This window comes from Pleurodeles waltl, chromosome 5 (assembly GCF_031143425.1).
Source record: "Pleurodeles waltl isolate 20211129_DDA chromosome 5, aPleWal1.hap1.20221129, whole genome shotgun sequence".
Lineage (NCBI taxonomy): Eukaryota > Metazoa > Chordata > Amphibia > Caudata > Salamandridae > Pleurodeles > Pleurodeles waltl.
Genome location: NC_090444.1, coordinates 1,634,182,708 through 1,634,326,886, shown reverse-complemented (window position 1 = coordinate 1,634,326,886; position 144,179 = coordinate 1,634,182,708).

The following is a 144,179-nucleotide window of genomic DNA, read 5'->3' as shown; positions in this document are numbered from 1 at the left end:
TGCCATCTTTATGTATAAGACAGATTGTGGATTCTTGAAATGAATCCACAATCCAACAGTGGTATAAAATTGGAATAGTTTTACTACGTGAGGTAGAAGAATGTTTGAGAAGCAAAGAAAAAACTCCAATGCCTCCCAGACCAGGCATCTGAGCATAAACACTTGTGGGATTTCTAACTGTTTTATCTGTTTCTAAAGAAATAAGAACAAGATGTGTAGGAATGGATTTAGGAGTATTGTGGAAATATGAATCAAAATAGGCAGATCGCACTTGCGATTCAAGAGTATATAAAGTTTTAAAGAATGGAGTAAATTCCTCCAATATATCTTCATCTTTAAACAGAGTAGTTCCCTGCAAATTAGTCAAGGAATCTATTTTCAATCATTGCTGACCTCAAGGTAATTAGGTAATAATTGACCAGCTTTATTTTGGCCACTGTAGAAACAGGCACTACTTTTCAGCAATATTGAGGAAGTCTCCGTTGTTGAAATTTCACTAACATGTAGGTTTGCTTTAAGGAGGTTTTGAAGATCATTATTTGCTTTGGAGGAATAGTATTTTGATACATATTCAATAATAAAAAGCATGAGCAGCAGCTTTAAAAGTATCTCATAAAAGCTGAGGTGAAGTATAAGAAGAGTCATTGAAGGAAAGTAATTCAGAGGAAAAAGACATGAAAGATAAGGAAAACTGAGTGACTTTTTATAAAGGGTTTTTGAACTATCATTGAGGTATGTAATGTTAAGGAGGAAGCACATCAAAATCTGTGATTACCATAGCATGATCTGAAAGGAGGATAGGGCTAATGGTAGACTGGAAAATATTTTGGGCTAAAGTTTGGGTAATAAAAATGTGATCTAATCTAGTAAGGGACCTATGTGTGTTAGAATTAAAAGTATAGTCCCATGAAGTGGGATTACAAAGTCACCATTAATTAATTAAAGCACTTTGTGAAACAGTGGAGAGATCGAACTGAAGAGTGTCTATTCAGACTGTGCTCAAGGCTGTGAAACAGACGAGATGTGTTGGATGCAGTCAGTAACACTTATAAAAGAAATTACTAGTTACTAGAGATTTCACTCGTAGTTTGTTATGCATGACACCAACACTTCCCTGAAAGTTCGGTGAGGAGTTGTGGTTTTATATATATATATATATATACATACACACTTTTTATACTTTTGTAACTGTAAGTAATATATACATTTATTGCAGGCCTATAGAGCATGTATATAGTTTAAGAAAATAAAACATAGTTAATATACATATTTGTACAAAGAAGTACGCATATGCATGTACATATAATCAATTATACATTTTTACATACACTAGGATGTGCAGTACATTGCTGTTTGCATTGTGGGAAGGTGATGTACTATTCTAACTCTAGTCTAACAAGCATTGTGAAAACAGCATATATTTGGGGGCGGGGCAGGTTCACTACACCTCAATAATACATTCCTATTAAAATTATTTAAGAAATTCAATTTAAAAAGGTAAAAAAGATACAACATAAACAATGTGCCTTGAAAGTGGAAAACAATCTAAAACAATTTTCAACAATGTAACATTTGTTAAAAAAAGAAAGCTATTAAAACATTTGGTAATAAAAAGGATTCCTTAAACTCACACATAAACCAAACAAACCAAGAAAATGAACAGTTTTAAATTTAAAATATTTAGGCGGTCATTCTGACCGCGGCGGTCGGCGGTCACCGCCCGCCAAGCGGTTCCCGCCGAAAGACCGCTCAGCGGTCAAAAGACCGCAGCGGCCATTCTGGCTTTCCCGCTGGGCCGGCGGGCGACCGCCAGAAGACCGCCGGCCGGCCCAGCGGGAAAGCCCCTTCAACAATGAAGCCGGCTCGGAATGGATCCGGCGGAGTTGCAGGGGTGCTACGGGTGCAGTGGCACCCGTCGCGATTTTCACTGTCTGCAAAGCAGACAGTGAAAATCTTTGTGGGTCCCTGTTAGGGGGCCCCACGACACCCGTTCCCGCCATCCTGGTTCTGGCGGTGGACACCGCCAGAAACAGGCTGGCGGGAAGGCGGTCGGAATCCCCATGGCGGTGCTGCAAGCAGCGCCGCCATGGCGGATACCCTGGGCCAGCGGGAAACCGGCGGGAAACCGCCGGCTCCCCTTTTCTGACCGCGGCTTTACCGACGCGGTCAGAATCGCCCAGGAAGCACCGCCAGCCTGTTGGCAGTGCTTCCGCCGCCCTCCGCCATGGCGGTCATGGACCGCCAGGGTCAGAATGACCCCCTTAATGTACTAATAAATTGTTCATTAAAAAAATACCCACCCATTCCTCAATATACCACACAACATAGTTTTAAAAATATCTGAATAATATATTTCCAATTAAACATGCATAATAACATATAAATACATTTAAAAAAAACCCTAAACACCAAAGGTTAGAGTGACATTATAGTTAGGTGATACATGCCATTTTAAACTAACAAAACCAGTGAAATTCATAAATTATAGTTATCTCAAGTAACTTGTGCTGTAAAACAACTAAAACTTATGCCCCCACCTTGCCTCAATGATGTAATTTCAGATGTTTCAGTGATGTTATCACTGATGCCGTAGAACATGTCATAGATAGCAGTGCATGGCAACGGTGTGAGCTATAGTTACTTTAGAGAACAAGTTAAAGTTATTTGATATTACTATGACTGGTGAATTTCAGGGGGGCTGTACATTTAAAAATGTATGTTTGAACTGAAATTTTCACCTTACTATAACATCCCTTTGACTTTTTTTTCAGTGAATTTCTAAGGTTTTTAAAAAAATGTAAAGTGATAGTACTGCAATTCCGAACTATAACATCACTTCAACCTGTTTTTTCTAATGTAAACTAACATTTGCAGCGTTGGAATGGGTGCATGGCCTTTGGCCATGTACAGTGTGGGAGGCCAGGCCCAGGGAACCAACTTCCCAGGAAGCACTCACAAATGTCCTGGGGGCATACCAACAATCCCAGGACAGGATGGGTTAGGTGATCAACATCATGCAGGAGAACCAGTGGCTGAAGGGGAACACCACCAGGAGGTCATGCAACAATTGCAGGCCTTGAATACCACCATGGCCTCCATTGCAGGGGTGCTGAGTGAAATGGCGAACATTATGCATGAGTACACAACACACCAGTGGGCCCCTTCCACTAGCCAGTGTACTGACCAGCCCTTCACATCTGCTGCAGCTAGTGGAAGAGAGGTCCTGCCACCGGACTCACAAGCCGCAAGCTCCCCTCCACCTGCAGAAGGTGAACCACCACTTAAACGTTCCCTGCGACCCAGAGACAGTTGCCAAGACCAAGTCCACTGTCAGGAAATTAGTCCCTTGAGAATGTCTCCCTTGTGTTCCACTGATTCATTGTTCACTTTGGACTGCCATTGCTCCTCTTCCTATGGCCCCGTGGACACTGGACCTGTGCTACAAACAGACTGGGCTACTACACTGACTTTTCCCAAGCATCACCCCACTCCATTGCACTTTCCATTGTTTTTTTTGTTATTCAAACAAACACCCTTGAACACAACTTGAGTAATATTGCTTTATCAGAAAGAAATGTGCAATGTATTGAACTGTATTGAACTGCCTTATCCCGGAGACATATATAGATTAACAGTCTTGCCTGAGTGTCATTGGAAGTATTGCTGAATGATATGTGTCCTGTTGTCCACATCCTTCTCCTCTTCCTCCTCCTCACTGTCCTCAGTGTCCACAGCTACCACGGGTGCATTGTCACCCCCCTCTTCCTGCAGATAGGGCACATGGCGTCTGAGGGCCAAATTGTGCAACATGCAGCACAACACCCCAATCTGGCAGACCTTCTCAGGGTTGTAGCATAGGGATCCATCTGTTAAATGGAGGCACCCGAACCTGGCTTTCAGGGGACCGAAAGTGCTTTCCAAAATCCTCCTGGTACGCCCATGTACATCATTGTACCGATTTTTAGCCCCTGTTCTTGGATTCCTAACAGGGGTCAACAGCCAGGACAGGTTTGGGTAGCCGGAGTCACCTGGAAGAAGTGAGGGACACACATAAGCCATGCACAATGGCATGGGGTATGACTCCAGTAGGCATACACTGACTTACATTGGGTAGGGACTCAAGCTCACCTATAAGCCACACTCTGTGCCTCTGTAGTCATGCCATCACAGGTGTGACAACAGGACCTATGGACATACAACATCACAGTATACAGAGCATGTATGTCTTGAGGACACTAGAAATGTGTACAGTCGACACCAATGAGGCATATATAAATTCAAAACATGAGTACTAGAAGTAGGAAATGGCAACCCCCTGTCCTTAATACAGGGACAGTTAGAAGTTACCTCACTCCACCAGCGTTAGGCATCATGGCAGAAGGCAGTCTGCACTGCCATGCTATTCCTCATTGGCTAACATGGGGCTCTATGGAGTACAGGAACCAATGATGATCAACTCCGGTGGTGACGGTGTTCACCGCCGCAGATGTGATCGACATTTTCTTTCTACTCCTTCACTTGATTCCTGACGTTTCAGCCCCAGCCTTCATGTCAAAGGAGTTGGAGAAGCTTGTGGATGGGGTCCTACCCCTGTATGTGCAGTTGTTTGAGCCTTCAGACCAACAGGTGAGTACATCATGGGTACGTTGCATGTGACATGGCTGCATGTAGATGTATGTGTGTGCCAGCAGAGTGTCGTTTTGGGTGGTATGGCTGCAGGCAATGTGAATGCAGAGGTACGAGTCATGTGTGTGCTTGATGAGGGACAAATGCACTGTGTAAGCCATTTGTGTGACAGGCTGGATTGTTATGGTTCATGGTGTCCTTCTGTCTGTGTTTCCTCTGCAGGTCAGTGCTCATCAGAAGAAGGGGTTGTGGCACGCCATCGCCAAGGACGTGCGGACCTTGGGGGTCCATAGTCGGCGGAGCACCTAGTGTAGGAAACTGTGGTAAGACCTGGGATGCTGGGCCCGGAAGACCACAGTGGCCCAGCTTGGGACGGCCTCCCAACGTTGGAGCCTGACCTTCCTAATGGCCTGCATACTGGCGGTGGCTAATCCTGAGTCTGATGGGCACTTGATGGCAGCACAGCAGCCACAAGGGGGTGAGTACAGAGTGTGTGGTATTTTGTATATCTTTCCTGCCATGGGGCTTGGGTGCAAGGTTCAAGTCAGTGGATGCCCAATGTGCTGGTTTAGCTATTCCTGCGTGGTCCTGCTTAGCTATGTAGGGTGGTATGCATTTTTGGTATTGCTAGGTAGCTAGCATACCATGGCAGACAGGGCTTAGTTGGTCCCAGTAGGTGTGCAGATGGTAGTGTTTGGGTTCCTTCCTGCTGTAGTACCTAGGCAATGGTTTGTCACTGTGGTCCATACTGCCCAATGTAAGTCCCAGGGAGTGATTGTGATGTGTATGCGATCTGTGCTGTTGGTGCTGTGATTGACCCTGTGCTCCCTTTCTTTTTCCTCCACCCTCTTTCCTTTTGTCATCCTGTCCATGTGTGCATTAGCATCATCTGACGAAGGAGCAGGGGCACCAGTGAGTGAGGGAGCTGCAGCCCAAGGGACCCAGGAGGCAGAGTCCACTGAAGCCGAGGGGACAAGTGGGTTGAAGGGTGAGTGGAGCACCAAGGGGGAGACTGGAGCAATGACTACAGACTCTAGTTCCTCCTCCAATGGAAGCTCCCTGGTCATGGCAGACCCCTCTGGGACCCCCCAGCTACAAGATCTTCTGCCACCCCCGTACCAGCACCACCCTCCTAGTAGCTACCCCACCCAGTTGCCAGTGCCCACTCACCCAGGAGGGTTGGCGTCTACTTCACCCCGGCACTTCAGTCCCTGCCCCAGTCACCCCCTGCTGCCCTCAATGAGGAGGCTATTGACCTCTTGTGATCCATCTCTGTAAGGCAGTCAACCATAGTGAATGCCATCCAGGGGCTGGCATCCCAGATGCAGCAATGCAATGCCTTCCTGGAGGGCATTTACAATGGCTTGGCGGCCCTACAGAGATCGTTTCAGGCTTTGGCCTCTTATCTGATGGCAGCCAGTGCCCCTATTTCTTCCGCCCTCTCCAAATACCTGTTCCCAGTCCCATAGCCCTCTCCCCCAACCCATCCAAAGCACACAATCTGACAAGCACGCACACAGAACAACAGACAGGACTCGCACAGACAAACACAGGCACCACACTTGACTCCACAAGCACACACACAGCCAACACCCAGATGCACATACTACAACAGCCACTGCCTCCACTGTCTCCCCTCCTCCTCCTCCTCCTTCTCCCTCACAGTCACATCAGCATTCACACCTGCATGCACTGCATCATCAGTCCCAGATCCTGCCACCTGTACAGCCTTCCCCACATTCACCACAACAGTAGAAACGCACACATGCACCCTGTTAGACTTTTCATCCTTGGCGTGGTTTCTCCTAACATTTTGCCTGTGTTTCCCAAGTTGTTGATGTGTGCTGGACTCTGTTTTTGCTGTTTTTGTTACTCTGGGCACTTTACCACTGCTATCCAGTGTTAAAATGCAAGTTCTCCTGTACAAAATGTGGTTGTAATTGGCTTTCCATGATTGGCACATTTGGTTTAATAGTAAGTCCCTAGTACATTGCACTAGAGGTGCCCAGGGCCTGTGAATCAAATTATACTAGTGGGCCTACAGCACTGGTTGTACCACCCGCATTAGTAGCTCTGTTAACATGGCTCAGCCCTGCCACTGCACTGTCTGTTTGTGCAGTTTTTAACTGCCAATTCAACTTGGCAAGTGTACCTACTTGCCAGGCCTAAACCTTCCCTTTTCTTACATGTAAGACACCCCTAAGGTAAGCCCTAGGTAGCCCAATGGGCAGGGTGCAGTGTATGTTTAAGGTAGGACATATACTAATGTGTTTTATATGTCCTGGCAGCGATATACTGCCAAATTCGGTTTTTACTGTTGCAAGGCCTGTCCCTCTCATAGGTTAACATGGGGGATACCTTTAAATATGATTAAAGTGTAGATTCCCTTTTGTGGAGTTTGGAGTCTCTGAGCTCATAATTTAAAAATACATATTTGAGTAAAGTTGGTTTTAAGATTGTGTGTTTGAAAATGCCACTTTTAGAAAGTGGACATTTTCTTGCTTAAACCATTTCTGTGACTCTGCCTGTTTGTGAATTCCCTGTCTGGGTCAGTTTGACAGTTGGGCTGTTTACACCTCTCTATAGACACTGACACAAAGGGAGCTGGGGTGTAGTCTGCATTTCCTGATCAGTCATCTGTGCTAGGAGGGATGGGAGGAGTGATCACTTACACCTGAAAGGGCTGTGCCTGCCCTCACACAATGCAGTCTCCAACCCACCAGTGTATGTCTGGGGCCTGGCCTGGTCAAGGCAGGATTTCACAAACAAGAAAGACTTTCCTCAGAAACAACGCACGGTCTCGCTCGTGAGTGATATCGGTGCATCGCAAGCAACTTTTGATGCACACTCGCCTGTGCGGGATTATTTTTGATGCACCCAGGTACATTTCCACGCTAACAGCATTAGCATTGTGTTTAAAATCACATGAAGACATATAATGGTATTCCATGTCTGTGATGAGACATCTGTCTCTCCAATTAATCAGTTTCTGATGTATGCAGTTGTTGACCTCCCTAAGAGGATTGTGTGATCTATATTGGCAGCACCATTAGATCATTCAAAGAAAGAATCCAGGAACATATTGGAGCAATTCGTACCAACAATAGCAATTATCCTTTTGCTGTGCACTACAACACTAACCATGGCCAACGAGAAATCCTGGGAATCACTGTACATGGGATGTAGCTACCTCCCCACCCCGAGGTGGCAACAGAACCCTAGCTCTCATACGTCAGGAGAGCTCTTGGATTATCAAACTCAGGGTGGTTGAGGAGGGGCTCAATGTGGAAAAGGACCTACATGTGTTCTTGTAATCATAAGATTTATTATTGATTTTGAGTTTGGGCACATGCTGTCCATGATAGCCAAACCCCATGGTGCGCAATGTAGCTTGGTCTCCAGACGCGTAGGGCGTTTTTCACATGTTAGTGTGTCTACAAAAATAGTTACAATCCATACATTTTAAGCATACTTTTTAATGTTTACAAATCCACATTTATATTGGTGCAAATTTTTTACAATTTGTTACCATTATTTCATTGTTATTGCTGTTGTTTAAGGCCCCTGAATGGAGTTTCCTATATAGCCTCATCTGTTAAACATGTTGTATAGCCTGTACCAACTGTATTAATATAGGTCACAGTAATGAATGGGTACACCAAAAAACTTGTGCCCTCACTGTTTAAATTGTGTTTGACCTATCAATGTATATGCATGTATTTTTTACACTTGAACAACTTGCCTTACTGCCAATTACTTTGAGTCCATTACAAAATGGCGCTCGCCTTCTTCTATTACCTGTTCATGCTCCTCACTCAGTCCCTTCTCTGTTTCTCTTACTACTGCAAGCTTTAAATTGCCTCGCTTCACATCGTGTTTAGTTACGATGTGAAGTTGTGAACCCGACGCCTCCGAGCACGGGCAACAAAATAATAATGTGAGCACGTTTCATTTAAAAAATGTTTACATAAATTCACTGGCTCCTTGCCTCAACCGTTCCAGGATATTCCCAGCAACTTAGCCAATGCCTTCAAATCGCTCCCCTTTTTTACCATACATTTGTTCGTTTAATAGGCACGCTGTGGACGTACAGGACAGTTTCATTTTTTTGTTTGTCAGTAATCTAAGACACCGCGTTAACCGCATAGTTCTGCTTTGCTCGTTTTACAGGCTCACCAAAACATCGTTTAATTATAACAATTGATTTCTTTTACATTACAGTTTTCTCTATACAGAACAACAGATGTTCCTTATGTTTCTTCGTTTTCACCTCATGCCGCGTTCTAATACTTATGGCATTTTTTGTTAATATTCTCTCACACTGCTGTGTTATCATTGTTTTTGCCCAGATGTGGGCAGCACACAGCATTACTTTTAATAAACTAAATAATTTTTTTCAAAATAGTAGTTTTTCTCATACATGGAACTATGGACTCCTGACTTGTGATGTTTGTACCATACTCTATTATATACCTTCTCCAACCTTACCAATGCTGTATATTGGGACTACAACATTGTATGAACCTAGACATACTATATGATAGACTTACTCTGTCAGCATTTCTTGTCTTTTTTATTCTAAACAAAAATTTTATTCAAAATTTTCTACATTTTAGGCTTACCATGGTCATTCTCCGAGTCGCATACCTTGCGATTCTGACCCTAGCAATTTCCACAAGAGGATTCTATCTGCCCCTGATGGCCTGAATACTGATCCGTACACCAACTGCGATAATGCTTTTTTTCCTCACTACTGGACAGTTTTTATATGATCACATATCCACATTAGGTATGTTTTTCTTGTTATCTCTGGCTTATCTCACTTTAGGATCACTTTCTCACCTTCAAAAGGATAGTTGGTCACTTAAGAGTTTTTTCTTAAGTACTCACAACACGGATATCCTATCACATATAACTTTGCTTGTACTCTTTTCTTTTTTCTGTTTCTCTTAAAGGGTGTACATTTTTTCACAGACTCTTTTTGTCATGGCTCATCTCTCAAGACACTATCAATCCTCCCTTCCAGGTGGTTTGATCACTCACAGTTGTTTGTTCATACTCTTAACGTTATCATCTATTTAATGATCCCTGATTATCATCAGAATAGTTTTTTCTTATCATTGCTTCTCTTTGCCCATCTAATCTATAGCCTTGAGAAAGTCAATGTGACGAAATACGTGTCGACTGTAAGCTGTTTATTGGATCTAATATATCTGGATAAGAATAAAACTTTATCATCACCAACTACGTGGGTTTGAACATTCAGTGATTTTCCACTTGGACGAACTATGCCTAACTACTTATGGTGTGCCCTGGTCTATATTGACATTCATTATTGCCGACTCTCTTAGTCAGCATCTTCAACACCCTTGGTGGTTGGGTGTTACACCAGGTTGGCACCCGATAATACAGGATTTTGTTTCCAGTACATTGTCTACACACTTGATTGGATGTGCAAGCTTATGGCACTTTCCACCTGTTGTTTTATGTAACACCATATTTATACTTTGACGCTAGACCCATCTAATGTCAAAATATCTTAGTGTTTGTCATTTTCTGGATGCGTGAAACCGCCTTGTGATAATGAGATGCAAGGTAGGCGTTCCCATCCAAAAAATGACTTAAACACCTGTGCGCCATATTTATCCATCCGCACCAAAATGCCACGTGGCTGGGAGGCGGGGTCGGAAAATGGCAGACATCCCGATTTGCGCCAAAAATGTACGCCTGGGTCATGGCAGGCATTAAAATGGGGCAAACACACTAGTACTTAAGGAAAACCCACAGAAGCAACATAAGAGCTCCAAAAGGAAGACATGGAGGTGCTATTCATCCAGCATGCACAAAGACGCAGAGCACAGGAGCAACAGCAGCAGCTTCTACCACACCAGCAAGGACCCCAAAGGCAACGCCGAAGGCAGGAGAGGATATTCCAGACCAGGATAACCCTTCAGGGCCTCAGGGAACATGACATCATCCAGAGGTACAGACTAAACTGGCAAGCCATACAGCAGCTGCTGCGCCACACTGAGCCACAGTTGGCACCCAGCTTGCAGACACCTCACATCATTCCACCAGAGACCAAGCTGCTAGCTGTCCTGCACATGTTGGCAAGTGGCTCTTTTCAAACCACTGGTGCCCTGGTTGCCGGGATCTCACAGCCCTCATTCTCTGCCTTCTTTCCCAAGGTACTGGATGCCATCATCCGCCTCACACCCCGCCACATCAGCTTCCCCAACAAACAGCAGAAGCAGCAGGAGACCAAACAGGGCTTCTATCAAATCAATGGCTTCCCACATGTGCTTGATGCCATTGACTACACGCATGTACGGATTTTGCCACCTGCTGCAACGGAGCATTTATACCGCAACAGGAAGCACACACACTCCATCATGTGCAGGCAATTGTGGATCACCGGGGATTGATCACCAACATCGTGGCAAAGTATCCTGGAAGTGTACATGATTCATTCATCTTTCACCACAGTACCATCAATCAACACTTCCAGGATGGATGATATGGAAATGGCCTACTTGTTGGTAAGTACAGAAACCTAGTTATATACACACTACACAGTAACCCTGTAGGACACACAACACATACACCACTACATTGACACGTGGCCAGGAAGACACTGAGGTTGTGACACTGCTAGTCATGTTTGATATCCTGACCCAATGGAATACACACCTATGGACAAATGACAGATGCAAATAACAACAGATGCCACTCCAGAGCCACAAGGGACCAATTTAAAACCACACAGTGACAATGACGTGGCCTTAACTGACAGTACAACTTGGAAGATGAATCTTCCAATATCACATCAATAACACTCAATCACACACCCTTCCAAGTGAATACGTACTGTGTAAGTGGTGTGTAATGTTTTTTTAGCTGCAGTTCAAACACCATGACACACATAGCATGAGGATTCTGACTCTAATGAAGGTGACATGGAATCATTGAGGCAGTACCAACATCTCACATCACTCCTGGGGTGACATTGCCCGCTAGCAATAAGGAAGTGGACTGTGCTATGAACACATATTGATGTGACAATAATGCAAAGTGCACATTGCTACACATACGGATTGAGACAATTACAGATTGTACAGCCACATGGACCTTCTGACACTTAAACCTTCACCTCCACAACTAAGTGAGCCAGCTTACCTGGAGAAGGTTCAGTAGTGTAGGTACACGTTTGCACATGAGCCAACTCGGTGAGGGCACAAAAATAGGTTTGCCTACAACTTGTCACACATGGGATATTTGTGCATTGTCAATTGTGAACAATTCAGTGCTGCCAAATTATGGAGATTTGTTGTACATTGTCACCTAGCCAAATCAAAGGGCCTCACTGTTGTTTTTCACATGCTATTACATATGTTGAATTGGATGGGATGTTCAGGCCATAAAGTGCAACCATGTTACCAACACAGTGGAATCAATTTTGTGTGTGGAAGTATCATGTCACCTCCAGTGAAGGCCCATGGCCACTTCTTACACATGACATAATGCATGGGAGATACACAATGAACTGCAAGTTTACAAATATACCACTGATATCAGGTCAATCAGCCAAACACCAGTTTTGATAATTAAATAACCCAATGCAGAAAGAACATCCTAGAAGCCTAGGATCCCACACAATAACACAAACACAGATGAGTCACAGATGACACAAGATAACAACTACCATGCAAAGTGATAATCAAGGTGCAAGCAACATCCAAATATTTACACTCATTTTCTCTTTCAGCTGATCAGGGTTACGGGATCCAGCCATGGATCATGACCCCATTTGCCAACCCAAGCACAGCATCAGAGCGTGCCTATAATGAGGCACATCGGAGGACACGCACCATAGTGGAGAGGACTTATGGCATCCTGAAGTCTAGATTCCAGTGCCTCAACATCACCGGAGGCAGCCTCCTATATTTACCTGAAATGGTCTGCCAGATCATTTTGACCTGTGCCATCCTGCACAACATTTGTGTAAGGAGGAACATTCCCCTCTATGAACCACACCCACAAATGCCTGAAGAGGAGGAAGAGGAGGATGCTGTTCGTGAAAATGAGGGGGACCATCCAAACACTGCAGCAGGATTGCGTCGGAGACAACACATTGTACAAAACTTCTTTTAACTATAGTCACCATCACCACTTTGTTATCATATGTCATTAAACACCTACCTTCATCGCTCAATCATGCTCTGGGTAATTTATATGCATCACATGATCCCTAGGAATCCTAATCAGCGTTTAGCCTTATGGAGCATTGCAGAAATACAGATTAGGATACTGAAAAACCCACATCACATTTGATGGGTATGAATGTACACCCAACATCACACACAGTGTAAATTACATATATCCTGTCTATTTCACACGTGAAGGGCAATATCAGAGGACCACAGCTTTGACACACATCCATGTTGCCAACATGGTCCATTGCAGCACATGACACACAACTACGACGCCATCAATCATAAGGACAAAAAGTGTCTCATACATGAGGCAGTGGATGCGCTATTGCATTGGTAACAGGAATGTATGACCAGACCCTCAACAGCAGTAAGTGTGGCATCAGCTATCTTTGCAAGGAGCATGTGTGACAAGGAGTCCATCTAAGCAGAAAATGGATAGCACGAGTGCCCCAGGTATGACAAGCATTGCTCACAAGACATGCCCTGCGCAGTCCATCCCAGGTAATAAGTCCTGCCACTGCCATGTTTTCAGTCTCTGCCCACCCTTCTCTAGGGGGCCCTGTAAATGGACTATCTGTACCCTGAGAATCTACATCTACACACACCCAGACTCCCATTCTGACTCCTGTGTGCTTCAGTATGGCATGCTATAGTCATAGTTCATCAGTCTACATGGACTCAGGTCCGATAATGCACTTCCTGGTAGTCGGTAGGATCTGTAATCAGCTGTCCAATGCTTCCCATGTGAAAGGTCCAGTTGGCCCTTTGAACTTGATTCTCAACTCCAGGACTTGTGAGAGACTGAAGCTGCACACACCTGAGAGCACTTCCATGCAGACCAGCCATTTGAACCTGCCCTGCCATTGCTGCTGCCTGGAACTGCTTAGAAGCTGCCATTTTCTGAATCTCCTTGTTGTGCATAGGTGTACAAATCACTTGTGTAACAGAGCCCTTGGGGGATTGTGTAACGTTGCAGACCACAGCACAAAAACAGTTTTTAGTTCCCACAGTGTTGTTCCAGCTATTCCCAGACAGAGTTTGCTCACTGTGTATTTGCCATGTTCATGCTAGTTCCTGACAGAGCCTGCATCCTGTTAGCCTGACAGGTTCCTGTCTTTGCATTAACCATAGAGGTTCCCTGTGGCTACATTTGTCTCATAGTTGCTTTCCATGCCCTCTCTTTCCTTCTGGGGTATTGTGTCGGGTAGGGCCACGATGAATCCTCAAATATATAGTATAGTTTAATGAGTTTCCATATCGTATTCTGTTCTGGGACATGTATTCAAATTGCCTAATCCAGCCCCCATCCCTTGTCTGGTTTTGCATGTATTCATTAGTGCCAAACAGTGACAGTGTGCTATAGTTGTATGCATGGATTCGGTACGGTGCCTCCAGCACAACAAACAAGGGTTGCCAATGTGTATGTGAGGACAAAACATGTTTGCGCCCTTACAGTCCACACACAGATTCACTTCTGCCACCACCTTTTGATGGTGCTTGCGTGGTGACTAGCTGTGAGATTAATCAGCACCGAGGCACTGATGTTCCCTGTTGCAGTGGCAATTTTAGAGGCCGCCCTGTGTACAAATGTTGTGATGAAAGCTGCCTGTCTCCTATTACTGATCCATAAAGTTTTTAAGCACACCAAGGTTGCCCTTATTAAAGTTCTGCAGTGCCATAGCTGGACTATCCCCATGTGTGTCGTTAGTTGTTCTTTGGCTTTAGTTCAAATCTGCTTTGAAGGATACTCTGTTAATTCAGGGAATGGCTCCACAGACTCATGACTAGATCTACACGTAACTGTGACCACATGGAGGCCAATACTGACACAGGGTACACATGGCCCCACACTTGAACTGGACACCTTTGTGCACTGAACCACTGGAAATATGTGAACACATGCACCGTGGTCTGCTGGGCCTCCACAGCCACAGGAGAAACATAGGTCATTTACATGACTCAAACTGTGGTGTACCATAACTTTTTTGGATCGGATTTGGGACTCTGGGGGTTATTCTAACTTTGGAGGAGGTGTTAATCCGTCCCAAAAGTGACGGAAAAGTGACGGATTTACCACCAGCCGTATTACGAGTCCATTATATCCTATGGAACTCGTAATACGGCTGGTGGTATATCCGTCACTTTACCGTCACTTTTGGGACGGATTAACACTCCTCCAAAGTTAGAATAACCCCCTCTGTGTCACAAACATTGTATCTACCTATCATGTTCAAATGCCTGACTCATGGGTAGTATACACACAAGTGACCATGAAGTGGTATCCACCATTCCATTACATGTGATGGCTTACATTTGTAACATTGCCATTATCAACCGTCCTCTATCTATCCTGTGTATAGTTTGTCATGGGAGATGTTTTGTCCCCAAAGTCAGGGAAGTTCACACAGCATAAGACACAACAGATATGACAAACACATATCATGACTGATGTACCGCAATGAATGGCATCTGATGGTTATCCACAATTACAACACATGCATACAAGCACATTATGCAAAACACGTCTTGTGACGTTCACTCAGAGGCCCAACAACATTTGAAATAGCCAATTCACAGACATAAGCACACAGGCCATAAGTGATTTTTTAAAGTTGCGTAGCCTGGCTATCCTCTATTGATGCACCACCTGCTCAAACTAGGGAATACCAATTTTAATTCTAAATGTTTGGGTGGCTGTTGCATCAGTGAAGAGTGCTAATCTGGCACAACAACATGAGTATTATGGTCTGCAGTAGTGTAGTCTGTCACATGTGCCCAAACACTAGAACACAGCAGGCCCTAACAGCCTATCTTTGTATAGTTATAGCCTTCATGTATGTTAAAAATGAGAAAAATGACACAAGCACAGTTAAAGACAGATTTTTTTACACAAAAGCGTAAAAAAAGATGCATATGCTTCAAAATATGCCGCATATGCGTTAAAAACTGATGCTCACAGCCATTATACATCGATTGGTCCCTAGCGTTAATTCCAACACTGCACCCCATGAAATTGGTTATCCATGAAAAATATATTGATCCTTGAATGTGGGGGAATTTTTATGCATATGCTTCAAACAATATTAAAGCAAAGCCCGTAAGCGTCATAAAATTACACACATCATAATAAAAACACACCGCATTTGAGATAGGAAGTGATGTAATAGGATATCCTGTTTACAGAAATGGTACAGTGAGTGTACTTTCACTTTCACTTTGCAGTCTGTGATTCTTCTAGACTGTGTGGCTGTGTAGAGAGTTGTGTCATTTCAATTGTCATCTGTTGTTTTTGTAATTGTATCTGTAAATCAGTGTAAGTGTGTTTTTGTCATTTTTTGTGTCTAATTTTGTCTTTGTACTGTTGGGAGTGTGTAGTGGGTATTGTTAGATGGGGTATTGTTCGGCTGTTTCTGGGTTCTTTAAGTTTCATTTTCAGACCTCCTTTCCCTGTATTTTCCTGTTTTCCCTTTCCTATCCCTATTATTTTTGTGATGTTGGGAAGGCCACGTCTGAGGAGAATGGGTGAGGAGGAGCTGGGGGCTTTCATTTGGCTGGTGTGCCACTTCTTCCCCCTGACGTTAGAGGCTGGTGGCAGGGTGATACAGGACTATCACACCAAGGCGAGGAGGCTCAGGTGGTCCAAGGTGCTGTTCCAACTAAAGAGAGTGTTCAACAGCCAGCGCAATGACCACCAACTTAAACATCGCTGAGGTGACCTTGTGGCCACAGAGCAAGACCTGCTGGACCACCAGGGTGTGGTGATTGGTGGCCCTGTTGGTGAGTACAAATCAGACTAACGTGTACAGTAAAATGCTCTGTAGTGACAGTAGCAGATTTTGTGACATGCTGCATTAAATGTTTGTGGACATGTGGAATGCAAGTTGAGCGTACAGTGGCCCTGATTTATACAATATTTGCTACGCATTACCGTCATTTGTTGATGCAAAAGCTGCACAAACTTACAAAAAACAACTTGATCTTATAAATTAGTGCTGCTTTGACGTCAATAGATGATGGTAATGCGGCACAAACAAAAGTATTATTCATGGCCTGTGAGTGTACCAGGAATGAGATGTATTTCCAACGCTAATGCAAGAAACAAATGTATTCCCCAATTATTTTGAATACATGTCTGAACTGTATTCATGGCCATACGTACAAAGATCTTCCTAACCTCTGGTAATATCTTAGGCTGATATTTTGACTTGGTTTGTGCAGCATTTAAATTAATTATGGATGCCAAAGTAATGCACACCTGATAATATCTAAGGGCCTGATTACAACTTTGGAGGAGGTGTTAATCCGTCCCAAAAGTGATGGTAAAGTGACGGATATACCACTAGCCGTATTACGAATCCATTATATCCTATGGAACTCGTAATACGGCTGGGGGTATATCCGTCACATTTGGGACGGATTAACACCTCCTCCAAAGTTGTAATCAGGCCCTAAATGTTTTGTGCTACTTTCCATAGGTGTAGCGTAAAAAAATGAAGCAAATGCTACACATTAAAAAAAAGATCTGGCCCTAAGTTCATTGTTCCTGTGTGTTTTATTTTGCCTTGGGCACAATTTCTGGTACAGAAATGATGCATTTGCCATCTGTGTCACTTTATAGCCAAGCAATTTTCTAAAGTTAATGGGCCATCATGGGATCCCTGAACTTTGTGAATGCATGGTCACAAATTATTTACTTGCATGATGTTGTGCAAGGGACCCCTGACTGCTTCCATCATACATTTAAAGTGACAAAATAGTTTGCTAGTTTACATTTGGTACACCCCTGCTGATCTAGTGCAGCATATGTACAATTGTTAAGTTCTCAGTATGAAGGCTATCACAGACATGGGTGTGTGCTAAGATCAGAAGGCCAGCATTCGTGTGAGTGCTGCCATTCCCAAGATGCATACAAATAGAGACCTACCTTATCAAGATTGCCAAAGTAGGACATTTGCTAAACCACGTTTCAATTAGGGAACAGTGTCAGTTCGTTGTATAACCACTGATCATCCAACTTGGCAAATGTAAGATAATTAATGTGCTTAACTGTGATCTACAATACCTGATATAGGTACACAGGGCCCTGAGTAACACATTTCAGGTGCGATGACTACACCTTTGCCCATGCATTCTGTCACGGATGACCAAATTAGACACTGTCAGCATATATTTCTTTGTTGTTTTGAATTAGATAAATGGCCAATCCATGTTTATCGTAACACTGTCATCAAGTAACACACAGGATCCTTGCCATCATGGTGTCAAAGGGGGCCTATACGGCCTGTACGGCTCTGGGTACACTGCCAATGAGGCATATGTAACCTACATACAATACAGGCACACATATAATGGACCATAGAAAGCACAATAATTCCTGAACTAAACTCAACCCACATGAGCATCACACAGTAACTCATTGTCCCTTGATGCACAAGCCACAATACCTGAGTGACTGGTATTGCAGTGCACCAGGAATGTGGCTTTCATGTCTCTCATTACAACAAATTAAGAAATGGAGTAACCTCTAGAAATATTTCTGCACAAAATTGAGTAATCATGTTTGGCACCACATGATTGTTGGGCCAGTGCATGTGTGCATATGTTTGTCTATCACTCACTGGAGTGACAGGTCCAATACATGTTTGCAGTAGTACATCTGTTGGGGTGTGTACATGTCTGAGGTGCTGCTCTATCATATAAAATGTCACACACAGTGATTTGTTGTTCCAAGTTTTGTACAGTGAGCAGACATTGAGCACATTTCACCCTTCCATGTTTTACAGGTGGACCAGCCCCCCTACACAATTGGAGAAGTGGCTCGATTTGCGGACCCAGACATAGCCAGTAAGTGCTGATATGTTAGTTCTGTGTTTTGTTTGCAGCTGTTGTGTGATTGACTTCTGTGTGTTGGACACATTGCAAGGTATGATGTGCTGGCACATGATCTGATATGTGACTTGCCTGGAGTTTGACATTTTGTTCCATGTTTGAGTTGGGCAATCGGTGGCGGAGAGTCACATTTTGGGATTCTAATACTGCGCTATAGGCATGGGCAGGTGAACAGGGTGATATTTGTTGCTACATTTATGCCAATGATAAATTTGGAGGTGGACATTTTCATGATTTAGTCAGAAAGTCAAACCCTGATTTACACAGACCAGTGATGCCGAAGTATTACCCACAGACTTGAGCCTCCCTGTTAACTAATGAACATGTAGAAATGTATGTTTGACTTCCTAGCAGCATCTAGCTCCACATGTTGTGCTACGTTAATGTGGCACTTGAGTAGAATGTCATAGGTGTGCATGAAGCTCAAGCCCAGATGGGTGCTTGCATCTATAGGCTTGTTTTTGGAAAGGTATTAGTGAGATCAAATGATGTTGACAATTGTCCGCAATTAGGAACATAAATGTGGATGCGATTGTCCAATGTTTGAGTCAATCCTAGTTGGTAGCCCTCCTTACCTGTGGTGGACAGACTAAACCCATGGACAGCTGTCCAAAGCTTCCTGGCTGTCCTTGGTGTTTGAAAGTATGTGTTGCATGTCCATCACCCCCTGAGGCACAGGGGTAGGGTTATGAAATATGTGTACCTAGCTATGAGGATCCCAGTGTAGAAGACAGACATGTAATTCCAACATTCATTTGTTCCAACCTAGGATACCCCCTCATGATTAGCAACTGCATACCGTCCAGGAAATCCCATTTACAAATCACAGATCTTGTGGGCCTTGATTGTCATCCAGAAGAAAATCATAGTTGGCCTGTCACATGTGGAGTACTTGCAGCATTTGTTATGTGACAAATGGCAGTACAATGATGCACAGATCATTTAAGTAGGTACACACCTTTTTGAGCATTGCTGTGCTGTTAGATAGTAGTTGTGTAGGCTGCATTGGCCTGTCATTCCTCAGGGACATTCTATGATCTGTACTGTGATTTGGACTGTTTCAGCTATTTTTGAGGAAGTGTTACAATATCATCTGTAGATGTATCACACAATGATGTCACTTATGTTTGGCTTTCTCTATTTTTACAGCTGCCAACATGAATGCCCATGAGATCAAGGAATTCCAGAGGCTTGCAATGCGTTACCGCCACATACTAGATGTGGAGTCTGGGTTCCCCAATATGGCACGGCGATATCGCCATGAGAGAGCCACAGGAGTCTGGAAGGCATTTGCAACAGCTACAACCACCACCAGCACAACCGCTCAGACCACAGTCGCCCAAAGGATGACAGCCACTGTTGCAGGTCCGTCAACCTCATCAGCTCCAGGCCCACAGGCAGCAGCTCCTGCACCTCCCCCTCCAAGCACGGCACCGGCACCAGTAGTGCCATCCACTAGTGGCACACGGACAATCCCAGCTGCAGTGATAGACAATGCCAAATATTTGTCTATGAGACGTGACATGCAACAGATGTTGCGCAGGATGGACAGTCTGCTGCAGGAGGTGTCCCGCAATAGCAAGAGACTGCCGGGTATAAAGAAAATCCTGCTTAGGGCAAATTTGTGACTTTTGGACCCTCAGCCATCATTCCCTCCTCTCCCTCCTCTTTCCTGGTTCTTATCTTTAGCGCGTTTAGGGGGCTTAGTGTTAGGTTAGAGTAGGCTGTTAGTTTAGTTAGTATAAGTGGGTTCGGGGTAGTTAGGGCCAGTTGTGGGTAATGTGTAGTTAAGATAGGTTAGGTTAGTTAAGGTGCTTCCCCTAGTTTTATTATCCTTTTTTACTGTTAAATAAATATTTAGGTACTCCTTTAAAGTATGTGTCATATGCTTGGGGATCAGGGCCTTGGCATGGGTGAACAGTGTCAATTTAGTATTTGTATTTGTGTTCCATCCTGCATCCGAATCCCATTATTGTCATGGTTATTCACAATTCCTAATGTGCAGTCACATTGGCAGCTACACCAAACCTACTTCTCAATGCATCTGCCATCCATTGCACCCACCACTCAGGGTTACTATGGTTCCCAATGTGTTGTGAAGTTTGGATGTGTTTTTAGATCTGTTATTGTTTGAGACCTGATTTGGAATCTTGGGCATTGTGATACGTCTGCCTGCAGCCTGATGTTCATGTGAACCCTGATAAACTGAATGATGTTATAATCTTATGTAGTATTGTATACATAACTCACACCTATCATTTCTTACATTGTACTCCCAGGTTACATAATTGTCCATAAATTCGTACACATCCATTCCTGTTGTATGGTGTGGGTGTGTGATGAAAGTATATAGTCAGATGTCACAAACATAAAGATTGTCTTGAAGGGAATGTTGGACACATTGATTTTCAGCTTATACATACCTTGAAGTGGACCTTTTCAGTCCAACACAGCATTATACTGTTAGTTTTCAATTTACTTCAGAAATAAGCCTCAGTAAATGCAGATGATGATACTATCCAGACCCCAGTGCATAGCTATCAGCCCACAATCTTTCAACACAGTTGTATTGGCATTCTATGGCCATTGACATGTGACATACATCACTAATCTCCTACACAGTTGATGTGTCACATTACACAGAGACAAAGTGGTTGTGTAAGTGCTATTTATTTGAGTGCTGTAGTGCAATAATTACATAGTCCAGGATTGTGAGTCCATTAGTGTGACGCCTTCTATTGTGATGTTACACAAGTGCAATAGGACATGTCATTGGACATACTGGGGTGAAGTGTCATACAGTGCAGAGGAACATGAGGTCCTTGCCAATGAGGTAGTGAGAGACAATCAAAGAGCATAGTGTCAAGGTAAACAGTGTGCTGGAAAACAGTGCATGTGACCAACTGTTGCAAGACTGGCATGTTAACAAGCACAGGACCTAGGATATCAGTTCCCATGTGGCATGGACTTGTGCTACCGGGTAGTCCTACGGGTGAAGGTGATCTGTTCCACGTCTTCCTCTTCTGATGTGTGTGTCGTCTTCTCTGCCCTTGTTGGTGGTGGGTTTGAAGGGGCATCACACACTTCAGTGTTTGAAAACGTGGCGTCAAAACTCCCGGTAGCTGCCAACTGTGGGGCTATTAAGGTCATTACTGCAGCAAGGAGGACCTGCTGGTTCTTGAGTATAGCAGCTACATCACTGTGTTAGGCAGCCAGGTTGGCCCTGAGGAGGTCATGATTGCATTCGTGCATGCAGTGAAAGGTTTGGGGTGCCAGGTGTAGTGGCAACTCCCTTACTGCAGTGGTGAATTCCCTTACACTTTGTTGTAGTCTTTGCAGGAAGGATGTGAGCACTTGCATGGCTGCTGCCTGTTCTGTAGATAACATCATGCACGAACGCATCCCCTCAAGGCTGGCTGCCATATTTTGCATCCCCACCTCCTTGGCCAGCTCCCGCTGTACTCCAACTACAGTCCTCTCAAAGATAGGACCAGTGTCCTCAGAGTCCTCAGCTGGGTTGGAGCTGGCAGGTCGTACTATTGGGGTGGTGGGTGGGTCCTCTGTGATGGCTGCTACTTCGGTGCTCCTCCTTGCGACTGAAGGTGGGGTCTGGAGGGTTCCAAGGACATCTTGGAGGGTCTGCTGGCTAATGTTTGTCAGCTTGTCATCCATGTCATCAGAGGAGTCCAGGGCAGGCATATCCTCAGGAGAGCGTTCATCCTCTGCAATGAGATATTGTACAATTAGTGTGTCTGTGTTGTAGCATTTGTAATGTGACATTCCTGACTTCCTGTTAGTTGAACATTGTGATCTTGGTTCCTGTTCATTGTTCCTGTCATTAAGATTAGCAGTCTCCCAGGCCTATGCCCCACCTGCATGTCACATGTAGTGTGGGCAAGTTTGGAGAATTGTCTGCATCACATCCTCTAGGTGTAGGTTCTGTCCAAATTGTATGTTGACACCTTCTTGTACTACTCAACCCTCCGTCTACTTCCATTATCATGGTGTGGCCTTGCATTGGCTGTGGGTGTTCTGATGGCACTTGCACCACAATTAACAATCTGGAACTGACCCAGTCTCTGATATTTCAAATCCACCTATATGTTGCTGAGACCTAGCATATGATATGTATAGCATTGGCATAGCACGGTACAGGTGTCTGCATTGGTAGTGTGTACTGCTGATGTCGGGAAATGTGTGCTACATTGTATTGCACTGATGGTCCTAGCAGTGTTCCATTACCTCTGATGACTGTGCGGGTGTGTTTCACTAGCTAGACACATATGTCCTTCCCCTCAATGCTGTTGTCTTAGCACTATGACATTTGAGATGTTGCATGGTGGCATTGCAGCTATTGTAACACAGGCAGGGTAGACCCTGAAATATGCAGCATGGGTATGACATTACTGCTGGGTACCTCATAATGTTACTAACAATACCTGATATTTATAGCTCCTATAGACATGAGCATTTGACAAGATTTGCACATTGTTAGTAATTACAGGAGATTGATAACGTCGTCATCCTGAACCCTCTATTTTGGATGTGTTTGATTCATGGGCACAGAACTGCCATTGGCTACTTGACCTGCACACACAGCACAGGTGTAGTGGCAACGGTTGTCAATGGAAAATACCACTTGCGGATATGCCCTGAGACTGGAAATTGAGCCCTAGTTCATGTAGCGACAATACCAGCTGTTGTGTGACAGCAGGCCAGTTTTACGTTGTACCCTACCCTCCTGGACTGCCTTTGCCTTTCCAACAGCCTTGGCATGGCAGAGTACCCCCAGGCAAAGGTTGTTGGTGTAGTGTTGTGCTGTGCCCCAAGTTTCCCCTGCACAGCCCATGCACCCATGCCGTGACCCTTTGCCCTTTCAACTACCTGATTATCATGGCTGACATACATTGTGTAGTAGGTATGTCCCCCCCTGCTTGCAGATAACAATTAGGCATTTTTGTACCCCATGCCACTTACCCTGCATCTGTGTTGTATCCTGGTAGTCTGCGCTTTCCTGTCCTCGAATCCCTGTGACAATCTCCTCAGGGATGACAGCTGCCACCATCTCCTCCATGTGGTCCAGTGCCTCCTGCCGTGCTGGACTCCCAACTCCAGTCTGCAGTGCTGCTTTCCTGTTCCTTTCCATCTTTTCCTTGGCCCTGCACTTGCAGTCATGCCAGCATTTCTTGCACTCAGTGACTGTTCTCCGTACTTCTGCCACACTGTTGATCTTATCGACAATTTTTTGCCAAATTGCCTCTCTCCTCCCAATTGGCAATTTTGAGATGACAAAAAGTTGATGCTGGTGTTCCGTCACCTCTTTCACCAGTATTTCCTGCTCCTCTGCACTGAACCGGCACTTCCTTTTCTTCTTCTCCCTGTCCTGGGTCTTCTCTGGGTCCTCCTGGCTGGTTCCTGGTCAGTTGTAGTCTTCCTGGGATCTATCATGGCTTCTGGGATCCATTTTGGGGCTCCTTTGCACATTTTGCTGTGTTTGCTCCGTTTTTTTATGCTATTGCAGCAAAAAAAGGCATGTTTCCGGTTTGCGACGTCGTAAACCGGATAAAAGTCATTTTTGCCGCGTTAATATCATTTTTCTTTACGACGTGGCGCAATGGTTTGAGTAAAAAAAAAAAATGACTCTAACTCGTGGTTTCCGCCACGGAGCGTCAAAGTATAAATTTGATGCCCGAGTGGCGCTAAGAAATGGCGTTAGCTAGCGTTAAACTTTTTGACGCAAAACTGCATCTGCGCAGTTTTGTTTCAAAAAGTAGAAATATGGCCCTTAGTCCTAAAATGGCTGCTGCCACATCTTTGTTGTTATGGTGGCAGTGAATCCGATTTAAACACATGAACAACAATTAAAATGTTTAAAATAATGAACAAAATAACATTAACATTAATTATTATAGAGCTAAACATACTTCCAATTCAATACCCTTAAGTCCAATATTCCCAAAAACCTACATGGAGTATTGTAGAGTGGAATGGCGAAGAGTGGAGTATAGTGTTGTAGAGTGGAGTGGCAGAGACTGTTGTGTATTGGAGTGGCATAGTGCGGAGTTGCAAAGCGTGGCATACGCTGGAGTGGCCTAGTTTGGAGTGCAATGGCATAGAGTGTTGCAGAGTATAGTGGCGTACAGTGCAGTGGCATTGATTGCAATTGCATAGAATTCAGCAACATTCAATGCAGCATCGTAGAATGCAGTGGAATAGATTAGAGTGGTGCATAGTAGAATGCTGGGGTGCAGAGTGGAGTGGTGAAGAATTCAGTGAATCAGAGGGCAGTGGCACAGAATAGAGTCGACAGACTTAGAGTGCAGTGGTGTAGAGTGGTGCACAGTAGAGTATCCTAGAGTGGTGCACAGTAGAGTAAAGTGCCCTAGAGTGCAGTAGCATTGAGTGGAGTAGCATAGAGTGGAGTAGTTCAGATTAGACTTCTGTAGTGTTCATTGGCGGAGACTGCAGTGTTGTAGAGTAGAGTGTCAGAGTGCAGTAGTGTGGAGTGGAATAGAGTGGGGTGAGAGCAGTGGCGTAGATACAGTGATGCAGAGTAAAATGCAGTGGCAAAGACTGCAGTGACATGGGGCACAGTTGTGTAGAGTGCATTGAAGTAGAGTGCAGTGGCATTGAGTATATTGTTTCAGAGTAGTGTGAAGTGGTGTAGAGTGGAGTAGTGTAGGGTAGGGTGCAGTTGCATAGAGTGGCATAGAGTGTAATGGAGTAGAGTTTAGTGGCATAGAGTGCAGTGGTGCAGAGTAGATTAGAGTGGCATATACTGGATTGGCATAAAGTGGAGGGGCATAGAGCTGAGTGTTACAGAGTAAAGTGTGTTGGCATAAAGTGCAGTGGCATACAGTGCAGTGCTGCAGAGTGGTGTAGAGTACAGTGACAGAGTAGATTTGTGCAGAGTAGATTAGTGTGGCCTAGACTGGAGTGGTGTAGAGTGCAGTAGCCAAGAGTGCAGTGGTGTAAAGTGGTGAAGAATGCATTGGCACAGAGGAGAGTGGTACAGGGTAGAGGAGAGAGGTGTACCATGACGTAGCATACAGTGCAGTGGTGTAGAGTGGAGTGCTCCGGAGTGTTGTGGCATGGAGTGGTGTATAGTGGAGTGGTGCAGAGTGAGTGCAGTGGTGTGGAGTGGAGCAGAGTAGAGTGGAGTGGTGTGGTGTACAGGAGAGTATGCATGGTATGGTAGCACATTGCCATATCAGGTAACACATTTTCTATTGAAATAACCATTACATTGGCACAGATATACAGCTTTACTAATATAACTATACAGTGAATAAACAAAAATGTGTGGAAATTGCTTCACCTAGTGTAATGATTTGTTTTGATCATATTAAAGTATTTGTTTCCAACCCACTTCAGAAATAGCAAATTCTGACTTATTCTGAAATACTTACACAGTCCATTTAAATGTTGTCAGGTGCTAGAAAAAGCCTATTTCCTAACCAATGTATCCAGCAAGATTGTCACATAAATCCTCTCAGAAAAAGAAAGGTAAATAAGCGCCCTCAGGAGACAGTGCCTGGCATTTGACATCAGTCTTTGAATGCACAGCAAATGTGACAAGATAAGAACAAGATTTAAAGGCCTATTTACAGAAAGACGAGTTTGTGGAAGAAAACAGTAAACATGGTTTAGGCAATGGGAGGGACAAACTAAAGCAAATAAAGCCAGCAAGAAGAATACCAGAAAATGTGAATTATGAACCACAAAGCCAATGGTATTCAGCAGACAGAATGTATTCCTAGGTCAAGTTTCTGAAAGTCTTCAAGATGTCTTAAACTGCAGTCTAAAAAGGACTTAAAAGGCAAGAGATAAGCTAAGGATCATTGAAGTATGTAAAAACATATCTTTAATAAAATAAACCGAGGAACAAATGAAATACCTCAATTGAATACCTCATTTTAACTTCTTGTCTTGTCTATACTCAATGAGAGAGTGGCATCAGAAAATTGTTGTCAGAATGTTCTCTGACATATGTATTGTGTCCTATGTATTATCTACAAAATACCACCTCACTGGTGTTAATATTAGAACTTCTACAACTAATGGACCAATATTTTGTACAAAATACTTAGGACACAATATTTATGGCGTCATACACCCTAGATAATGGCAAACAGATTCACCAAGAAAGTTGTAAATATCTGGAAGCCTTTCATATCCCTTTGCATTGCACAGACTGTGACTACTTTTGTAAATTTCAAAAGATCAAAAGATCGAGGGCAAACTGAAAGTTACTAAATGAGTTATGTAACTTATGTCTGCAAATCTGTGCATACATTTCTGATATGTGCATGTGTCATCCATCCTTAAGATTACAAAGTCTATACAATCACAGGTTTAGGAAAACCGAGGTATCCTAACAGCAACTTTCAATTCCTTCTTTCCTTTTCACAGAAAATTATTATCCATTAAATATCTCTTCTTCCTTTTAACATGCTCTAACAGTGGAGTGTAGTCAGCGGCGTACACAGGCCCCTGCAGGCCCTGCAGCGCAAGGGAGCCCCAACCCTTCAAGAAGGTCACATTCAGCCCAATGTAAATAGATATCTGTGAGATATGCAGGACTTCGGGTGCCCACATCACATTCTGCAGAGGGGCCCCATCATTTTGCATCATGCCACTGAACACAGTAATGCACTTTCACATTTTTGATGCACAACCTGTGCAGCATAAGTCATAAGAAAGTGTATTCATTTATTTACCTGATTCACCGCACAAGGAGACAGTGTTGTATTTACGGCCAGAGCTGCCAACTTTGAAACTGGGGATCTAGGTTTAACTGCTGGAGTTGACCCAACATTCTGGGATTTTGAGTTTAGCACTCCGTGCCTTAAAAAAAAAGCATTGGCATAGCCAATAGGTTTAGCCTTTTGGTCCTTATAATTGTGTAGCCATGCAGCACATTATCCTGGGTTCTATGCTGCCAGGGATTGAAAAGATATAGGCTTACTATACCCTGATCTTTTACAGTGTGTGTGTGTTAGGGTGCGCTATTCCAGCATGTGTGGCCAATGCCTCACCGCACTAAGAGTGCCCAATGAATATTGCATTGTTCACAATCTGCGTCTAGCTGCACTGAGCTCACAATACACTATTTACAGAGTGTGTTTGTGTATGCAATGAACATATGATACAAGTTGTGCAGGATTAGGCCAATAAGCTTTCCACAGTCTTACAGTCTGCTAACTCTGATGGCAGCAGCAATATAATGTATCATCTAAGATACCAACAATCCTCCTGGAAATACAAGTCACATAGACCACAACATGTAAATGACAAAACTGAAGAGTCTGTTGCGCTAAGTCACATTATGCCCATCCCCCAAACATAAGGTGCTTACAGCATCTCCCACTGGGGAAACCTTTACCTAGGTAAACACAGAAACACAATAAGGCCCTCATCACGACCCTGGCGGTCGGTGATAAAGTGGCAGTAATACCGCCAACAGGCCGGTGGTAATTACCGCCAAATTATGACCATAGCGGTCATATCTCCGAAAGACAGCCAATGTACCACACCGACCACCAGGGGGGACACAACAGCCACATCACGGTGGTAGCCACCTACAGCCAGGCGGAAGTCAAAGTTCTGTCCACCATATTAAGACCAGACAATCCTCCACCTTTTCCGGGCAGTACCAATGACATCAAAAGCCTGGTGGAAACAGAGTTGAGAAGTTAAAGGACTCACCATTGGAGACACAGGGAAGAACCACGCCACCATAGAACCCGAACTGCATGTATTTCCGATGATATTTTATGTTCTTTTCCACCACAAACACCAATGCCGGCGAAGACGACGACGCTGAGTGCAGCTGCCTAGCACCCAAGGGAGGGGGGGAGGAAAAAGAGAGTGACACACCCATTCACCACACACACCCCATACACACACCCCGTACACACAACCAGATGACAAGAAAACAAGTTAATCCCCTTAAGTCGGCTGCATAATGCAAGGACAAAATGAATTTACCAAAGTGAGTGTGATAATATCAACACAGTATAAATAATAACTTAGCCAATGTTACAGATATCTACAAATGTACAGGAAAAGGGACACTGCCCAGTCCTCAGTTTGCGTGGGCCACCTGACCACAGGCCAAAGTCCAAGGCCCCACTTGTCACCTGCATCAACACAGAGAGAACACTGCAGGGGCATCAGTTGGCAAATAGGCAGGCACCTCAGTGGAAGGGGGGCACCTCAGTCAGGAGCGGAAACAAGACCACTGTTTCTGGAGGGGGCAATATGCCCATTGCTCTTTGTCCTGGGGAGTGATAGGCCACAGTCCCTCAGGTTGGTGACTTGCCCACTGGTTCTGGAGTGGGCAACATGCCCTGGGCTTGGTCCTGGGGAGTGGTAGGCCACAGGATCTCAAGTGGGTGTCTTCCCCACTGGTTTTGGAGGGGTCAACATGCCCTGTGCTTGGTCCTGGGGAGTGATAGGCCACAGTCTCTCGAGTGGGTGTGTTCCTTACTGGTTCTAAAGTGGACGGGCCGCACAGCAGCTTCTGGAGGCAGGATTACATTGCATCCGCCGACGGTGATGGCTGTACTGTGGTGGTGCTGGTGAGAGGCTCCTGCAAATCCCCTGAACTCTCGGATGGATGAAGTGTGGTGGTGCTGGTGGTGGTGAGAGGTTCCTGAACATCCCCTGCACACTCGGATGGATGCACTGTGGTGGTGCTGGTGGTGGTGAGAGGTTCCTGCACATCCCCTGCACCCTTGGATGGATGCACTGTGGTAGGGCCGGTGGTGGTGGTGATAGCATCCTCCTGCGCCTCATCCCTGGTGTCTAGTGGGCTCTAGCAAGCTCCACTTGACCCGTGTGCCGCTTTCTGCGTCCTGTAAGTGTTTTTCTATATTTTCAGCGCCTTGCCTCCTTGCGCTTCTGCCCCCGTCGTGCCCCTTCTGATTGTGCCACTTTTCGCCGTCCTGTAAGTGTTTTCTATTGTTTTTCAAGCGCCTTGCCTCCTGCGCGTCTGCCCCCGTTGTGCCCCTCTGATTGCTGTGCCCCGATTGTATTTTGTGCCATTAGTGTATTTTTGTGACTGTTTTCAAATTGTGCCTGACTTTTCTGTGCCTTGTTTTTCTTGTTTTCGCCCCTTGGGCGCTCCCCCTTGCAGTTCTCTCCCTGCCGCTGCCTCCCTGCGGCCCCGCCCCCCTCGCGCCCCCATTCGCCGCTCCCTCCCGCCTCCCGCCTCCCAGCTGCTCCTCCCTCCCCCCTCCCTTCTTAATGGCGCGCCGCTGGCGCGCCTGAGGCGCACCAGAGGCAAGCCCGTCTGCACCCGTCCGCGCCTGGACCGCGCTCAGCGCCACCCCCCCTGGTCCTCGCGCCCCCGGGCCCCATGCCTTCGTTACTCGGCCAGCGAACTCTTCGCCTTCAACCCTGGCCCATCCACAGAGTGCTTCCAGGCCAGCCCGAAGCACACCAAAGGACCTTTTTCCTGCCGCACCTGCAACTTCACCTGCAACAGAACAACGAAGCCAACAACAACCAACACAAACCACCTGCATGGCATCCTCCTCAACACACGCTCCGCACGAAAGCACGCCATCGAACTCTGGGACCTGCTCGACAGCACCGCCCCAGACGTAGCCTTCCTGACCGAAACCTGGTGGAACGACTCCTCGGCCCCTGACATCGCCATCGCCATCCCTGGCGGCTACAAGATCACCAGAAGAGATCGCACCAACGGAATCGGCGGAGGAATAGCCATCGCCCACAAAGCTACCCTCAAGATCCATACCCACATGGACGACACGCTCAAAACAGCCGAACACCTCCACTTTCAGATTCACACGAACCCCAACACTACCCTCAGAGGAATCCTCATATACCGTCCTCCAGGACCAAGAGCCCTCTTCAGCGACACCGTCTCCGACCTCGCAAGCACCCACGCCCTCGCCTCTTCAGACTACATCCTCCTGGGAGACCTAAACTTCCACCTGGAGAACAACAATGACGTCAACACCGCATCACTGACCACCAACCTCTCCAACCTCGGACTCCGTCAACTGGTCAACACTCCCACCCACATCGCCGGCCACACCCTTGACCCACTCTTCACTTCAAGCAACCACATCTCTTTCAGCCACACCTCCGAACTCCACTGGACCGACCATCACTGCGTCCATTTCTCCTTCAAGAAAAACACCGAACACCACTGCACCCCTCTTCCGCCTCACCGCCGCTGGGGAAAAGTCACCGAAGACCAACTCACCAACACCCTCGCCAAAAACCCACCACCCGACCCCACCGACCAAGACTTCGCTGCCATCAACCTCCAACAATGGATCCTCAACTGCGCCAACTTCCTAGCCCCACTAAAGAGACCCACCGCCAACGAAGAAAAGAAAAAACCAGCCTGGTTCACAGACGAACTAACCACCTCCAAACGCACCTGCCAGAAACTCAAGAAAAAATGGATCCTCGAGCGCACACCCGAGAACCTTGCTACCCTCAAGGAAACCAACCGTAAACACCACCAACTGATCCAACTCGCCAAGCGCTCCCACTTCACAGAACGCCTTAACAACAACGCTCACGACTGCAAGGAACTCTTCAGCATCGTGAAGGAACTCTCCAACCCCAACGCCAACGTCAACGACATCCCTCCATCCCAGAAACTCTGCGACGATCTCTCCACCTTCTTCTACCAGAAAATCGCAGCCATCCACGACAGCTTCAACACCTCACCTCCGCCAGACCCCACCCCCAACAACTCCTCCCACGCCGACCACATCACCACCTGGACCCAAGTAGACGACGCCAAAACCCTAAAAACCATGAACTCCATCCACTCAGGATCTCCCTCTGACCCCTGCCCACATCACGTTTTCAACAAAGCCGACGTCGCCATCGCCCCCATACTCCGCAAGATCATCAACCTTTCCTTCAACACCGCTACCTTCCCGGACAGCTGGAAGCACGCAGAAATCCAACCTCTCCTCAAGAAACCTAAGGCTGACCTCAACGATCTCAAAAACTTCCGACCAATCTCCCTCCTCCCTTTTCCAGCGAAAGTCATCGAGAAGATCGTCAACACACAGCTCGCCCACTTCCTAGAAGACAACTCCATCCTAGACCCCTCCCAATCCGGGTTCAGACGAAACCACAGCACAGAGACTGCACTCCTCGCCGCCACAGATGACATCAGACTACAAATGGACAACGGCGAAACCTCAGCCCTGATCCTCTTAGACCTATCAGCCGCCTTCGATACAGTCTGCCACCGCACCCTACTAACCTGTCTACACGAAGCCGGCATCCAAGACAAAGCCCTCAACTGGATCTCCTCCTTTCTCTCCGGCAGAACCCAGAGGGTCCGACTCTCATCTTTCCACTCCAAAGCCACCAACCTCATCTGCGGCGTCCCCCAAGGCTCCTCACTAAGCCCAACGCTATTCAACGTCTACATGGCCCCCCTCGCACAACTGGCCCGCCAGCACAACCTCAGCATCATCTCCTACGCCGACGACACCCAGCTTGTCCTCTCCCTGACCAAAGATCCTCTCACCGCCAAAGCCAACCTTCACGAGGGACTGAAATCCATCGCCGAATGGATGAGCAACAGCCGCCTAAAACTTAACTCCGACAAGACGGAAGTCCTCATCCTCGGGCGCACCCCATCGGCCTGGAACGACTCGTGGTGGCCCACCGCCCTAGGCGTTCGACCCACCCCAGCCCACCATGCACGAAATCTCGGCTTCATCCTCGACTCCGCCCTCACCATGTCCAAACAGGTCAACGCAATCTCATCCTCCTGTTTTAACACCCTCCGTATGCTCCGCAGGATCTTCAAGTGGATTCCAACAGGAACCAGAAAGCCCTCGTCAGTAGCAGACTCGACTACGGCAACGCACTCTACACAGGCATCCCAACAAAAGACATCAAACGACTCCAACGCATCCAGAACGCATCCGCCCGCCTGATCCTCGACATACCCCGCCGATGTCACATCTCCCCTCACCTGAGGGACCTCCACTGGCTCCCCGTGGACAAGAGGATCACCTTTAAACTCCTCACCCACGCACACAAGGCTCTACACGACACCGGACCCACCTACCTGAACACAAGACTCAACTTCTACGTTCCCTCACGTCAACTACGCTCTGCCAACCTTGCCCTCACCATCGTCCCCCGAATCCAGCGCAAGACCTCTGGCGGCAGATCCTTCTCCTACCTCACCGCCAAGACCTGGAACGCACTCCCGACCTCACTACGCCAGACCCAGGACCTCCTCACCTTCAGGAGACTCCTCAAGACATGGCTCTTCGAACGATAGCAGCACCACCGTCCTCCCCCCCCTAGCGCCTCGAAACCCTAACGGGTACATAGCGTGCTTTATAAATTATTGATTGATTGATTGATAGGAGGCTCCTGCACATCCCCTGCACCCTCAGATGGATGTGCAACCATGGTTGGTGGTGGGGGCTCAGTGACAGCTGCTGGTGCAGGCTCTTGGCCCTTCTTGCCTGCTTCTGCAGGCTCCTTGCCCTTTTGGGTGGCAGGTGCAAACTCCTTGTCCTTCTTGGCTGCTGGTGCAGGCTCCTTGCCCTTCTTGCCTGCTAGTGCAGGCTCCGTCCCCTTTCGGGTGGCAGGTGCTGGCTCCTTGCCCTTTGGGGAGGCATGTGCAGGCTGCTTGCCCTTCTTGCCGGCTGGTGCAGGCTCCTTCCCCTTTCAGCTGGCTGGTGCAGGCTCCTTCCCCTTCAGTATATGTGGCCTGGATTTCTTTCCACCACAAGTAGGTGCGGAAGGAACTGGGCCCGTGGACTGTGTGGCTGAGGTGCTTGGCTGGGTTTGTGATACCCTGGCCATACATTCAGGATCGGGGGAGGGGTAGGGAAGAGGTCAAGCGTGGATAGGAAACGTTTCTTAGGGACATTGGGGTGGGAAGAGGGAGGAGGAATGGGAGTGGAGGATGAGGGAGTGGTTGCTGGAGGTGTCTGTCTGCTGGATTTCGGTGCAGGTGCATGGGCTGTATGCTTTTGTGAGGTGGGTGGTTATTGGGTGTCTGAGTGCCTGCGTTTGTGTACTTTGGTGAGGGGGGACAGACACAGTGGAAGAGGACACAGGGGACGTGTGCATGGATGTTCTGCCTGTGAGGTGTGTGTTCTGCTTGGTGTTGTGATAATGCAGGTAGTGGATGATGATGTCGTGCATGCAGGTGTGAATGTGGAAGTAACTGGGTGGAAGGAGGAGGAGGGGAGACAGTGGAGACAGTGGATGTTGATGTGTCTGCAACTGGATGGTGTTTGTGTGAGTGCCTGTGGGATGAAGTGTGGTGCTTGTGTTTGCCTGTGACACTCTTGGGTGTTGTTTTGTGTGCATGCTCGTCTGTATGTGTGCTTGGGATGGGTTGGGATTGAGGAGAATGGGACTGGGAAGTGGAAGTTGGATGGAGGACAGTAGAAACAGGGACAATAGCTGCCATTAGAGAGGAGGCCAGAGCCTGGATCGATCTCTGTTGGGCCGCCAATCCAGTGTGAATGCCTTCCAGGAATGAATTAGATTGTTGCATCTGGGCTGCCAGCCCCTGGATGGCATTCACAATGGTTGACTGCCCTACAGAGATGGATCTCAGGAGGTCAATAACCTCCTCACTCAGGGCAGCAGGGCTAACTGGGGCAGGGCCTGAGGTGCCTGGGGCGAAAGAGATGCCCTCTCTCCTGGGTGAACGTGCTCGGGCAACTCTATGAGGGGATGCTGGGAGGGCGGGTACAGGGGGGTGGCGGCTGTAGCTGTAGCTGGGGTGGTCACAGAAGTGAGCTTCCATCAGAGGAGGTATCTGTGTCTGAAGTGTCCCATCCAGCTCCGTCGTTGTGCTCCCCTCGTCCTCCGTCCCACTGGTGCCCTCAGCGTTGGTGGACTCTGCCTCCTGGTTCCTGTGGTATGCAGCTCTCTCCGTCGCCTGTGCCTCTGCTCCTCCGCCAAATGATGCTAATGCACATAAGAACAGGATACAAAACAAGAAAGTGGGGAGAGACAAAGGATACACTGGGTCAATGGCTGCACCAACACCACCGTTGGCGTACACAGCACCCTCACACACAGGGAACAGGCCTACACAAAATGCATTGCACCACCACTGATGTCGCTACCCACCAAGGCATGAGGAGGGGCACACACCGCCAACTGCAGCACACTTGGGACCCACGCAGCCCTGACCAGTAGTTTATCCCTTCAGAACCCTAGCCACCAGAGGACATACGCTGCTATGTCAGGCCTGGCCTAGGGGCACCCACTAACACACATCCACCTCCCAGATGCCACCCCACCAGCCGTAAGTTGTAATGATAGCCACTGTACTCACCCCAATGTGGCTGCTGTGATGCCCTCAAGCGCCAATCTAGCTCTGGCTAGGCCACCGCCAATATGCGGGCCATCAGGAGGGTTAGGGTTCGACAGGCACCCCTTCCTCGTTGGGAGGCCATCCTCAGCTGGGCCTGCGCCGTCTTCCGTGCCCAGCGTCTCAGGTCCTCCCACAGTTTCCGACAGTGGTCTGCACCTCCTTGGCGATGGCACGCCAAATACCCTTCATTTGATGAGCGCTGACCTGCACAAGCAATACACACAGGAACACACCATTAGACAAATAGTCCAGCCAGTTACAGAAATGGCCTACCATACCCGTTTCCATCACCACTGCCACACACATAGCCCATCACACAAGCTGTACACCGCAGAGAGGACATCCACCCACCCCCCCTTACACAAGGCCTTCCCACACACAACTCCGTGCATTCATACCACATGCATCGTGCCCACAGTGTACTCACCTGTTGGTCTGGAGGCCCATACAGCAGTCCGTACTGGGGTAGGACCCCATCCACCGGTCTCTCCAACTCCTCTGAAGTGAAGGCTGGGGCCCTTTACCCGGTCACACAGGCCATGGTAGGTTCCAAACACAGGACACAGCAGCACATGCAGTGTAGGTCCTCTCCTATTGAAGGTCAGGTAGCAAGTGAGGAAAATGATAGAAAATGGCAGTCACGTCTGCGGCGGTGCATACCGTCACCGCCGGCGTAGATCATTAGCCACTGTAACCTATAGGGCCCAATATTAACCAATGAGGAGTTGCACGGTGGTTCCCGACTGCCTCCCGCCACGGCGCACAAAAGTCAGCAGAATTACCTCACTTCCACCTGTCCCTCCACACAGGAGAGGCGGACGCCATTTCAGGGGAGGGGCAGCCCTATGGAATCATGCTGTGCCACAGGAGAAATATGCACATCCTGGTCAAATCACACCGACCCATTACAAGTTTACAGATTGCTAACTCCTGTTGTGGCTCCAATATAAAGTGTGTGACAGCCTCCTCACTCTTGTGTCCCTTAGATACCTACCGCTGCGGATGAATAGGAGCTGGAGACATACCCCTGTGTAAAAGACCCCTGGTGGACTTGGCTACACTCGAGAACAGGTACATTATCTCACCTATAGACTTGACAAGGCCACGATCACAGAGCTGTGTGCCCAATTAGAGCCTGACCTGATATCTGCTATCCGTCACCCCACTGGGATCCCCCCTCTTGTGCAAGTGCTATCTGTACTCCAATTCCTGGCAACTGGTTCTTTCCAAGTGACAGGTGGCTTGTCAGCAGGAATGTCACAGCCAATGTTCTCAATAGTGCTGACAAGAGTGTTGTCTGCGTTGATAAAACACATGTGCAGCTACATTGTTTTCCCCCAGGTTGAGGATTTGGCCACTGTGAAGGCCGAGTATTATGCTATGGGACATATCCCCAACATAATTGGGGCGATTGATGGTACACGTATTGCATTTGTCCCCCCAGCAGAATAAACAGGTGTTCAGGAATCGTAGGAGTTTCCACTCCATGAATGTGCAAATGGTGTGCTTGGCGGACCGGTACATCTCCTATGTCAATGCTAAGTATCCTGGGTCATTGCATGATGCCATTGTCTTGAGGAATAGCAGCATCCCAAATGTGATTGTCCAACTACAGAGGGACAGCGTGTGGCTAATAGGTGAGCCCTGATTCCCACCCAGTATATGTTGGTGTATGGTATGGTGTGGCTAATATGGGATAGTGTGTGGCTAAATGTTGTCCCTCAATATTTGCAGGTGACTCAGGTTACCCAAACCTATCATGGCTGCTGACCCGTGTGAGGAATGTCAGGACAAGGGCAGAAGAACTTTATAATGAGGCACATGGGCAAACCAGAAGGATAATTGAAAGGACCTTTGGCCTCCTGAAGGCCAGGTTCCAGTGTCTCCATTTAACAGGTGCTACTCATCTGCCAGATAGTAGTGGCATGTTGCATATTGCACAACCTGGCCCTCAGACGCCATGTCCCTTTTCTGCAGGAGGAGGAGACTGGAGATGCCCGTGTGCCAGCAGTAGACCCTGTGGACAGTAAGGATGAGGAGGCAGAGGATGAGAATGAGGACAACAGAACATCTGTTATACAACAATACTTCCAATGACAGACAGGTGGGATAGTGTAACTTTACATTTCAATGACATTTGTTTTAATCTGTGTGGCAATGGCATGCTGATATTCCCCACTTCTATGCCCACTTACTGTTCCCTCTGGCAATTCATTTTGCAGATGTTGGTGAGATGACAAATACTTCTGGTGTGATCACTACAGCCAGCTACGGGTCATTAATCTATGCTCATTCTATGTAAGTTAATTAGCAATGTTTGTACCTGTTCCAAAGAATACATATTGGATATACATGACATATTCCAAATTGATATTTTTCAAAGGGGGTTTATTGAAGTGCTAACATATAGGGGGTAAGTGTAATGGGATGGGGTGATGATGGAGGAAAGTCCAGGGTATTGTTCCAGTCTGTTTGTAGCACAGGTGCATTGTCCAAGGGGACATAGGAAGGGGAGCAATGGCAGTTCAAGGTGGACAGGGTGACTGAGTGGGACACAAGGGTGACAATCAGGAGAGTCTCATTTCCTGACGGGGTCTTGGCAAGTGTCTCTGGCTTCTGTCTGGATCGCAGGGAATGTTTGCGGGGTGGCTCACCTTCTACAGGGGGACGGGTGCTGGTGGCCTGTGAGTCCTATGGCGGGGCCTCCTGGCCACTAGCGGCAGCAGAAGTGTAAGACTGTTCAGAAGTCTGGCAAGTGACAGGGGCCCGCTGGTGTGATACTGCCTCCCTCATAATGTTGGCCATGTCTGCCAGCACACCTGCTATGGAGACCAGGGTGGTGTTGATGGCCTGCAAGTCCTCCCTGATCCCCTGGTATTGTCCCTCCTGCAGCCGCCTGTTCTCCTGCACGTTGTCCAGGATCTGGCCCATCGTGTCCTGGGAATGTTGATAGGCTCCCAGGATCTCGGTGAGTGCCTCCTGGAGAGTCGGTTCCCTGGGCCTGTCCTCCCCCTGGCGCACAGCAGTCCTCCCAGTTTCCCTGTTGCCCTGTGCCTCTGTCCCCTGAACTGTGTGCCCACTGCCACTCACCCCAGGTCCCTGATTGTCTTAGGTATGAGGTGTGGCCTGAGGTCCCTGTAGAGGTGGACACACTGCTGATTGACATGTCCTGGGGACAGAGGTGTGGGGACGCTGGGTGGGTGCTGTGTTTTTGTTTCCAGATGGGGGAGGCTCTGTGGTGGTGAGTGACTGTGCTTGGGTAACTCGCTATCCAGTGGTCCCTGATGGGCCAGGTAGGTCATCCAGATCCTGAAAACTAGAGTTACTGTCATCACTGTGGGTCTCTTCTGTTGGGGGACTGGATAGTGCTGGCACCTCCTCTCCGCTGACATTGCCGGGGGTACCTGTGGGGAGGTAAATGATGTGTTATGGTTTATGTGTCTGACATACTGTACATCCGTGGCTTCCCCTCTATGGTTGGATTTGCCCTGCCAGCTTTCACTTGTGTATGTTAGTGTATGGTGGGATTGTTAGTTCTCTATGGTGTGCATGCTTTAGTGATGAGTGTCCATGCAAGACTGTGAGGGGTGTCCATGCACTGGTACAACATGGAGGGCTTGGCATTGGGATGAGTGAGATGTGATGGTGGGGTGTGGGGGATGTAGTGGAGTGATGAGAGTGAGGGTGAGGGTGAGGGTGAGGGTATGTGATGGCATGGAGGTAGGGGGTGATAATAGTAGATAGTTGACTTGCCAGAGTCCAGTACTCCTCTGACTCCGGCCAGGCCCTCAGGATGCAGTATTCCCAAGACTTGCTCCTCCCATGCTGTGAGTTGTGGGGGTCCACCGCCAGCCCTCTGGATAGCGAGCTGCTGTCTTGCTGCTATAGGACGTACCTTCCCCCGTAGGTCGTTTCATCTCTTCCTAATGCCACCCCTTGTTCTGGGGTGCTATCCCACGGAATTGACTCTGTCCACCATTCTCCGTTGTAGCTCCATCTTCCTGGCTATTGATATCTGCTGCTCCTGTGCTCCAAATAGCTGTGGCTCTACCATGACAATTTCCTACACTATGACCCTTAGCTCCTCCTCTGTGAAACAGGGGTGTCTTTGTGGTGCCATGGGTGTTATGTGATGTGTGTTGGTGAGGGTGTGTTGGGTAATGTGTTGGGGTGTGTGATGTAGAGTGCATGAGTGGTGTATAGGTGTGAGTAGTGTGTGGCTCTAGTTGTGTCAGTGGTCTTGGTGTCTGTCTGGTGGCAATGCTTTGTAGTCGTAAAGGGTTGTGGGTAATGTGGGTGTGTGTTTTATAGTGGTGTGGGTGTGGTTTGTGCATGGGTGTCAGGTGTGTGTTGTTTGAATTGCCGTTGTGAGTGTGGTGGTATGTACCACCAATGGTTTACCGCTGGTGAATGTCCGCTGTGGTGATTCGTGGGTCATAATGTGGTGGGCGTTTTTCTGTTGGTGTAACGGTGTGGGTTTTGGGACCTCCATTTTATCACTGACCTATGGGCTGGCAGATTTGTGTGTGTGGCTGAATTGTGTAGGATTAGTGTGTGTGTGTCATATTATGGTGAACGCATATCCACTGCCCTGGTGGGAAATTGGCGGCTGTCAGTGTGACAGGAAGTGGGATTTACTGCCAATGTCATAATGAGGGCCTCAATCTTAGAAAAAAAGCAGTCTATGGTTACATCTGCACAAACTAATTTCCAACAAAAAAAAAAAAAATTCTAAATTACTGATTGGCAATTATAATTCATTAGGTCAATCCCTGAAAACAAGTACAGGTATGCATAGGCTTGCCTACAGATGTGACTGATGTGAAGCTGTAATAAAAGAGCAACAAAGGCTTTTGAAAGATGCATCCCATGCATAACCCATGAGGCTGTAAATTAAAATGAATGCCCTAGGCCTAGGGCACAAGCAGAAAGGGGGGCTTTGTATTTCATGGCTACCATACAAAACAGCAGTGAAAGATTTCCCTGTAACCTTCCTAACCAAACATAATGTAGAAATCTTCATGACACACAGTGGCATTGCAACACAGAAACGCAGACCACCAGGACAGCAAAAGGAAGGGTTTGTGGTGGTACTAAACACATTTAAACACCAGACCGCATCCATCAATAAAAAAAAAGAATAAGTAAAATAAATCAAACCACAGGTTAGCAATCATAATAGAGACTAACTTGTCTACAGATTCTAGCTCATTCGGAAAAGGTATGGTGCTTCCGTGCCAAAAGATTACAAACAACATTAGTGCAAATGAGTTTGTACTAAACATTTTGAAATATAGCAGAGGTCTTCTCTTTCAAACACATGGAAGTGACAAAAACACAACCTAAAGATGGTAGTAAGGATGTGCAGCAAGACTTTGAACTTCCTAGTGTGTCAAGCAAACACAAGTAAAACAATTGTGAAAGAAGAGAATGGTCTGATTTTGGAAGGACGTTGGTATGTATGAATGTTATAATTTTTCTGATTCACTACATTCCAAATGCACAGAGTTTGCTGCATAACGTGGCCCGCCTCTAGCTGGTTAATTTAGAAGAAATGCTCTCTTGCCATGTCAGATTGCAGTAAACAGCATTTAAAAACATAATGGATACTTGAAAACAGAGAGAATAACAAACCGAAAAATATATTACATCAAACCACACTTTAAGAGCCCATGTGTTCGCCTTGTTAAATGCTGTTTCTTTAAAAAAAGTGGAACTTTGGAACCTGTATCTTAGCTAGTGGCGACTGTGAAATGCCATTGCACCCCAGAAGCAAGCGTTTTGAGAATGTAAATGAGTTGAGTGCTGTTTTCCAGCCATCAAAGTGGATATCGGGCAGTCACACTGGACACTGAGGTGATCATTCTGAACATGGCAGGAAACACCGCTCCGCCGGCGGTGGCGGTAACTACCGCCAACAGGCTGGCGATCTGGACCACCAAATAATGAAGCACATGAGAAACAAGTAGCGGACTAGCCACACACCGCCAGCATTGGAGTGGCGACAAGGACGGAGGAGGCCACCCACAGGCAGGTGGAAAGGGCCCACCTGCCCACCAAATAATGAAGCACAAGACCGGCGTCAGTTCCGGGGCGGGATCCACGTGGCGGAAACAAACTAAATAAAAAGAAACACTCAACGGAGGTACACACAACACGCCGAAGCAAACATGTAGAGGGAGTTGCAAATAATGCCAGTGCCGCTCCTGGCCATATACCTTCATGACCGCCGACGAAGACGACGACGGTAAGTACCGCAACCTTGTACACATGGGAAGAAAGGGCACAGTTACACACCCACCCCACTCACCCTGCAATGCATACGCAACCCCTCACACCATCCCACACCACACACTCGAGAACAAGATGTACTTACCCGACACAAGGCAACAAAGACCGGCACCAAAGTACTGACATGTGCACATCACACCCCCACAATGAAACGATGAACAACGTCATCATATTGTGCCAACAGCACCACTGGGCACCCAAACTTTAATATAAGTTGAATAATGTAATGTCTGAATAAGGCCATTGGCCAGTACACACCGAATACCCTGTAGGGCTCAAATAGGCCCGACTTGACTCCCACATGTGCACAGGGTACTCTACTGTAAAGGGACATCAAGGGGGCAGCCAGGCACCTCAGGGAACAGGGGCAAGGAGTGGCAGGGGTGGGGACTTGTGTCTGTAAGGGGGTGGGTTGGGCTTATGTTTGGGAGGTGAAGGGGGTTTGGGCTTGCCCTTGGAAGGTGGGGCAGTGGGCTTGGACTGGGGGTGGCAGAGGAACCTGGGGCTTCGTCCTCCCTGGGGAAGGGGCACAGGAATGGGAAGGGCAGACTGGGGTGGACTTGGACGAGGAAGGAGTGGACTGGGCAAGGAGATAGGCACGTGTAGGGACGAGACAGGGTGGGCCAGTGGGTTCAAACAGGTCAACACAGGAGAGAAAAGGTTTCTTAGGAGCAGTTGGGGTAAATGTTGAGAATGTTGTGGGAGTGAAGATAGAGGGAGTGCTTGTACCAGGTGTAGGTGTGCTGGATGTGGATGCAGGTGCCTGTACAGTATGCTGATGTGTGGTGGATGTGTGTTGTGTGGGTGTCTGTGAACGTTTGAGTGTTTTGGGAGGAGGGAGGTGGACACAATGGGACAAGACAAGCTGCCAGTGTAAATGGATGTTGTCTGGGTGTCTGCAGGTCTGGTGAGTGTGCTGCATGTGTCAGTCAATGAAGTTGTGGTGTGGGCAGGTGTGGTGTCTGGGGTGGATGACTGGATGTCAGATGTTGTGGTGACTGCAAGTATGGGGACAGCAGCAGTGACTGAGGGTGCAGTGCTTGTGGGTGTGCATGTTGAGGTGACAGACAGGGAGGCAGGAGAGGTGGACACACTGGGGGAAGTGGCTGTTGTTGTGTGTGACTTTGTATGTTGGTTGTGTGTATGCCTGTGGTGGGAAGTGTGGTGCTTGTGTTTGTCTGTGTGCTTCTTGTGTGTTGATGTGTGTGCATGGCTGTCTGGATGTGTGCTTGGGATGGGTGAAGGGAGTGGGGTGCTGGAAGGGGTAGAGGTGGTTAGAGGGGGGGGCGAAAGATTAGGGACACTGGCTGCCATCAAAGGGAGGCAAGAGGCTGAAAACATCTCTGTAGGCCAGACATGGTACTGTGAATGCCTTCCAGGTATGCATTGCATTGCTGCATCTCGGATACTAGCCCCTGGATGGCATTCACGATGGTTGTCTGCCCTACAGAGATGGTCCTCAGGAGGTCAATAGCCTCCTCCATGAGGGCAGCAGGGTTGACTGGGGCAGGGGATAAGGTGCCTGGGGTGAAGGAGATGCAGGCAACTGGGTCGGAAGATGACAAAGAGTGGGTGGGGCCACTAGGGTCTGCCACCTCCAGGGAGCTGCCATAGGAAGAGGTATCAGAGTCACTACTGCCAGTGATAGTTGCCTCCCCCGTGGTACTCCCCTCGCCCTCCAACCCACTGGTCCCCTTGGCCTCTGCCAACTCTTCCTCCTTGGAATCTTGGGCAACTGCATCCCCACTTGCTGGTGCCACTGCTCCCTCGCCAGATGATGCTTGTGTACAAAAAGGACACAAGAGTATAGGGGTGGGGAGACAAAACATGAGAGGAATCTGTAAATACCAAAATGAATGTACATTCATGGGTCACACACACTCCCATCCAGGTCACACACCTACACGCAGCACCTACAACAATAGTCATGACTGTGCCCCTGACTAGTGGCCATTACCCCAGAAAACACCCCATTACCCACATGAAAACACGGACCTGAGAAACTGTGTGGACTACACAAATTGGGGACCATGCACAGCCAATACACCCACTAGTCCATGGGCCCACAAAGCATCCAAGAGTACAGTACGGTGAACCCCCACAGGCCTATTTGGACCCTCTACACCTGCCCCACACCATTTCCGTGTCTATGGGGGGGCAGGACTGCAGGAACACACCTGTCAGAGTGCCTGCCACTAGACAGCATACATACCACAGCACCTAAACACATCCATCAAAGTAGTATTAAACAGTGTTGGTACTCACCCCCTTGTGGCTGCTGTGCTGCCTTCAAGCGCCCATCCTAATCCGGATAGGCAACCGCCAGAATGTGGGCCATTGGGGGGTTAGGGTCCGATGGGCACCCCTTCCTCATTGGGAGGACTTCCCTAGCTGGGCCTCGCAGGTCTTCCTGGCCCAGCGCCTCAGGTCCTCCCACCGCTTCCTGCAGTGGGTGCTCTGCCGGTTGCAGACCCCCAGGGTCTGCACCTCCTTGGCGATGGCTTGCCACAGTCCTCTCTTCTTCAGAAAAACAGATGTCAGGATGGGGGCATCTGATACAGATCACATGTCGTTCCCTATGGAACCGACATTTCAAAATGTCATGTTACCAACTCACAAACTGTACATGCCACACAATCTACAGCTGTGCAGTTACAAATCGAACACACATGCATACAGGCATCCGCCCAATCACACACATCCAAGCAAGACATCCGCCAACTCACCTGCTCCTCTGGTCACCCATATAACTTGGCATACAGGGGTAGGACCTCATCCACCAGCTTCTCGAGCTCCTCCGTGCTGAAGGCCGGGGCCTGTTCCCCTGTGACTCGCGCCATTTCAGGAGTCAAGTGTCATGGGTGTGGCGGCATGGCGTACGTTTCGCGGCGGTGTGTACCATCACAGCCGGCGGCGATCATGATAGGCCCAGGTTCCCCATTGAAAACCATGAAATCCAGTGATTGGGTGCACGGTGGTGAACACCGCCTTCCGCCATGACGACTATCGCCAGCGGAATGATGTCACTTCCACTCCCTCAGACATGGATGGCAGGAGGCTGCCATCTTGCTAGCACCAGGTACATATATCCTGGCCAGTGGCCCCATTCAGGGCCTCCAAATGTCAGTCCTTAGTTGCTTGCTCACATGAGTGACTGATCCTCACATGCACCATTACAACAGAGTTGACTCTGCACACACGTGCCTAACGTTGTACATAATACATAGCATCTGTGTTTGTAACCTACATATTACACATCCATTAATACATTTACAACCTGTTTTGCATGTTTATGTGTGCCCCTCATATGTGTTCTTTCATCCCCTATATGTACAGACCCCTGTGGCAATGGAGGGCCCCATCTGTGTACAGACCTTTTGTTGATTTAGAAACCATGGATGAACGTCACATCATTGTCACCTACAGACTCAATCGTGCAACAATCCATGACCTATGTGCCTTACTGGATCCTGTACTTAGACCGGCTAATCGGAAACAGCATGCCATCCCTACTGAAGTGCAAGTGCTATCTGTACTCCATTTTTTGGCTACAGGCTCATTTCAGGTGACAGTAGTTCAGGGTTCTCACAGCCAATGGTTAGCCTAATCCTCTCAAACTTTCTGGATGCATTTGTCCAACACCTGCAGACATATGTCCAGTTTCCCCAAAGGGCTTAACTACCTGCCATCAAGTCTGGATTTTATGTCTTTGATAACATCCCCCATGTTATAGGTGCCATTGATGGAACCCACATAGCTCTTATACCCCCAAGAGAGAATGAACAGGTGTACAGGAATCGAAAGAACTTCCACTCCATGAACATACAATTGGTGTGTACTGCTGACCAGTACATATCACATGTAAATGCCAGGATTCCAGGATCAGTCCATTATTCCTTTTTCCTGAGGAACAGCAGTGTCCCACACTTGATGGAACAAAGACAAGGGGACAGGGGATGGCTCATAGGTGAGTGTGTATATGACACTGGATCAGTACACAGCTGACAACCAGGCTGTATGCAAGTAACAACAGTTTGTTAAAGTCCTCTTTTGCCCATTTTTGCAGGTGATTCTGGGTACCCCAACATGCAATGGCTCCTGACACCTGTGAGGAATCCCAGGACAGATGCAGAGAGGAATTATAATGAGGCCCATGGACGTACTAGGAGGGTGATTGAGTGCACTATAGGCCTCCATCTCTCTGGGGGATCCCTGTGCTATGGCCCTGAGAAGGTGTGTAGAATAGTGGTGGCCTGCTGCATGCTGCACAACTTGGCTGTGAGGAAAGCTATCCCCCTTCTATAGGAGCAGGGTGCTGTCCAACCAGACCTGCAACCTCTGAGAGGGGATGAGAGTAATGGTGAGGATGAAGAGGGGGAAGATGTCAACTCCAGGACCCAGCTGATCTGCCTATACTTCCAGTGACTACGAGGTAATGTTCACTGATGCTTTTGTCTTCATTGCATAGTGTAAGTCTGACTCATGTGATTGGTGATGTGGTGTCTCTAGTTATTGACACTGTTAACTGAAGACTGAAGTGGCATGTGCCAGGGAAACAGAAATGGTGTACATTGTGACTTACTTCAGAAACTACAGTACGTGGGATTCCCTTCCTGCAATAAAGATATGGATATGAAATTGACTGGCTAATGCATACACACTCACAATTGTATACTCATAATGACAGAGGACATACAATTTGGTGTAGATGTGTTTTATTAAGTGTCACAAATTTGTTAGTTCGCTGTACAGTGATATGGAGTGGGCTCATGTTGCATATCCATACTCCGGTGCATGGGCTCAGCTGTTGGTGGCAGTGGGTATTGGTTCATTTGTCCCTTGGTAGATGGTGTGTTGGTATTAGCGGGTCAACATGGTAGCACAGTGGTACACTCGGGAGACAGTTCAGAGCAGAGTCACTTATTAGCGGGGGCCTTGGTCTTGGCAGGTGTTCCAGTGCCATATCTGGGTCTGAGGGCACGTTTGAGTGACTGGTGCTGGGCTGCAGGGCTAGGGGTGCTGGTTTCCTGTGTGTCCTCTGGCAGTGCCACCAGTCCATTATCTGCTGCAGATGTAGATGGCAGGGCAGTGCCCTGGCTAGTGGTAGGGGCTTACAGGTGTGTGGGGATCTCAGGCTGGCTAGGGCAGTGGTGCTGCATTACACCTGCAATGGTGGCCATGGTGGCATTGAGTTGTTTCTATTGCTCCAGGGCCTCTTGGTGTTGTGCTATCTGTAGCCTTTGATTCTGCTCCAGGGTGGCCAGGATCTGGCCCAACCTGTCCTGGGTATGGTGGTATGCTCCCAGGACCTCAGAGATCACCTCCTGGGCTGCAGCATCCATCCTTTGGCCTCCCCTCTAGGCCACTGATGCCCTCCCACTGGCCCTTGCCCCCTGTGCCTGTGTCCCCTGCACAGGTCGGGCAGTCCTACTTGCCCTGGGGCCATCATCGTCCTTCCTGTTGGTGGGTGGAGACTCTGGCTTCTGTACATGTGGTCCGCCAGTCTGTGGTCTGGAGACACTGGTGTGGGGTTGTTTGGCCAGAGCTGATGGTGGTGGCTGGGTGGTAGGGCTGTCAGTGGTATCCTGGGTGGGGCTGCTGGAGGGAGACAGTGAAGGACTGTGTGGTGGGCCAAGGTATTTCTCACTGTCCATACATCCCTCTCCAGTCTCCTGAGGGAGGCCTCTGTCTCCATGTGGGGCGCTGGCACTCCTTGGCCTTTCCGTCTGGGTGGCATGGTTGGTGGTGAGTGTGGGGGGAATGGTCATGTATGTTACATGTACTAATTCGGAAATGGATGCACAGTTCTGCCCTATTTTGTGCTTTTATTCCCCTGTTGGGCCATGTAGGGTCCTTTTGTGGAATTATGCTTTCATTTTGTGTGGGGTGTGGAGGTGCATTGTGGGTGCAGTAGTGCCATTGTGAATCCTTGCAGGGGTAGGTGACTGTGCATAGGGGGAGGGATGTGGGCCTGTTAGTGGGTTTGTGGGCATGCAGGGTGACTGGATGTGGATGTTGTAGCCTGGGTGCAGATGTGGTCCTGGTGGTAGTGGGAGTGGTGGGGTGGTACATGCATGTTGTTGGTAATACGCCAACATCGTACGCAAGTACGACATCATCATCACCTCCTACGCCGACGACACCCAACTTATACTCTCCCTCACCAAGGACCCCGCCAGCGCCAAGACCAACCTACAAGAGGGTATGAAGGACGTCGCAGATTGGATGAGGCTCAGCCGCCTAAAGCTGAACTCTGAAAAAACGGAAGTCCTCATCCACGGCAACACCCCGTCCGCCTGGGACGACTCCTGGTGGCCCACGGCCCTCGGCACCGCACCGACGCCCACAGACCATGCCCGCAACCTCGGCTTCATCTTGGACCCTCTTCTCACCATGACCAAGCAAGTCAACGCTGTGTCCTCCGCCTGCTTCCTCACCCTCCGCATGCTCCGCAAGATCTTCCGCTGGATCCCCGCCGACACCAGAAAAACCGTGACCCACGCCCTCGTCACGAGCCGCCTGGACTACGGCAACACCCTCTACGCCGGGACCACAGCCAAACTCCAAAATCGCCTGCAACGCATTCAGAACGCCTCGGCCCGCCTCATCCTCGACGTACCCCGCAGCATCCACATCTCCGCGCACCTGAGACACCTGCATTGGCTCCCAGTCAGCAAAAGGATCACCTTCCGACTTCTCACCCACGCACACAAAGCCCTCCACGACAAGGGACCGGAATACCTCAACAGACGCCTCAGCTTCTACGTCCCCACCCGCCTCCTCCGCTCCTCTGGCCTTGCACTCGCTGCTGTCCCTCGCATCCGCCGCTCCACGGCGGGTGGGAGATCTTTCTCCTTCCTGGCGGCCAAGACCTGGAACTCCCTCCCCACCAGCCTCAGGACCACCCAGGACCACTCCGCTTTCCGGAGACTCCTAAAGACCTGGCTGTTCGAGCAGCGTTAACCCCCCGTTTTCCCCTAGCGCCTTGAGACCCGCACGGGTGAGTAGCGCGCTTTATAAATGTTAATGATTTGATTTGATTACAGGTGTGGTGGATATGAAGTAATTGTAGTTGACTTACCCGAGTCTAGTTCTCCAGTGAGTCCAGTGAGATCCTCTGTGTGCAAGATAGCCAGTACCTTCTCCTCCCAGTCGGTATAGTCGGGAGTGTAGGTGGGGGTTCTCTACCAGTCTTCTGTACCGCAATGCTGTGCTTGGATGCCATTGACCTCACCTTCCCACGCAGGTCGTTCCATCTCTTGCGGATGTTGTCCCTTGTGCGTGGATGGTTTCCCACTGCGTTGACCTTGTTGACAATCGCCTGCCATAACTCCATCATACTGGCAATGGTTGTCTGCTGCACCTGTGCCCCAAAATGTTGTGGCTCGACCTTCATGATTTCGTCCACCATGGTCCTTAGCTCCCTATCTGTGAAGCATGGGTGCTTAAGGGGTGCCATGGTGTGTGTTATGGGTGTGGTGTTATCGGTGTCGTGTTGAGGGTGCTGTTGTGTATTTGTGTGTGTGATTTTGTTATGTTATGTTCAGTGTATGTGTGTAGTGTTGTCTCATTTGTGCAATTGGCATTGCAAAGGATTGTTGAGGTGCGTATGTGAGTGTTTTATAGTGTTGTGGATGTGTCTCAGGTGTGTGGGTTTCAAACTTGCCAATGTGTGCATTAGTTGTTGTTGGGTCCCATTGCTGGCCATGGCGGTCCATACCGCCAATGGTCGTTCAACATCCACTATCCGCCACGGAGATTTGTGCATCATTATTTGGTGGGTGGAGGATTTGTCTGCATGGCGGTGGCGGGGTGAGGTGTACAGCCTTTCCGCCATCTTGGGTCCTGGAGGTGGCTCGAGGTTGCAGGATTTTTGGAGGCTTTAGTTTTTGCCATCATTATACGGCAGTGTGCTGTTCACCGCCACTGGTGGTCTTCTGTTCACCATCGCCAAGGTGATCAGCGGTGATTGCCGCCATGTTCATTATGAGGGCCTAAGTCATCAGTTTACTGAAGGGGGCACCTATCGCAAAAGTACAGAGTAGCACACAGAAGAAAGATAGGCACTGTACATGTGGTGTTGAGCCTCTGCACTTGATGGCGCTGTCACCCCTCATGCTCACAATGTGTCTTACCACCCATCAGTCTTGTGCTTCAACTTTGAGTTGGTAGGCTAGACCCGAATTTTTAAAACAGTGAATAGCCACAGATGACAACAGTGAGGCTCAGCACACACCTAATCATACCCAGAGGGTGCTTAGGGAAAGGAGACAGGAAGCCTGTAGTATGCAAGAGAGTCTGTACGTTTGCATGAACTAAGGGCAGCAGTGCTATGTTCAACAGGTGCCACTAACTTTCCCTTTCGCTCACAGAGGTCCATGGGACATTTCATCAACAGGAGCATCGCCATTGCCACTAAGAACCTGAGATGGTCTGCTGAGCAGCAGTCGAAGTGCATTAAAACAAGCAGCAATTGGTAGGAGAGGGACAGTGGAAGCAACGATGTTAGGGGAGTTGGGACTGGCAAGCAGTGACCTGGGAGGGGTAGTGGGGAAGGGCAAGCAGTGGTGTGGGAGGATGTGGTGGAGACGGGCAAGCAGCAACATGGGTGGAAGGAAGCAACAATGAAGTCAAACCAAAACAAGCTTCCATAAATATGATCAACTTCTCAGAAATGGGAGGAAGGAGACAGAACAGGAGCAGCCTGCTGGGAATTTGCCTCTCGCTTTTCTTTCTCATCGGTTCTTGATCTGTGTTGCAATCTCTACTAAAACAAGCAACACTTTGAAGTCTGACAAATAAAAGTAAACAGGTGCCCTCGGACAACAGCATCTGACATTTGATCTTCGTCTTTAAATGCATTGCAAATGTGACAAGATTACAACAAGATTTACAGGCTTGTTTAACGGAGGAAGGAGGAAGGAGTGATTTAAAACCCAAGCTGCTCATGTTCAATGTTCGTAAAGTAAGGAAACAATAGTTCCTGAAGCAGTTGCTGTAATGAGACAAGCGTAAAGCTACATGTAGTTGGGCAGTGCTCCGTGGGAGGGAACAACCCACAATAAGGATGGATAAATAGGAAAGATTACCCATTTGGAAGCAAGGCTTTTTAAAGGACACTCGAGAAACAAATGAAAAGCAATGGATGGGATGTAAGCCCACAAAGTATATACAACATGTCTCAAAGAGACAGCGCAATCTGATGTTGTGTCATGTAACTGGTGTTCAGGAAGATGTTTTGATGCCCATGGGCTGAGTTCGTGCTACATAAAACTGCCCAAAAAAAATGTCTTACAAAAATGCTTCACAAAACAATGGCGATGGAACACAGCATGTTCGGAGGAATGAATGTCCCACTGTATGTGAGTTTCAGCAGCAAGCAAAGACAGGTGGGGGGTGAGTTATAGTTACCTTAGGGCACGAGTTATAATTACTTGAGATACTCTAACTATAACTGGTGAATTTCTATGGTTTTGTACATTTAAAATGTGAGCCTAACTATAATGACCCTGTAACCTTAGTTTTGTTTTAAGTGAATTTCTATGTTTTATTTAATTTTATTTCCTAACTATAACATCCCTATATCCTTAGTTTTTTTTCTGTGAAAAAAAAATAAATATATATATATATATATATATATGTAACTGCAGACATCAACTGAAGTTTTATGTTTCCACACACAAAAATGAAGCAGGAAATAATACTCCTCACATACAAATAAGTGAAAAGAGTACATATTCAAAATGTGTATGAACAGAGAGACAATAGGCGGTTTGTGAGCACATATTAAATGTGTGTGTTCCTCTCATTTGCATGGTGTGCTCTTACTACTCCTCCAGCACTCTCCTTGGGAGATCCCTCTTTTATTGCATTTCATTTTGGGAAAGCTTTACATTCTTGCATAACTTCTAAAGACACAGGTGATACCTTCAAATGCAAAAGTCAGAAAACCCTGCTGTTTGGGAAGGAGGAAAACGATTAAGAAGCTAAGATTAACTTTTCCCAGGCACCACAAGTTCATTTGTTGTTGCACATGAAGGTAAGACATCTGGCTAGAGGGAGTCATGTGGTCCTCTTCAGACTGCCTAATAAGGGCAATTTAACCACTACTTAGAACTTTTGTTAGCCCTAAGAGGCAACCACTGTCTGGCAAAAGCACAGTGTTGTTTCCCCACCTTTGTAACTACTGCCTCTTCAAGTGGAGAAACAGAGTGCATATTCATGGAGTCAGGGTTGTCTGTTCCCATATGTGCTGTGCCCCCTATATTTGCTTGGCCTCTAAATCCTACAGGACCACCATACTTGCAGGAAGGATGCCACCACCATGGCGGTGGCTTCCCTCCCTGAGCATATTACAATGTTCCTGCCAGGCTGACTGGCAGGAATATTTTAATACATGTCCCTGCCAGGCTGCCCGGCGGGAACAGTGCTACGGTATCTGCCTCAGCTCCCCTAAGGGAGCTGAGGCCAATTCCATAGCACCCCAGCACCCACGGAATGAGCACCCACGGAATGCTTACTGTCTGCAAAGCAGACAGTGAGCATTCCGAGGGTGCTGAGCAGGTGGATAGGCGGAGGGATGGACATGGGCAGTGCAGGGGTCCCCCTGTGGCCTTCAGCACTGGTTTACTGCCAACCTTTCCATAGCAGTGCAAACGCCATGGAAAAGCTGGCGGTAAGTTGGATTGCCCTGGCTGAGTACAACCCCAACCAATGTCACCATGTCGGGAATGATGTTGCTGGTGGAGACAGCGGTCTTTAGGCTGGTCCACCCTCCACGGTCATAATATGGCAGTTGAACCACCTGGAGTGCCGTGGTCCAACTGTCACCGCAGGTGTGGCGGCCCTCAGACCGCCACACTCGTAATGAGGCCCTAAATAACAGTTTTCTCTACCAAGGAAATCACGCCACTTTTACACTCTGAAGTAGCCATGACCATGTGCCAAAGAATTCAAATATATCACAACTTTTGTTTTTTAAATTAAACACATTAGTAGTACATGGCTGACATTTCAACAGCATTAGAAACCGCAGAAGAAAGCGGAGGCAAAACCAAAATATTGTTGTAACAAAGGAGAACTTTTGGCAAGCTAGATCTTCCTTGGTTCCATATCTAGTCATTTTTAGATATAAGGAACCATGCTATCAGCTTTATCAGGATTGGTGGATTTACGGGCTGAGTGATTGACATTACTGATACCCAGCACCTGTAAAGTAAGTGATTACTCGATTGATTGAATAGTTTATTGAAAAGTTGTTGGTGTGCCCCATGTGCACTGTCAAGCTAGATCAAGTAATACAGAAAACTTGAAAAATAATCTAGGACCTTAAGCAGATAACGTGCGGCCAAAAATGCTATTGCAAAACGTTTAAAAAAATTAAACAGGTGATATATGTATTGGGATATTCACTTTTCAAATAAAAGGGGGTTCTAACAGTGAATATCAACGCTGTGCCTCATGTGAGAAGTAGGTCAGAAGCACAACAGAAAATGCTAGGTTAGGCATAATGGCCAATGCCTAACTAGCTGAACCGGGGTATTCTCTATAACGAAGCTTTCACATGAACTTTAAACTTGTGTAGATTTAAAAGAAAAAAATAGGATATACATCCCATTTGATTCAGGCAAGATCAGCATTTTGTGCCCTCTGTTGCTGAGTCAACAACCTCTGTGGCAATTTAAATGATTTAGCATCATCTAAATGTGAATTATTCAATGCCCTCAAAACGTTCCTCCCATAACCTGCCAGGAGACTTTCAGAAGCTTCAAGGGAAAAAAATGGAGGCTGGTATGACCCCAAACTATTTCTAAATTTCAACAATTAGCAATTAAGATAAGGCTCTAGAAATAATTAACCTATAGTAGAACAGAACTCTTTTTGCGGCTGCTAAGAAAATGAAATGGCAGCTCCAAAAATATATGGTTTGCTTACATACTATCTACATACGCAATGGAACTCCCAGGGAGTTTTGCAGACTTTTGGAACTTAATTAATAGGTTTTATTCCTGGTAGAGTGGTAGAATGCACAGTTTCATTGCACCTCCCTATGACACTTGCCTCTGCATTCCAGTTGTTCTCATTGGGAATTTCTTTCTGTTTAATTTGTTTTTGTAGGGATTCGGAAGATGTCCAACGTTTACAAAAGGCAGTTAGCATTATATCTTTTGAGCCCTCTAATTCCTCCATCAATTCTGGCATCAACACGTTTGGGGTTAGCATGGCTTATGGTTGTTGTGGCAGGAAGCTGCCTGCAGAAGGAATTCTCATCCATCAATACCTATCAAATCCCTGAATTTATAGCTCTCTTTTGGTGAATTTCATCAAAGCCTGAAAGATGTTTTCTGTTTTTACTGCACTTAAAAGCTAAAAGGGAGACACCCTCTCCACGTTGCATGCAACTGCTAAACAGGACACAGCAGAAATAGAGACGGAAACATGAACCTGCGAAACGTGACTATGGTTCACAGTGTTCCACTGTCAACGTCAGTTGGTGGAGTTTCCAAGTCCTCTATATAGAAAGATAAGGCGAGATGGCGCCAAACAAACCAGAGCCACCTTAACCGGACAGGCCTGTGTACTACGTCTGAAACTTTACAATACTTGGCTAAATATATCATTTTTATCTAGCTTATCCATTATTCAAGTTTTCACGGACCTCATTCTAACACAACCCAAGCACACACACACACCAATCAACCATCATAATTCTTTAAACAACCGACCCATCTTCATCAACCTGCTTGCCACATGCCATCCCTCCATACCTCCTTCAGATCATCTCGCCTTCCTTCCTATAACACATGTCAATATTTGTACTTTTCCACTCTCCAAAACTCGCCCCTGCTCCCCCGCCCTCCTCCCGATCTGGATTTGCCAGTCCTGTTACAACCAAACCCTCTGAATATCCTGTCTCATATTCTCTCCCTCATGTCAACCAGGAAAACCCTTGCCAGGTGTTTTGCTGCCTCACCCCATCAACACAGTTTAAACCCACAACACTTACTACCTATCTGCAGCCTGAAACCCATTATCAACCTTACTACCGTTCCCCTTGCACTTTCACAATTGACTCCCTCAACTCCAACAAATAATATGCATTGCCTGTGACCAGTCCACCTTACCCACTCCAAATACTATGTGATCCTCCTGTAAAATATTTATATGTGAATAGGCCAATACCCTTTCTAGCTCACACGAAACTCTCACATCTCCCTTTACACCTTTGTTCCTGCCTTCTCTATAGCAGTGGTCCTGCTTGCACCTCTCAAAACTCTCTGTCAACAACACAAGTGCCCTCCCCTAATCATTTGATTTGTGTCAAATCTGCCTTCATAGTGCTCCATAGCACAAAGAGCAGTACAACTGTGCCAGCATTCCTGTGGCACTTTGCAGGTCCCCTCTACTTAGCTCAAACTACCAAAACTCTCATACCAAGCTTGCCTGGCACAGAATTATACACCCAAAAATATTTACCATTTAATTAAAATCCAGCCAGTTTTTCTGCAATAGTCACTGCTGACAAACAGTTCCCTATTAGGATCATTATGAAATGCACCAAAGCAACCCTTCTATCTAACAACTCTAACCCACAGCCACCCCTCTTTGCTATTCAGGAACTCCTTCCATGCCTGCTGATAATCTTTTCTAGTGGATATAGCCAATGAGCCCTCAACTAACTCCAATACTCTCACCCTCCAACAGCCTTCAGCTAATTTGGCATCCTCACACCTTCCCCTGGCACCTGCCCACAAAACTTCTACCACTGTAAATTAGACAAAATATTGGCATGTTATTGTTCACTCTTGGTACAAGCCTCAATCTAGACACAATGTTGAAATGTGAGCAGCCCAGCATGAAGATTCATAGCAACTTCAACACCCTGATATCCTTTGCCCGGTATCCATTCACCAGCGTAACCAATGTCACATTGTCCATGTGAAAATTCACTTTTTTATCTGCCATATCACTGCTCCAAAGCACCAATGTCACCACCAAAGGACAACCATTGCAAAAATCCAATTCTCCTGCCATGTGTCAGTGCACCGTCACTCATCCCAAAATAGTCCACAGCCAACAGCACCCACTGGAGAAAATCTAAATTTGTCATTACATTTCATCATCCAGCACCCAGATAGAGACACCATTGAAGTATGTCAGAAAAGATTTCCATGATCCTAAATCTTCCTGCATGCCTGTAGAGAACCTCACTCCATTATTCAGAATAACCCCCTTAGCCATTGAACAACCAAGTCTCTTACAAAATGTCCTGCCTGCCCAAACCATTCTACAGGCAGGTGCTTTTTTTTATCACGGAGGCTTCATCCAGCGCACTGAAGCATTTCAATTATCGTTCTTTTTGGTAACCACACTTTCATCCAAACAGTGTCCAACTCATTGGGCAGGACGGGCAGTACCAAATGTAGTCCTTCTGTTTTTTTCTGGTGCTAAAGGAACCCACAAGATCACATTAACACTTGAAACTGGGAAAACGTCAATCCACATGTCTCAGAATCCCTTGCACCCATAAAATATTCATCCATCTAATGCTATCTTATCACTGCCTGCACCACAAACACCCACTGTAGAAACCAAGCTAAATGCTTAAAAAAAGAGAGCAGGAAATTGCACAGCCCATCGGACACACTTTGTCAACATATACCACGTCATTAAACTGAAGACCCTACAAAGAGAAAACACTCAGACGAATCAGTAGCAACCTAAAATCTGATTTAATTTTGCACTTCACCAGCACAGCCCCCTCAAAACATCTTACCAAACCAATTGCATCCTAGGCAAAGACATAGGGGGTCATTCTGACACTGGCGGCCGGTGGCCGCCAGGGCCACCGACCACGGGAGCACCGCCAACAGGCTGGCGGTGCTCCCACGAGCATTCTGACCGCGGCGGTTCAGCCGCGGTCAGAAGCGGAAAGTCGGCGGGAGACCGCCGACTTTCCGCTGCTCGGGGGAATCCTCCATGGCTGCGGAGCGCGCTCCGCAGCCATGGGGATTCTGACACCCCCTACCGCCATCCAGACCCGCCAGGAACAGGATGGCGGTAGGGGGTGCCGCGGGGCACTGCATGGGCACTGCAGGGGCCCCCGTAAGAGGGCCCCGCAAAGTATTTCAGTGTCTGCCATGCAGACACTGAAATACGCGACGGGTGCAAACTGCACCCGTCGCACCCCTGCAACTACGCCGGCTCAATTCTGAGCCGGCGTCCTCGTTGCAGGGGCATTTCCTCTGGGCCGGCGGGCGCTCTTTTGGAGAGCGCCCGCCGGCCCAGAGGAAATGTTAGAATGGCCGCCGCGGTCTTGTGACCGCGGTGCGGTCATTTGGCGGCGGAACCTTGGCGGACAGCCTCCGCCGTCCGCCAAGGTTAAAATCAGGCCCAAAATGTTCTGAAGCATTGGTCTGCATAATACAAACATTACCAAGTGATAAATAAAATAGAATTCAAGTGGTGTCTTCTTTGGCACCTAAATGTTCAACAATTAAATTTGGCAACAACCATCTGTAAAAAAAACAGAGGGCCTGCTACTCTTTTATTCTCTATGTCCTTCCTCAGTTTTCCTTGTGCCATGTGGGCATCTCTACGGCTGGCTTCAAGTTTGTTGACCACAATTTTTGGACCTTGATGCCCTAATTTAAAACCTGCCTAAAACTCCAATCCAGAATGTTTGCTGTTTCCCTATTTGGGTAAAAGGCTAGCCATTTCACTAATTTAACAATGTTAAATGAAGTAAATGCCCTTTGCATTAAGCTGTTGCTGCCCTCTTCTCCTTCCTACTTGAATCGGCCCAAAACATTGGTAAGTGGGTGTTTCCCTCCACATTTCCCACATGTGTCCTTGAAATTGCACAATGTTATTGTGAAAAATCCTTTGTTAAACCTCACACATGCTCCACTATTTCGCCAAACTCTTTCTCCACCATGGGCAGGAAGGCGTAATATTGGAGGGTTAACCCACTAGCAGTGAATGGCTGGTTCTGTCCTTGTCGCTATCCATTGCAGCCACAGTTCACTATTGGTTTCCCCCATTGCTTCTCTATATTGACCGTCCACTAAAGCTAAACCTCTCATCATACCTTAAAAAGGCAACTCCCCCTTAACAAGGGACCCCCACCAAAATCTAATTGTGTTTTCCTCATGAAATTGATACACTTAAATATTGCCATATATCGGTATGGAAGTTTTGCCATGGCACACACTCACTTTAAAAGGACAGAAGTTCACATGTCAATGCTGGTAGGTAGTCTAGGATGTACGCCCAATTCCCATTTCTGCTCCCCATCACCCTCTTTTGCTTCTATCTCCATATGTAATAGTTTAAAAACATCCCAAAACTCTCCATACCATATTTTCTTCTTCATCCATGTGGACAGTTTCTATCCAACCTTTTTAAATTCCCCCTTCTTATCACCCTTATTTAATTTCCTCTTTCTTATCACCCTTCTTATTCTGAACTTTTCTTATTGCATGCCTCCACTTTATACATGGCATATGTACTTACATTCACCCCTATTGCATCCTTTTATTTTTGTTCTCCCATCTCTCCTGACTCAGTACCCACTGCCTTGTCCATCGTCATCCTTTTATCAGTCATTGTGTCAAACTTGTCAAAAATCACATCGTCCCCAAACTCAATGATTTAAATATAAAAACATCCCTCGTTCTGAACTTTCTAACATATCCTATGCTAGCCACAAACCTCCTGTAACTTGCTACCTATGACTGCAAAATGTCTTCTTTCTTGTTTGTCCATACGTCTTTTCTCTCCCTCAAACATCCCTTTCTTCTTCTTTTCTGCCACTGTAATTTCCTAAGAGGGACCATTGCTTCGTCCCACGTTATCTGACGCTTTACCCTCTTCTCTCTCTGATTGTCACCAATTTATTCATTCTTGCAGACTCTCTACACCCTCAGTCCATTCAAGTAACTCTCCTTGTTCTATATCCTCCACATCCTCATATTAACACAGCTCACAAACATCCTCTTCGTACATATACATTTATTTTCCTCTCCCAATTGTTTACTGCCCATCACCATTGACAAAACCACCATCAAGCACCACCAAAACATTTGCATGTTTTGCTGTTAAAGATGACAATGATACTGCCACAGCATCCCGAGACATAAAGAAGGATTTCCTGGTCATCTATTTTTCTTCAGGCCAATGTTCCAAAGCCGCCCTGAATTAACCATGTCTGGAAGCCCTCCCTAATCTCAGATGAGCAAAATCCACTGAAGGGTTCCAGAGATTTACGGGGTCATTACGACCCTGGCAGTCAGTGCTATAGTGAAGGTATTACCGCCAACAGCCTGTCAGTACCTACCTCCGCTATTATAACATTGGCGGTTCGGCCAAAGCCAAACCGCCAAGTTAACACACTGACCGCCATGGCAGTAATGACTGCCAGGCTGGAGACTTGAGTCTCCAGCCCGGTGGCCGTCAATAGGCCGCCCATGGCATTTTGACCGCCCCACCACCATGGTTTCTGTACCACCACGGAAACCATAGAATTCCTTACCCGGCACTGAAAGGGGTCTCCCCGCCCCCCTCCCAGAGCCCTCCCCTAACATCCCCCTCCCACTCCCGCCCCCTCCCCACATATACACTCATACACGCACATACATACAGACCCATACACTGACGCATACACACATTCACCCACACATGCATGCATACATACACACCCACTGCAAAACTCACAAACATACATCCAGGCACACACGCAAGTACACAACACAACATGCACGTACACACACACACTCATGCACACATGCATTACACACGCAGGCACGCATTCACACACAGTCACACACACCCCCACACACGCACACAACACCCCACCCCCCTCTCCTGTTGGAGAACCTGACTTACCTGCTTGAGGGGGGTCCTCTGGCAGGAGACGGGATGCGGGGCTGCTGCGCCTTCCAGCAAAACACCGCCAGGCTGTATCATGGAACATGATACGATAGGCGGTGTTTTGCTTGCGTGGTGCTGCTGCTGGCAGCAGCGCCACCTTACCGCCGTCCGCCACCATGACGGTCGCCGGAATAATGCCAGCCTTCTGGCGGAATTCAGGCTACGGTCATAATGGCATGGACGGTTGGTAGCCACGGCTACAGTATGTTGGTGGCCGGTCGCCGTGGCGTTAGGCGGCATCTGCTGCCAATGTCAGAATGAGGGCCTTAGGTTTTTTAAAGATGTATCACTTTTTAATTCAACTGCAAACAAGAATTGGTCAATTTAAAGTTTGCAAATGGTTTGAAAAGTTCGTAAAGAGTTAGTTTGTCAATTCCAGTCCAGCTTGGGTGACCACATCCCATAGGATGGAGATCTGGGGGCCAAAGGGGTAGATTTGGACAGTTACCTGGCCACCAGAATGTTTTCTAGTCCAGTTCTATACTTTACAGCACAAACACCATTTGCGTAAATCGAGTGGTCCTGAAGCTGAGGTTACAGGATGAAAAGATACTCAAAGATGCTCCGGTTGCTATGCAGTTGACGGGGTAGCCTTTGTGATGTTTTATCAGTCCACAGGTTGTGTGGGATGACCTTGGCTGCATAGGTCGAGACAGTAGCAGGCCAGCTGCTGCAGGGTTACTGGCCTCCAAACACAGCAGGCACAGCAAAATCCTTTGGTGGAGGCTAGTGTCCATCTTGGGCAACCGATCTGGACTCTGATGACACTCCTGGGTCCGGCTGACTCAGGTGCAACTCTTGGCCATCAAGGATAAGTCTCTTGGGGTGCCGAGCGGCAGTCAGTGGGGATTTTTCCAGAGTGGCTACTGACGCCTATTTCGGCCACTTGAGCTCTTTTGTCCTTGGAGCTGGTTCCTGGAGGACAGCCAACTGACTGTTGGGGTCACTGCTTTGGTCTTGGGCATGACTTTTCTCTGAGCCAGGACCCACAGGCAAAGTCCCAACCTCCCTAGCCCAAGGTGCAGCAGGTGCAGTCAAGCAGATGGTGCAGCCTCCCTTTGTGCGAACCAGGGGTCAGCAAGGGCAGTCCTTCTTCGGGCCATGTTCCTGTTCCAACATGCTCTGAGGTTCAGGGTGCCATATTTATCCCAGGAAAGTGCCCTGAGGGACAACGTGGTCACTAGCCAATGGGCTACCAGGTCTCCTCCCTCTTGGTGATGACCTTCCAGCAATGTGTGGTATCTAACAATCCCAGAGCGCACTATTCTTCCCACTCGCAAGATGTCAGCACCCTCCCTCAGCTGTTAGGAGCCTGGTAGCCCACCCTAGAGGTGTGGCTACCTGTGGGCTACACCCCAACAGGAAAACTTATTTGAGCACTGGTTTCCCCTCCCTATCCCTGTCGCCAGTCCATCTACCTGAACAAAGGGCAGCCCCTCAGGAGAGTTATCGCTATTTGCCCACCAAAGGCTCCTTCTCCTTTAAAGCTTACCTTTTGGGCTAACACCCTAAGTGGCTTCCGGCGAAAGGGAGGGAACACCTCTCCCTGCAGCAGGCTGCTATTGTTCCTAAGCCTTGGATTCGTTCACAGGACTCCCCAGGTGGGCAGAATGCTGTGTGGTTTCCTGTCACCATGTGAGGCCACTGGACAAACAGGTTTACAGGGTGGCAGCGCTCTAAAAGTTGCATATCTTTAATGGTGACATTAAATTTGACTTGGGCATCAAGTCTTGTTTAATGCTACGATTACTTTGATACCTTACAGTGCTCATCAAGGTAGTCCCATTCAGAAGTTAGCCAGGCTGAAGGGTCAGCCGGTAACCTTGTCCTAGCCAATGGGGCTACTAGACTTTCCACAGCAAAACAATTTAGAGGTGTTTCTGCTAAGATTTATATATAAAAATACATGTCCTACTTAACAATATATACCTCCCTGCATTAGGGCTCTATAAGCCTTCCTTAAGGGAGCATTATATATAGAGTTAAGGGAAGTGTTGGATTTGCCATTAGTTTGAATGGCAAAGTTGAACTAGCAGTGCAACCGCTGCTCTTCCAGTGTGCAGTGGCAGGCTGGGAGGCATTTTGTACTTTGTCACATACATGGTAGCCTTACATGCCTGGTACATGTATTGAAACACAGAATAGTATAACATTTGTTAATATGAATTGCATTTCTCTCCATTATTGCGTTCCAAATTCAAGTAAGATCATATTTTGCAAATTGTCATCTGAATCACATGATAGTATAGGTACCCCTAAATTCAGAGCTGTACAAATACCCACTATTCCAGAACGCATTATCTTATGCACACTTAATAAATACATAGGTTCACCTCATACCCATTTTTCATTCACTAGGATTTGCCATATGGTGCCTGGTCGGTACACAAAGAAACCTCATTATATGCTGCAGCTCAGTTGTTGGCTCTGAGTTTCTCATGTTTTTGGATGACCACCAAACACTGTATCTCTGATGACAGAAGGTTCTAATTGACATATTGATATGTTACTTTGGTAAATCAGCCATCAGGACAAAACATTACAAATAAAAACATTGTCGCCAACTGTTATTTTTTCAACTTATTTCCATTGTCTTTTTTATTTAAATAATTACTTTCTTTCGGAAAGCCATGAGCAATCCACATACATCCCCTTGCTGCACATGGCATTCTGTCTGGAGTCCACCTGGTTCCATCACAAACAGCGAGTAGGTTTAAACCGAAAAATAGGGACAATGAACTATAAGTTAGCAAAAGGCAAGCACAGTGGTAAAATATTGCTTTTCTTTCACAACTCTGCTAGTTCATGAAAGCTGGGAAGATGGTGATATAAGCACAGCAAATGTTATGTTTATAGCAATTGTCAGAAAAAAAAAAAATCTGTCTTGCACAGCACTCTTTTACCATTTAACCAACAAAAAACAAATGTTTGCATTACATATTGGCTATTTTTTCGGTTCCCTCCAGGACAATCCACAAACCGTGGGTACTTTTAGAATACCCAAGATGTAAGAAAAAAGGACATAAATTTGACCTATAAACGTTTAGTGGGAAAAATATTATGAAGGCTTAAGCGCAAAGTGCCCCAAACATCAAAAAAGGGCTCAGCACTGGGGATGGAAAAGCTTCAGCAACTAATGGCTTAATAATCTTCAGTCTCTCCACGTTTTAAAACTGGTCCTTCTGACTGTGACAATTGCCCCAGCTGCAATTAATACATGCTCTGAAGATACACTGGACATGCCAGATACTTTATTGCCAGTCTGCTGAGTTCTGTCCACTGTTCCTTCTTCCCATGCCAAAAGGTCAATGGGTCTTGATCCAGGTAGATCTCTATTGGGTCATCCACACAGCCCTGTACCATCTTCTAAAGTCTGGTTGTTGTTGACACATGTTGGTGCTACATTGCCTGCATATTTGCACTTAATTTAAGTCCTTTTACATCCATAAACAAACATACTGCAGATGTTGGAAGTGAAGCTGATAATGCTGCAGGTTTAGCAGCAGGTGATGGTGTCCTCCAGAAAATGGAGTAGGTGCTACTGCTGCAGTTACAAGTCAATCAATCAATCAATTGATCAATCAGTTGACTTGAAAAGCACAACTCGTTAGCCACATGTGTATCTAGGCGCTGGCAGGGTCAAGAGTCTACGTTGAAGACACAGATTTTCAGGGTCCTATCGAACTCCTGTAGAGTAGGGGAAGCCCTGAGGCACAGGCGGAAGTGCCAGGATTTGGCTGAGAAGTAGGAGCAACATGCTTCTTGATTCTGGGCCATTACCAGGGTCTCGCTTCAATTCCACTATGGCTTCAAATTTGTAATCATTTATTTTCTACTGCTTCTTTTTTTAGGGAGTCCTGCACAATTAGGTTGATGCAGTGCACTAACCACATAGGGCTGTGAAGTATCCTCCATCAGCCATGGCTCTGACATTATTGTCAGAGTCAGCGACAACACATCCAGTGCTGAGACATCTGAATTGAAACTATTCTCAAAAATGGTTTTCCCTGCACTGGCACCCTTAAGGCTGCTATGCACAAATGCATACACCCCGCACCATAGTGTTCTGTGCACTTTGTAAGGAATAGTGTTTGTACTTGAAGTGAGAAAAAATATTTCTCCTTTTTACACCTGCCTTGAGGAGGCATAAGGTTTTGGCACAAATCCCTGCCTACTAATGTTTATAGATAGGGATATGAGCCGAAACCCTTAGGGGTTTGCTTGGGATTGTCTATGTACCACCAATGGAATGTCTCCTTGACACAAAGTAACATGAAGCAGCTCATAGCTCAATTCTGCGTTACTTTGGGAAACTATGCAGTGCAAATCCTGATTTGTATTTGGTAGTACATTCCAGCATAACACTTTGTGTGGGATTGTGTTACAGATTTAGTGCAAATCCAGCACAAAGCATTAGTAAATGGGCATAGGCTGTTGCTTGACAATCTGACCACATGTCTGTTGAGTTATATGGACTGAACATCACTCTCCTTCATTGCTTCGCCACCAATTGCAGTACTTGATAGTGCAGCTTTGGCACAGCAACAGTGGAAAATGGTCCAGCTTGGAATCTTCCTTCTTGGGCAGATGGTCGTCACAAATTTCAGAAACCCTTCTCTTTCCACCAGACAAAAAGGAAGGTCAATCACTAACATTTTGTAAAAACAAATATTTTCATGGTTTCAGTGATATAGTAACTCCTTGCTGAACATGAACCTTGATAGTAGGTTGGTGTAAATGTTTTCTTTGTGAACATATCTCCACAAGTGACCAATAGGTGGCTGCTTTGTGTGACTGTATCCCTCTTTTCCTTGTGCCATGCCAAGGTTGCTGCAGGTGAAGACCGCACACTTTGAGGAACAGTCACAAGGCTACTCTACATGACATCTTTTTCCTCACCGCCACCTCCTTCTATTAGTTCAATAACTTCTCCTCTCACCAACAGCTCATCCCACACAATTAAGTACTGATTTTTCAGATGAACCAGTTGGCCCCTGGGACCATAATGTACGATTACTTACTACAGCACACTGGTTTGTAACAATGTGAACAATCTGCAATGTACTCTCATGCAGCCTAAGTTTAAAGAAGTCCCAAACTGGAGGAGAGATTTCTTAGCAAGCCAATGTCAGATAAACTTGTTAAAGTGGAATTAGGCAGCTGTGTTTGCCTTTCTCTAGGGCAGGCTGTGACAGTGGTAGGTGTGGTGATGGTTACTGCATTATTTTTTCTGGTTTACGTTCTAACATATCATGGTTTGGGCTAGGTGTAGGTTTGGCTATGAATAGGTTGAGCCAATTCAAACCATGTATTCAATTAACCCCTCAGGTGCCCTGGACGTAATGGTTATGTCCTGGGCAGCATTGCTCGGGTGCCTAGGACATAACCGTTATGTCCAAATAGGGGCCCTCGGGGGAAGTGCTAGCGCTCCCCCCAGGGGCGTCGCACCCCCCTCCCCTGGGCAGGAATGGAAGGGGAATCGCTTCCCCTTCCACCACCGCCCCCCTCTCTCGCCCCGTGGCGTCTGATGACATCAGTGCATGATCGTGCGCTGACCTCATCAGAGGCCTACCCCTCGGACAGAGAAGAAATGCAAAAGCATTTCTCCTATGATCACGTGGAGGGGGTGAGAGAGGCATGAAAGGAGAGGAAAGGTCTTTCCTCTCCTTTCATGTCTATCTCAGCATTTCTGCTGCCCGATCGTGATGCAATTGGGCAGCAGAAATGCCACTAGACACCAGGGAAAGTGTTTTTATTTTTTATTATTGAATAAGGGGAGCAACCCCTTGGACAAGGGCCGCTCCCCTGGGGGGCAATTTATTTTTAGGCCGATAATTAGGCAGATCTGCCCCCAGGAGGAGCAGAAACCGCTAGACACCAGGGATCATTTTTTTTTTTTTTCTTTTATTTTTGTATATGTGGGGAGCAACCCCTTAGGCAAGGGTCGCTCCCCTGGGGGAAAAATTAGTTTTAGACCATTGCTGCCCCCCTTGGGGGCAGATCAGCCTATTTTTATTAGGCCAATCTGCCCCCAAGGGAGGCAGAAAGCACTAGACACCAGGGATTTTTTTTTTTTTAATATTTATACATAAGGGGACTGGGCCTTGGGCAAGGGTCGCTCCCAGGGGGCCAATTTGTTTTAGGCCATTTCTGTCCCCCCCCGGGGGCAGATCAGCCTATTATAATTAGGCAGATCTGCTTCCAGAGGGGGCAGAAACCCCTAGACACCAGGGATCATTTTTTTTGTTTGTTTAATTTTTTATATGTGGGTAGCGGCCCATTAGGTATGGGTCGCTCCCCGGGGGCAAAATTAACTCTAGGCCATTTCTACCCCCTTTGGGGCAGATCGGCCTATTTTTATTAGGCCAATTTGCCCCCAAGGGGGACAGAAACCACTAGACAACAGAGATTTTTTTTACGTCAATTTCATGCAAAGGGAGCGACCCCTTAGGCAAGGGTTGTTTCCCTGAGGGGGAATTCATTTTAGGCCATTTCTTATCCCCTTGGGGGCAGATCGGCCTATTTCTAGTAGGCTGATCTGCCCCCGGGGAAGCAGGAACTACTTAGGCACCAGGGATTGGTGTGTGTATGTGTGTGTTTTGTTTGGGGGGGCAGTCCCTTGGGTAAGATTCGCTCCCCATGGGGGCATATTACTGCTGGCCATATCTGCCCCCCATGTTTGATTTGGTCTACATTCCGTCCATCTACTGTTGTTTTTGCAAATTTGTCACCCTAAGTGGGAAGGGTATGCCCAGACGTGGGTCCCGTGCTCACTATGCCACCAGATTCAAGCTAGCCTGGCTGAAGAGGGGTGATACCCCGAAACCGGTCCCAGGATGCTTGTTTCTGGTCCAGGGAGGACATGGCCTGGCAGTTCGGGCTGGACTGTTCCTATTGGGAACAGGGTCAAGACTGATTTGCATATGGCTGGGTCCAAACTGGAACGGCATGGTGAGCAAAAAAACTGATGGATTAAACCCAGATCTGTGACTGGGGGTGAATGTTTGATTTGGTCTACATTCCGTCCATCTACTGTTGTTTTTGCATTTGTCTGCCCCCCGTGGGGACAGATCGGCCTATTTTTGAAAGCCCACCAGAGACCAGGGAAGATTTCTTTTCAAAATTAGAGGGTGGGGGTATGGCCATACCCCCACCCCAAAGAAATGGGGCCAAAGTTGTTCTGCCCACCAGTGGGCAGATTGGGCAAGTACCCCTGATCCACACCCCAGGGAAGGGGGGGAAGAAAGTCTACTAGATGACAGGGAATAAAAAAAAAAAAGTGTGGGGTGGTGGCTACGAACCAGTATGGGCATGGTTATGCCGCCACCCCAACTGAAGGGGGTAGCAGTCTTTCAGCTCTCCCCCTGCACACTAAAACATCTTATCCCCCAGCAAGCAGAAGGACAGTTGATTATTTTGGGTTTTGGTTTTACATTTGGGTCATGAGAGCTTGGCTCAAAATCATCCCACTTGAAATGGTGAGGGATGCACTTCTTGGACTTTGGGACGCTTCCATGTAGAAAAATCCACAAGACCTAGACACATCTGAAAACTAAACATCTGGGTGAGTTCAGGGTGATGTGCTTCACATGCACCCGGCACCATTTTCTTACCCACAATGCCCTGCAAACCTCCAACAGTGCTGGAAATCACACATTTTTTCCACATTTTTGTGATCAAACCTTCTGGAATCTGCAGGAATCCACAAAATTCCTACCACCCAGCATTGTCTCATCTATACAGATAACAATTTTGCCCCACTTGTCAACCTAAAAATGTTTTTTTCAAACTGCCCTTTTGGACCCGCTTTGGTTCCCCCTCAATTTCTACATGTTTTTGGCTCTTTCCTTTCACAGGCACTTGGCCCACCTACACAAGTGAGGTATCATTTTTACTGGGAGACAGAGGGGAACGTTGGGAGGTAGGAAATTTGTCCTGGTGCAGTGATCCTACACAGAAATGTGGAAGACATGTGATTTTTTAGCTAAATTTGAGGTTTGCCGAGGATTCTGGGTAAGAAAACACTGGGGGATCCAAACAAGTCACACCTCCCTGGACTCCCATGGGTGTCTAGTTTTCAGAAACGTCTGGGTTTGGTAGGTTTCCCTGTATGGCTCCTGAGCCCAGGACCAAAAACGCGGGTGCCGCTCCCCCGCAAAAACACTTAGGGGGTCATTCTGACTTTGGCGGGCGGCAGAGGCCGCCCGCCAAAGTAGCGCCGTCAGAATACCGCTGCACGGTCAAAAGACCGCCGCGGTAATTCTGATTTTCCCGCTGGGCTGGCGGACGACCGCCAGAAGGCCGCCCGCCCGCCAGCCCAGCGGGAAACTCCCTTCCATGAGGATGCCGGCTCCGAATGGAGCCGGCGGAGTGGAAGGGGTGCGACGGGTGCAGTTGCACCCGTCGCGATTTTCAGTGTCTGCTTGGCAGACACTGAAAATCTTGGTGGGGCCCTGTTAGGGGGCCCCTGCAGTGCCCATGCCACTGGCATGGGCACTGCAGGGGCCCCCAGGGGCCCCGTGACACCCGTTACCGCCATCCAGGTTCTGGCGGTCAGAACCGCCAGAGCCAGGCTGGCGGTACGGGGGTCGGAATCCCCATGGCGGCGCTGCCTGCTGCACCGCCATGGAGGATTCCCCAGGGCAGCGGGAAACCGGCGGGACACCGCCGGTTTTCCGTTTCTGACCGCCGCGGTACCGCCGCGGTACCGCCGCGGTACCGCCACGGTCAGAATGCCCATGGATGCACCGCCAGCCTGCTGGCGGTGCATCCGCGGTTGTTGGCCTGGCGGTAGTCTACCGCCAGGGTCAGAATGACCCCCTTAGTTTTGTATTTGATCATTTCGATGTGTCCAGATTGTGTTTTGGGGCATTTCCTTTTGCGGGCACTAGGCCCACACACACAAGTGAGGTATCATTTTTATTGGGAGACTTAGGGGAATGCTGGGTGGAAGTATATTTGTGGCTCCTCTCAGATTCCAGAACTTTCTGTCATCGAAATGTGAGGACAAATTCAGGCACAATTGTTGTTTAGACAGTAGTTGTTCAGTACTTAGTTATAGAGACTTTTTAGTTGTTTAGCAGAAGTGGTTTAGGCTATAGTTGTTTAGGACATATTCGTGTCCATGTTTTGTTTTGGGGCATTTCCTGTCGCGAACACTAGACCAACCCACACAAGTGATGTACCATTTATATCGGGCTAGGAAATTTGTGGCTTCTCTCAGATTCCAGGACTTTCTGTCACCCTATACCAATTATATTAATATTGGGTAATTGGAGAATAGGCAGGGGAGGAGGGAGAGGAGGGATTAAGTGTAACTTTTGATTAGATCTGGCTAGGACACGTGGGCCTGGGTAGAGGTGAAACACCTCACTGAAGTAAGTTTTGGGACAAGGAATAGGGTTGAGGAGGTAATAGAAGGTGGGTTGTTAGTGAGAATGTACCTATTCTTATCTGCTCCTTCTCTTATTTCTCGCTTTTGTGTACCTGACTTTGTGTTTAGGAACACTTGCACAAATGAATTCACACAGACATTGGCATTTAGGGGGTCATTCCGACCCTGGCGGTCCATGACCGCCATGGCGGAGGGCGGCGGAAGCACCGCCAACAGGCTGGCGGTGCTTCCTGGGCTATTCAGACCGCGGCGGTAAAGCCGCGGTCAGAAAAGGGGAACCGGCGGTTTCCCGACGGTTTTCCCCTGGCCCAGGGAATCCGCCATGGCGGCGCTGCTTGCAGCACCGCCATGGGGATTCCGACCCCCTTCCCGCCAGCCTGTTTCTGGCGGTGTCCACCGCCAGAACCAGAATGGCGGGAACGGGTGCCGTGGGGCCCCTGGGGGCCCCTGCACTGCCCATACCACTGGCATGGGCAGTGCAGGGGCCCCCTAACAGGTCCCCACAAAGATTTTTACTGTCTGCTTTGCAGACAGTGAAAATCGCGACGGGTGCCACTGCACCCGTCGCACCCCTGCAACTCCGCCGGCTCCATTCGGAGCTGGCTTCCTCGTTGCAGGGGCTTTCCCGCTGGGCCGGCGGACGGCCTTTTGGCGGTCGCCCGCCGGCCCAGCGGGAAAGTTGGAATGACCGCTGCGGTCTTTTGACAGCGGTGCGGTCATTCGGCGGTAACCGCATGGCAGGCGGCGACCGCCGCCCGCCGCGGTCAGAATGACCGCCTTAGTCTTTGCTTCCAGGACCGCTCGGCTGACATTGAGGAAGAAGCTTTTGGATTGACATCCAAATCTTCACATCTTCAACAAAGTCCAGGCCATAAATCATATTTGCTCTGCCATAAACACTTTTGAGAATTTCATAACTGAGCGTTGTGAATGCAGCGGAGTAATTAGTTTAATAATGTTTTACTGTAGGCAATCCCTGCATGTGAATTTGCGTACTTGGGTAAGTAGTTGGCACAGTAAAACTGCCAGAGGTTTGCGTATTTAACACTGGGGGTAAAAGGAGAGGTGAAAACTGGTGTTTCATGCAGCATATCAGATGAAAAAGTATGTTAATAACCGCCAATGCAGTAAGGTTGTGGGTTTAAAAGAAGGTAAATGCTGACAATGCAAGTATGCAATGAATGGTACATGGTGGTAATTAGTGCTAAAAGTAGGCACTGTATGCAACATTTGATGAAAGGCATGATAAAAGCTGGCAGTTCATGCAACCCGGTGTGTGACATGGTTGCTAAAGGCTGTCAGTCCATGCACTGCATTGGGTGATATCTATGGTAAAAGCTGGCAGTTCATGCACCGTAGCAGTGCTCTCAGCTCCTGGATACCCTCGCGGGTGATTAGCACTTTACAAATCCTGATTGATTGAATGATTGACTTCAGGCTAGTGGTTTTCTGGGAAAATTGTAGTGCCTTCCTTCACTGAAGACACCAAGGATGCTGGTCCTGCATCTCCGGGTTCTTCCCTGCACTTTTGAAACCGACATCAGTACTTTTGTTTTTATTTAAACAATTTACATGATTTTTCCAACTGTTATTTACACTAATTTGACGGGATACGGGGCTATTATTAGGTTATACCTCCCAGCCCTCCGTGAGCCCCGAGACCTGCTGCTAGCATGGAGAAGTCCTGATGGACAACAAGATTCTGAAGATCTTACTCTCAATTCAGCAAAGACACTTGGGCCCATATTTATACCTTTTTTGCGCCACATTTGCGTAAAAAAATGACGCAAATGCGGTGCAAAAAAAAGTAGAAATACGGGCCTTGGTTCAGTGGGCGATTCTCAACCTCATAAAGAAAGTTTGGGGGATGTTATTGCTGTAATCTTTGCTGACTAAACCTGGGTGTTGTCTGTTGCTGTAAACTGCTCATAGGTTGGCGGTGTGAGCATTTATGTTTCCCTTAGGAGGCTGTATATGTTGATTATGTGTCCTATTATACATCAGTACTACACTAATGAGGTTGTAACTTGGGGCCAGATTTATTGAAAAGTGGGCCAGCGCGGGGCTGTGCCGAAATTGGTAGCGTCACGCTGGGTCACTTTAGAAACACAGGGATGCACCGTATTTAACTGAATATGGCGCACCCCTGCGATTCCCCTTGCGCTGGCGCTAAAGTGAGCTGCCAGCGCCAACACAGGCATCCTTGCACCATCATGCAAAGATGTCTGCGTTGAGGGGTGTGATTGTTTATGTGCGGGAAGGTGTCCCTTCCTGCACATTAACAATCACTAATGGCGCTTTGGCACTTCTGTGTGTGTCATGTTCAAATTATTGTTTATGTGCACGAAGGGACACCTTCCTGCACATAAACAATAATTTCTGGCATTTTGCTCTTTCTATGCATGCTGCAAAATGCAGCATGCATAGAAAAAACACATAACGAGGAGGAATAAAAGTATTCCTCCTTGTTGCGCCCTACTAACGCCACCCCTGGGGGTGTCATTAGATTTTGGCGCTGCCTCAGGTTTATGAAATTTCCTAAATCTGAGGCAGCCTCAAAATACAATGGGTGTTGCTGTGGCCCGCCCACAGCAACACCCATTGCACACCCCTTCCACGCACAGTGCTGTGTGGGAAAGGGCCGTATTTACAAGGTAAGCTAAAAAAAGTAGTTAAACGCCATCTTGTAAACACAGCGCTTTGCTTAGCGTCACAGAAGCATCACTAAAAGTGACGTTCCTGTGGCACTAGGAGCCTATAAATCCGGTCCTTGGTACCTTTCTCAGGAATAGCTACACAAATTTCCATCTATGGAAGCTATTCTCATGTTTCTAAAAGAAAAATTGTAGCTTTTCCTGTATTCATGTTTAAAAAGAGGTAGTTTGAGGAATGATAATATGCCTGGAGTCTCAGTTGGAGACCAATTATGATTTGATTTAGAAGAATAATGTATTCAGCATTAAGTAAAATATGTAACAGTTGTCCCCAAGTGGCAGGAGAAACATTTCTACATTTAGGAAAGCAAAAGGGAAGATCGTGAGTATTTAAAGAAAAAGGTAGGAGAGCCAAAACACATTCTTGCTTTAGCCAATTAGTTGTGGCAATTTTCATTCATAAGCTGACATTGGAGCCACGTAATGCAAAGTGTGTAATGCAATTAAAACGTTTATGTTTTTCTTTCTTTCTTTTTCATACCTTTCCTTACAAGAAGGGGTGCTGGGGGGAGAAGGTCCCATTTGTTGAAAAAAAGAAGTGATATTCTTTAAGAATGTCACTTTCTTTCTTATTCTTATTTCTTCCCTTCTTCCTTATTTTCAGTTTTCATTGCCTGTTTTTGGATCACGTTGGACGATAGAATTTTTGTGACAATGATAAGACATTATGCTTTCCTTTTACATGTTATTGCCAGTAGCAGCCAGCAGTTTGAAAATATAGAAGTTAAAATGCTTCAGCCCATTGCCCACTACATTTAAAAGGATCACTTCTGATAGGCAGTCATTCTAACATTCTAACAGCCTCTAACATCCATTTGAACATAAACCATTTTCCGGACACTCATGGCAATCAATGGCAAATGCGTGTTATGCAAAACAACATGATATACCACGACTAACCACAATCACAATCTGAAAACCGCTGCCTTTGGTAGGTAGGGGCAACTGCTGCATTGTATGCATTGCACAATGAGTTGATGGCAGAGGGGAGATTATTATTTATAGCAGGAACAATTTGTGTGCACATAATTCAAACTACAGAAGCATGGTCTGTGATTAAAAATTTGCATCAATTTTTTACTAATAAAATATAAAATAATGGGCTTTGTTTTCCATTGCTTGGTGCTTTTTGTCATTCCCTTCAGAAACAATGTTGGGGCCATAAAGTGGAATTGGATAAACATAGATTATGAAGCATGGCTTACAGTTGTACACCAAGGCCCATATATATATGAAAAAGTGATGCATTATAGCTGATTTTTCTGCCATTTTTTTCTGCGCCTCCCTGTTGGCACCTAAAGGCACAACATGACGGTCGTTAGCACAATAGCGTCATAGTCCATTAAGGATCTTAAGGGATAGGGAGCCGTTTATTAAAGACAACACAGCATGGATGAGTAGGAAATTGCAAAATAAATGGTCTCCTTTAGTGGACAATGCAAACGTGTTGAAAGCGCAAAGAGTACTAAAATAAAAAACACAATGTAAAGAAGGTGAATCTGGAACGGGGTGACTGGATGAGAGTCTAGTTGGGCACCAAGATCAGGAAGGGATGTAGTACATTTACTGAACCTCTGCAAGTAAGATACATTTATTCTAGGTCAGCTTTGTTGAGTTATGGAAAGGTGTGGCATTTTGGTAGAATTTACAGCTGCAGTAAAGTTTTAACATGGAAACTGGATAGGAATGTTCACATAGATGCTGAGAAACCTAATGTGTGGTTGTAATGAATGTGGTTGTTTTGATGATGTTTGGCACAACAATAGTGCAACTAACAATAATGCTATGGTTCTTGACATGTAAGATGTCATAAAATTGTTGGTAGGGATGACATTATCTTGCCTGACAACGGATGCCGTGAAGATATTGCTCATAGTAGTGACAAAGTGAGAAAAGACGATGTACCAACTGTGTGTATCGTCTGGAGTCTCCACACAGTTTTGTAGACCATATGTTCTTCCTGTGAGGCCTAGCGTTTGCACACAGTCTGGTAGATTATCTGTTCTTCCTGTAAAGTATAAAGATTTTGTTGTAGGCTGATGACGGATGTTATATTGCACGTTAGTTATTTTTTCATTTTTCACTTTTGGGCTTTTATAGTAGGTGTATTGTGTTATTAAGTGGTGGGGGTGGTATCTGGCTTAGCTAGCTGCCATGATGTGGGATCATTCTAGAATGGTTATACAATGTATAGTGTTGGGGGGGCAGTTGATAGTAGGACATCCACTCAGCTCCCCATGTTAGTTATTTTTTTCTTATTTCACTTTTGGGTTTTTATAGTAGGGGTATTGTGTTATTAAGGGGTGGGGGTGGTATCTGGCTTAGCTAGCTGCCATGGCGTAGCAGCATTCTAGAATGGTTATACAATGTATAGTGCTGGGGGCTGTTGGAAGTAGGATATCCACTCAGCACCAGTCCTACTTCCAACTGCTTCCACCACAATATACATTGTATAGTATTCTTGCTCTCATAATGAACGGTGTTACTACCTTTCAAACCACAGTGTGATTCCACACTGAGTCCTATTAAAAGCAACTCTCAGGGTCATAGAGGAGTAATATTTTAGCAGGGTTCAAATGTTTTAACTCACTAATTGAAACACATACATCAAAGGTCTGCATTCATTCATTTTCCGCTCATCTAATTTTACCCTGTGAAGTTTGGATGCAAAGGTCAGTTTGTGGTGTATGAGTGTGAAGGGGAAGGGAAATGTAGTAATATTGTCATTGAAAATATGTTGTCCCACAGATAAAAAATAACCCTAAGTAACATTGATGGGCCTGTCTGCTTTGGGTAACCATAGAAGATGCCAGATCAGTCTCCTGGCTACTCCACACTGCAGCCCGTGCTTCTCAGTAGCTCTTAGTGACCATTAGAGTACCACACTGAGGTGCACCGCGCTATAATATTAATCATCAGAAGCTTGGCACCCAAATCCTTCATACGTGTCTTCCTCTGTTGGAGTTGCTTTGATAATCTGTTTTTTCTTCTCAGAGACTAGACAAATACACTACATATTTACAAAATGTTTTCTCATGGTGTTAAAGGGTAGTGCAATTGGAAGTGCCTGTAAAAAGGTACTGCAATCTCAGAAAATATTCATTTTTTAGGTCTCAACCCTGCCTATATCCTGTATAAATAGTAGCTACTGAGGTCTCAGGTCTCTAAGTGTCATTCAAAAATTAATATTTGACTTCTCGGTCTTCTTGCAATTAACCTGGAAACCCAAGAAGTCCAAAGTCCTTCAGCATATTAACTACTAGTAAATGGGAGTAGAAAGCCTCTGTAATCAGGGACAAGCAATCAGAAGAAGCTCCGTCTGGTATTGCCAGGTCCATATGGTTATTCCCAATTCTGTTAGCTCAAACGTCTAATTGCACACTGGTGGGTGTCATTACCATTTATATATATATTAAATAACTTTATTAAACAGTTATGCTATAAACGTTCATGACATAAAATACAAATAAAACAAAAATTAAAAGCAGGCTGAGATAGAATGCAATTTTTACAGTACATCTGAATCAAAAACAATGAATAATAAATAAGATAAAACATGTTCCTCAAAAATTGGGAATTTAGGGCCAGATGTAGCAATTTCCGATTTTGCGAATTGGAAATTGCGAGTCAGTGCGACTCGCAATTTCTGAGTCGCAAAATCGGATGCAGAACGGTGTCTCAGACACCGTCTGCGAATCGCTATGGGGGTCGCAAAGACCCACCTCTTTATTGTTAATGAGGTGGGTCGCATTTTGCGACCCCATAGCGATTCCCTGCACTCACAGGGATGGTGGCCTGCTGGAGACAGCAGACCTCCATGTCTGTGACATCTTTTTAAATAAAGCATTTTTTTTTTGTACTGCAGCCAGTTTTCCTTTAAGGAAAACGAGTTGCAATACAGAAAAAATAACGAAAACATTTGGTTTTGTTTTTTCAGAAAAAAACATTTCTGGCAAAATTCACAAAGGGCACCCCTTCCCTTTTGCGAATGGGTTACCACCAGTGTGACACTGGGGGTAACTGCGAATTGCTTTGAGACCGCGTTCGCGGTCACAAAGCAATTTAGCATTGCGGTGCGGGTAGCAAATAGGAAGGGGACACCCCTTCCTATTTGCGAGTCGCATTCCCATTTTGCGAGTCGGCACCGACTCGCAAAATGGAAATGAGCATCGCGGTGCGCATTTTGCATGGAGCAAACTGTGATTTTCGCAGGTTGCACCATGCAAAATGCTACCTACATCTGGCCCCTAGTCACGGTTGGCCTAACAATGCTTCAACAGTTAGAGCTGGTAATCGGGCAAGATAATTTTTGTCTAGCCCTCCACATGGCCATCAGGAGGTGAGAAACTCCAAAAACCATGGATTGCCTAGTATCATATTTTAGAATTATCAGAGCTTCTCTGCACACCCGAAGCCCCACTATAAGACAAATTGGCACTATCCATTTTCTCCCAGCACAACGATGTGCTGGACAGAAAATTAGCACATGCTCTAGTGTTTGTTCCATAACAGTGCAAAGAGGACACAGTCCTAGGCTGGGCCTGGGGGCAGGCGTGCAGTTAACTGTAAAACAACTTAGGGGAAGGGTCCCATATCTCATCTGCAAATAAAACTTTCTGGCCAGTAGTGGCTCTATTTCATCTAAAAGGTGCTCCTGCACAAACACTTCCTTTTGTAGAAGGAATGTTGTGATCAAAGAGCCCTGGTTAGGCTGACGATGAAGAAGGACCACCTTATACTGCCAGTAGACTTCCTTCAGTTGGTCCTGAGTAATCATGCAGGCCTTCTTAGGGTTATCCCAAAGGCGTGCTAAACCAATATTAGTCAGGGTTACCTTTACATACTTCAACCAAGGGATATCACTGGCTCCTGCAGGAGTAAGATCTCAGACAGATCCAATGGATAGGATGACAGCTCCAGGGTGGCTCAAACCCTCTTCCAATAAAAAAATGGCCTTAAGCTGGCCTTATCCACCACACTTTTTAACCACCTGTCCAACCACAGGAGAATCAATGGTGTACTAATTGGTAGCCCCATTAATTGTCACATGAAGCAATTTTTAACTATGTCAAGAATGGAGCAATCCCTGTGCCCCTGAAGCTCTGCACAATAGAGGGCAGAGCCAAGCACCTGGTATTTGCATACTTTTAATCTACGCCTTGCCAGATGCTGCTGCCAGTTAAAGTGTTCCGTAAGGGTATTTCCTTGTAAAAGCGTGCCTAGTAAAGGCATATGTGGAAACGGCATGCAAAAGGGCATGTGTAGTTCTGTCATATAACCCCCCCCACCCGCCCTGAGGTCCAAAACTACCCCTACCCCTAATACCAAAACTACCCGAGTCCCCCATCCGCCCTGAGCCCTAATAAAAAATTTCCCAACTCCCTGCCCCTAAAAACGAAAGTACCCCAAACCCCCACCCGCCCTGAATAATAAAAAAACTACCCCCCATAAAACTAAACTTCCCTAACACCCCCCCACCCCCTCTGAGCCCTAAAAAAAATACCCAAACGCCCCACCCTTAAAAACAAATAGCCCGCTCCAACGCCCAACCTACCCCAAGGACTCAATCCTGCCCCACCACCCTTGCCCCAGCCCCACTTTCCTCACTGCACCCTCTCCCGAACAACGCATGGCTTTTTCTGTGCCTTAACCATGCATATGTGTAGTTTGGCACATGCGTGGTTAAGGCATAGAAAAAGCCATGCATTATTCCAGCAGGCCTGGTTACACTTGCATGGGAAACATCTGTGTTGTTAACAGTGCGTTGCTAAGGATGTTTCCCAATCAAATAAGAAACCACATTTCAAGGAAGACCATTTAAGTATGTGGAACTACAGTGGTTAGGGACCATATATTTGGTTTTCTCAATATTTATGTCCAAACCCATAAGGCCACAAAAAGAATTACTACTATCAAGGACTTTTTGAGGCCCATAGGAGACTTTGACAAAAGCAGGGTGTCAACTGAAAACATCAGAGCCAGAACTCTGATGCCTGCGAGACACGGGGCATCTGACTCACAATGGTCAGCATAGGCCACCAGATCATTAATAAAAGCGTGAAAAGTGTGAGGGCCAGGACACATCCCTGTCTAATCCCCCAATTTACCGGAAATGGGTCAGTCATTTTACCCAGCCACCTACATCTAACTTGGGCAAAATTATTATTTTGGAGTCTCTTAATTATCTTCAGTAAATGGTGGAGGACCCAAGATCTGCCACAACTTAGGCTGAGGTATGAGGTCGAAAGCTGACCATAAGTCAACAAACACCACATAGAGACACCTCTGTCCTTGAAGAAAAAACTTCCAATATAGAATCTGGAGCCAGAGTACCTGGTCTATTGTGCTATTTCAATCTCTGAATCCTGCTTGTATAGGAGTTAATATCTGGGTGGCGGTCATCCATTCTTGAAGTCTTGACAGAATGAAATGTGCAAACAATTTGTGGGAGTAATCTATAAGGCTTATAGGCCTCTAGTGTGATGGAATATTGCGGTCCCCTTTCCTGAAAATGGCAATAATCTCTGCTTACACCCAGGACGGAGGTATAGGGGCATCCCTCATTATTGCACTAAAAATTAAAGCCAGGTAAGGGCTCCACGTTTCAGGTGTATCCAGAAAAAGATCACCTGGTATCTTGCCAGCCCAGCGGCCTTTCGGGGGGCTGTCTTGCCTATCACAGATACCACCTCAGCAGGAGTGATGACTAAATTATCATGTTTATCCTCTGCCAAAATAAGAGGATGAACCATAAATATTGGCCCATGATCACCACCAGGGCGAGGTGTTTCGGTGGCTTGGAAAGTGCATTCAATTGTCTCAGAGGTAGAATATAAACTGGAAAAGTGCACAACCCAGTCTGTCATTTTTATATTGGTTTCTATCGGGGAGAGGCCCTCCAAACTGCCCCTCGTAACCATATTTCAGAAGGGTCGAGAGTCTCCTCTCTTCACTGCAGCTAGCAAGTCCTCCCGTTTCATTGTTTCCTATTCCCTCTTGGCTTCATTAATACTGAATTTTTACATTTGCCTAAATGCCTGAATCTTTAGTCCATCTTGGGACTTAATAGCACAACTTAATGTTGCTCTTGGGGTTTTGCACTGTTTGCTAAACCAGGATGGGGGGGCTATTTCTCCTGACTAAACAACTTATTTCATCATAAAAAACCCTTAAGATTATTAAACAATTGTAAGTAGTTCCTTATAAAATTAGTCAGGGGTACCCCCTCCACAACCAACTGTTCCAATAATTACACCGCTTTTCCTATGCAGTCAGCAATCACCTTCTATAATTTGCCAACAGAGTGTGTTGAATAGGATAATATGCTCCAATAAACCCTACACTTGTTTGTAGATAGGGCCAACATTCCATTAAAGGGCTCATTACACGTTAGGAATGTAGCAAGACCCAATGCCTCTTATCAAGGGTTAATGCATTGTGATCACTGTCAAAGTGAGGGGTAACAACCATATCAATCAATTTGGGCCACAACTGAACTTCAAGCAGGATGTAGTCTGTATTCAGAATTGTGCTCTGTGGCCTATTAAACGTGTAATTCCCCTCCTTATCAGAGTTCAATCTACCATTACAGGCCCAAGACCCTGAATAAGAGTAAGGGCATTTAGTTGAATTGCCAGGGGATACCATTTTTCACTGGTGGGATTGCCAGCTCTGGTATGGACAATAAGGGGTCCTCCTCTAGAAAATGCATCATAGAATAAGCATCTAAAGGTTCATACTAGCAGTTTTGATCTCCTACCACTATCTTGTATTCCTCAACAGGAAGGGCTGTTAAGTGGGCAGATAACAGATCGATTACACCTGACTCCATCTTGTTCGCAGTAGGCCTACAATAAATGTTGTAAATATGACAAATTTCATTGTGTGAAGAGGATAAGCTAATACAAAGTAAATCTGGCAAGCCAAGATTGATTTCCTTAACTGCACAATTTAAGTTAGTTTTAACCCAAATGATGATACCCACAGATGGTCTACCTTTGCCCAAAGAAATGAGTACTTGGTTATAAGAGGAGAACCCAGATCAATAAAGGGGAGTAAAAGACCATGGGGGTGATTCCAACCCTGGCGGTCCGAGACCGCCAGGGTTGGGGACCGCGGGAGCACCGCCAACAGGCTGGCGGTGCTCCCAAGGGCATTCTGACCGCGGCGGTATGGCTGCGGTCAGAAACGGAAAACCGGCGGTTTCCCGCCGGTTTTCCGCTGCCCTGAGGAATCCTCCATGGCGGCGCAGGTTGCTGCGCTGCCATGGGGATTCCGACCCCCTCACTGCCATCAAACCGCCAGGAACAGGATGGCGGTGAGGGGTGTCGTGGGCCCCCGTAAGAGGGCCCCTAAAAGATTTTCAGTGTCTGCCATGCAGACACTGAAAATCGCGACGGGTGCTACTGCACCCGTCGCACCCTTCCCACTCCGCCGGCTCCATTCGGAGCCGGCTTCATCGTGGGAAGGGGTTTCCCGCTGGGCTGGCGGGCGGCCTTCTGGCGGTCGCCCGCCAGCCCAGTGGGAAACACTGAATAACTGCGGCGGTCTTCTGACCGCGTAGCGGTATTCTGTTGGAGGAACTTTGGCGGGCGGCATCCGCCGCCCGCCAAAGTAGGAATCACCCCCCATGTGTCCTGGAATAGACAAATGTCAAATGTATCAATGAATTTGCCCCACTCCAGGATTGCCAACTTGGACTGAAACCCTGCTTCTAGGAAATTAATTTAAACGGAAAACAAGGTCCCACACCCCTTGAGACGATACCATTGGCACAATGTGATGCACACCCACCCCTTTATGTCAGCCAGCCAATGTCCGCCAGAACTTCAAACCTGTTTTGTGTAATAATTCCAGATGTTAAGTATGGAGATGGACAAGGGTCAGTGACCAAGGAGGGCCCTTGGGGAACCTGGTTGTGGGACCGTTCAAAGTACAGGGGTTTTCTATAAAAAATAACCCAGTGACAGGGGTACGATTCCACTGGAGAGTTGACTTCCAAAATGGCTAGAGAGTATATGATGAACCACGGCAGGATTTCTAGAATTAACGATGCAGTCACCTTGTCAACCCACGGGGCCAATCCAACCCACCCTTCTTGTTAACAGGATATTGCCTGCCATATAATATGGAAAATTCTTAAATTGGCCCAACCAGTTCAGAGTTTTCTTAAACAAGTCAATTATGGGTCTCCCTCTGGTCCTTGCATAGAGGTGGGACTCAGATAAGACCAACATGTAACAGCAAGCCCCTTGTGGAAGGTTAAACACTGGCTGATTTACTAAATCGTAGCTAGACTTCAACCCTTCAGGACATGAACCATGTTCCTTTTGGGCAAAACAGGATCTAACCGGGTCTCTTGTGGAATAACTTTGCTGATCATCAGAGCGCTGTTAAGATTTGGCTGTGTGGTTATCTAAGTTATGCTACCACCTCGACCTGTCAGTTGTAGGACTTTTATTAACTTTATCAATGGCATACAAAGAACAATTTACAGAGCTTGTACAGTGACAATTTTGCCCCCTCTCTTTATTGGGAACTGGGGTAATGCTGGGCTAAGTGCCTGGGCGTCCTATTCTACTGAGTGTGTAAAGTTCTCAATGGAGCGCTCAATTGCTGCCAGCCGTGCAAGAACCAGAGCCAGCTCTGCCCGCAACAAATCCCATATTTTTTCAAACCTGCCCTCCAGCAGTTATTTCACCTCAAACAACTCTGGTTGTGGAACTCCCACTGCCTCGCCCACAAGTACACAATCAGTAGTATATGGAGTAGGTGCTACTGTGGTACACTGGAGTGGTTCCATCATCTGGATAGACATTCCCACCAAGCGTGACCTAAAGGTTAATTTTTGCCACTTGACAGAGGTGGTAGGATGAAAGTTAAGCTTCGGGCTTGGGGCTACCAATGGCAACTGGGGGGACATGATTGACCGAGGCTGAGAGACTTAGGGTCAGATGTATGAAGAATCCACTTTGCGATTCTCTGATAGCGATTGTTAAGAAATTTCTTCAAAATCGCAACTGCTATTACCGAATCGCAAATAGCGATTCTGAGCCCATTTGCACCTATGGGCCTGTAGGCCCATATTTGCGATTTTTTTGCATTTCCAAATTGCGAATTCCTAACTGGAATTCGCAATTTAGGAAATGCAAAACCCCAGGGTGCTGGGGGCCAAAGGCCACCTCTGCTGCACCCCCAAAAAATATTTCAGGACATGTAAGGCGCACACATGACAAAGGGGTATTTTTAAAATGTGCACATGGTTACCACCAAGTTTTACTTGGTGGTAATTGCGACTCCTTAATGCCCAGATCCGTTTAAGGAAAAGCTTGATACATGTGCATAAGAAATCGCAAATAAGGATTCCTTATTTGCGATTTCTTATTTAGAGAATTGCAGTTTGCGATTCTCTAACGGGCTCGCAATTTTAAGCAATCGCTATTTTAGTGATTCCTTAAAATTGTATAGCGAATGCCTTTCATACATAATGAAAGGCATTTTTGCATTCGCAAACGGCCGTTCGCACCATTTGCGAATGCAAAAACGCTTGATACATCTGGCCCTAAGTGACGAGCCTGGCGTACTTGCAGATGGGGAATCGGGCAAATAACTTGAAGGAGCTGGTGCGCTACCAGAACTAAGCGACAGTCTTTGTTCTGTAAGATCTATAGATGAAGTAGATGTAGTAAGTGAAGTAGATGCGCTGGAAGCTCCTCTTGTCTTTTTCTTCCCCATTATGTATTATTCTGCTCACAGACCATCGACTTACCAATGTCCATAAAAGTTTCCAGTACCTCAGGTTTTAAAATCAAGGGGGGTGGCCCAGCACAGCTTCCTCCGGGTTCTGACAGGCAGAGATGGGCTTGTGATTGGCCTGGGCCTCACCCGTGTGCGGCCTTACGCATGTCCCAACCAGAGGGACCTGCTGATGCACTATATAGAGTTAGGGAGGAGGTATGTCCAGCCATCCCTCAGTCTCATGTATGTGCCTCCAGGCGCTATGCCTTCTGGGACACGAAGTCCCCACCACCAGCAACAGCAAAGCAACAAACAAAAGCAGCATTTAGAATTGCTAATTCCTGCTGTAATAATTTCAGCACCCTTGCACCCTCCAGCTCGTAATAGGACCCTAAGCGGCATATATATTTGTTAGATGAACAATTATGACCCAAGATTGCTCTAGTCTCAAAATGTGCCCAGAGGTCTATATAGAAGGCTATGGAACACTAACCTAAATGCAGTTACAGACTAGAGAAACAGCTTGCTCTTGATTTCATACAAAAATGCGCCAATTACTTTGTTCTCTCCAACAATACACGTTTGTTCCGCCACAGGACTTAATATGCAAGTTTATATGTCATTTGGGGTCTAATTTGCAGGTGGTAGGTGCAGCCCAAGACTTCATGACAACGCAGGATAATAACTGTCTAACGTATTCATAAATATCAATCGTTCTCCCAGTGTTTTACATGCACCCCCTCTTAAAAGACTTCATTATTCCTCGGGCTCATTACACCATCTTAAGTGCTCTAATGAACATACCGCTCTCATTACCAAATAGTTATTGGTGGTTTATTGACTGTAAAACTGGAAAAAGACTCAGTTTATAAAGGTTGCAATTGCAAACTGCCCCCTGACTTTTATACCACGGTAGACCGCTCATATAATTAGTAAGTCTTTGATAAAAAGAAACCCTTGAAAGTAATTATGACACGAATAAAACGGTCGCGTCTTCCTCTGCTTTCTGATGTGAAATAAACCTGTTGTTTTATCTTTTGGTAACTATACGCAAGAGTTAAAAGACTACAAGTCGTTTATTACATAGATAATATAGAACTGGCAATTACTCACTAACCATCTTTGTTCTTATCATCTGATTTTATTCGGTTGATTAGCTAGGACATTCACTCAAATTCTATGAATTTTCTTGATCTAGGGCAAAGCTCTAAGTATTCATCCATGACATTTCGGACCAAATTTGGGGCAGTTTTGTCTTTACAAAATCACTAGGACCCTATATTCTTCAGTCTGATTTCTTATTACTCGTGGGTCATAAGAATACCTATCAAATCAATTCTAACACCTATAGCCTGACCAATGGCCAGCTGGAGTTTATAAGTACATTATTTTCCATTCCTCAACATGAGCAAATTCATCTAAAATTATTATCATTACTAACTATGTGATCAGGTGATCAAAAATCTTTCCATGTGTCTATTATTAAAAATGCTTTATCTTAAAAATTAGAAACAGTTTTGGGGTTCCTATATTAATAGTTTTCCTAGAATGTTGAATATACCGAACGATATAGCAATCGTATCATTGGTATAAGTGCACTAGTTGACAATGTGACAAATAAAGCATGTCCACGTTCAACACATGTATAGGTTTTTTGCTCTTGTCTGGTTCCATGGTGCCTTCCTTCACATCCCACTGATGATTCACACACGGTGTGAACTGCTGTTGGTTTGGTGCTCAGAACTGGTCATGATATACCTCCGCCGTCCTTGGGGATTCTGAAAAGTCAGAAGCTCCCACATTATAACAGTAGCATCATGGCGCAGAATCGCTATTATAGGTAGAATTAATAGACTGGAATGTGAACCGAAGCAGTGTCAGAAGTGAAGGTAACCAGAGCTGTCCTCCTGGACTACGTCCAACACAAAAGTATTTATGTGTTGGCAGAAGGAACGACTGTACGAAGAGTGTTCCCACTCAAAGCTTCTGTATCCAAAAATGGGATAGACCCAGACAAACTAACTTTGAAACAGGCAGCCGACCCGTACTAGGTGAAGGAATATACTGGCACCAGGGCAGGGAGAAAACCTCACTGGGTTAGGAGGGTTCTGAGGAGAATTCATCTGCACTGAACTAGAGATTACATGTGATGTACCCGATAAGACAGGGAGCGTTTACCATTCACAGCATAACCACTTGCGCATGTTTTGGTGGAAAACTGCATGACCGAGCTCAATTTAAGAGGGCCAAGACACCGTCAAATCCCAAGACAATGGAGTGCCAAAAACCATTTACATGAAAACTGCAGAATACCCGGCTCTCCACTGAAGAAACAATATCCTGTCTTGTGTCCTCTGCAGTCACAATCCTATCTTGCTCTCCACTGCATGTGTGATCTTCACTGACCACTACAGACTCAATTCTAAATGATCCTCCCTGGGAGATTTATTTATAACTGTGCCTCCACTTCAGGTAAGGTCCAAACTGAGCTGGCCATATACCCAAGACACAGTACCACCTGGTCTTCACCACAGATGTGCTTCACAGTGAGCATGATACTTATGTTTATCCAACTTCTGTAAGTTGGACAGTTAGTTGCAGCAGAGAGCTTTCTCGAGGCATTTTTTGCTCAAACTCTTACACAATACAATGTTACACATTGGCATAAGCATTACAGTAACGCAGATTACGTGAGATACAGGTAAGAGAATAATCATTTGGTCCACAGAAATTGATCCTAACAGAGCCTCCGTGGTAGACAGAATCTAGTCTGGGCCTCCAGTACAGGCTCAGACCTGTCTAGACATATACTGCGGGCATGATGCTAATTAGGCCGCTGCTTCAGCCATAATGATTTCAGGCAATCCAGTACCGATATATTTCTTAACAAGGCCTCCACTGAAGACACAATGACGAGCAATTTAATGTCAACACCACACAACATCCGTGTTAGCATCATAGAGGAATGTGTAGATGATGAGAGACAGACCACACGTCAGACACAATGCTAATAGAACAGCACACAGTCCTAGAGTGGCATATTTGCATGCATGTGTGGTACGTTGCAAGATTAGCCACCATCATGAGGACACAATTAGTGGTTAGCCTTTAGGAGAACAGATATAGAAGAGTGAGCAAACTCCACCTTTAATGGCATTAATAACAGATTGAGAAAACACACCATATTTAATAGGGATAAAATGTTCTTAAGATTCAGAAAACACAACTACATACAGTCCCTGGAGTGAGGCTGAATGTCAGATGACCTAATCCCTGCTGAAACCCTCTGCTTCTGGGTCATCCAGGTTTGAAAACTTCTATGATCTCCAGCGGGTCATTGGATTTTATGTTTGTGTTTTATCATAACATAACACCCATATGGCACCCTATGACAGAAACTTGCCGCCAGATAAGCCCACCACCCTTACCTAATCACCTCACAAACTCCAATATACAATATCTGATTCCCTTCTTCTGACCCCTTCATGAAGAACGTTTTGTTCCTTTCTTTCTTTCTTCCACTTTTTTCTTTCTCTCTCTCTCTCTCTCTCTCTCTCTCTCTCTTCTCTGGGAGAGTGCTTTTTCAGCTTCAAATGTCTCACCACCATGACAAATCTAATTGAACATGGTTCTGTGAGAACTTGAGACATACCCAGACCCCAGGTAAGATATGTACTTGCACGTGGCTGTGGACCTTGATATAACTTGTTGTTACTGCCTTTTAATGCTTCCTACAAATCTACTTAAATCTCAAACATGCATTATCTACAAAAATAATTGGCTAAGATGACCTCTGCATTTACCAAATTGGAGCAGTAAGCCTGATGATAGGTGATCAAAAATTAATTGTTCAGAGACTGAGTACTTTATAAATAGATTTAAGAAAGGAGGCGAGGGGAAAGGTGAATGTTTGGCAGCCTTTCATGCCAAAAAGAAAAGCACATTGGCCAGCGTACAAAATGTCTTCACGAGTGCCTAACTGGACAAATGCTCTCTCTCTCATACATCTAATGTGTCCTTCACAACCCATATTTACTCTGACTGAAATCTCAGTTAAGCACCCCAGTTCTCTCAACTTTGCAACCTGGTGTACAATTCAGAAATGACAACATCTTTGAAGATTGGCAAAAAGATCCTATGGTAAACTTGCAATTGCCTTCATGGTTGTTGAGTGTAAATGTCAATAGAGAGGTAGAACATGGCCTCCAACTTCTGCTTATTGTTTAGAAAATCGTCATAAGAACCTATTGGGCATCACTCCACCTAAAACGCTCATCATCCTACTGGAGGTGTGGTAATCAAGGTGTGAGTCATGTTCATATGTTTGTCCAGGGCCCCTTGCTTGCAGACTGATGGATCTATGTTGAAATTCCATCTTTTGCTATTGGTTGCCTTTGTTTTTAACTTTCTATTCCACCTTAACACTCTAAACTGTACCATTGTGCTTTGGCTCTCAACGAGTCTCACCATTGCCAAAAGGAGCATTTTAAGAAACTAGAGGCTATATTTACAAGGCCCTTTGTGCCGCGGGACCATCACTTTTTAGTGATGGTCCTGCTGCGCACCCTGCAAGGGCAATATTTACAAGGCCACAGAAAACCACCCTGAGTGGATTTTCATGGACTTGTAAATATGGACTGAGTTAATGCAGCCCAAGTCGCTGCGTTGATTCACCCTGCGACAGGGAGGCGCTCCATGGGTGTCTGCATTGGTGCATGGAAGACAACTGTGTGCCAGCGCAGGGGAAAAGGACAGGAATGCTCCATATACCATAGCTACTGCACATTCCTGCCTTTTTCGTTTGATGCAGGGCAGCATAGCAAGAAGGCTTGCGGCGCTGCCCTGCGCCATAAGCTTTTAAATATGTACCTAGCTTCTAATTACAAATCAATTGTAGAAAAATTTATCAACAAAGTCATCCTGAAAAAAAGTGAAGTAGAGAATAATCAATAAAGAACCACAGTTTCAGAATCTGGTACAGCTATCTAAACACCTATGACTGACTTCATCCCACCTGCTTAGTTTTGAGCTGCTTTAACTCCTCTTTTTCCCATTGATGTTGCTGCTTTTCTTCATTTTTATGACATTTTTATATTTCTTGTTCTCTCAGGATTACTATCTCTCATAATTATACCCTTAGATTACATTCTGCGACCTTTTATAATTACATTGACTATCTTATCTTAATTATATCTACTTTTATATGACACATGTAAAATTGACGGCTCACCTATCCTCCCCTATATGTTTATGAAAAAATACATTGAAAAAACAAAGATTCACTCAGGTTGATTTCAATATGATTTTTACATTTATATAAGACAGAATGAGGTTTTCCTTATGGGTGGCTTAGTCTGGTTAATTAACTGATAGTCCTTCAAAAACACCCAATCATAGTTTGTCTGTAGGGTAGAAAATGATTTATTGACATAGGTAGTTGTTTAGCAATTACAAGCAACCATTACTATGTAAGTAAATAATTTTTCAAGTGATGCTGCCAGACCTTGATAACGCGTCCAGCCCTTATAAATTACCTGTACCTGGACACGTTGGAGGTCGGTGAATCTTTTAACCGAGTCGGGCTCTCCTCATCCTAAAATAGCTGAGTCACTCAGATCAATAATCAGTAACTATTGTAATCGGTAATCAATACTCAATTAATAGATCAATATAGCACATCAGAAATCAATAACAGTTGGTATTTCGGCGCACCATGACCTTTCAGTCATGAATAACCACACCAGTTTATTAAAAGTTAATGAATTTATTTCTCTATATTAACAAAGCTAGCACGATGTATATATGTCTCAAAACCAATTGATATATGTATATGAACATTACTAGCTGTCCATAACGGCGGAAGAAACGCAATCTGCGTAAAATCTGAATAATGATACACTCTGTTATCGCAATGCAAATCACCAATATGACTAACTGTATTTGACTAATTGCATACATTGGTCAGCATAACAAGATTTCAATTTAGCATGGTACATTGAACGAATACCTCGACTAACCTCTAATTAGCATCGGCATGTGGGACTTCATGCAAAACGAATTTAGTCAACACAAATTTGGAAAACTTCTAGCTAGGACCCTATCAAAATAGCAGTTGGTACCTAAAAGGAAAAACACAATGCATAATACATTTATCCTTTCATATTTACCAAATACAATCAGCATTCAAGAAAAGTCTTCGTCCTTCAGGTACCGGTTCGATCAGCATGGGGCAAGTTTCAAAGGGGCAAAGTTAAGGGCAAGCTTCCTTGCGGCGGCAAGGAGAATGGGGCAAAGTTACAGCATGGGCAAGACGGGGTAAATCAAATTTAAAGTCTCTAGGGTGAGAATTCTTAAAGTCTCTTTCTCTCAGATAGAGAAAAGGGCATCAGGGTGTCGTCCAAAATGGAGTCTGGCATCAGGCTTCAAACTGGCATCGAGCAAAATGGCTGACTTCTCTTTGTCCGGTGGGTTTAATTAAGAAACATTCCAAATTCTGCAGGGTCTTCCATTGGAGGATTCATAGGTTGGCTTCAAATTGTCCAATCAAAATTGTCTTTTACTAGCACTCATTTATGCATACACTGTCCTTGGAGCCTTGGAACACAAATTGTAACATGGTTTGCCAATTATTTTACTATCTGTACCTTCATTGTCCGCACCTGCAGAGACTGACCTTGTATCAAAGGGGATGAAACTGGCCTAGTACGAAACCTTGGAGATAAGTGTACCAGTCAGCTCTACTGGAAAAATACAACTTCAAGCAAGAATATATGTTTCATTAGTTCAAGGAAAAACCACGCAGTTAAAATTTGAAACCAGGCAACTAGGCCAAAGCCTGTACTAAATTTAAGCTAAGCAAAACAGTTTTCAAACAAGAAATCATGGCATACATTTGCGATTATGACGGATTACTACATTTTCAATACTTCATGATTAATAAAGCTCGTTTACAATGATGGCGAACTACCCCGAGGGCACAATTTTCCCTCGTACATTATTTTCTTTACTAAAATCACACTTCATTATATGTATTGATTATACGATATGTATGAATATATGTCGGACCTTCTTTTTCTGCGTCATCAATCCCTCCTCTGATGACTAATTATGTCATCACATCAAATCTACCCACACATTTTATTCCATTAAAATTCTGTATAGTAATTTGGCACTTCAGTCAATTCCCTTTTTCTTTTAGTCCCTTTTGACTTTTCTCTATATAATTCCACCATTTTGTTCTCTATTTTCTCTTCTCTTTTTCTTTTGTTCCTTGCTTTTAACATTTTGAAAGCTTTCCATGTTCCCCAAGAACATAATAGACAAATCAATATTATTAATATTCCCTTTACTATTTTCAGTAACAATCCGTTCCAAACGTTGCTGAGCCAATTTCCCAGAGAAGCAAATCCTTTTCCAACTTTTTCCCAAACTCCGGGTTCTTTCAATTCCTTTAAATCTACACTTTCTTTAGTTAAATTTGTAAGCATCGTTCTAATTTTTCCACTGCTGTCTGGTATATATGTACAACAGTGACGTGTACCAAGCATTTTGCAAACGCCGCCATCCTTTGCTAAAAGAATGTCTAAGGCAAGCCGATTTTGAAGAGTCATAGCTCTTTCTGCAGCAAGTTCAGCATCCATCAGTATTATAGCTCCTGAAAACTTTGTCAGCATGTTATCCACAATAGTAGACAACTTTCGTATTTTGATTGAATTCAATATGACTCCTACTGAAGGAATCAATGCTCCAAATATATCTCCTACCACACCAGAAGCTGTCTCCCTTTTCTGAACATGATGTGATTCAGACAGCCTTGGAAATTTCTTTAAGTCGTCTAGTTGGTAAACCTTTGGGAACATTATTCCCAAATAACATCTCCCATACCATCCTTTAGGAAGACGATAATAGGCGTTAAGTCCACAAATATAATATACCCCCGGAATCACTGGGTCTTGTCCATTCAGCATGAACGTCCACTTAGGTTGAAACAAAAACGTATGTTTGCATTCACTCGTTCCCACAAAAACTGTGTCATAGTATGATTTATGTCTATGTATACAAAATCTCCCTACATGCAATGTATCTAAAGCTATTTTCCCTTGTGTCTTTATTGCAGCAAAAGCATAATTATCTACAGATGTTCTTTCGTGTAATTCCCTCTCTAATTTCTCCTTCATTTCATTCTTCCTATCATCAGTGCAGTCTAAAAATTCTATTTCTACTGGTGAAAGCAAGCATGTAAGATTCTCTCTATGTGCGTGAGCTGTGTGAAAAGGTGACAACGGCTCAAAGAGTTCTCTCATTAATTTGAAATAATAATCTCTAGCGATTTTACTCAGGTACTCAATTATGGGGACATATGCAAATGTAACATCGTAATTAGTGTAGAAATAATGAATGTCCTTTTGACCATAAAATCTGGAAGCTATTATACTACATGTAATTCCATACGTAAGAGGCATGCTGTGATACGTTACCCCTTCCACTACTGAGGTAGGTATTTGTGTACACACATAACAATCTTTCGCATCCATGGTCTCAACATACTCACTCAGTAAGCGATAGAAAACGTTAGATGAAAGTTCCTTCTTATCATGCAAGTGTCTCTCATCTTGCTCGAGTCTCTTCAGAGCTGTTAGTTCGATAACGATAATAGGTTTAGAAGTAGAAGCATCATTCGTCTCACTCTCATTTTTACCATGCATTCCAAGAACTATTGCTACAATGATTAGTACGCATGCGGTTATTAGACCGATACACATGTATTTACAACACTTCATCTTACGCCCCTGTGTAGTGAAGCTAGTCATGATCTGTATAGAATCAGAAAGTTGAAGACACTTTATCAAAGCGTACTTGCAGGTATTTACAAAGCTGAACGAGTTCAATGTTCACACCGTTTTCTTTAGCAGCTTAGTCTCTTATCGGTTAGCAGCGTTGTCTCAAAATCGGTTTCAAAGTCAATCAAGTTAGCAATGTCTTAGCCGGTTGAAAAGTCAATCAGGTGATCAATGTTTTCAATCAACAGAGTCCATAAAGTTTTTATTTCCAAAATGAAGTTCTGCCTCTTCGTTCTCAAGACTGAGGGATACGAATTCGTCTGACCAATCGTTATTGGCTACGTATGCCCACTCCGGACCGGAATACCTCCTGCTCGGTATCCTTTTTCTTTTCAATTTTGCATCTCTCTTTGATTCTTTCTCACTGGTACTTTCCTCTTTGGCCAAGTCCTTTTCTTCACTTGGTGTTGGTACTACGACAGACACTTCCTTTCTTTTCTCTTTCACTCTTGGCCCTTCACTGTCATTCAACGTTTCTCTAGTTCTTAATTTTACTGGCGATATGCTTGGTCTTCTTTTTGCACTGTGTCCACTTGATGGACCTGCAATCTCTTCTGAAGGAGTTTGAGCAGTTTCGTTCTGTTCTGCCTTGTCTCCTCCTTCTGTGGAGTCAATCAGGTTTTCCTTTTCTTTTTCTGTATCGTCTGCTTCTGGGAAAGCCCTCCTCTGATCAGGCTCTCCTGTCTCTTCATCTGTTTCGAGCCCTTTGTCACAGTTACTTTCTTCAGGCTCTTTGTCACTTTCAGCTGCTTAAGGCTCTTTGTTACCTTCAGCTGCTTCGTCGCTTTCTGAGGCTCCACCTTGGTCTTCCCCAAGTGAATCAGTTGCTTCGTCCTCAGTGAATATTTCTCCCTCCTCTATTTCTGCCTGTTCGCTTCTAGTTCTTTTTCGCTCTGTCTCAGCGCTTGGTACTTTGTTATCAGGTACTGGCAACTTCAGCGCTTCAACTTCCTCGTCTGTGGGACACAATACCCTCTTTGTGTGACTGGCGTGAATCCAGTTGGGAACTCCCGCACACTTCACAGCGGTGGTAGTTGTCAAAATCACTTGAAAAGGTCCTTTCCAACGGGGTTCCAAACACGACTTCCTCACGTGCTTCTTTATCACGACCCAGTCACCTGCTTTCAGGGTGTGTCCTGGACCTTGGATCGGTGGCAAGGTGGTTGCCTCCACCTGGTGAGAGAAAGAGCGAACCACATCAGCTAGACCTTTGCAGTAGTCTAACACCATATCATCTGTAATATTCAAAAGCGCATTTGCAGGAACTGCTGGAAGTCTCATAGCTCTGCCCATGAGAATCTCGTGTGGGGACAGTCCAGTCTTTCTGTCAGGGGTGTTTCTCATTGACATTAGTACCAAAGGCAATGCGTCAGGCCATTTCAAGTTTGTTGATGCGCGTATTTTCGCCATTCTTGATTTCAATGTGCCATTCATTTGCTCCACTAGACCTGATGCTTCAGGGCGGTAGCTACAATGCAGCTTTTGTTCAATGTTCAGTGCTGCACAAAGCAATTTTATTACTTCGTTATTGAAGTGACTTCCCCTATCTGATTCTAAAGAGATCGGGAATCCAAAAAGTGGTATTAACTCTCTCAAGAGTAGTTTTGCAACTGTGAGACTGTCATTTCTGCGTGCAGGGTATGCTTCAATCCAGTGACTAAAAATGCACACAACCACCAACACATACTTCAAGCCTCCATGCACAGGCATTTCAATGAAGTCCATTTGAATCCTGCTGAATGGACCCCCTGCTCTTCCAATGTGGCTCAAATTTACTACGGTTCCCTTCCCTGCGTTCATCTGTTGGCAAATGACGCAACGGTGGCAAACTGCTTTAGCAACTTGACGGAATTTGGGGTTAAACCAATCAGTTTTAAACAACCTAATCATGGCATCCCTCCCAAGATGAGCTTGTCCATGGTAAAATCTGGCTATCTGTGTCAAAAGGCTGTTTGGAAGAACGAATTTCCCTTCACTTGAAACCCATAATTCATCTAGTCTCTTTACACATTGTGATTTGGTCCATGAGAGTTTCTCATCCTCACTGACATTATTCTGTAAGGTTTTCAATTCGTCCATTGTGTCTACAACCTTTAGAGCAAAAATTTTGCTTGGTTCGAGTTCTGGTTCACTTATCAAATTCCATTCATCCCTAAGCAATATACAGTTCAATGCGCAAAACCTTGCGACTTGATCCGCATATCCATTTCCCAGAGAAACATAATCTTGTCCCTTCGAGTGTGCACTGCATTTTACCACTGCTACTTCTCCTGGCAGTTGGATGGCATGTAACAATTCTCTTATTCTTTCACCATTTTTCACTGGTGATCCTGAAGAGGTCATCAAGCCTCTCTGTGACCACAATTGTCCGAAATCATGCACTATTCCAAACCCGTACTGGCTGTCAGTGTAAATGGTAACTTTCATTAATGCAGAGAGTTGGCAAGCTCTAGTAAGGGCTACCAATTCTGCTACTTGTGCAGAGTAAACTCCTTGAAGCCAAGATGCTTCCAGAACACCTGTTACAGTACATACAGCATATCCTGCTTTCAATATTCCCAGTGCATCTCTTAAGCATGAACCATCAACAAAAATAATTTGATCATTTTCTTCCAATCGGGTATCTCTGATATCAGGTCTTGGTTTGGTGCAAAATTCAGTCACCTGAAGACAGTCGTGCTCGATGTCTTCAGCATTCTCAATTTCAGCATTTTCACTGGGAAACAAGGTTGCTGGATTCAACGTAGTGCACCTTTTCAGCTGCACATTAGGTGATCCCAGAATTATCGTTTCATACCTTGTGAGCCTAGCACCAGTCATGAGCTGTGTTCGGGAACGTGTCAAAAGTATCTCGACTGAGTGAGGGACCATGACTGTTAAAGGGTGTCCCATCACTATTCCTTCACTCTGAGTGAGGCTGATACCAACTGCGGCTACGGCACGCAAGCACCCTGGCAGTGCTGCTGCGACCGGATCCAAAGTAGCTGAAAAATATGCTACTGGTCTGTTTACGCCGCCATGGGCTTGGGTCAAGACAGACAAGGAACATGCATCACGTTCATGACAAAACAATGTGAAAGGCTTTGTGTAGTCAGGCATACCTAAAGCTGGAGCCCTGCACATGCATTCTTTCAATTCAATAAAAGCATCCATCTCATCTCCTTTCAGTTCAATTTCATCCAATGCATCCTTCTGGGTCAGTTTCAGTAAAGGTTTTGCTAGTGTTGAGAAGTTGGGAATCCATTGGCGACAGTAGCTCACCATTCCCAAAAACTTTCTCACCTCCCTCCTCGTCTTTGGGGGACTCATTTGTAGTACACTTGTTATTCTTTCCTTCATTATTCTCCGTGACCCTTTCTCTATTTGGTGACCCAAATATTTCACTTTCTTCTGACAGAACTGTAATTTTGAAGGAGACACCTTGTGTCCATTCCTTCCCAAATGGTTCAATAGGGCAATGGTGTCGGCTGTGCAGTCACTTTCTGTCTTGGATGCAATCAGTAAGTCGTCAATGTACTGTACTAGGGTTGACTCGAATGGCAATTCCAACGCTTCCAAATCTTTCTTTAGAATCTGATTGAAAATTGACGGTGACTCCGAAAACCCTTGAGGAATTCGACACCAACTGTAAACTCTGTCTAAGAATTTGAAACAAAAGAGAAATTGGCTGTCCTCATGAAGAGGCACCGAAAAGAATGCTTGTGACAAGTCGATGACTGAGAACCACTCAGCATCACAAGGGACTTGAAACATTATCACAGCTGGATTCGGTACTACAGGGCAACATTTTATTATAATGTCATTTATTTTCCTCAAGTCCTGCACAATTCGGACCTTTCCACTTGGCTTTATTAGTCCCATGATTGGCGAATTACATGGACTGCTTAACACTTCTTTCAGTACCCCCTGCTTTACAAACTCATCAATGAGTTGGGCGACTTTCATGAGGGTGTCTTGTGCCATATGGTACTGTGGGGTCTGGGGAAAGGTTACATTGGGTTTTACAGTCACTTTCACTGGTTCCACTCCTTTCACCAATCCCACCTCTTTTCCTGCCATATCCCACACTTCTTTTCCGACTGTTTCCTGTAACTCAGCAGGAATATCTGCTTCAGTGATCATCGGATAAAGGGTAATCAGGGGATACTCTTCATCGACAGTCTCCATCTCATCCCCTTCTACACTGTCCTCTTCTTCCCCATCACTGCTCGTCTCAATTCTAATTCCATCGTTCGAACACATAATCGAACACCCCAATTTGCACAATAGGTCTCTCCCTAACAGTGATATCGGGCATGAGACACATACCACAAAATTATGTGTCCCTTGATAGTTACCAATTCTGACTTGTACTGGATCTGTGATTGGGTTCGTCAGGTACCTGTTTGCTACTCCCACTACTTGAACTGTTCTCCCTGAAAGTGGCAAATTTGGTACTTCAATGCTCCTAACAGTGGAACGTGTAGCTCCTGTGTCAACCAAGAATGAAACGCGATGACCCATAACTCTTCCCTCCACATACGGACCCTTTTGATCAACTTCCAAGGATGCTGCAAGCACACAATTTCCCTCCTCATCTGAACTTCCACTCTCCCATACATCGTTTATTCCATTCTCGCTGTGTAGTGGGAATTGGTGTACTGTGTCATTTTGACTCATTCCCTGACCCATGACCTGTTGAGGAAGCATTGCTTGCTGCTGATTCATTGGTGCTAAGGGTATTTGCATTTGCTGATTAGGTACCATAGGAAACTGCTGTTGCATTGGCTGCAATTGTGTCATTTGCACACGGGGCATTTGCACCTGTTGCGGTTGCACGGGTTGTAAACCCTGCATCTGGTTTATATTGTTTTGGAAATTTGGGTTTGGACCTCTCAGTTTCAGTCCTCTCATAGTCTGGAATGCATTGACATCATTGTTTTGCTGACCTACACCTTCCTGCACCATCATTGGGCACTCCCGTTTCCAATGCCCGACGATTCCGCACGTGTGACATGGCATCACCTTCTTCATTGCCTGTATACCATTTGGAATCACAACAGTATTCAAATCAGGACCATCATTCACAAAACCTCCTCGGCCTCTGCCTCTCATCTGCGGCTGAAACATAGCATTTCCCTGCTGCTGCTGCTGCGGCATCTGTTGTTGAAAACCTTGTAAACCTGTCTGAGCTGCTCTGAGCTGCATCACCATCACCTTTTCTTTCAATCTTTTCTGTTTGGTCTCAATCTCATCACGGCAGTATTTCGCATAATTCAACACTTCATCGATCGACTTTGACTGCCAACAAATCAAGTGTGACTTAATCATCTGGCTAATTTCGGGTCTCAGCCCTTCCACAAACCTGAACACAAAATGGAGCATGTCCTTTGGCTCAATCATTTCCGTGCCACTGTAATTTTTAAACGCTTTCAACAACCTCTCGTAATACGCGTGTATGGATTCTTTAACCTCTTGGGCGGTCCTATCAATCCTTTGCCAATCCACATTTTTCGACGCAACCTTGGTTTTCAAGTGCTCGATCACCTTGTGGTACAAACTCATTACCGTAGGTAATGGCGCACCTGTGTCCCTATCTCTCTCTGGTTCACTCGTCGGCCAACCTACAGCCCTTTTACAATCTTCCCACAAATCTGCCGGAACCACAATTTCAAATAAAGTATTCAAGTCTTCCCAGAGACACTTCGCGAGTTTCACAAATCTATCTGTTTGTTGATACCACTCAATCGGCTTCTCTCTCAATTTGGGAAAGTCATCCGTAAAGGATTGAATATCGCACCTGTGCCATGGTACATGTACAAGTTTTCCCCCTGCTGTCTCTCTCATTGGTAACATAGTTATCAGATCGTCATTCTGTTGTTTTTTCTCGTTCTGTTCTAGAGTATTTTCTTTCTTTTTGTCCTTTTTCTTAACCCATCTACTTTCCCACTTGTCTAAACATCTCCAGACCTGTGCACTCTGCAGTATCTCCTTAAGGTGTGTTTTCATCCCTGCGGATCTCATGTGTTCAAAATCTTTTGTCTCAAAGTCTAACCTGTAACTTCTGCTCAGGTGTTTAGTCTTACTTATATCGATCTCGTTTCTGTCTGCAATTTCTTGTAACTTCTTATGTATGCTGCTTACTTCTCTTGTAATCCTAGGGCACATGTATCTTAGTTCTTCCTCTGTGTATGATTCTAATCTGTTCAAACCCATTGTTCCCTCTACCAGTTCATCTGCCTCCATACCCAACCTTATTTTATTCAGGTATTCTTCTCCCTTCCCGCTAGATGCACTCTGTGGGGAGTTCAGGCTGTTGAACCATTGTGTTAACTGTTGCGCGTTCAGTCCCATCAGTGTAGCAGTTACATCAACTGCCACTGACGGTTTCTGTAATGTTTCAGTCTGTGAGGTTAACGGTACTAATAGTGGTGGATGTGACCTTACCACGGTTGACGGAGCACAAATTGGAATTGGACTAAATTCCGACAAGGACCCAGATCCATTTGGCAGTGCCGCTATCGGAGTTGTCTCTGGAGTGGTTTCTATGCATCTTCTCCCTGTCCCATTCTGTATCATTAACCCTTGGTCGCTAGTGCTTGAATTTGCCTGTATGTACAGTGGTACTGGTGGATCTACAGTGATAGGTAGAGATATTGCGTCTGGATTCTGTCTGCTCCCCGAATTCTGTGGCATGTTAATCCCCACATTGTGGTTCATCATTGTTGGCATACCTAACTGGCTTTCTATTACTCTCACTTCTTGTGTCTGCTTTTGGGGCATCGAGAACTGTGTTGATTCAGCTTGAATCAATGCCGGTCTCTGATAGTTTTGTCCTCCCTGCGCCATTGAATCAGAAGTCATTCCCATGTTATGCTCATCACAACAGTGCCTTTGAACCTGTGGCTGATAGTTATCAGCAAGTTTCAATGTCGGCACGTCTGGGTATATTCTCTGAATCTGTGGTATTTGTGGTGAGAAAGGCATGTCGGAGCTGCTCGGCCTCTGAGATATTCTCAAATTTGGTGTTACATTACCCTGTGTTGGTTCTGGAGGGGCAGTACTAATGCTTGAGCCTTTTTCGCTTTCCACGTATGGTGGTGGGCGATCATTCAACAATTGTATAATGAACTCTTCATCATCTGACTCGTCTCCCCTTTTTGAGTTTCTATTGTTCTCTCTCTCTCTGGACTGACTCCTGTTTGTCTTATAGGTGGCTTTCCTTCCTTCCGTCTCCGCTTCATCAGTAATCGCTGGAAACAATTTAATCCCCTGCAATACGTCTGATCTCCAAACCTTTTGTGTGCTGTCCCATCTTGCATCCGCTTGTGTCTTTTCTACTTTTCTTATTCTTGTCTCAAATTTCTTTTGTTGTTGGTTTCTAGCTATTAGCTCCCAAATTGCTAGTGCCTCAAACTGTGCTGGTCTTGGAGGTACTTTCATGTCGTATAGCGCAAATCTCAGATTTTCTAAAACTCTTAGATTAAACGACCCGTGGATAGGGAACTCTACACTTCCATGTTTCTCTGTTAATTTGCACCATTGTTTCAACCATAGAAATGGCGCTACACCCTTTTCTTCAATGACAATGTAAGCTGGTGTACCCTCAGGCGGTGTTTCTTCTCCTACATTTGCTTTAATATAAACATCTCCCCTCATGGCACTCTTAAATGCTTTGAAAAATTTCATCTTCCCGTCTTTTGTTTTTCTAAAATATGTAATCAATAAGTGACTTTAATTCCCGGAATACTCTTCGCTTGCCTTTCCCCTTCCAATTGCGCTTCACGGACTGCGTCCAATCCGTGCGCGACCCTTCTCACCAACCGACCTATCCCAGCGCGGCTCCTAGTGACGTCACACTCACACACAGCGGCTGACAAAGTCCTGCGGCTTGTCCTCTTTTCATTCGGCTTCACTCATAAACTAATTTCTGCAATATAACGCGAGCACTTAACCAAAAGAATAAAACAGATCTGTCGGTTTACTACAGGAAAGGTAATACAATCGCTTCAGAAACCTTAGGGATTTTTCACTAGCCTCTGCAGTTATTCCATCTTTCTCGGTTTCCCACTTTCGCAAGCAAAATTTGACCAGCAAACTTTACTCTCAACTGATCAATGAACTATTCTAGTGCACTTTAGAATTCGTCAAATCTCAAAGTCAAAGTTTTCTTTCACTCTGCAACATTCATACCGACTTGTTGACCACGCTCGATCAACCTATTAAACCTGACCAGATCACAACATCAAACAAGTGTCACATACACTTTTCAACATACTCCGGAGTCTCTTGACCTCGCAGGGCCCGTCTCAACATCAACAACCACGTGGACAATTTTTTTTCTGCTCAAAGCGCTACACACACATGTGAAGTTCGACGACTTCCCTACTCTCACACCTTTGGAGTAACACTCCTCTAATATCTTTTAACCCCCCTTAAAATCCTCACAAACTTCTCAATTAATCTGCGGCGATAAGCTATGCAAGCGCGAAACCCTAACTTCACTCATACCATCACTAGAACCGCTGAGACCATTCTCATACCTCCATGTTCCTCATTCGCAAGCTTTGAGATTCCGGGAAAGTCATTGGGGACTTAGGGCATCATCATCTCTCCAACTTGTTTTATCAAAGAAAATTCTAACATTGACTCTGTCTATTGTTCGGATGAGGTCCCAAAGGGCTAAACCATCAATCTCTGCTACCATCTACTGATAACGCGTCCAGCCCTTATAAATTAACTGTACCTGGACACGTTGGAGGTCGGTGAATCTTTTAACCGAGTCGGGCTCTCCTCATCCTAAAATAGCCGAGTCACTCAGATCAATAATCAGTAACTATTGTAATCGTTAATCAAAACTCAATTAATAGATCAATATAGCACATCAGAAATCAATAACAGTTGGTATTTCGGCGCACCATGACCTTTCAGTCATGAATAACCACACCAGTTTATTAAAAGTTAATGAATTTATTTCTCTACATTAACAAAGCTAGCACGATGTATATATGTCTCAAAACCAATTGATATATGTATATGAACATTACTAGCTGTCCATAACGGCGGAAGAAACGCAATCTGCGTAAAATCTGAATAATGATACACTCTGTTATCGCAATGCAAATCACCAATATGACTAACTGTATTTGACTAATTGCATACATTGGTCAGCATAACAAGATTTCAATTTAGCATGGTACATTGAACGAATACCTCGACTAACCTCTAATTAGCATCGGCATGTGGGACTTCATGCAAAACGAATTTAGTCAACACAAATTTGGAAAACTTCTAGCTAGGACCCTATCAAAATAGCAGTTGGTACCTAAAAGGAAAAACACAATGCATAATACATTTATCCTTTCATATTTACCAAATACAATCAGCATTCAAGAAAAGTCTTCGTCCTTCAGGTACCGGTTCGATCAGCATGGGGCAAGTTTCAAAGGGGCAAAGTTAAGGGCAAGCTTCCTTGCGGCGGCAAGGAGAATGGGGCAAAGTTACTGCATGGGCAAGACGGGGTAAATCAAAGTTAAAGTCTCTAGGGTGAGAATTCTTAAAGTCTCTTTCTCTCAGATAGAAAAAAGGGCATCAGGGTGTCGTCCAAAATGGAGTCTGGCATCAGGCTTCAAACTGGCATTGAGGAAAATGGCTGACTTCTCTTTGTCCGGTGGGTTTAAGTAAGAAACATTCCAAATTCTGCAGGGTCTTCCATTGGAGGGTTCATAGGTTGGCTTCAAATTGTCCAATCAAAATTGTCTTTTACTAGCGCTCATTTATGCATACACTGTCCTTTGAGCCTTGGAACACAAACTGTAACATGGTTTGCCAATTATTTTACTATCTGTACCTTCATTGTCTGCACCTGCAGAGACTGACCTTGTATCAAAGGGGATGAAACCGGCCTAGTACGAAACCTTGGAGATAAGTGTACCAGTCAGCTCTACTGGAAAAATACAACTTCAAGCAAGAATATATGTTTCATTAGTTCAAGGAAAAACCACGCAGTTAAAATTTGAAACCAGGCAACTAGGCCAAAGCCTGTACTAAATTTAAGCTAAGCAAAACAGTTTTCAAACAAGAAATCATGGCATACATTTGCGATTATGACGGATTACTACATTTTCAATACTTCATGATTAATAAAGCTCGTTTACAATGATGGCGAACTACCCTGAGGGCACAATTTTCCCTCGTACATTATTTTCTTTACTAAAATCACACTTCATTATATGTATTGATTACACGATATGTATGAATATATGTCGGACCTTCTTTTTCTGCGTCATCAACCTCACAGAAGAAAACAAAACATCTAAATGTGTCAGTCAATTCTTTATACTCTTGATAGAAATGAATGGTGACTTTAGTTGTGATCAGTGGTCAATGTGTAAAACGTATGATGCAAGGAATGTTTTGCGAACTTATAGATAATATCCTCACTTTCCCCAGATCTCTGCTTCTTCATGGAAACCTGGCTAACCACCAGGCTCTCTCCCGTATCCCTCTGGCTCTAACTGACAACTATCAACTAGGTAGGCTGGATAGAGAATCCAGACTGGGAGGTGAAGTAGCTATCACGTTTCTTGACTATGTTTAAGTTTAACTTATTGATTCTTTTTTAGAGAACTGGGTGGAAATGTGAAATTTTAAAATTGAGCTGTCGTCTGAACTCCACTTGAAGGTTGCACTTAATTATCGCCTGCCAGGTGCTAAGAAAGCCATCTCCAGCAGAAATCATTATCCCTTATATATTGTCCTATAACAACTTTCTCCTACTAGGAGACTTTAACTTTCATGATGGAAATGTTGCAAGGCCAGAGGTCGCCCATTTTCTTGTGGACTTGGACATGCTTGGCCTCCACCGGTGTTGTGGGTCTCATGTATGTAGGCCTAATTTTCACCAATTCCTCACTCCTAGAGAGTTTATGTCCTCTCCTTCTTACATGGACGGACCATTATTTATTTAGGTTTCAGATTGCCATGGCTGGTGCTATAAACCAGTCCACTAAATTTGCAATATACACCTCTCGGGGCTGGCACGCCATCTCACCTGGAAGGTTTTCCAGTGCATTTGTCTCTGTTGATGTCCAGGGCTCAGATATCAGCCCTATGCTAACCAATTATCACATTGCTCTTATTGTAGCAATTGATAAAACTGCACCACTTAAACAGGCCTAATGCACCACGGTTCTCCACAGAACTCAGCACTGTGAAAGCTGCCTGCAAAAGGCTGGAAAGATGCTGGAGCCAGTCTAAAACTCTGGATGACAGAGTGGCTTATAAGCGATCACTCACAAGCTAACACAAATACATCAGAAAAACTAGGAGAAACTACATCTCTAGCAAAATTGTGAGGGCTAGCAATTAGTCCAAAGAGCCCTACAAAATACTCAATGATTTTACCAAGCCACATGACTGTCCCTTGGCTATCCCAGCTACTCAGCAATTATGTGACTCTTTGACGAACTTCTTTGAGGATAAAATATAAGCCATCTATAAGAAGTTTCCTATCAGCCAGACTCAGATCAAAGAAATATATTATATTTTGCCCCCTTCTATCTCCATCCCCCACCTAGACAGGTTTAAACTTCTAACTTTCAATCAAATCCTTGAGCGTGTGGCCAAAGCTAAATACAGTCGTCTGTAAATGTATGTCTTCCCAGTATCTCTGTAAGGCTTGCAACTTTGATAGCTCCCACCATATTTTTGCTATTCAATCTTTCCTTAGACTCTGTCTAAATACCTTTAGCCTGGAAGGCCTCGCAGGTCTTTCCAATACTAAAAAAAACAAATGCGATCCCAAAGGTTTGTCCAACTCCTACCCCATCGCAATTCTCTCACTACTGGGGAAAATGTTGGAAAGCAGAGTCAACAAACTGCTCATGACATTTTTGGAGGAATATAAGATTCGTCATCCTTACCAATCAGGATTTTGAAATGGCTACAGTGTATAGACCGCATTGGTGGCAGTCACAGACATCATCCGCCTATCTCTAGATGCTGGCTCTCCTACCATGCTCATGCTGTTAGATCTTTCAGCGGCCTTCAACACCGTTTCTCATGCTATACTGCTGAGCAGACTGCGTGACATCAGAGTCTGGGGCAGCTACTTACCGTGGCTTGCTAACTTCATAGACAGCTGTACACAGACGATCCCGCTGGGCTCCTTAAAACCCATATGAGTTCCAACAAAAAATGGGTGCCCCTGGGCTCATCCTTGAGCCCGACATTGTTTCACATCTACATAGCTCCCCCGGCCCAGATTGTTATACCTTGCATCTTTGATGTTAGTTGACACCAAGCTAATCACCTCATTGGGTCAGGATATGGATGGTGCAAAACACAGATTCTTGGACTGTATGAGGAGGATTGCGACATGGGTGACAGCAAACTGACTGTTATATACATTGAAGAACGGCTTCCACCAACGAAGTAGGTTTCTAATAATTTTATTGAAAGTAGACTATTAAGTGTCCCTCAGCGACCAGCATCTGGGAAGCCACAACAACTGGCTTTTCCTAGAACACTGTTGCAGATAAAAATCAACATTCTAAACCGATTCTAAGCAGAACCGTGGTTACACTGCACTCATGCTCATCTCAAGAGCCATGGTTACACTGCGCTTGTGCTCATCCCATAGTACAAGCCGTATAAATGAAACTTATAAAACACAACACTGACTCCAACTAAACGGCGAAAAACTGAAATATTGCTGTTTGGCAAAGCTCAGCATCTCTGGTCCCCCGACTGGTGGCCTTCTTAACTAGGAGTAGCGCCTTCCTCCAGGCAAGCAGTGAAAAATCTGGGTGTCAAACTAGAGCAGGAACTGTCCATGAAAAATCATAACTTCACAATCTGTGGGATTTGCTTAGCAACTATGCAGGTACTGAGGTATGTTTCCCCTGGCTACTATCGTCTGCAAAGAAAATACTGGTCCAAGCCCTAGTTTTAAGTCACGTTGACTACAACATCACATTGTTAATGGCTGCCAATGACACATTATTAAAGACTGTTAGTGCTTTCCCGGTCTGCAATCTCCTGGCAGGCTACCCATCAGCTCCTATTATAAGAACCCTACACTGACTTCCTGTCAGAAAACGCACAGTTTCTAAGCTCTTTTGCCTTACCCACAAGTCGGTGATGTATGATGGTAGATGAGTTTCACTGAGGGCTGAGCTTTCAGATATGCCTTCAAGTATGAGTCGGTGCACTATATTAAGTGGATATAATGAAACATAACATAACATAACACAACACAACATAACATAATAAGAAGCATCAGCAATGTTCAAGTGACACAGAGGGTTTTTAAGAAGTAAGAGATGTCCAACCAAGAGACTATCAGTTCTCTCCATCCATGTATAGGTCATCCTCACAACTTGGAGAAGAGATGGTCTGCATATCCAAGGATACACAAAGAGGTGCAGCAAAGTCTTGTTTTTATATTCCACAGTAGGTACTACACACAAACTTTATTTATGTTATTTTCTACTGTGCCCACAGATGTGTGACCTGGGTATGGGCAACACTGGTCTCTTTCACATGCGAGGATAACACCTCGTTTTGAACATCCCCCTAATGTGACTGAGATGCACTTTAGTGATGAACAATTCTTCTCTTTAAAACTGGATTGCTTCTGGGTTGACTCTTTATACGGCATGTCTTACTGGTCATTATGGTAATGCTACCTGCCCTTTCCTCAACACACTTCTTCATTACCATCTTTCATTCTCTTTTGCTTGTCCTCTATCACTGTTTGTATACAAAGGAATCACCCTATTACCTCACTGTTGTTCAAATGGTGAAATCCTGGCAATTATCGTTACGTACTACTTACATCAGGGTCCACATTTCATCTGACCACAGTTCTACTGAGTAATGGAGGTTTGGTCACTGAAACCCATTTGCAGTCTCAGGAACACTGCACCTCCCTCATATTAAGCCTGATTAAGGCACTGAGCAACTCAAACTTAAGTTAGTACATGTGCTACTTGTACACAGGTGTAACTTGTTTAACATATGTCGCCTTGGCTATGGCCCTTCTCTGCTTCACTCCTGAATCTATCTATTCTCCCTCTAACTCTTACCTCCCTCGATTTCAAGAGCAGCTCCCAACATTCCAACGACATCACAAATTGTATTAGCTCTCACTGCCCAGCATACAGACATTGACCATCCAGGCTTATAAACAGAAAATGACTTGACATGCAATTCCCAATGGGTAAGCAAGTCAGTGCTGCAGAGGGGCCTGCCAGGGCTTATTAACACTGAGAAACCAACGGGTGTGCCAGACAGTGCTTAATATGTGCTTGTGTTTCCATGTGCAGAGCACTGGCACTTATTTTTGGGGGCGGCACTTATTTTTTTGCCTCAACCATTTTCTGCAAGCAAAAGGCACATATGGGAAAGATGGAGGAAGAGAAAAACTAAACAGCGTCACAATGGGAGAAAGTAGAAAGCTGCAAGAGTGAGCTGAAGGGGCAGGGAGTGGCTGTAAATGGATTGAAGGGGCCCAAGATGGCTTCAGGATTACGCTGCCTCAGTATCCTTTGTTCGCACATTTAATTGCAGTAGTTGCGTATTTAAGAGGAGGGCTTTGGGCACCGGCATATTTTTATTTACAATTAAGCACTGGTGCCACCCTTATCCAAGCTATTGGAGTTACTGCAGTGCAAGTGCTAGAATTGCTGTCCTTATTCTCCAAAAGCCAATGAAGTGCTATGAAAGATGCACAGATGAACAAAATATTTAGGAGATCGGATACTATGCAACTGTTTTTATGTAGTTGCATATAGGTAAGTCTCAACAACAGCGGTGTTGTTCAACAAGGTGTCTAACTGACATATAAGATGATAACCAAGCTCAAGGTGTTTACGTCATTCGTAGGTGGCAAGTGTTTCGTTGTTGATATCTACCCATGTACAATTCAATTCTATACTTTAATTTCTGTATCTGTAGAGATTGGAGAGGTGGCAGAGGAGCAGGCAGCAAAAGTAGGGCCAGGTTTGAAAAATGTGGCATGGCACCAAATACAGCGCCACTTTTCTTGCGCCCCTTGAGCGCCCCCGAACACCACCATGTGAGCGTCGTACCTAAGATAAGGGCGCACCATGGTGGTAGTTAGGGAACTAGAGTCAATATTTTGGGCGCTAGTTCGAAGCTTTGCAAGATTAGCATAAAAAATGTTGACGCTAATCCTGCAAAACCCATTGAGGCCCATTGTAAACAATGGTGTGCCTCCTTTTAATGCCTGCTCTAAAAATGCCGAAGAAATGTTTTTCGGACACCCTAAAGGGGGAATGCCCTCTTTGCATGCATTATGCCTGGTGCAGGCATAATGTAGTGCAAAGGGTTACAAAGTGGTGCAATGCATGCACTTTGCAAATTTGGTGTGGCGATTTTGGCCTCGTTTGGCTACATTAGCATAAAAATAATGACACTAATGTGGCACAAGGAGGCGCTAGGAGCTCTTAAGTCAGCCCCGAAGTGTTTCCGCCATTTCTCTTAAGTCTGTGGAGGCACGTGGGAGTGCCATCTGCTTGCCGGCTATGTGATATCGTGCCAGTGTACAATCTATTTAGATGAATGCTACCATTACATCACAGCAGTGACCAACTGCTGTCAGAATCTACTATTTTCCAAAATGGATGTTTTCCTATCCTTGAGCTGTCTATACTCAGAAGTATAACCATGGCAGTAAAATTCCATGACGTTGTGCTGCAGTTTTGTTGGCAAGTCCTAGCTCTTGTGGTGCAGGTGCATCAATTGAGTATGTGAGTGACTGTAGCGAGTTTTCAGCCGTCTGTGGGAGAATTCTATTGCTCCAAGTTATGCTCTGCGTTATGGACATGCTGTTTTTGTTTGGTAGTTCTGATGAGGTTTTCTGAGCTATTTTTTTTACATATTCTTTCTGCCTCAATGGACTGTCTCTTCTGCCCCAGCGTCCCTATGGACCGTGGAGATTTACTTGTGCTTTGATTGCGCTCTCAGAAGATAACATACATGTCAAGATGGTTTCTCGTTTTGTCTTGGTCATATTGAGAGAAAGTTCAGTTGTTCTTTCAGGCTCTTTCATTTGATCATGTCTTTGGGTTGTGTATTTGTTATTGTCACCAACCAACTAGATTTAAAGAATTTAGTTCAATGTCATGTACTTGTTGGTGCTGGTTGCTAATCATATTTACATTTTCTTTTAAACTTAAGAATAATTCAGACTTAAACCAATTCAGTGTGCCCTGCACTGGCTTTGCTTTAGGCTATGTCTGCTCTTCCAGATCCCCTCTAAGTGCTGTCTTGTGTCAAACAGGATGTTTGGATGCAAATAGAATCCCACTATTTACTTGTGTTCACTTCTCCAGGCTAACGGGGAATCTCCAGTTGGCCCAACACATGCACCACTACAGAAAGTCCACCTGATCCACCGGCCTCCTAGGGAGAGCAGAATTGTGGGCTTTTTTCAGGGCAGTAAGTGTATGGGTCTCAGTGACCATCCAGGGGCAGGACTGCAGAGGCAGACTGCATTTCAACTGCATTAGAGAGGACGTGGCGACTGATGCAGGAGGATTACGTTGCATTAGGTAATAGTATTACTTTTCTTTACAGCACTGAGAAATGCCAAAAATGAATAGTAATCATAAAAATAAGTATAATTATTATAATGATAATAATAATGAAGATAATAATAATAGCAATAATAGTAGTAATAGGAGTAGTAGTATTACCTTTAATAATTAAGGGTAGATGTATACTGCCTGGGTGTGCTCCACATTAGTGACCTCAGGCCCCACCTCAGAGAGTGCTGGGTAAGTCAGAGACTCTGTGAGTAGGGGGGCCATCTGGCATGGAGGCAAGTTCTGGACAGGTCTGTAAAAAATTCAGAACACAGGGTCAACATTCAGGACAAAAATTCAGGACAAAAAGCCTGGATAAAAGGTTAATTTTACAGACACATCCAAGGAGAAGCCATACCCCACTACTTTATCAGTGCATTTATTTACTTTTTTTTTTACATAGCACTATTTATTCACTATGGTATTTTTGTGATAGCCGATAAGGTATGCTAAATTCAGGTGGCACATGACATCCTTGTTCATTAGTGGATAAATGCCATTGGGCACTGTGTCAAGGCCATCACACCTACCCATATTCACCCAATCTTTCTCAGAAAGCAAAAGCAATAGTTTGATTGTTTCTAAACATTTTAAAACCGATAGCAAACAGCTGGGAAAATTAAGGTAAGTGACCTTCTGCTACTTTTAAACAAGTTGAACACAAACATCTGGCTCACCTCAACCTCCAGTGGAGTTTAAACCTAAATGAAATTAATGAGGCAGAGCTGATGTTGTGGGTGACAGTCTCACACCTAATGTCAGGATGTGAGGAACCCACAACTTGTCTGTAGTCTCACATCTCTATATCATGGATCTGGGACTCTACATTTATCTCAGAACTTGGAGCCCGGACTATGATTCAAAGAGAATTAAAGATGAGGATGAAATCAAGATCAGATAGGAGATGCACAGCAAATAAATTATAGGGTTGTTGCTAAGAACTGGATAAATAAGAAAGAGAAGAACAAGGCGGGACAATTCCTAAAATCAGACAAGATGGGTCTGCCATGAGTATCGGAAAATATTACGTACCTGGTGAGTTGTCTCCGCAGAGAGGAGAGAAACAAAAGAGGCACTGTCAAGTCGTTGAACAAGCAGCACCGACCCACCATGGCAAACTATTCAGGTTCAGTGGTCCGCTTGTCATGTGTTGGACCTGGCATCTTTTGGCGTGCTGCCCCTCTCTTTTTCCCTCCTGACCCCCTGTGTTTATGGTATGCTGGACTCTGTTTTGCTGGTTTATTGTCTCTGTGCCCTTTACCACTGCTGATCAGTGCTAAATTGCAAGTGCTCCCTGTGTGAATTGTATTGGTGATTTGTTTATACATGATTGACATATTTGATTTACTGATAAGTCCCTAGTAAAGTGCACCAGAGGTGCTCAGGGGCTGTAAATCAAATGCTACTAGTGGGCCTGCAACATTGATTGTGCCACCCACGTGAGTAGCCCCATAACCATGTCTCAGACCTGCCACTGCAGTGTCTGTGTGTGCAGTCTTGCACTGCCAATTCGACCTGGCAAGTGTATCCACTTGCCGGGCCTAAGCCTTCCCTTTTACTACATGTAACTCACCCCTAAGGTAGCCCCATGGGCAGGGTGCTGTGTATTTAAAAGGTAGGACATGTACTGGTGTGTTTTACTTGTCCTGATAGTGAAATACTGCCAAATTTGTGTTTCACCATTGCAAGGCCTATCTCTCCCACAGGTCAACATGGGGATTGCATTTAAATTCCTCTTGAGTGTAATTTCCCATTGGGAGCAGATAGAGTTTGGGGTCTCTGAACTCACAATTTAAAAATGCATCTTTTTGTAGAGTTTATTTTTAGATTGTCTGTTTGAAAATGCCACTTTTAGAAAGTGTGCATTTTCCTGCTTAACCATTCTGTGTCTCTGCCTGCCTGTGGAATCCACTGTGGGTCAGATTGACTGTTGGGCGGTTTGTGAATTCCCTCTAGACAGTGACACAAAGTGATCTGAGGTGTGTCCTGCATATCACGTATCCTGGGCTAGAGTGGGGAGGAAGGAGCTGACACCTGTACCTGAAAGGCTGTACCTGTCCTCACACAGTGCAGTCTCCAACCCCTGGAGTGTGTCTGTGGCCAGGCCTGAGCAAGGCAGGACCTTGTAAACATCGGAGACTTTCCTTAGAAATTTGCCTACTGCAAAGGCAGAAATGAGCATAAGTAGTGGACCCAAAACCCCAGACTTTTAGAACACTTCTGGATCAAGAGGAACCTCTGCCAAGGTGAAGAGCTAAAGAGCTGGAGGAGTACTGCCCCTTTGCTGTATGTGCTTTGCTGGGTTGGCCTACAGTAGCTGCTTCTGCCTTAAAGAGGACAAAGACTGGACTTTGCTGTGCTACGAGATCCCTGAAAGCACTGTGAATATGTAAGTCAATAGCCGGGCCACTGGAATTATGCAATAGTGCAGTATTTTTACCATAATTATGAATCTGCCGCATGTGCAACATAATCCATCATCTGATGCATAATCTGCAGATTTAAAAAAAAAAAAAAATTGTTCAACTGTTCAAAAGTTACTAAAATTGCAGCAGCAATTGCTACTGTGCAGTTAAAGGTCCTTTGCAAAGGTTGGCTTCTCACCTTTCTATTGCTATGTTTGGGTGCTACACTGAGGTACAATTTATGCCTAGATAGTGCTTAAAAGAGTAAAAATACAAAATATTAAAGTAAATTATCAGACAACATGCTGCATCACACTGCATAATTTGCGTTTTCTTGCCACCTAATTTACTCATCCCTGCCACCTAACTTGGAGTTCTCCTGCAGCATAATTTCAGTGGACCTGGTCATTATTTTAAACGTGCATTATACAGAGTATGATGTAGGCTGCCACAAAATGTGCACATAAATTTAGGTTAAAGATAAAAAGTGCTTCTGAAGTATAGATTTCAGTAATATTAGGATTATACCTAATGCATCCATGTTTTATGACTGTCCATTAAAAGCATGCACTTCATAGCTCAGTTTGGAACACCCTTGCAATACCTCTCAAAATGAAAACATCATTGCCATCAGGAAGCTTCAAGTGACTGCATCAATTAATGACTTAATTTTTGTACATTTGCCAGTTGTGCATATTTGCATTTCTTTTGGGAAGCAGGCACCCTGGCAAGAAGGCTTGATTCTTATCTATCTACCCCCCTCAGGATCTCAACTCAGACTCCCTCCCTTCCACTTCAACCGGGGAATCTGAATTGTCCAAATTAACTTGTGTTCTTCAGATGAAAAGCTAAATTTAGGGAAAAATGCCATCCATCATGGACAACAGACATCAGTACTAAATTATGGGCAGCAGTGCTTAATTTGTAAATAACAATTTGCCAGTGACTAAAGCCTTTCTCTTAAACAAGAGGGGGATGCAATTAAATGTGTGAACAGGGAATACTGAGGCAGAGTAATCCTGAAGCCATCACAGACCTCTTTAATCCATTTACTGCCACTCCCTGCCCCTTCAGCTCTCTCTTGCAGCTTTCTGCTTTCTGCTTTCTGCTATCTCCCATTGTGATGCTTTTACGTTGTTCTCCTCCTCCTTCTTTCCTATATGTGTCTTACTCGCAAGAAATGCTTGAGGTAGAAAAATAAGCTCCGGCCCTCAAAAATAGGTGCCGGTGCTCCAAAATAAGTGCGATAACAACAAGCACACACTGAAACAGTGCCTGCCCTCCCTCCCGCGTATTACCTAGGGCCAGATTCATAAAGGAACTTTCCACTGGTAAATTAACGAGTTCGGACTCTGCACTAGCGACAGGAATCTCTAAACTCTGCAGTGCGGAGGTGCCGCCCGGAGACTTTAGAATAGGACCCCTAATGCAGTGCTCATCGGAGGATGTGTGAGGCGCAGTCCAAGTATGAACTGATACGTCAGCAGTAATGCTTACTTATGTCCGGGTGCTTAACCGGGTTACTCTTTACCCTCACAGCAACTTTTTATGTGGTATTTATAAACAGTCAGGAAAACAATTTATTGTTTAGGTAATTGTTTAACCAGAAACCATTAAAAAGTGAAACACTACAAATAAATTAAACCGTTAATCGCTGTTGAAAGTAGAATCAACAAAAAATAAAAAAACATAATAATACTATTATTACACCTCATACATCACTCAGAATAAAAATCATGCCCAAGCAATGTTTTTCGTTTAAGAAAAATAAATTATTTATGTTAACCGTACGTGCTCGGTAACTTAAGAATTCTTCCGTCATGAACAGTACCCTAAAGGCATATCCAAGTACTAAGCGGCTCTTCTGCTCCTTGCAGGGGCTGCGCGCCCTTTTAAGGACTACTTCTTCTAGGTTATCATGTGACTGTCGCCTAACACAGCTTGTGCTTTAAATGTTGTCTATTACAAAGTGTGATAGTTGATTCAGCTTTCCGCAGTGTACACAAATTATTTTAGGCCTAACACCCTAACCACGAGAATTGGCGCTTTCTGCTCTAGGCAGGAGTCGAGCAGCATCTTCAGAGAAAGGTGCAGCAGTCAGAATGCAGGTAACTCATTGGTAGGCAGGACGCCCTCGGGCCCTCGTACTGATAGCTACTCATTGCGAGATTCACAGCGTGATGTCAGGGTGCACTGACGTCCGGGAGCTTCCGTATGCATGAGAAAGGGTTTTCGGATGAGATCGCCAATGCTAAAGAAGGGGTCATGCAGTAGTGTAGGCTTCAAAGGGACTTAAGGGGAGATTTACAAACATTTTGAGCTGGGCTAACCAGCACAAAGAGTTTCTTTTTTATAATTTACTTTCCAGTGAAGACTTGTTTTGAGTTGGAACGTACTCTAAAAGTAACGCAAAGCACTGCTATGTTACTTAGCACCCAGTGGGCGCTACATTGGTGGTATATGGGCGTTTCCATGCAACCACCCTTGCCTATTGCCCCAAAAGTTAACACAATCAGAAAGCAGGCGTTAAAAAGGAGAAATGCTTTCATTTCTCCTTTCATTTCCGACTTTGCATTGGTGCTCCACTGTGTAGCACGCACACAATGTAAGGAAAGTTTTAACGTGTTACTCGAACAAATTCTATGCTAGACTCACCCATACACCATTGCTCTATGGCGCAAAGGTGTGTGTGTGGCACATGGCAGCTCAAATCAGCGCCGGCGCTAGGGAGAGACGAAGAGAGAGACATATTTCTGTAAAAAAGGCGCCCTACTACTCTCCCCTCACACAGCGCAGCACAGTATTTTTGGCTGCTGCACTGCGTGACAATTTATGAAAATCTGAGCCATAGCCTGCTGAAGAAAGGGTCAGAGGATGCAATGTGGCATACAGACCTTGCACTGACTGCTCATTGCTGAAGGAAGGGTCAAACACAATAGTGCAAGAGTGCATGCACATAGAGATACAAACCAGAAGTAGATTCCTTTGGAAGAAGAAGAGGGCTGAGGCACTTGGGCTCCCACTCTCACATTAGGTTGTTCTTAATGGAAAACCACTGGTTAAGTTGGACCATGACCAGAGTTCCATCTCAGCAGGCTTAGGTTTTCTCACAGCAAAACGTGTGAAGCATGGACTTGGGCACTAATTGAATGAGGCGGGTTCTCCACTCAGAGGATCTACCTCGTCTTCTTCAACAGATGCAGCAATGGTATCCTCTTCTCTCAGTCCCTCTACCGTTCAGAGAGAGAACCAAAAAAACTGCTTCGGGCCCCACTTTCATCTTCCCAGTGCGTAGAGCTCCTTGAAGTAAAATGTGAACACTGGTTAGGACAAAGCAGCCATCCTATAATAGTACCACGAGGTGTCCAGCAACCAAATGTTTACTCAAATTGAAAGGTTTCCCCAAACATTCAGGTAGAGCCAGTCGCGATAAAGTGCATTTTCTTTGTCAAGTGTGCCACGGCACCTTAGCAACTACCACAGTTGACCGACCAGTCTCTGGAAGTGGAGTAAAGCCAGGCAAGCTTCAGCCAATCAGGTTGTGTTACTGGGGTAGGCCTCTGTCAAGCAGAACCGGAGACAGAATGCTGGGGGTGGCAGGTAACCGGGTCTTTGTTTGAGGCATGTAATCTTGCCCTTAAACCTCAGCTCCTGTGAATAAATAGCTGTTGCACAAATAGACTTGCTGCAGCTGGTTTGGTCCAGACCCAGTGAGCACAAATGGTCGCCCAAGCTACTATTCAAAGGATGTGAATTCAAGGTTAGACAGAGGCACTGGGCTTTTTCAAGCATTGTAGTGGGGACCAGGAGAGAAGGGCAGGAAGAACAGCAATGAAGTTAGAAACAACAGTAATTACGACCACCAAAACCATATCGAGCGCTCTGTGACCATAGGGGCTACGTGCAATCAATGGGAACCAACCTCAGGTCTAACCAACCTCTTATGTGTCCAAGCACTCTCATGTACACTAGATGCAATCAGGGGACCAGGACACCCAGTCATGACATACTTCAAGGACCCCTGAATCCTATTACCGCCACTGATCAATGTGCACAAGGCGGTATTGTCCTCTTTTACTTGTCTTGCATTGTCGCTTTGGTAAACTCATTATTTCACCTCAAATCCAGGGATTATTTTGTTATTTTTCGGTTGTCTACACTTTTATCCCTTTGTACGTTTTTTTGCATGTATATTTTTCAGTCTGTGTCTGGAGGCTTTCTCAGCCAACTATGAAGAACACAACTATATGAGTGGATATGTGGCATATAGAGGCAAATTTATGAAAAGTGGCGCTGCACCTAGTGCAGTGCCACTTTTCTTGTGCCCCTTAGCGCCCACCTGATGCCACCATGTCTGCGCCGTATTAACACCATGTCAGTAGTTAGCGGTACTAGCATCATAATTTTTTATGCTAGTCTGGTGCTTTGCAGGATTAGCGTCAAAATGTTGACCCTAAACCTGCACAGCACCCAGAGGCTCTTTGAAACCAATGGAAGCCTCCTTTTAACACCTGCTCTGAGAAGGTGTTAAAAGTGCTGAAAAAAATGACACATTGTAAATGTGGTGCAGTGTTTTTGGCCTTGTAACGCCACATTAGCTTTAAAAAAAATGACGCTAATGTGGTGTTAGAATGGCGCAAGACCCTCTTAAATCTGGGTCATAGTTTTTCAGCCAGCGTGACCTTAATGGAGAAACTAATAGCACACCACTCCATCCTCCTGATTTTTGATTTTACACTGTTATGTGACAGGCACTGGTACAGCAAAGCTCCCATTAGTAAAACCACACAGCATTAACTGCGTTACAAGCATGATTTCACATACTGCATCTGATACCATATTCTGACTCTGAATGTGACGGTCAGCCTTCAGTGGAGCAGATGACTCTGTTCCTCTGTTAGATAAGAGTATTTTGATCTCAGGATGAACGTTAGTGCTGGTGTTAGATTGGGGAGATCAGACGGTAAAGTGATTTACACGTCTCTGGGTAGGCAAGTATGCCAGTTGCCTGGTAGATGGAATGTGTATTGTAAGTCATCGGGGTGTAGAGTGCTCTTTTTCACCATATAAGCCATCCCACCGCATAACAGGCTGTTGTTGGAGGTATGTCAAGAGCCCTGCTTAAGGAGCACTTTTGAGGTTGCTTGGTGGCATGTTGGTGTTTTGGTCTTGGGTGCTGTGCTCGACTACAGATGGGTTTCTTCTATCAATACATCCATGCCTTTACGGTGATTAGTCGTGCCTCTGACTGACAAAAGACACCACATGACCTGTAGTCTGTCATGTTGGAATGGTCCATGTTGTGTTGCGTTACACGCTGATGAGATGATGTGTTTCCTTCTGCTCTTACAGAGTCAATGAGACCACTATTTATATGCGTTTGTAGTTCTTGTCTGTCAACTGCATCTCGCATGCCCTTCCTGAGGTATTTCTGCTGGGGTGTTGATTAGGCGCTCAGCTCTGTGCCACATTGTTTGTTTGTATTTGTCAACACCCTCATTCATCGTGGCGACTGCCCGATTGTTACTGCACGCATCATGCGCTCTCTGCCAGTCTATCTTTTACATGGCCTTTGTTTGTTCCTGTTTGCTTCTCTTAATGTTTAGTCTCCATGGTGCATTATTGGGCTTTCTTGACTTAGTTTACTATCACAGTGGTTGTCAAGATGCTTTTCTTTTATCCTGCAACGTGCTTCGCTATCCAGTAATTCTATGCTGCTATTGTTTCTGTGCTGTGTGATACTTCAGTGGAAGTTATAATACTTTCTAAAAGGTGACGGAGAGCTATCCAGTTATTCTATGCAGCTCTTTTCTGTGTTCCGTTATATTTCAGTGGGTGTCACCATACCTAGTAATGGGTGACTGACAGCGTGCAGAGGAATTTGTTGCCCAAGACACCACAAAGCTCCTTTGAAGGTGCCACCTCGTGTTCAATCCATCACGTAAGAATGTATTTTATAGAGTGCACCATCGACTCTATGAAACCCAGAAATATACATTCTTCTGTTAGCCTGAGCACTTAGGGCCATATGGACAAAAGCATCTTTGCAGCCAGTAACAGCCCGATTTGCAGAATCGGACTGTTCCCGGCTTGAAAAATGCTTTTACATATGTACAGAGCACAAATTGCTATTTGCTGACATTTTACTGAATTGTAATTTGTTTTTAGCGATTTGGTATTTGGAAATGTGTTTAGTGTGTCCCTTCCTAATACTGAATGATAAAAGTATGAATGTTTTGCAATCGAATTAAGGTTGCAAAACATACATTTTTTACTGACACCTCAAGGGTGGTGGTAACCATTCACAAATGGGAAGGGGTCTCCACGGGAAACTTAAACATTTTGTTTTATTTTTTGAAACACATCCAGTTTTCCTTTCAGGAATATAAGCTGCATTTCTTTTTAAAAAAATGATCTTTATTAAAAAGCAATCTTCAACATGGTGGTTTGCTGACCCCAGCAGGCCACCATCCCTGTGATGGCTACAATACACAAAGGGCCGCAAATTGTGACCTACCTCATTAACATTCATGAGGTAGGTCTTTTGTGACCCCATAGGGAAGTGCTGTCTACAAGTTGTACGTTTTTGCACATTAGAAATTGTGATTTCCTAAGTGTAATTCACAAAGAATTGCAATTAGGAAATTTGCAATCCCTAAAATTTGTACATATGGCCCTTAGCACGCTGACTCGAACTGAAAGAGCTAGGTTTTTACAAATTCCTAAAGATCAGAACACTAGAAGTTAGCCTAGGCAGTGGCAAGGCATTCCAGAGCCTGCTGCAGTTGGACTGAAAGCTGTGCCTCTAAACCTGGCTTTCCTAGGTTTGGAAATATGGAAGGTGAAGGGTTGATGATGATAATAAACTTGTTTTGCATAGAGCTTCATGGAGCACTTCTTCCCTTTCTTATCAGTGCTGTTAATTACAGACGTCAAATTATGTTAACTAATTGAGCTACCTCAGAAAGACAGAGTCTGCCTCAACACGATTTCAGCTCATCACATGCAGAATACCACATATGTCAGTGGTGAACATTCAACTCATCAAGCAGTCCTGCCAACTAGGAGCACATAGTACCTGTGCAGCATGAAGGAGCATACCAAAAAAGGCAGCAGTATTGTGGGCAACCTTACATACATTGCATGGCGATTTGAACAGAAGTAGCTGGGAGCTAGTGAAGCCCAGTTCAGACCAAGCATGATTATTGCAGTTGTGTTCTGGATCAAGAGGGAAAAACAGTTGTCATTTGGGAAGGCCAAGCTATACATTAAGGTCACAAACTAGCCTGCCTCAAATAAAGGCATTCACAGCTTGATTTAGGTGGATCTGGGTGGTTATGCTTAAGACATTTTAGTTCTTAAAACAAACTTTAGCTACTGTGGGGATCTGATTTTCACAAGTGAATAAATAAAACCAGGACTCTTGACCTCACCGAATTACGAGAGTGTATCTAAGTCTTTGAAAGTGCACATGGTTGTCAAAGTCGAAGAAAGTCAGTTATAAACTTTTTGACACTCAATGGTCTCCAATTGATACCTTATTGTTCAAATGTTTTCCGGTAGCATTACGGATTATGGAGCCAGCCAACAATGCTTTTTATTGGCCCTAAGGTGTTTGGACAAAATATTGTTTTAAAAATATCAGGAGACAGAAATGTTGGAAATTAAATATTGTGCCACACAAATATTGTGATGCAGAAATATTGTTGATAAGAATATCCTTTTGTGAAGTTATATTGTTTTAAATAATATTGATGTTTTTAAGATCGTTTCACTTTTGTAGTGGTTAAAATATTGTTTTTTTTATCATGTCAATGTGTTTTAGTTGTTATGTTAATTTTATGTTACTATTGTTTATATAAATCTTATTATTTGTTTTTACTATATAGCTTGTAATTTTAACCCCTTTGCTGCCAGGCCTTTCCCCCTCCTGGGCCAAGCCTTTTTTTGGCTATTTGGGGGGGTTCGCCCTTAGGCTCTCATAACTTTTTGTCCACATGAGCTATCCACGCTAAATTTAGATCCTTTTTTTTCCAACATCCAAGGGATTCCACAGGCACCCAGAGGAGACCACAAAATTAACAAAAATACAGCTACATTTAATTTTTTATTTAAATAAGCGAAAGAAGGGCTGCAGAAGAAAGCATGTGTTTTTTCCCCTGTGTTTTTTCCCCTGAAAATGGCATCAGCAAAGGGTTTGTGGTGCTAAAATCACCTTCTTCTCAGCTTTCAGGAACAGGCAGACTTGAATCAGAAAACCACATTTTTCACACAATTTTGGCATTTCACTTGGACATATTCAATTTTTACTATTTTTTGTGCTTTCAGCCTCCTTCCAGTTAGTGACAGAAATAAGTGTGAATCCAATGCTGGTTCCCGGACAGCTAAACGTTTCTGAAAAGTAGATAAAATTATGCAAGGGGTCATTTGTGTCGATCCTTCAAGGTTTTCCTACAGAAAGTAACAGCTAAATTAAAAAAAATATTGAAATTGAGGTGAAAAAAGAGCTGTTTCTGTCCATGTTTTCTTCTATGACTTTTTCCAGCTATGGCAGATTTTTAAAAACAATATACCGTTACGTCTGCTGGACTCTTCTGGTCGCGGGGATATATAGGGCTTGTAGGATCATCCGGAACCCTAGGTACCCAGAGCCAATAAATGAGCTGCACCTTGCAATGGGTTTTCATTTGATACCAGGTATATAGCAATTAGTTTGGTGAAATACAAAGAGTGAAAAATATATATCAAGGAAACCTTTGTATTTCAGAAATAGGAACAAGATAAGGCGTTGGGAAGCAGTGGTTATTTGCACATCTCTCAATTCCAGGGTCCCCATACTAGCATGTGAGTTACAGGTCATTTCTCAATTAGACGTCTTTTTACACACTGTCTTGCATTTGGAAGGAAAAAATGTAGAGAAAGACAAGGAGCAATAACACTTGTTCTCCTATTCTGTGTTCCCCCAAGTCTCCCAATACAAATGGTACCTCACTTGTGTGGGTAGGTCTAGTGCCTGCGACAGGAAATGCAACATGGACACATTTTTACATTGAAATCTTATGTGTTTTTTGGAAGGTGCCTAGCTGTGGATTTTGGCCTCTAGCTCAGCCGGCACCTGGCGAAACCTACCAAACCTATGCATTTGTAAATACTAGACACCTAGAGGAATACAGGGTTGGGTGACTTATGGGGCTCTCACCAGGTTCTATTGCCCAGAATCCTTTTCATACCTCACATTTTGGCAAAAAAACACTGTTTCCTCACATTTCGGTGATACAAAGCTCTGGAATCTGAGAGGAGCCACAACTTTCCTTCCACACAGCATTCCCTCAAGTCTCCCGAAAAAAATGGTACCTCACTTGTGTGGGTAGGCCTAGTGCCCATGACAGGAAATGCCCCAAAACACAACATGGACACATCACATTTTCCCAAAGAAAACTGACCTGTTTTTTGCAAAGTGCCTAGCTGTGGATTTTGGCCTCTAGTTCAGCGAGCACCTAGGAAAACATAGGAAACTTGGACACTACTGAAACCTAGACACCTAGGGGAACCCAGGATGGGGTAATTTGTGGCACTTTCACCAGGCTCTATTACCCAGAATCCTTTGCAAACCTTAAAATTTGGCAAATAAAAAACACTTTTTCCTCAGATTTCGGTGATAGAAAGTTCTGGAATCTCAAAGGAGCCACAAATTTCCTTCCACCCAGCATTCCCCCAAGTCTCTCAATAAAAATGGCACCTCACTTGTGTGGGTAGCCATAGTTGCCGCAACAGGAAATGCTCCAAAACACTACATGGACTCATCAAAATTATCAATTACAAAACTAATAGTTTTTGGCCCTGGGCTTAGGAGCCATCTAGGGAAACCTACCAAACCCAGACATTTCTGAAAACTAGACACCCAAGGGAGTCCAAGGAGGTGTGACTCAACCTCAAATTTAGCTACAAAAATCACATTTTCCCCATATTTCTGTGTGGGATAGCCGCACCGGCACACATTTCCTACCACCCAATGTTCCCCTCAGCTTACCGATAAAAATAATACCTCACTTGTGTAGGTGGGCCAAAAGCATGTGACAGTGAAGAGCCAAAAACATGTCGAAATTGAGGGGGCAGTTTGGAAAAAAAAAATGTTGGCTGACAAGTGGGGCATAATTTTTATCAGTATAGATGCAACAGTGCTGGGTGGTAGAAATGTTATGGATTCCTGCAGATTCCGTAAGGTTCCATCACACAAATGTGGGGAAAATATGTGATTTCAAGCAAAGTTGGAGGTTTGTGGGTAAGAAAATGGTACAGGTGCATGTGACGCACACCGCCCTGGACTCACCCAGATGTTTAGTTTTCAGATGTGTCTAGGTCTCATAGATGTTTGTAGATGGCAGTGTCCCAAAGTCCAAAAAGTGCAGCCCTCACCCTTCCAAGTGGGACCATTTTGAGAGTTAGCCAAGCTCTCATGGCCCACATGTAAACCCAAAACCTAAAATAATCAAATGTCCTCTTGCTTGCCATTGGGATAAAATCCTTTAATGTGTGGGGAGAGCTGAAAGACAGTTACCCCCTTCAGTTGGGGTGGGGGCATAACCATGCCCATCCTGGTTGGTAGCCACCACCACACTATTATTTTTTTTGTAATTCCCTTGCATCTAGTAGGCTTTCTGCCCCCGCCCCCCAGGGAGTAGATCGGGGGTAATTGCCCCATCTGTCTACTGGGAGGCAGAACATCTTTGTCCCCATTTATTTGGGGTGGGGCTATGGCCATACCCACACCCTCTTTTAAAAAAAAAATCTTCACTGGTTTCTGGTGGGCTTTTTGGCCCCCTTGGGGGCAGATGGGCCTTACAAAAATAGGCCGGTCTGCCTCTAAGGGGGGCGGAAATGGCCAACAGCAATGTGCCCCCCATGGGGAGCGACCCTTGCCCAAGAGGCTGCCCCCCCAAACAAAACACAGGCACCAATCCCTTGTGCCTAAGTCTTTTCTGCCCCCCCTTGGAGGCAGATGGGTCTAATAGAAATAGGCAGATCTGCCCCCATGGGGGGGAGAAATGGCCTAAAATAAATTTGATCCCCAGGGGAGCGACCCTTGCCTAAGGGGTCGCTCCCCATCTGTGAAAAAATAAAGAAAATCTCTGGTGGTTAGTGGTGCAATGACCTAAAATAAATGTGCCCCCCCAAGGGAGCGACCCTTGCCTAAGGGGTCACTCCCCCTGGTGTCTATTGGTTTCTGACCCCCTTGGGGGCAGATTGTCCTGTAAAAAATAGGCCCATCTGCCCCCAATGGGGGCATAAATGGCCTTAAATAAATTCGCCCCCGAGAGGAGTGACCCTTGCCTAAGTGGTCGCTCCCCACATGTTAAAAAAAAAGAAAACTAAACAGTTCCTGACGTCTAGAGGTTTCTGCCCCCCTTGGGGGCAGATTAGCCTGATTAATATAGGCCGATTGGCCAAAAAATAAATGCCTCTATGAAGGAGCTACCTTTGCCCAAGGGGACCCTTCCCTCATGCCCATTTGAAAATGAAAACAAAGTCCCTGGTGCCTAGTGGGTATTTCTGCAGCACGAACGCTTTACGATCGTGCTGCAGAAATGCTCAGAGAGACATGAAAGGAAAGGAAAAGCCTTTCCTTTACTTTCATGTCACCCCGATCTCCCCCACCCCCGATCGGAAGAGCTGAGCTTCCAGCGCAAAGGGGGTGACCTCTGATGAGGTCAGTGCGCGATCCTGCGCTGACTTCATCTGATATCACTGGAGGGGGATCGGGCGGGGTGGAAGGGGAAGCGATTCCCCTTCCATCCCTGCTGTAAGGGGTGGGTGGGAGGCCTGTGGGTGGAGTGCTAGCGCTCCCCCGCTTGCGCCACCCATGGGCCAGTGCAAGGACATAATGGTTACATCCGTGGCACCCCAGCACTGCACCACCGGACGTAACCATTATGTCCATGACGCCGAAGGGGTTAAGCAATTTACAATTTTTACCTAAATAATTTTTAACTAAATTTTAATAGTAACTTATAATGTTGAAATGGGTTGTTGTGAGTGTAGGAGGATAGGGTGGCATGTTAATTAGGTGAAAATAATTAAAAAAAAATATTATATTTTATTTCATTGTATGGTTGAAATTTATTATGTAATTTATCTAATGCTGATTTATTTTATTATATATTATTTGCAGGCTGTTAGTTTTGTAGGGGTATATGGTGGGAAGTTTATTAAGTAATAACTAATTAGCAATTAATTGTTTAATTGATTTTTAAGTTATGGAATACTTATTTATTTTATTTATATTTTTGTTATGGGCTGCTAGGTTTGTGGGAGTGAAGGGCAAGACGTTAATTACGTGATAATTAATTAGCAATTTATTATTAATTGTTAATTATTTATTTAATTTAATTTTAATATGTAAGGTATGAATAGTTCTTTTTTTAATCATATTTTAGATGTGGAGTGCTAGGTTTGTGGGGGTACAAGATGGGTAGTTCATTAATTAATAGGTGAATACCAATTATTTAGTAACTGACAATTTTTTTATTCAATTGTAATTATATACGTTTATTGTTTTTAGTTTTTTCAATATATATCATATGTTAATTTGTTTTTTATTAAGAGTTCAGACTTTTTTCCACATTCATGGGGTTACTCATAAATGTAATGTGTTTGAAGTGAAGTATGTTTCCTACTCTTGCTAAAACTGAAGTAGGAATAGTGAAATTAACCTAATCTCAGTTCAACGCTTGCCCTACTATTGCACTGTTTGGATTGGCAGTAGTAAATTTTAACCCACCAAAGTTCAACAATTTCCCTATTGTTGTGCTGACTGAGCAGGAATAGTAAAACTTAGCAGACAGCAGAAGTGGAAGAGTTTTGTTCGGCGAATTCTGTGGAACTACAATACCTTTCCACAGAATCCCTTGAAACTCTGGCAAAGGGCAGAGTGGGCACAGCAATGTGCAGAGCATACTTATGTAAGGGCACCGAGGGGTATGCACTGCACTACAATGCAGTGCATACCTCTCGGTGCCCTTACAGACTTAAAATTACCTGTTATAATTCATAATTAATTGATTTACAGAGGAAATACATAATGCATTTGATGTTTGTACTTCCAAGATGACGCTTACACAGAGAGCACTTTTCTCTTGTTTGTTAATTATGTCTAGCTACTATATTAAGACCTTCAACCACAATATCATCATGTGATCAAGGCTCATGTGGCTGAAACGCATCTTGTGTGTGTTTTTTTTTAATAAACACAGTTTGCAATTTCCCCCGTCTGAGTGTCCAGCAGCACGTCAAGCCTTATGATTTCTATAAGCTAAAAGTGACCTAGGAGACGTGCTGTTGTGGGCCGATGGACCTCTGGACTCCATTGAAGATGATCACGCCCTTAGTCTATACATAACATCGACAATCTATAAACCACAATATAGATTCATTAGAGTCAGTGAATCCACACACTGTGACCCATTTGGCCACAAATGACCACACTTTTTAGTATCAGTTAGAATATTTATTTCTCTAAATTAACAACATTAAGATCGCATAAATTAGTCTCAAAACCACATGATATAGAAACAGAACTGGTTGACCGAAATGTCTAAAGAATCTTAACTTAACAAAAGCATGAATGACAAGACTCTCAATGGCTATAGTACAGATCAATTGCAAGAGTAATTGCGCAATGGAAATAACATACATTGAATCAGCAATTGAATGACAGTTTGTTGTTAAGTAGAGAAAACAACCTCACTAACTCCAGATTGGCATTAGCATGTTGGGCTTCATGCAAATGTTTTAGTAACACAAATGTTGGAAAACATCTAACTATGGCTATACCAAAAGGCAGCAGTTGGTACCTAGAAAACAAAAGACAAATCAATAATAAACATTTCAGCATATACCTGTCCTTAAGGATCAGCAAGCGGCGTTGTCTTCATCAGGGGGACATCAACATCAGGACAAGAGAGGAAGGTAGGGGAAATAGTTCAGAATCGGGGACTCTTAGCTCTCCGAACCATCAGGAGGAAAATATTAAAGGCAGGAATAGCAAAGTACCAGAAATTCAGTATACGGGCTAGCGGTTGTCAAATGACAAAGTGTCAGAACAACAGAATCTCTGGCATGAGTGAGACAGGAATCACCTGCGGAATCTCAAGAACAGTGGTATCCGGAATAATGTCCGAGAACTCCAAGAGCAGTGTGATTGAGTTAAAGGTGTCCCACGTTGTCATTGGTCAGAAAATCATACGATAGCCATTAGTCCAATAAAATTAATATTCTAAATCAGAGATATAACTAGACAGTCTTTCACATGTTGATGATTGGTTCTTCTACTTCTGCGTATATTAGTTGATACAATAAGAATCAATTTGTAGATCCTTCTGTCCTTCTGTCAATAGGCCCAATGTTAGTTCCTGGGAGCGTTGCTGTTTCATACGCTTCGAGTTAACAGTTGCAATAATGGAAGAACATTCAGGTTTACACACATTTCCTTGAGAGAAATATAATTTGTTACTACAAGTTTTGGTCAACCTTAGGATTTAGACAAAGCATTTGTTATTCAGCAAGCATGAGATCATTTTACTAACGTTGAATTTTTCAGTATTTGGCAGACATTCATTTTCAGCCTAGGCCTCGCTAACTTGAGGCCTACAGTTAGCATAAGCAAGTTCATAATGTTCAGCTATAAGTATGACAGATAACTGCATTTTAGTTTCAGATAAACTCTTGATACATGTTAATATACTACTAATGAATAACTTCGAATAAATGTGGCAGCCCATCAAGTAGGCACATTTTTGAGCTGCACGTTATTTTCTATGTTAATACATTTTCTATGTAAAATGAAATACAGGAATACACGAAATAATTATTAGCATTAATTTCAGCACTTACAAGTGCTTTCACTTGCCACTTGCTTTTGTAGATACATATATACATCTACAAAAGCTCTCTCCGTGGCCCGCACACTTTATGACATTTCTTAGGACATCTGCAGTCAAGCACTAATTTTTTCTCTTCCATGCAGATGTTCATTCCTTCTTTCTATCTGGCTTGATGGAATCCTGATAATGACTAAGATCCTTTCCTGTGCCTACTCAATTAAAGGCAAGTTGGCATCACAACCCTTCCCATCAGAAACACTGATATTTTCCCTCTGTTGGTCATTCTGTACTAGTGCTCACCAAACAAGAAAAATGTGTGCAAATTAACAAAGTTATATGATGCAGCCTGTGAATAAAGTTCCACACTCAAAGGACATGACTTGTGCTGAAGAGTTCTATGCTTCTGATGTTCTTGGCTTATTTCTCTACTGTGACCTCTAGCACAATAAGCAAAGATGTGCCAATCTCAAAATCAATCCGGCGTAAATCAACCTTTAGCAGGGTACACACCTCATCACAGGTGATGCCCCCATTAAGGACTGCATCTTATCTAGTGATAAGATCCTTTAACTAACCAGCGCCACTCAGTGTGATCTTGAACAAGCCACTCTGACTTCCTCTGCTTGTAATGCATTACCCCTATTCAGCTACTTTGGACTACACATGACCACCTGAAGCGATTTCTAACATCTATTGATAGTTGCCTGTAACATATGCCCTATTATGACTGCATAAAAACTAGGGCCCGAGTTTACTAAGACCTTGCATTGCCCTCGAGTCACGCAAGACAATTTAAGGCAACACAGGGACTTTATTGAGATTTACTAAGCCATGCGAAGCCACCTTGCATGGCTTAGTACATCTAGAGTAACACAAGGTAGCACAAATAGCTGCCTTGCTTTATTCTGCATTTGGAAGACATTCCATGGGTGGAACATGCTATTTCCCATTTAGTCAACCGTAGACTTTGGAGCATACACACATTTACATAGGCTTGTATTCCTGGGAATGCATCAAAATAGTAACAAGGAGAAATAACTTTTTTTTCCCATCATTATTTCCTCTTTCCACATGTACGACATTCTGCAGAACACGTAGAAAACGAAAAATGCTTCAAACGGATTGTTTTTGTGCAGTAAGGGACACCTTCCTGCCCAAAAACAATCCTGCCTGTAATGCAGGCACCCTTGCACCACGGCGCAAGTGGGACTACACTGGCCCTAGGCATCGCTCAGTGCGCCAGCACAGTGAGAGAGCAGGAATACATCATATCTTAGTAGGTATTGCACATTCCTGCTTTCTCCAGTCTTGCAGCACATCACATGCCGCATTTTGTTGTGTGACTTCTTTCTAAATCTGCCCCTAGGTTCAGACTTTCTTTGTTGAAAGGGTACCTATGTATCCTAGATATTCAATACACTAGCTGGGCTGAACACATCCTATTTAAGTAAAAAGTCTCATGTGCACACCTTGTTTCAAAATTGTACATAAAGAGATTTCAGTCTCCTATCAATCGAATATTAAATTACAAACGCACAGAAAGCACCATTCCCTGAAGTGTTGTTAATATGTCATTTAAGTGGGTAAAGAGTCATTATCCCTTTTCAACAAAAAAATAGTTAAGACAAATTTAGATGTAAATCTTTTAAATGACTTGACTTCTTTAGTGTAAAACCAGCTAGCAAGAAGGGAAGTCCAGCGAGCAGAGATATTCTGTGCATAACGATACACACCACACGGAGCAAGTGATCTATGCTTCGAAGCTGTTTTCAGTTTGTTGAATTAAAATACTAAGGCCAAAATTCTGATAATGGAAAAAAATCTATATTTTTACCACAGAGGCTACTTACCCTTGAGTGGTTGGTACTCTATGCAGCAGCTGGGAACGGCAAACATAGCGAAACTGTAGAAAAAAATATTCTTATTACATACTGTGGAGGAAGAGGGGTTCCCACAAGGAGATGATCGCTTCTCTAGGCAAATCTTTGCAATAAACATCCCCAGATCTTCTCTTTTTCCACATACCGTCGCCCACCCCCTTCTTCATTTAGCACCCTCAAGTAGCTGAATGAGTATTAGGCACCTTATAACCACCCTTCTCGAGCACCATTGCTCCCAAACCCACAGACATCATTTGGGGCTTCTGGCATTTTCTTCTTTGGTAACTTTTATGAATCATCTGTGACATTAATTAATGTAATGCGATGGATGTGAGGCCAAATTCTTAAAATCATTAAAGAAATTCTGGAAAATACTGCTTAGCATATACAGTTCTTTACAGTCAAACATGACAGGGTACATTTACTAAAAACTCGTCAACGCAACACAGCAACCAAAGTTGATGGGATGACTGAGAAGGAGAGAGCAGCACAAATCTAGGGGCATATTTATACTTTTTGGTGCAAAACTGCACTAACACAGTTTTGCACCAAAAACTTTAGCACTGGCTTGCGCCATTCCTGAGCACCAGCCGGGTGCCATATTTATGGAATGGTGCAAGCCGGTGCAATAGGTGGGCTAGCGTAAAAAAAAAAAGACTTTAGGTGGGTGGGGCTGGCGGTGTGGGAGAAGGGGATTTTGCCCCAAACATGACGTTAGGCTGGTTAGAGTAAAAAAAATCACTCTAACCAGCCTAGCGTCATTTTCTGATTCAAAACCATCCATACCACATGACTCCTGTCTTAGAAAAGACAGGGGTCATGCCCACCACCCCAATTTTCATCGCAGGGGACCAGTGTCTCCTGTGCATGGCCATTGCACCCTGTGCCGCGCAGGGGCCCCAAGTTGGGACTATGATAGCACTTTAATTAAAAAAATAAAGTTACTTACCTATACTTACCCTACTTATCTGGGATGGGGTCCTCCATCATCTGGTGTGGGTGTTACTGGGGCTTGAGGAGGGCACCTGTGGACCCATTCCATGGTGTTTAACCATGGAAATGGGTCCACAGGTCCCTTAACGGGTGGTCTGACCCAGGTGTTAAATAATGGTGCAAAGTGAGCTTTGCACCATTATTTAACCCCTCCTCCTACCCGTGCGTCATTTTAGCACGGGGGATGAATATAGGGCTATTGGGTTAGCACCATTTTTTAGATGGGAACGCCTACCTTACATCTCTTTGACGCAAGGTAGGTTGATGCATCTAAAAAATGGTGCAAACTCCAAAATTTTGATGTTAGACGGGTCTAACGTCAAAATATAAATATCGAGTTAGTTTTGTGCCGAACTTGTGTAAAACAAAAGGCGCAAATTCTGCGCAAATGGGGTATGAATATGCCCCCTAATCTCTTGGATTTGTGAGGGCCGGTAAACTTGTTGAAGACCCAAATCTGAAAGCTTTCCTACATAAAGACCTGGCAAGTAGCCAAAAATCCTCTATTTGGATACCAGGAATTCTGAAGCCCAGCAGAAAAAGTAAAAATCAAAATGTCACCCAAAAGGAGGTCTGTCAATTTACATAGAAACCAGCAAAACATTCATCATGAGGAGTCTTGACCTAAAGCAGCCAAGATGCTAACAGTTATTACTGAAAATTGGTTACTGGGCTCAATTTACACAGCTATCATAATAGTAAACATTTATATTAGCCCCGATGTGGCCGAAAAACAAAGCCTACTAAGCATAAATGAAAATGAATTATTAATACTAAGAGCTTCGTATGGTGATACTCCCTGCTTCATCACAGGAGACTTTAACTTAAACATGACCAAGCAAAGCATCAGAGAAGGAGCACAAGCTCTGGTCTGGGTATTCTGCCGTAGGTATCACACTACACGTCCACTGATAAATCTTACCACACTCACATACAAGTTATGGAGGCCCAGGATGAGGGCCGTTAGCAGCAGATTTCCAAAGGATTCTCCAATTAACCTAACTCATAAATCAAAGAAATCAGCATCCTTTATGGTAATTTGTCACCATATACAGAACCTCCACATATAGGTAAGATGTGAAAGTGACCACCATCCACAACTTCCGATAATATCAAATAACAACCAGTATGCAAGTTACATGAAAAAGCTTGGAGAACAGGATTCAGGAAGCCATTTGCTATGATTAAGATGGTTGAATACATCCATGGAAAACTATGAGACATGGAAAACTAGCTTACCAACAGTTCGAGGGGCACAAGCGGATGCAATCTCCAACTGTGAGGCCATGTTGACATCACTCAGGAAACAGCTGGGCCCCTAACAACGGCAGAATGGCATGCGGGACTTGATATAAAAAAATTGGTTCACACAGGCCCTAAACCAACAAACAGCAACTTAATAAAGCAGTCAGATTCCTAAAGCTGCAGCACTCAGAAAGATCCCATTTTAGCTCCTACACAGAACTAAGAAAGAAATAAAAGAAGGTGTTATGGGAAGGTAAGCAGGCTCACACGGACCAGGAGTGGATCAAAATTGTTTAGGCTTGTAAGGAAAAGAATAGCAAGCAGCTCTGGTCGATCATCAATTAACTTGAGCAAGGTCCTGTTGGAGTCCTAAGCAATACAGTGTCAGAGGAACAGTGGGTAGACCACATCTCCAAACTGTACCATAATCAGAAGGTGACTGAATTACCATCAAAAACACACAGCAAGACAGACCCCTTAAACTTTGAGATGCAGAAAATGTAAAGGAGAATACGGATCAGCAGAAGCAACAGGCCCCTAGTCCAAATGGCCTCCCTGCAGGAGTATTAAAAAAGTCCACGTTTTCTGGAGCTGCCAATTATGCAAAAATATTTAACACCTGCTTTACAGAAAACAAGATACCAGATTGATAGGGATAATATTATACCCTATCTACAAGAAGGGCTCCTACTGGAACCCAGACAGTTACAGTAAGATCGCGCTGCTTGATATTGATGCAAATATATTTGCAGACCTCCTACTAGAAGACTTGGAAGCCTGGGCTACAAATTTCAACTTAATACCCCTACATGAAACTGGCTTTCACTGTCATAGAGTAACTCTGACAACCTTACAGCCTTGGCTTTACTAGCCAAAAAACACATAAAGTAGAAACTAGCTTTGTACACTTGCTTTGTGGACTTATCCAGAGCATTTGATTCTGTAGATAGGCATCAGTTGTGGAAAAAGTTAGAGGACTACAATATTCCACCAAATTTCCGAAAAAGAATACAGTTCTTATACTCTGAAAACTGGGCCAGGGTCACAATTGGCAGCAATAGGAGAGTAACTTCCAAAATATGCTTAGACAGAGTCATTAAACAAGGTTGTGTGCTGGCCCGAATGTATTCAATCTATACCTGCCAGACCTGTGCGTGCAACTGGACGCCACCAGTTCCCATCCTCTTAAGCTGGGCCAACAATTAATAACAGCACTATGATATGCCGACATTATACTTTTGTTGAATCTTTCCAGCACTGGCCTCCAAAACTTGCTAAGTGCTTTCCACCAATATTGCAAGCTAAACACAAGTCTGGAGAAAATCAAGGTAGTCATCTTTGGAAAGTGAGTAATCAAGAAAAAGCAACAGCTTTGCGGGGAATATCCGATGGGCCGAAGCAGTAGTTATAAATACCTCAGCATCTGGTCTCACCAGGGCTGGTCTCACCAGCTGCATTTAAGAACCCTGAAAGCAAGGATGGCATCTCAAATTGCATTCTTGCAAGCTCTGTCAACCAAATTGCAAAGTCCAACTTGGTATTCACTACTCACTGTGATTAAGGCAAAGTTTCTTCCCACGTTGTCATATGGTTTGGAAATCTTCCCCGGCAAGTTTGTCAATGTCTTGAATGCTGCTCAGAGCAAAGCCTTTCGCCTTCTCTTTCTACTGCCACACAGTATCTCTCTGGGGCAAATAAGACTAGAATTTGGACTCCAGGAGCAAGAACTGGTATAAGAGGGGGCCTTCCTTAACTATTTCTCATTGTGGAGAAGACCCTGATTTGGGAAGAAATTGGTCTTAACATGCCCCAGAATCCAAACATGTGGTCAAAGAGAATTGCGACAACAGTCAAGTATCTGCAAATATTGCCTCTTTGGCAAAAAAAGACTTACCACACAAGTCCTTTAGGTGTCTTCTGAACAAACAAATTAAGCAAACCTCTTGAAGCAACAGCAGAGATAAGTTCAGCCTGCGTTCCCACGCATGGATGACTATCAACACTTACAAGGTGCCAGCTGCTCAGCCATACATGGCTGCCTTATTAAACAAGCATTTGCAATGCAATGGGTCTCGCGTTTGCTCAAGTTAGAGCTATTAGTGTTGTAAATTCCTGACTGGACTTTTCTTGCCACACAAACTGAAAATAAAAAGTAAAACAGCGAGCCAATTCAAAGCCCCACTGCCGCCACGAGCGTGAGCGAGAAGGAGAGACACAAAAGGAAAAATAAGTTTGCTCGCAGTCAAAGTTATCGGCAAAAGTGCAATTATTTATGTAACAGAGTCAATGGCCAAAGCAGCGCAAAGTGGGTCTGTGGCTTTTTTGTTGGGGGAGTCTGCTGTTCTGCTGATTGCCTTTGTGGATATTGATGATTTTAATAGTGAATTAGGTTGATAGTTTGTCCAAGAATTATATGTTGGTTCTAGACAGGTGGCTTTTGGTATTTTTTCTTGAATTGAGCAGAAAGGCCATCAACAACTTGGGTGAGTTTGAGAGCAGAGTTGTATTTTTTTCAACAAAGGTGGATTCTTTTTATACTCTTTGTAGGGTGGTTTGCATTGCTTAGTGTTACATAACAGTTCTTCAGCTCGAAATGTTCAGTGCTGTACGGTTTATATTTCAGGATTCGGTGAATTATCTAATCATTTAATATTTTGCTTCTCGTTGAATGTTTTGGGGTGCGTGAAAAGGTTTGAGGTCTAAGAATTGCAATGATTAGAGTAATTAATACATGTCAGCTGGTCTGTAGAAGTACAGAGTGCCTGTGCTTACACAGTGATGTAATGGTAGATGTGAGAAGGGCCTATCTGTTTTATTTAGACATGTAATCTGATGTGTAATTGTTAATAGTATATATTTCCATCAAGGACTCTGGAAAATAATTTCACAGAGTATAGCATGTAGAAGTAGGTGGAAATTAACATTTTTACTAGATATAATATGCGTAATTCATGTGAAAATTACAGGTGGTGAAGGTTATAAGCAAGTTTGGCTGAAGCAGTCATTCATGTAAATATTGTCTTCAGGTATGCATTCGTGCACCATGCCAATACGGTTTCTAAATTGATGAGCTGGACGTTGCTAGTGCAACACACATACTGTATCACAATTAATACAATATCTTTTCTGCTCGAACCGTCTTCCAAAAGCAAAAATTATGTTGACAGCATTAATTTAATATAAATAGAAATTACCAGAATCAGATTTTCTGCAAGATTAGGTTTGTGTAATAACAATTTCACATAACCGGGGTTATGGCCGTCTGTCCAAGGGAACGCTATACAGTCTAAAGTGCTAATGATTAAATTCGACTGACCGATTAGGTTGATGAAGTGTCCACAGTGTGTGTGGTGGGCGTTGAACCATTGGTGTCATCCTTTGATTTTAAATTGTTTGACACAAAGTGAGGTAAGGGTGTTGGACTGTAGGCTGCATTCGGAGTTGTAGATTTTCAGCGTGACTCTGTGTCTTTAGACGTCTATGGCTTCAGCCCATCTTCCCTTGTCTTTGAGATAAGCGGTCAGGCCTTTAGTACAGATAGGATGCCCCCACTTTCTGACCCTACTACTTTCACTTTTGCTCCATTAGTTTATCCCGGGGTTGCAGCTAGGATGTTGAGTGTGCAAGGGCTAAGGGACTGGCAATTTACTGTCTGTATTCATCGTTATCCATTTCTTAGCACTAAGGGCCTCCTTTACAAGATTCTGACGCATCAGATTTCTTGCACTGCCATGCGACCCCCTAAGGGCGCCATGGATGCACTGTATTAACAACAAAGAGCTCCAAGGTGCAGGTTTTCATAGATGTGTCAGAAATTCTGATTCATCTGTGGTGCTAAAGTCAGGCATTGCTGGACTAGCATAAAAAAAAATGATGCTACTCCAGCAATGTGAGGAGGTCCCCATAGACAAAAGCCCTGCGTCACTTTTACCGCCTGCTCTGATTAGGTGGTAAAATATTTTGTTCTTTAGGCAATGAAGGCGGAGAATGACACAGTGAAATGTAAATTTCACTGTGTCAGTTCTGTGTGGCTTTTTGCCTGGGAACGCCTACCTTGCATTTCATTGCCGGTAGCTGGAGCCCGGGGTGAGAAGTGGCGCTAGAGGCCTCTAGCGTCACTTTGTAGATTTGGAGTTGTTTTAGCAGCGCCGTAGTGTAAAAAAATCACAGTGTGGTGCTGCAAGGGCCTTGCAAATGGGGCACTGTGGGCCTGATTTATGAAAAGTTAGTGCTGCCTTTACGTAATTTTTTGGCAAAAATCAGTCGCAAACTTACAAAATATAATTATATTTTGGAAGTTTATGCCGCTTTCGCATCCAAAAATGACGTAAAGGCAGTGCTAACTTTTCATAAATCAGGCCCTAAGTGTGCTTTATTGACGGCTTTAGCTCCTTGTGAGTGGTATAAACTCATGCTCTTTGCCCATTCATGTTATTTCCATCATGGTTTTTTTGCTTGTTCCAGAACACGACTAAACTAAGTATGGCACTATTTGCAACATTTTTTACTGCACGATCCTACTTACCATGCCAGCCCGAACCCTTGGGTTTTGACAGCAAAGCTAAATAATCACATTTTTGCTTATACAGAGCAACTGATATCTAGAAAATAAAGTTGTTTGCCTCGACTTACTTAATGTTCCTTTCAAAATGTTCCAAAGGCCTGCTTTCAGATTTGAGGAAGAACATGCCAGTAAGTGTCGTTTGGAATATATTTTACTGTTTTGAGATTTCTTTACGAAGTTAGAAAATGTATATTTGATTTTAAAACAAAAGCAGGGAACACACCATACCAATTCAGTACAGAAATGAAATTAAATTAGTTACAATTACGTTTTTAAAATAATTATTAAAGTCATGAATTGATTACAAACATGCTGTAAGGTATTTACAATAAGATAACTATAAGAAAGAATATTATAAAGATGTATTTGAAATAGAATTAATTGCAACTATTAAAGCAAATGCAATAAATATAAAGGAAGTTGATCTTTTGAAGAGAAACTTTGATTGATGTGTTGACATTACTTTCAACTGTAAATTGTAGTTTAGCAACATGCATTCCAGCCTTTTGTAGACTGTTCCAAAGATGTTTTCCGCTTTACGGATTTAACTTCAATAAATCAATTACACAGGAAAGGGTGCTTGAAATCCCAGATCAGCTTTAACCACACGACTGTAGCTGTCTTTCCTTGTCTCCATCGAAGCTGGACTTCGTCTCCATTTAAAGCAGGAATGCAATGGTAATTTCTTTTAACAAGCAATATTCTAAATGATTTATCTACACCTTTGTTCTTTATCTGCTACATGCCCTCAGCAAGTAAACACATTCTGCTATCTTTCTTTCATCTCCCACTTCCCGGTTGGCAGATCACCTACTCTTGAAGTTATCTTGTTCTCCTAACGCCCTCCTCTTCACGTTTCTTGCAGTTCCTTTACAAGGTGCGCGAGACTCTGTCAACATCTTACAGTCAGAGGTCAAGAATGGGTAAGGAAGAGATGGGATAACTGCATCGACCTGTCTAGCCAAATGCTAGAAGATGAACAACTGCTTCATCCTGGATTAGTGTTCCCTTCTCATACCTTGATGAGAGCAAACTAGTTCATACAGATACTAGTAAAGCAATACACAGCCATGTACATACAGATCCTATTAAAGCAATACACAGCCATGTGTTCACAGGCGTCCTTTGGTGGCACGGCTGCTTAAATGGCATGGACACCACGATCACAACAGCACTTCCCACCACGGCATACCACATGCCACCTTATAAATAGCACCCATCAAAGCAGAACTCTGACTCTGCCAAAATATGCAACTGACTGGATATTAAGGCATCAGCAGCTCCTTCCCACACATATATGCTGGCCCAGCAATAGGCACCAGTGCCAAACTAGAAAACAAATAAGCAATTTGGTAGAGTTTTCTGACACCACCCACCACAATTTCGCAGTTCATTAAAGCTTACATACTCCCTCTACTATCCGCAGATCTCCACAATACTGAATCAGGCTCCTGTCTGCCAGTGTGTGGTATACACATGTCATTTTGTGATAAAGACACTAGAACAAAAATAACAAATTAACTGAACCCAGGACTGAGACTGCAACAGGCACACGGACCACTACTCACAAAAATAACGTACTACTTCCCTTTTTAAATCCAATCCCATCATTCTATCCCTACTCTAAACTCTACTATACACACAAGAAATGAAGAGCACAAACCTAACACAATTAATGCACAAAAGAAAGAAAAAAAGAAAAGAAATTACTAATCTATTATTACCCTTTAATTTTGGGGTCAGGGGTAGCGTGCTATTTACCACAAAGCACTTTAACACTTCGTCAGGGGTGGTAAGTGCTAAATTAATTCAATTAACAATTACAACAAGACTCTTAGTGATTACAACTTGGAACCCCTTAGAGTCCCACCTCTCATAGCATGAATGCTCAGCCATAAACACGTCAGCCACCCAACACCCATGACAAAAATACTTCTTACGTTTAGCAACACAGCTTTCTTACCTACTGCTAATCTCTCCATTCTTGGGGTAGTGGGCTCCTTCTTCACCATCAGAACTAAAGGGCTTAAAAATTCTGGTAAGTGGCTGGTCCTTGTTAGTTACAAAGCTTAGAATCTGCAAAAGTATGCGCAGTAGCTGCTCGTGGAGCGTGGAAGGGGTGGGGCGGCGGGCAGGGGGGTGAGGAGGGGAATAAACATATATATGTATTTTTTAAACAACCACTCACCTTCACACTCCACCACGCCGCTCCTCTCCTCCGTCGCTGGCTGCAGGCCCAGGCTCCCAGCCTGCCCTGTGGCCAATCCTGACGCTCCTTAGAGCAGTGTCAGAATCGGCTGGGAGCACACAGTCAGGGCACTCCCAGGCAGACTTGGAGCCTGTACATGCTCTCTCCAGCCCATGTGTGTTTGGCCAGCCTGAGACGGCCGGCCAAACATACATGCGCAGTAAGGGGGAGTTCTGCCCACTCCCACTCACTGCTGGTCACCCCCTTGGCCCCACCCCTTTACCAGAAAATGATAATAAACCCAGTTTATTATTGTTTTCTGGTAAAGGTTTTGCAGCTGCCACTGCTGGCGGGCTGGAAACGGTCCTCCACCCTACTGGAGGAGCCGCCCCTGATGAAGTGCTATATAACAATAAAATTGTGATATTATACAAATTAATATTACATCAGAGAGTAAAGTGATGTAACCTCTGTTGAATTAGTAATGTTTTTGACTAATACTAATCGACCCCTCTTCTTTTATAAATTTATTTTTCTTTCTTGGCTCTATAGCGTGCAAATGGCATGCATTGTCTAAGAAATCTGCAAAAAGTAAAGAATAGAACAAAACAGTTATTGAAGGCTATACACGGCCTTGTAGTACAGAAGTACAGTGAAATAACCTGTAGTAGGATTACTTTTATAGCATGGTGTAAGACATTCCTTCCAGCTTTGTGTCCACAGCTACTATAAACATAAATATACAAGCACTGGCAAAGCCAAAAGGTCTCGCCTATACAAGAGCTATTGGCTTTGGCAATGTGCTTTTGCTATGTTGTTCATCAGTGAGGCTGCTGTTCAGCATGGCTAACAGTTAGTGGCATGGAGTGTCATAGAGTGGAGTGGGGGTAGTGTGTTGCAGAGTGGAGTAGGGGGAGTAGAGCATAGTAGAGTTGATTGGAGGAAAGTAGAGTTCAATGGTTCAGTGGCAGAGAGTGTTGCAGCTTGGAGTAGCGTGGGGTGGAATAGGGTGGAGTGGGTTGGTGTGGGCTGAGGTAATGGGGTGGATTGAAGTAGAGTTGGATCGACTGGATTGGAGTAGAGTGGGGTGGATTGAATTGAGTGGGATGGGCTGGAATGGGGTGGATTTAAATGGGGTGAGCTGGATTGGAGTAGGTTGATTAGATTGGATTGCATGGATTGGACTGAAGTGATAGGCCTAAGGTGTGGCGGGTTGGATTAGGGTGGGGTAGGTTAAGGTGGTGTGGATTGGAATGGGGTGGTTTTGAGAGGGGTGAATTGAAGTGGGGTAGATTAGGCTGGACTGGAGTGGGGAGGACTAGAATGGACTGAAGTGGGTGGTTTGGATTTATTTTATTGGAGTGCGATGGACTGGACTGAAGTAGGGTGGATTGAACTGGAGTGGATTGGACTGGAGTTGAGTGGATAGATTGGAGTGGGTGTATTGGATTGGATTGGGTAGAGTGGAGAGGATTGGACTAAAGTGTTATGGATTAGACTAGAGTGGAGTGGGGTGGATTGGAGTGGGGTTGAATGGATTGAATTGGAGTGGAATGGACTTGGGTGAGGTGGGTTGTATTGGGTTAGGTTGGATTGGGCTGGATTTGAGTGGAGTTGGTTGGATCAGAATGGAGAGGGGAGGGTCGGATTGGAATGTGGTGTTCTGGAGTGGAGTGAGTTGGATTGGAGTGGGTTGGGTGGGTTAGACTGGAGTAGTATGGATTGGACTGTAATGGGGTGGGTTGGACTGGAGTGGGTTGGATTGTGGTGAATTGGACTGGGGTAGATTGGATTGGATTGGGGTGGGGTAGATTGGACTGGGGTTGATTGGAATGGTTTTGATTGGGGTGGATTGGATTGGTGTAGGATGGAATGTAGTGGTTTGGAGTCGGTGAATTGGGATTGAGTGGGGTGAATTGGGATGGAGTGGGGTGAATTTGACTGGGGTGAGGTGGACTGGATTGGAACAGGTGGCCTGGACTGGGCGGACTGGAGTAGGACAGATTGTTTTGGTTGGAGTGGGGCAGATTATTTTGGATTAGAGTGGGACTGATTGTTTTGGATTGGAGTGGGGCAGATTGCTTTGGATTGCAGTTGCAGATTGTTTTGGATTGGAGTGGGGCACTAGAAATGGGGCAGATTGTTTTGATTTGTACTGGGACAGATTGGAGAGAGGCAGAATGTTTTTGATTGTAGTGTGGCAGATGTTTGGGATTGTAGTGTGGCAGACTGGAGTGGGGCATGTTATTTTGGATTGGAGTGGGGCAGGTGGTTTTGGACTGAAGTGGGGAAGACTATTTTGGAATGGAGTAGGGCACATTGCTTTGGATTGGAGTGGGGCAAACTGTTTTGGATTAGAGTGAGGCAGATAGTTTTGGATTATAGTTGAGCAGATTGGAGTGGAGCAGATTGGAGTAGGGGCAGATCCAAGTGAAGCAGATTGGGTGAGGGGGACTGGATTGGAGTGGGGTTGGTTGGAGTGGGTGGATTGGATTGGAGTGGGGGAACTGGAGTGGAGCAGATTGCTTCAGATTGGAGTGGGGCACATTGTGTTGGATTGGAGTGGGGCAGATTGTTTCAGATTAGAGTGGGGAAGGTAGTTGTAGATTAAAGTGGGGCAGACTGGAGGGGGGCTTATTGTTGTTATTGGAGTGGGGCAGATTGGATTGGGGCAGATTGTTTTGGTTTGTACTGGGACAGAAGGAGGGGGGCAGATGGTTTGGATTCAATCAATCAATCAGTTTTTGTAGACGCGGCTACTCACCGTGAGGGTCTCAAAGCGCTGGGGGGTGGGGGGAGGCCTCATCCAAAGAGCCACATCTTGAGGTTCTTCCTGAAGATGGTGGGCGATGGGCTTTGTCTGAGGTGCAGGGGGAGGTTGTTCCAGCTCTTTGCTGCATTGTAGGTGAAGGATCATCCTCCAGCGATGGTTTTAAGAATGCAAGGGATGCTGGCCAGGGCCATCTGGGTGGAGCAAAGGGATGTGGGGGTGTGGAAGGAGACACGATGGTTCAGGTAGGCTGGTCCTGCGTTGTGTATGGCCTTGTACGTGTGGGTGAGTAGTTTGAAGGTGATTAATTTCTCGACCCGGAGCCAGTGGAGGGTCCTCAGGTGTTGGGAGATGTGTTCTCGGTGTGGGAGGTCCAGGATGAGTCTGGCGGCAGCGTTCTGGATGGGTTGTAATTTTTTCATGTTTCTAATCGAGGTGCCAGCTTACAAGGCATTGCCGTAGTCGAGCTTGCTTGTGACTAAGGCGTGGGTGACTGTCCTGCGACAGTCTGCTCAGATCCATCTGAAGATATTCCGAAGTTTGCGGAGTGGGTGCCAGCAGGAGGAGGTGACTGAGTTTACCTGGCGGGTCATGGATAGGAAGGAGTCGAGAATGATGCCTAGGTTGCGGGTGTGCTCAGTCGGTGCAGGGGGGCGGTGAGGGATGTGGGCCACCAGGAGTCATCACAAGTAGAGGTGGGGTTTCCAAAGATGATGAGCTCAGTCTTGTTGGAGTTGAGCTTGAGGCAGCTTTCACTCATCAAGATGGCGATGGCTTCCATTCCTTAGTGGAATTTCCTTTTGGCTGTGTTTGGGTCTTTGGTGAGGGAAATGATGCGTTGTGTGTCATCGGCATATGACACGATGTTCATACTGTGGCTTCTGACGATGGCTGCGAGAGGGGCCATGTATACGTTGAACAGTGTGGGACTCAGTGAGGATCCTTGAGGGATCACGCAGTTGACTCCTGTTGGTCTGGCTGTGTAGGGCGGGAGTCTGACCCTCTGCTTCCTCCTGGAGAGGAAGGGGTGGATCCATTCCAGGGCTCTTCTGTGGACTCCTATGTCATGGAGTCTGGTGCGTAGAGTGCTGTGGGAGACCATGTCGAAGGCTGCTGAGAGTTCGAGGAGTATGAGCACTGCAGTGTGGCCACGGTCTAGGAGTAATCAGATGTCATTGGTGGCTGCCAGGAGGGCTGTCTCCATGCTGTGGTTGCTGAGGAAGCTGGACCGGGAGCTGTCCAAGGAGCTGTAGGCCTCGAAGAGATTCCGTAGTTGTGCATTGATTGCTTTCTCCAATACTTTAGCGTGGTAGTGTAGCAGCGAGATGGGCCAAAAATTATTTAGTTCTGATGGGCTGGCCAAACGTTTCTTCAGGAGAGGGCGTATTTCAACATGTTTCCAGTCCTCGGGGAAGGTGCCAGAGGTGAGGGAGCAGTTCATTGTGTTTCGGAGCTCGGGCGATGGATGTGCTGGCTCTGATGTATATGTGGTGTGGGCAGGGGTCCGTGGGGTCTCTGGAGTGGGTGCTGTTCATGATGCTGAGTGTTTCCTCTGTGGTGAGCGTGGACCAGCTGTGGATAATCTGGGTGGGTTCTGGGGGGGTGGGTCGGTCACAGGTTCCGGTGCCAGGATTTTCCAGGATTGTAGTGGGGCAGATGTTTGTGATTCTAGTGGGGAAGGCTTTTTAGACTGGATTGCAGCATATTGTTTCGGATTGGAATGGGGCACATTGTTTCGGATTGAAGAGGGGCAAACTGTTTTGAAATGGAGTAGGCAGACTGTTTTGGATTGAAGTGAGACAGATTGGAGTGGGGCAGATTCTTTTGGATTGGAGTGGGGCAGATTGTTTTGGATTGGAGTTGGGCAGGTTGGAGTGGGGTAGATTGGGGTGGGGCAGATTGAAGTGGGGTGGATTGGAGCAGGGCAGATTGGAGTGGATCATGGTGAGGTGGAGTGGATGGGAGTGGGGTGGACTGGATTGGGGTGAATTAGATTGGAGTGGTGGAATGAAGTGTGGCAGATTGTTTCAGATTGAAGTGGGCACATTGTTTTGGATTGGAATGGGGCAGATTGGGGCATATTATTTTGTATTGGAGTGGGGCAGATTGTAGTGGGACAGATTGTTCTGGATTGGAGTGGGGAAGATTGGAATGGGGCATATTGTTTTGGATTGGAGTGGGACAGATTGTTTTGGATTGGAGTGGAGCAGATAGTTTTGAATGGGATGGGGCAGATTGTTGTGGACTGGCGTGGGGAAGATTCTTGCTGTATTGGAGTGAAGAAAGGTGCTTTTGTATAAAGGGACAGATTGGAGTGGGTGTGTTGGGAGTATTGGAGTGTGGTGGATCAGGATGGAATGGGGCAGAATGGACTGGAGTGTGGCTGATTGGAGTGGGACAGATTGGTTTGGAGTGAGGTGATTGTTTTGGATTGGAATGGGGCAGATTGTTTTGGAATGGAGTGGGAAAGATTGAAGTGGGGGACATTGTTTTGGGTTGGAGTGGGGCAATTTGTTTTGGATTGGAGTGGGGTAGATTAAGGGCAGATTGTTTTGGATTGGAGTGGGGTAGACTGCTTTGATTGGAGTGGGGCAGGTTGGAGTGAGGTAGATTGTTGTGGACTGGATTGGGGCAGTTTGTTTTGGAATGCTGTATTGGAGTGGGGCATTTTTTTGGATTGGAGTGGGACAGATTGTTTTGGAATAGAGGGGCAGATTGGAGTGGAGTGGGTTGGGAGGATTGGAGTGTGGTAGACTGGAGTGGATTGGGTTGAATGGTTTGGATTTGAGTGGGGAGGACTAGATTGGAGTGGGGTGGATTGGGGCATACTGCATGATTATGTGTTAAAGTATAATTTTGGAAATTACACATAATAAAGAAACAATGTTGCCTTGCAATATTTAGAACAAAAGTCATCTGTTGAGAACAGTGTCCACGAGCCAAAACAAAACATGAGTGCAAAGTAAGAAAAGAAGATTTGTCAAAATAAAAAAAGTTAACTATTGAAAGTACAAATTTTCAGTTTTTCGTGCTGGGCACGTTGTTGGCAGTCACGTGCCTTCAGTTTGCAGGGCACTAGAAGTAAAAAAAAAAAAAAAAAGCATGAGAGCAAAGAGACAAGAGAAAACTTGGCAAAATAAAATAAAAAGTTAACTATAGAACATCAAACTTTGTTTTTGCTAGTCACACACCTTCTGTTTGCAGGGCAGTAGAAGTTAAGAAATAGTACCTCAATGACATTGGGAACAGTGGATGGGCACTGATTAAGTTGAATCAATCAGTGCGTGGTCCTTGCTCCACGGATGTGAACGGAAATGATGATATGGCCTCCACTGAAGAATTATGAGGCTGTAAAAAAGAGTGCCACGCAAGCTAACAAATGGGGAGCCGCGGGGGGCTCCAAGCTCATTTCTTACAAAAGCATCTCACTTGCGATATGCATGTACTAGTCCATGCTATCACAGGCACAACTCTAAAAAGAGGCTGCTATACGACACTGTCTGTGTTGTACTGTTTCATACATTTATCTGACACCTGTAGAAAGCAGTTTTCATCTCACAGATCTACGAGTGCAGATTCCATGCAAGTCAGTAATGATTCAAAAAGAATATATGAGAAACAAGAGGAATGCTGGGTTAACAGGGCAAGTGCCACACAGCCTCTCGCAGCCTAGAATCTTAAGTAACTGTAACACTACTACATATTCAGTATTCCTCGAGTCAGATGAAGGAGAGATTGAGGCCTGCTTATGTCAGTAGTAGCCTAAACCTTCATCTAAATAGTTCTTTATGCTCAATTTCCTGGAACAGCCTTAAATAGCCTACGTAGGCAAATAATTTTATTTTCATCTTTTAGCAAGCAATGGAAATAAGATTTTGTATACCAGTGTACAAAACACACTTTCATGTGCAAGGGGACATATGTATTGCTTCCTCATTCTACCTGCCATTGCAGCAGCTTAGTACCCGGCCAAAATTAGTGCAGGAAAGGAGAAGCTGACGGAGTGCTTCCTTCACTGTCCTGCTCTGGGCTCAAGGGGCAAACTTTGTCTATGGCCAGACTTCATATACACAGACTCATATTGGCAGCGACAGTTGCGCCATAGGAGTGGAGGAGCATTGCTCCCCACAAACTGCTGCGCAGAAAGAGTGAAAAATAAAATGGCAATAAAATGATTTTATTGTATTTTATTTTTACCCTCTGCCAGCAAACGGAGTGTGAGAGCAAGGCAGTGCATCACTGCTGCTGATTGGCATCAGTTAGGAGTGGCCACTTCAGTTTGTCTAGGCAGCTGAGTTGGAGAGCAGGCTCAGGCCTCCAGTGCTTTTCGGAGCACTCTCCAGCCAGTCAGACACTTCACTCATGCTGCTTAACAGCATGACACCAGCATCCGCACTGGATAAAGGAGCTGGCTGTAGGACCTCGAACGGAGCCAGCAACATCGAAGACGTGCTGCAGATCATCAGGGTCATGCTGCCGGCAGCGTAAGGTAAGTGAAACATAAATATATATAATGTTTGTTTTGCGCCCCTCCATTTTAATATCTCACCAACCGCCTCTGCCTATTGGCACATATAAGTCACTTTGCACACCTCCAAATTATATTTTTTAATTCATCCATGCGAAAATTGTGCGTTTGCTTTCCACATGTGTTAATTGGTAAAATACATCTGGGATCATGGACCGATGTATTTCCTTTCTGTTTCCACAGTTGTAACGAGGCAGTCACCAGCGGCAAATTGCACACAGAGGCCTTTGGAACTGAGATAGTATCTCACCCTCAGATATGACTGCAGCTGAGCTTCTCAGTCACCACTGCTCATTGGCTGAACGTTGCAGAGGCTCAGCCAATGAGAAAAGGAATCTGACTCGGGATGGGAGAGTGGCAAGCAACATCTAGCCATTGCTTGTGGCAAGCAAGAACTAGCCATAGCTGCTGCCAGGTTTTCCTGCCTTTACAGCTGTTTTCTTGCTGATTAAAGTATCCTGCTGTATGTCCTGCAGCTCTTAGCCAATCAACTGACCCCTTGTGTTCTTTGGGTTCAGCTAAGGTTTGTTTTAGTGTCTCAACATACATTTGGCAGTGGTACGTATAATGAAGCTTCTCAAGGACTATTGCTCAGTTGTTTTTGAAGTACTTGGTAAAGTATTATATATTAAGAGTTTTTAACTAAATGCTCACATATCTGTATTTTGGTACTGCTAACAGGATCACAAAATTATATTTTACCTGCATTTTGTTAGGATGGAAAAGCCATCCACATGGTAATGTACATGCGCTCCAGCTGTGTTGATGTCTGGATCCCTAATGCTGATTTTTGTTTTCATAGGCAAACACAAACAGTGCATGTAGGCCATGAGATATGCCTGTATCACAGGCTGTAGTCTTGTTGGACTAGCAGGGGTGACCAAAGCACTACCCTCATTTAGGTGAAAGGCTACTGTCTTTACCAAAAGTTAAGCAGCACAAGTACAGTGGTGGAAGCATGCTGTGTAGTGATCAGCAGGAGTGAAAAGTTTTTTTTTTACCTGGGCCACTGGAGTGAAGCCTACAGGCTTAGTCATTTAACGTTCCACTGCTGTGTGCTTAACACACCCCTGGACTTGGTGTGTACTGCTGTGCAGGGCATATGTGGTGTACATGTGCTGGATGTGTATG